A 144,179-nucleotide genomic window follows, 5' to 3' on the forward strand; every position below is an offset into this window, starting at 1 on the left:
TGGTGTTCCCCACCCCTAGTGATCAGTACCCCAACATATTCCCTAGATGACAAGGCAGTGCAGGAACGACGTCCGCAGACAGGGCAAGGAATGTTGCCCCCGTCTCTGAAAAATGCGTCCATTCACTTCGTACAGGATTGATGGTTGACCAGCGAAGCTGTAACAGGCTGCAGAGTTGGCAAGGCCTACCTGGGCTCGTTTCCGTTCCAGCGGGCGGAGTCGCTGATCCTGACCTGCTTCATCCTCGGGAGTTCATATGACGCGTGGCCACCTTATTTCCAAGTAACGTCTGGCCGGTAATGGCCATTGCCAGCCACGTTAACGCAGCTCTTCCACCCCGCCGCTGCCTTTACCCTTGTTGCCGCTTTATCTATGCTTCACGCAGTAGCTCACAGCGCACGCTTTACTGCGAAAGAGATAAACCTAGCTCAGTATCTACCCTACCTCTAACTCACCTCCATTTTGTGTTTTAGGGGCGAAGCTCCTCTTTCTCGGGCCAAGTCCCTCGTGTACACTAGTTCTCGAGGCGACCGCTAGAGGCACAGCTGTGCAATACTTCATAGGTTACCCGCTAGATGGCGCGCCTACTCCTCCATCTGCGCTGCTCCGCTGCACACTCGGGCGCGCGCTCTACTAATCATGAACACTTTGCAATCGAAGGCAGCGGCGTGGAGAGCTCGCAACGCGGCTGCAATGCCGGCCCGCCGCCAAGACCCCGCGGTGAGAGCTCGCGAGGCAGAGGCGGCACGCAAGCGGCGGCAAGAGAACCTCGAATCGGAGTGGGCGCCGAAAGCGGTCGCTGCGTGATGTGTGGCCGAATGTTGGACGGTTTTACCGATAAGCATTGGAGCTTCGCCCAACTCATCTTCATTCACTTCGTAGAGATGGCGGGATTTTTTTTTTCCTCATGCTGATCGGGTTGCGGTGGAGAAGCAGGACCGGCGGATTTTTAAGCAAAGTGGTAGTGTTCTCACTGATGGCGTCTGTAACGCGGAAATGCCGAAGTGAAACAAATAAACGAAAGGCCCATCTCCCCGCGAGGGGGACTCGCGTAAATGCGTCGCATAGGGGATGGGTGTATTGCGTTAACGTTTAGTGTTTGGGGAGTTGGTGGTAGTGAATGCGTTGTATCAGCAGCTTCTTGACGTAGTTTGAATGAGTCAAGGATATAAGGCGCATTCGTAGCCTTTGATTCTGTGTCGGTTTGGTGGCGCAGTGGGAAGAGCACCATGTACCTCGCGTTCCACCCACAGGTAGTGAATGCGTTGTATCAGCAGCTTCTTGACGTAGTTTGACTGAGTCAAGGATATAAGGCGCGTTCGTAGCCTTTTGATTCTGTGTCGGTTTTGTGGCGCAGTGGGAAGAGCACCATGTACCTCGCGTTCAGCCCACAGGTATTGAATGCGTTGTATCAGCAGCTTCTTGACGTAGTTTGAAGGAGTCAAGAATATAAGGCGCGTTCGTAGCCTTTCATTTTGTGTCGGCTTTGTGGCGCAGTGGGTAGAGCACCATGTACCTTGCGTTCCGACCGCAGGGTCGTGGGATCGAAACCAGGCGCCAGTAAGTATTATTTGTTTATATAGTGTAGGGGGAGGGGTGCGGACCTGTTGTTGAGAGCGAGGAGGGTAGCGTGATGCGGGAGAGGAGTGGGGGAGAGGGCGCACCTGCGCGCTGAGCTGTTGTGGACGGACGGAGGACGCTACATGTGAGTTAAAGAAATGATCTGCATTTAAAAACGCCAGGAGCAGCGCAGAGCAGGCGAGGAGTGGGGGAGAGGGCGCACCTGGAACGGCTGTTGCGGACGCCGAGGCACGCCAACGCCGACAACGCCGGGTGACATCGTGAGTTAAAGAAATGCTCTGCATTTAGTGGAAGGCCAAGAAGCTGACCTAGCCTAAACTGCCATCTTCGAAAAGAGGCAAACTGGAGGAAGTGCCTTTACGTTGAGTCAAGGTACTTACAGTGAACCCCACGGAGCCGCAATGGCTCGCGAGGGGCTCCCCAGTCAGTATCAACACACGAACTGCGTTCCGCGGAGCGGGGTTCGTGGAAGGCCGGCAGCGGCGAACGGTTGCAACGCGACGTTGCAATGTAAGGCGTGTCACGTCTGAAGAAGGAGCCGAGTCGGCTTCGAAACGTTTGGTCTCTCGTTTTCGTATTATTGGCTGGGAGTGTAACTATAGTTATCACACATGCAAAGAAGCAACGAGAAGTAGAGGCAATTCAAAATGACGCTAAAATTACGCGTAAACAAAGAAACGAGAAACACAATACTGTAGGTTAATTTAGGATACAGTGGGTTAACAACTCAGTGAATTTCGAAGGGTTTTGCTCTGCAACGACGGATTCTGGGAGAGAGTTTCATTGTTTTATTGCAACGGGAAGGATAGATTTGTTGAAGAAGTTAGTAGAAACGTGAAGTCGTTGAATTCTCAAAGAATATAAGAGGCGATGTTATGAGCACGGGGGTGGAAATAAAAGCGTAGAACGAAGGTCAAGGAATGTATAGTACAATTTATGGAATAGGCACAGCAGTGAAATTTTGCGCTTGACGCTAAAAGGGGCAGTCCGACAGATGCTTTTGAGTTGGTGACGCTCATAGCTAAGTCATATTTGGATGAGATGAAACGAGTAGCACGGTTTTGGACAGCTTGTATAATGTCAGCAAGGTACGTTTGGTGCGGGTTCCAAATAGAGGAGGCATATTCCAGTTTGGTGCGGAATAAAGTTTCATAGGATATTTTACGGATCTATAGAGGGGACCGGTATAACGAGATTCTAAGGTAGTTCAGGGACTTCGAGGCATCGGCTGTTAGTTTTAGAATGTGGTTCGACCAGTTTAGTTTGCTAGTGATGGTAACGCCAAGGTAGCGGTAGCTATCGACCTCAGATAGAATAACTGGGCCTAAACAGTATGGGCATGTAGTTAAGGAGCGCTTCCGGGTAACATGCATGAACTAACAATTGCTAACATTTAGATTCATCATCCAGCGTGAGCACCATTTGCCAGCTGAGGTTAAGTCATTTTGGAGTACGGATTGGTCGTCACTGGTTGTGACACGGCGGTAAATTACACAATCATCGGCGAAAAGACGGATTGAAGATTAAATGCCAGTTGGGAGGTCGTTTATAAATCATTCCACGAATTTATTTGTTGATTTTTCCAACTACGATTGTGTACCTAACACTGGGGTATGGAATCACTAATCAATCTATTCACATCTGCTCAGCGTACGCGCTCTACTATAGTAAATACAGTGAAAGGATACGCGGGGATGGCTCCAGCATCAAGTTTTCATGGGTGGAGCATGTCGTGCGGAACCCTGGTACGTTTCTCGGCGTTTATGTCTTCGCGTTTCTTTTTGAAGGCGATAGTTTTATGAACATTTAAACCAGTACTTTTTGGTCTGTCTGTCGGTACATCGGTTCAACCACGCCGCCAGAACTGAACAAGTTTCTTGAAAGAAAACTTTGTGTAGGCAAACTTTTTCTAAACTTCTAAATGGTGAAGCAAACTTCTTACTTGTCAACACTATTCATTGAACCGATAACACTAAGCCTAGTTGACGCAAAATATCGATACGTAAGTATTACTAGAAATGTAGTTTTGATTAAGAATACGAGGTTGCTTGAATTCCACTATAGCAAAGAAAAACATAGTCATTGAAAAGAATATGTTTACCCAAAATACAAATAGTGCTCTCCCGCTGGCTGAGAACGCATGGCGGCAATCCAAAAAGGGCAACCGCAACCTACGGTTTCAGTAGACAGCCTTCGAGAAGGGGAGCACAGAAAGATTGAATTTGCTTTAGGACACCTCAGCAGTGTTTCACGTTTGACAAGCGAATAGGGCAGGAAGACCGTGAGACCTCTGTGGGGAAGAGAAGAGACTAATTCACGTGCCAGCAGTGGCAGAGCACTATTTTCTAACACATTTCAGCAAAGTGAGCATATCGGCGGCTTTTTTGAAGATATTTCCAGCTCCCAGGTACCTCGCATACGCTGCAAACAGCGTTTCTACCAAGACAAAAAAAAAGATTGGCTGCGTATCGGCTTGCCTCTCTGCAAATATCGAAAATCGGAAGTATTCTTCCGCCCCTGCTGGGTGCACCATCACCTCAACCCGCCCTCCCGCACTTGTCCCTCTCTTTTAGCGCCTCCACTAATCAACTCATGGAGGTTTGTTCAGTTCGATTCAATTTTGCACGTTCGCATTTCTTGCGTGTTATCTGATCTGTATTGACCTGCTATTATGGTTTGGCTAAAAGCGACTAGAGCTTGAGCGCGGGCTCATTTATAATTCTTGCTTTTAAACCTGTCGTTTGTCCACAGTTTTTAAAGCGCCTTTGCGTTTTTTTAGTTAAAACAACACTTCCAATATCAGTTACGTACTTATGATTTCCCTAAAACGTGCCTGATGTTTTGTTTTTGTAGAACATTGTTGGCAAGTAGGAAGTATGACAGCAGTATGAGTAGTTGAGAATGGTTATGTCGATTTATACCACTTCCTAGAACGTTCAATCAAATTTTGGCCAGGTAGTTGAGTCGAGTCACAGACAGACGGATCAAGATTTCCTGGGTAAGCTATCGTAATGAAGGCTACCGTATCCAAGCTGTATGTCAGCGACGTTAGAGCAGTGGGAACTACTGAGAGTACCAGCTCAACTTGCGATGTCCCACTAGTAACTAAAGAGGAAGTTGGAAAGGCTCTCAAAGGCATGAAAATAGGAAACGCTGAAGTTGACGACGGCATAACCGTAGATTATCTGAAGCAGAGAGAAAACATCGTACTGCAATCGTACTGCAACAGGTTGCAGTGCTGTTTTCCAAATGCTTGACGACTAGAAAACTGCGCATAGCCTAAAAAAACGTCAACAATATTCTGTTTAATTAGGACAAATATCCCAGGAACCTCAAGACTTAACCCTTAGCCTACTCTCAGTTGTTTGCATTCTCTTTATCAAATTTTCCCATAGCCGCATAAGTGACAGCCTGAATTACCATCAACCTAGGGAGAGAGGAGACTGGGTTTAGGAAAGGGTACTCAACCATTTTACTCAAGTGTAAACGTAAAAGTGTAAATACAAACATACGGGTTCGACTACCGCACCCAGACGCAGTTTTCCAGGTGTCGATGACAAACAAAAACTCCTATGGGTCGAGATTGCGACGGGTGTAAATATCCCCAGATCGTTTAAATTGTTCTGTCGGCCCGCAATATATGATTGGGTTCATAGCAATGGAGTAGCTTCGGAACATCAAACCCGACAATATTTTGGAGGTGTTTCCTTGCGAAAACAAAACAATAATGGCCCATCTCGTGGTTTTTATATATTCCCCGCCAAGTTCCCCCAAGAAATATTCCACCTTTTTTTGCTCTCTTCAGTCATCAACGAGTTTGTTTCCACCAATCTAGGCTTGAAGGCAGGCGAAATTGAGTGAGCCCACAGAGTAGGCCGACCTAAATCAGATCACATCCGGCCAATTGTCGTGAAAGTTCTGAATTTCAAAGACAAGAGCACAATCTTAAAAATGCTTTCAAGCTAAGGGATCTGGAAAACCCTCGCGTGTGGATTGAAGAGTATTTCTCTGCCAGAATGCAGCTCATCAGGAAAAACCTGAGAGATTTTGCTCGCAAAGAACGTAAACCGAATGAGAAATATACTGTTATTTATGATAAACAAATCCTAGGAAACAAATGTTATACTTTTGATTCCTCAAAAAACCAAGTAACCTGTCTCCCACGGCGCGATGAAGCCGAAGTCTCTGCGCTAAATGAGCAAACTGCCGTTAGCACACGAGGGGACGACATTTGCAAGGATGATTGACGCATAAATGTTAATCAGGAAAATTTATTGTCACTCTTAGTGTGCAACTTTCGAAGCATGTTCCATAAACAAGATCAGCTATGTACATTTACTGAAGCGTGTTCTTTAGATATTGTCCTGGGGACCGAAACTTGGTTTTCACCCGATATTGCAGACAACGAGCTATCTCTCTCTAAAGACTTTGTTATATTTAGAAAAGATAGAGCGGGCGCACGGGGAGGCGGAGTCATAGCAGCCGTGAAATCTAATCTATGTGCCCGCGCTATTGATACAAAGTCCGCGCTATTGATACATATGCTGAAATATTGTATTTCGAATACGTTTCAAACTTTGACTCATTTTTAGGAGGGCCATAAGCTACTTCCAAACAAGAGACTGTCCGAAGAAGTTAATTTCTTTTAAACCCTAAAACAAGCAAAACACGATACTCTATGCAGCTATGTTTTACTTTCATGTCTCCGAATTGTTTCGAACTATTGTGAGAAATAGTTTTCGCATTGCATCATAGTGTTTTCTAAAGTTATCTTGCTGCATTTTGAATGATTTAAGATATCTCTTTTTTACGTTAGGTCACCAGTTGTTTTCTGTTCATATTGTGCCAACAGTTTGTGCACACTTGCTTTCAAGCGCTGTAAGCTGAATCACACTTAGTGTCACGCGGGTCAGTTTTGTTTATGGTGACCTACATTCTGAAACACCTCCCCTCCAATGAAATAACCACTGATCACTGCTTTTTTACAAATCAGTAGTCGAAAGGGGATAATTTTGCACTATTTTATACTGCCCGTACTAAGATTTCTAGGCATTACACGGCACGTTTGCAACCGCACGGAGCTGCTCATTTTGCAGATACTGACGTTTTGAATATTTGTTACAGCGGTCCTCCCTTATACTAAAAAAAACTAAATGTCGTGTGACATAAACAACCTTAAGGTGATACTGAAGTCAAAAACGAAGTTGGAAAAACGAGAGAGACTGGCATCCCCAGAAAACGAATATACTACTCTCTGGGGCAGTACCTTGAAAATAATCGCGTAAATAATCGGAAAGTGAAGGTATCACTCGCCAAGCAGACATGACGTAAACAGCGATTGCCAAGAGTAACGTGATGAACAACACAACTAGAACATCACACACATGCACTTAAAGAAACACATAAATATTTCTTTGCATTTTAATTTTCATGAGTTGTAAACGATTCTAAATATACAGGTATTTTTCAACCCGTGCCGTCATTCGCAAGCCGCCAAACCGCGGCTCCCGTGCCGGTTGCGATGGTCGTTGCTGGTTGAGCATTGCCACAATCCTGTTGTTATCTTCTTGTTTACATCATGGCCGAAAGTAGGGCGTCGTCCTTCCACTGTTCAGCTCTTCTGTTCAGAGTAATTTGCCTCTGATAGAACAAATGGCTTGCTGCCTCACGTACCACTGTCTCCCCATGGCACGTTACATGCGTCAATTTATGTCCGTGAATTTGCACTCTCTGGGTACAGCGTGCATAGAAAAGACCGCGAGAACAAAGGTGGTGGCGTCGCTATCCTGTATAACAAAACTCTAATTGTGAGAAGAATGCCTGACACGCCTGTTGTAGAAACTATCTTTTAAAAAGTGTACAGTCGCAAGGTTAGGTACGTTATGGGTGCTTTGTACAAGCCTCCTGCTTCTGACAGTCACATCCTGGAAAACCTGAAAACGTATCTAGATGCGCCGGCGAGGCATGGGGACAGAATAATTCTATCAGGCAATTTTAGTCTTCCTAATGTCGACTGGTCAACTTCCTCAACCAGTGACCAAAATCATCATTGTGACACGATTGATATTATTTTCGCGTTTGACCTCGAAGAAGTAGTCAAAAATTACACCAGAATTCAGGCGGAATAAAAATCAGTATTTGACATGTTTTTTCAGGCGGCTCGATTACAGACCAAACATCCTGTGAAGTAATACCAGGCGTATCGGATCATTCTGCAGTGTTACTTGGATTAACTGTTGTAGAGTTCAAACGTAAAAACCGAATGTCCAGTTCCCCCAACGTTTCTCGAGCAGACGATGACTCTATCATTGATATGCTTGCCTTTAGTTACGATATTTTTTTCATCCTATTCCGGAGATGTAAGCAGCCTTTGGTATATATTCAAAATAATTTCAAAGGCATGCATTTACAAATATGTTCGCCGGATTGTAAAGAGGTCGGAGCACAAAAACGCTTGGATCTCTCAGGACTCATTGCGGTTACAAAGAAAACTGAAACGACATCGGGCAAAAAAAATCTTCCAACTCCACTTGCGTTGCAAATGAAATAGCAGACATTGCAATAAAGCTAAAATGAAAGTTTGAACTGGCAAGCAGCGGTATTTCGGGGAGCCTTAAGCGAGCTTTATAACCACGTCTCCTGAGAGATTCTCGCGGCCCGTATGTCCGACCTCTGGCGGTTGTGATGCATTTGATATTGAAGGTGTACAAGTAGATGACGCAAACAATCTAAGATGTTTTCAATTAGCAGTTTAATAGCATTTTCACTGTCGATAACGGTGTAGTACCAAACACTGACCCAAATTTTCCGCCCATACCATATCCTGTAATAAGTGAAGGTGGAATTTCGAACATGCTGTCGAAACTAAATATCAAAAAGCTACTTGGGCCGGACGACATACCAAACGCTTTTTTTTTAGAAATACGCAGAATGGACATCGAAATACTTGTGTGTTCTGCTTACTAAATCTTTGTGGAAAGGGCAAATACCGGACTACTGGGTAATCGCCAGTCTTCCGGTATTTTCATACACCTATACATAGGAGCGAGAGAAAAAACTGCACGAAGAACTATCGTCCGATCTCAACTTGTACGGCATGTAAATTTTAGAACACATTACACAGTTTATCGATAAACATAATATTTTAAAGTGTCAAAATGGATTTCCAAAGGGTTATTATACGTGTACCCAACTAGCGGAAAAATGCATGATTTCGCCCTTACCATTATTAACAGCAAACAAACTGACGTAATCTTTATGAATTTCCAAAGAGCGTTTTATGAAGTCTCTCATACGAAGCGAGACAACACTACAAGTTGGCACCGGCAGAGAATGCTTCAAATCCAAAGAGGACGTTCCGGCTCCTCGCACTGGTGCCTTGTTCACAATGAAAAGTGGGGGCGAAAGTGATCCTGTTGTTTGCTTCAAGATGTGACGTAGGCAACGTGCGCACACGCGTGGGAAGTTGCCGTCGTTGCGATTAAATGAGTTGTCCGTGGTCGGTATTGTCAGGGATTCAAGAAAAAGCAGTGAGGTTGGATTCTTCTCTTTTTCGATTATTTCCGCATTGGCCCAATCTATTTCATGGTGAGTTTCTTCTGCGTGTTAGACGAGAGCGTTAGAAGACACGTTCTTCTTTCTTACGTCGTATATGTGCCGTTCGAGCCTTTGCTGAAAATTGCCTGTCTTGCCGGCATGGCTACTACCGCAGTCTCCCCGGGGTATGCTGCAGATAACGCCTGGGAAATTATCCTCTGTGAACTTGTCTTTCATGTTCACCAGGGATTGCCGTAACGTTTGCGTTGGCACGTGCGCTACCTGTCCACTGTAAGGGCGCAGAACACGCGCCAAGTGCTCGCTAAATCCAGGTAAATACGGTATCGGAGCACGACGATTGGGGCCCGTGTTGCCGGACAGCGCAGGACCTTCTACATGACGTTCCACAGCGCGCATAAATTAGTCAGGGTAGCCACTTGCAGAGACATCCCCATGCACGCTGTATGTCGGCGCGACATGTTCCGGTTTCTTGCAAATCCTCTTCGCACGCCTTAGAAGCGAGGCGATTAGAGACCGTTTGTGAGAGGCAGGGTTCACAGAATTAAAATGCAGGTAGCGACCCGTAGGGTGCTGTTTCTGCACACGCTGAGCATGAAGAATTTTCCTTCGCGTTTTACCAGGACATCCAGGAACGGAAGCTCACCGTGCTGATCCTCCTCTACGGCAAACCTGATTGCCTCCTCCTGCTGCCTACTCCTTGATCCCGCTGAAGCAATCGTCTACGTTACGTAGACGATTGCGTCAGCGTGATGAAGAAGGAGGCACTGACTACATTTACTGCGCACCTGAAAAGTACAGATGATGCCGAGAATGTAGCCGCGGCTGTTGCCGCTTCAAATTCCACCTCGCCCTCCAGCTGCGCGCCCCTGCCGGTTGAAAGCAACTTGCCCCGTTGGAACGCCGTCGGGAGTTCATTATTCTTCTTTAGCTTGAAAGCCATTCCGAGCAACATTGTCGCGTCGGCGGCACTCGTTGATGAGCTTGCCATAGTTCTGTTGAAAGAACCTCGCCATTCGCCCGTGTATTTCATGCCTAATTAGGCGCCTATCCCCCGTTGCCAGTTTAGGCGTGCACTGATTGCGAGTGAAGGCGGGGGGGAGCCATGCAGGTACAGCAAGGATTAATTCCGCTACCGATGAGATGCCTGTTGGGGTGGTGGCAGATTTTGACGCGGCATTCTCATGGCTTAATGCAACCAGTCAGCTGTCCTCCGCAATCCAGCTGTTTGAGTCTGGGTTGGTGTGTTGCACAGACTATGAGATGCCTACGACTGGACAGCAACAGGGACACCCGCGTGTGCCTCCACCAGCATAGAGGTGAAACCCTCGAGGTGTTATCTCGCTATGGGACGGACGCATTTCACTCGCTTGGAGGAAGAACAGCGGACGCTTAAGAAGCGTCAGCCCGAACAGACGTATGAATGGGCGCGAAACCTGCGGAAAACCGGCTGCCGCCGCCGTTGCCGCCATTCCAGCTGGACGTGTAGCTGCGAATCCCTTCCGGATGAGCAGCAACTGGCCCGCTTGGGACGCTGACGTCGGCCAATATCACTTGTTCACTTTAAGGGCTTTCAGAGCGATATGTTCGACACTACCTTTTACGTCTCAGCAACCGCTCATGACTTGTTGCCGGTTTATGAGGGGACGGGTTGGGAGAAGGGGGTAGTAGGGTGGCGGGCACGCGCTGATATAGGTTTCATACCCTTAGTGATGGCATGTGTGATGTATTGGCGTGAGGTTCAACGTGGCCGTTACACTGCCCAATGCGACCGGTCCGGTGTGATCTGCAGGTGGAGTGGATCGGGTTAGCGTGCTTCACTACCGCTAAGATGACAACGACGAGGTAGGGTAAGCGACAGCTCTACGTTTGTCCGCAAGGATAAGGCCCGGGCCTGTTTAAAATTTAAATTCACGTAATTGGCTAGGAAGTAGGCTTAGTGGTAAATTACAAACAACCGGGTTTGTTTGTAATTTTTGTTGTAAAACGCGTGCCCTTTCGTGCGTGCTGTTCTGTCAGTATGCCGTAGCCGCCACTTCTGGAGCTTCTTTTCTATAGCTGCAGTCAATTACGTTTACTCATGCGCACTTGCCAGCAATGCGAACGTTTGGCTGCTCCTCTCGCCGGATTACTTCAATCCCTTCCTTGTATTCGTATAGGTTGCATTCCTTTAGGACCATCGGCATAGTGAGGACCCGATTTCTACGCCAGCTGGATATTGTTGCAACAACGTGAACGGTAAAATCATGTATATTGGCCTGCCTGCAAAATACCTGACTGTGCTTTCACTGTACCTCCACCGATGAAGGCCTGTGGGAAGAAAAACGTGGAGCAAAAATTATCAATTGTTTTACTTGTATCACCTATGACGGAATAAAAGTATAATGCTGCAATTTGTTATGGGTGCAAGATTTATCTGAAAACCCTGCGCAGTGGAGAACAGAATTAGGTCATTTAAATGAAACACACTTACGAGAGTGCAATGCGGATAAATGAGACAATATACTTTCATAAGAACCAGCTAGCTATTGGAAAAGGTGGCGGGCACTAACAGAAGAGCAGGGTAACATATACGCACAACATGAACGAAGTAATAAAAGTAGTGGAATGATTCTACATCAGGCTTTAAGCCAGTGACGTTGGACCAGAGGAAACTACTGAGTCTATGAACTTAGCTATTTGTACCGAGAAGGTAACAAAAGAGAAAGTAGAAAAGGCCCTGCACGGCATGATAGCAGGAACAGCTGCAGGTGATTGAGGCATAACCGTGGAGTTTTTAAATGTGGCCGAAATCATTGTGCTACAATAGCTTGCTAAGCCTTTTTTCCAATCGCTTAAGGTTCACAAAGGGTTCCAATGCCTGTAAAAACGCTCACAAAATTTTTATCACAAAAAGAGAGATAACAGAATCTTAAGAATTACCGACCCAGCAATCTAGCCTGAGCTTTACACAAGATTTTTGCCAAGTTGATAGTTAACCGCATACACGAAAGCCTAGATTTTCAACACACCCTGCAACAACCCCAGTTTAGAGAAGGGTACTCTAGAAAGATCACATTTACGTTAATAGAAGAGTCGGCGGGGTATAATGAGCTTATTTCCATGGGAATTATAAACTATGAAAACTCATTTGGTTCGCTAAGCACCGCAGCAGGGCTCAACGCATTGAAATACGAAGGAATAGCCAAACCATACATAGGATTCTTGGATGAAACATTTTGGCGTTTAGTTTCGACATGAGAATAATCCGCAAACCTAAACTAAGTCAGATAATACTGCAGTGACAAGAAAAACTCGGCAATTTTCCCCTAAGAAAAAGGTGTCAAGAAAATTGGTCAGATAACACCCTGAAAACGTGCACGCAGATCGTAGTTCGTTTCGAAAATGAGCCATATCCTCATGTGGCACGGAATAAAATGAGCCAAATGCATTTCCAAATGGGATTTAGATTTTGGCGTGACTGGTTCAGGCCGCTTCGTGGGTGTTCTGGGAAATTTTTTTTTGCGTTTCGGAGGTGGCTTATTATGAATTCTGATAGGAATTAAGAGATATGCGAAAGATCTGTAGCCAGACGTCAACGGCAAAGTTAACAGAAGTAGGCGAAGTGAAACTGAGAGATGGGAAACAATTATTTCCTCTCGTCTACCTCTTTCCTACAGAGTAAATGTGATTATTATTAATACGTTTACTCCCCTATTTACAATTTAAGTACTCATCAAGTTAGCCGCCGCTTACAAGTCATGTAAATCCTCCCCCGTATAGCGGCAAGCCACTTCATTAGTGTTAAGAAGAATATATGAGAAGCCTTCTTGTTCAGAATTTCGGAAATTTATGCCAAGGCAAGGAAGAACTTCTTTACTTTGTGAGTCTGTTGAGGCGTGCTGGAAAAAATTACCCTACGCAGACATTAGAAACCAGCTGCAAATGCTGACAACAGGAGTCACCGGCTCTTTATGTATAGTTGTACTGTTCTTAAATCCATGTCACATATTTTAATGCCTTTTCCGCGAAAACTCCATCGTACCATTCTTGAACATCAATTGCAATGAAGTTTTCGTAAGAATACCACACCAAGTTTAAAGTTTCAATTCATTGTGAGCAAAACCGTACTTGAATGAATGAATGAATGAATGAATGAATGAATGAATGAATGAATGAATGAATGAATGAATGAATGAATGAATGACTTTATTTTCTCGTCAAGTTTACAAAAACAGTACGACGGACGATTTGGGAAAACGTTGCTCGCAGGCAACTTGACCAGCCCAAAAGCCCGGTAGACTCACAGGGCAGCAAGACAGCGAGATGAGAAAAAAAAGAAAAAAGAGAAGAGAAGAGAAGTAAAAAAATAATAATAATAAAAAAATACAAATACCTCCAGTACAATGTAATCAAAAGAAATTGACATCTTTGTCTCCACAGAAATAAAATACAAACAAGAATCACCAGTATAATGTAGTTAAAAAAGTTACACTTTTGTCACCACATAGCGCCATGAAAAACGCGGGAGAAGTAGGATTACAAAAAAATTCCTAGGAAGAAATACAATCAAAGACGAAGTATACACCACTGCTGAAGGTAAAATTCCAGTAGGTGTAATTGGGGTCCAGGATTTACGTTTTGATCAATAAGATAATTTAACAAGGTTGGTAATCTGTGGCGTAGCATTTGCACTCCATAATTAGTTCTTGATTGGGGTATTTGCCAGAAATCAGGAGATCGTGTGTTGTAGCAAGTATTATGACGCTCTAGAGAAGCTATATTAGAAATATAGTTTAGAATATTTTTTTGTTCCCTGTTGTACAGCAATGCCAAACGATAAGAAAATAATTGTACAATTTTTATACCCTGAGCTCACTGAAAAGTTGTTCTGTAGGAAAATCGTGCGCTTATTGCAAATTATTCGAATTGCTTTTTTCTGAAGTAGGAAGAGACAATTTAAGTTTTTTGCTGATGTTGTACCCCAAACAAGGTTGCAGTAACTTGGTGAACTGAAAAATAAGGCATTGTAAATCAGTAATTTAATTTTGCGAGGGAGGTACCAAAGACGAAAAAGTGTACCTACGAGTTGGGAAAGTTTTCCAGCAAGACAGTGTACGTGATGACTCCAGGTCATATGTTCATCAAACCAAACGCCTAATGTTCTCATTGAGCTCACGATTTCAATTTTTGAGGAGGCCAAAGTTACATCTGCTTCAATTGTGATGTTTTTGTTTATTACATGGAATAGTACTGCTTTAGTTTTGCCTGTGTTTATTTTCAGGCCATTTTCAACACACCATTCATGGATGCTTTTAAAACTGAGTTTGCATTTAAATTAGGGTACTCACTTTGTTGGATTTAAATAGCAGAGTAGTATCATCAGCATAAATAACGTATTTAGTGTCATAATCTACATTTACTATGTCATTGATGTATATGTTAAAAAGAAGAGGGCGTAATATACTTCCTTGGGGAACGCTAATTTTCACCGGTTTAATTTTGGAGGAGATGTCTAACTGTACATACTGGGTTCTATTTGCTAAGTATGAAGCGATGACTTTTAAGGCAACACCGCGAACACCATAGCAAGCTAGCTTTTTAAGGAGCAGTGAATGAATAATAGAATCAAATGCCTTGCTTAGGTCGAGGAAAACACCAAGCGTTAATAGGCGTTCATCCAGGTTTTTCAAGATAGATTCCTTTAAATCAAGGAGGGCAGACTGAGTTGACAGGTGCTTGCGGAAAGCAAACTGGTTATGTGTGATTATATTTTTACTTTCAAAGAAATCCGAGAGGCGACAAAAAATAATTTTTTCATGACCTTTGGAGAATACCCGTAAGATAGATATCGGTCTGTAATTCGACAACTTTGTTCTGTCACCCTTTTTGAACACTGCCAGTACTTTAGCTTTTTGCATTTTGAGTGGGAAAACACCTGTGGAGAGAGAGAGGTTATATATAGGCGTTAACATAGGTGCAATTATGTCAAACTCATATTTAATGGGCTTAATTTGCAGGTTATCAGCATCGCAGGCTGAGCTGTTGCTTAATTGAGAAAAGAGAGCCGTCAATTCTTTGACATCTGTCGGACGTAAAAATATGGTTTCAGGCCATTCAGAAGCGATATAGCGACAGGCATCTTTGCTAGTAACAGAATCGTTGTTTTCGGTAAAGTGATCATTAAACGTGTCAGGTAGTAACTGTCCAGAAATTTCGAGACCATTTTTGTTGATAAATGTGATTGGTTGGTTGTTTGGCGTTCTATTTAGTAAGGAATTTACTTTTTTCCATAGCTGCTTGCTATCATTAGCACAGGAGGCGAAGTAGTTCTCGTTATAACGAGTTTTAGCATGACGTAGTTCATTGTTTAACTGGTTACGAAATCGCTTGAATATAGTAAAATCTGCCTTGTCTCGCGTTTTCAAATATTTTTTTACAGGGCTTGTTTATGTTTTATCTTTACATACAGTTGCTGTGTAATCCATGGTTTCCTAATTTTTGAAGAGTGGTTTCGGATAGGGCGTGGCGGAAAATGCTTTTCATAAAGTGCACAAAATTTGCCCAGAAAAATTTCATACGCAGTGTTATGTTCATGGGATCCATAAACACTTCGCCAGTCGGTAAAATAGAGATAAAAGCTAAACATTTCAAGACTATTGGGTGTTATCGATTGCATCATAACACTGTTCCCTTTCGTTTGAGGCGGTCGGCGTTTTACACTAAGAAAAATTGGCATGTGGTCGCTCACAGTATTACCAAGGACACCTGCTTTTATAATACTTGGGCAAAAATTGGTTATAAACAGGTCGATGGTTGTTTCCGTATTGCATGTTACTCTTGTGGGTGCTGATATTACGCTTCTACAGCCAAACGTTTGGAGTAGTATTTCTAGATTACGCTTTGTTGAAGTTTCGGCGAGCATATTAATATTAAAGTCTCCACCCCATGCCATATTGTAGTTTAGGTCAGAAATATGAGACAAGAACTGCTCAATGAACAACAACAAAGATTCAATCCTTCCCCTTGGCGGACGATAAAATACAGAGTACACAGTGCGTGCATGGAGAACAGACAAAACTTCGTAATCATCCGTAACACGGCAAAACTCATCAACACGACTTACATTAAAAACTTCACGGACCAGTAGGCTGATACCTCCTCCCTTTTACGCCGTCCTATATTGATTGAAACATTGGTAACTAGGTAATTTCCAGGGCGATGTGTTTTCACTATACCACGTTTCAGATAACATGATAAAATCAAATTGGAATCTGAGACTACTAAAGAACAGATCTAGGTCATCATATTTATTTTTTGCCAATTGACAATTTAGGTGAAAGCATCGGGTAGCTCGCTTATGTTCTAGGCCAACAAAAGTAAGGAAACAAGACGAATCTACCCAGTCTTGGCAAGACATCGTAAGCATGTACAATTTATGACTGCTGACATGATCATTAGTTCAGTAGGTGTAAGTCGGAAACACGTTTGATCAGTTGACGTCGTGCGCCTTCACATTTCTTTACAAACACTTTTCTATTTCTGTGCCATGCGTAGGAGAACTGATAGTCGAAAGCCCAATCCTTTGCAATCTTTAGCAAGGTCTGGTTGTACGCTGTTAGATTTTCCATCATGAAAAGGCCGGGCTGCGCTGTCGGTAGATCCTTTCGTTTAGCAAACCACCGCTCCTTTGCTGACAGGCAAGAAAAACGAATGACAACACCCGGAACCTTATCAGGTTTTAACGGTAGCCTGTGAAGCTCGGTAACAGATTGTTAAGTGAGCAGCGGAAGGTTCAGTTTACACGCTATTTCATTCATCGTGGACATCAGAACATCGTCGTTTTTCACTGGCAGGCCATGTATTTCTACATTTAGCTTGCGGCTGTGGTATTCTAGTTCATTGATTGCTTCAGTTACTCTTTGAAGTTCTACATCTGCTTTTGTTTCCTCAAGCTTCGAGAGTCTCGTTTTGATGTTTTTGATTTCATTGCTGTTCTAAGTAACATCTGCGACAACCTTGTCATACTGTTCGGACATATGCTTGATAGATGCTTCTATGTCGTTTACAGTTTGCTTCAGGGGAAGCAATTCATCGAGTTTTCTGTTTATTTCCAGAAGCAATGCAGCAATCGGGAGGCCTTCAGTTTCATTACTACTAGTTGCACTTGATTTGGGCTTTCGACAGTCAGGACATCTCCAGGACCTTCTGTAATCTTCTCCTTTCGACTTGTAAGTCGCCTCCGAAAGCCCACAACAGGCCCCTAGGTGGTATGCACACGAGCATTCGCTACACTGTTTGAAACAGTTGTTCACATCAATATTACCCGAGCACTTATGACATATGGTGTCCGGTTCTCCCATGGCTATTGCTTAGCTAGGGCGTAGGGACCGAGTTACGAACAAAACGGCACGCGGACAGCAAGTGGCAGCAGCAGCAGCGAGCGAAAAATTAACATACTTTGAGGACAGGATAAAGGTATACACCAACCTGCGAAAATTTGAAGAAAAATTTCAGAGACGTGTTTTCCACGCTGCCGCTGGTGCCAGTGGTGGGTAGGAGTTGTTCTTTGCTGGCTTTATAGCTGCTGGGAGCGCAAGGGCCCAGGCACGCGTGGTGCTCCGCTTGAGATAGGCCACGGCGCAGGTCAAGTAGAATCTGCTGAGGTTGATGTACTGGCCTTGCGCGAAGAATATGCTCTTTTTTTTCACCCTTGATAGCAAGTGGCTTAGTGATGATCCGGCAGTCGCCAGGCAGCTGCGAAAATTTAAAGAAAAATTTCAGCGACGTGTCTTCCACGCTGCCGCTGCTGCCAGTGGTCACCCTAATACTGCTCAAATTCATCGCATATTTTTAATGACTGCTACCAACAAAATCCCTCTGCTGACATGTGAAACGTGTAATATAATAGCTTTCACAGCGCTGCATTTAGGTCCTGCAAACAGCTTTCGCTTTTCTCTCAAATTCCCGTTAGGTAGATTTGGCGTCTTTCGAAAAAAAAAACCTGATATATTAGGGATGCATGGGTCGGAGAATCCTTCGCACGAAAGAGCGACATGGTCGCTATCAAAAATGGAGTGCGACAGAAAGATAGCTTCTCGTCAAAACTGTTCCCAGCGTGTCTGGGTGAGGTATTTAAGGAGTTTGACTGGGATATTGCTGTATTACGGATAAACGGGGAATACGTTAGCCACACGAGGTTCGCAGACGTCATTGTCACGCTCATTGAATCAGCAGAGCACGTGCAAAAAATATGTGAGGATATACAGTCCAATAGTTTGTCCGTTGGGCTACAATAGGTATAAAATATTCTAAAGTAATAATAAATAGGCATCCTCAAGGCGCCTGTTGCACCTTGGGTAACGCAACGATTGAACAAGTAGCAGAGTATAAATAACGTGGACAGTTATCAGTGCTGATTCAAACCACGAGAAAGAAATCCGTCGCTGAATGAGTATGGGCTGGGGTGCACTGGGCTAGCACCCCCAACAATGAAAAGCAAGCTGCCTTTATCACACAAAAGAATAGTGTACAATCAATGCGTGTTGGTGGCGATGACATATAGAGCCAGAACTTGGCTCCTTACAAAATAATTGCAAATAAACGTTGGTCAGCTTAACGAGCCATGAAACGAATGATGATGGGTAACGCTTAGGTACAGAAAAGGAGCCTCCTAATTAAGGGAGTAAAGTCGAGTAGAAGAATCAGTTAAAATTAAGAAAAGGAAATGGATTTGGGTTGGCTATGTTGTGAGACGAAATGACAACTGGTGAACCACAAGAAGAAGTTCCAAGCTTATCGCAGAAGAGTTTGGGGCCAGGCCTATTGGTACATATTTTGAAAATATGGCACAAAATAGGCATTTCTCTTCATTTGTTCTTGCAGCTTTTGACCGTGTATAACTGCCGTCAACTTCTGTTGAGTTTGCAGATAAGCTGTTCGTACAGAAGAACGGAATCTGTATAGAGTTCAGTGTGGCACCCATTTTGTTCCATATTTGTCTTTCCAAATTTTACAATGCCCTGATCATCCCATTAGTTGACATGAAGGTGGGGAAGGTCTTCAAGTATGTTGACGACTTTTTGATTTTGTTAAACCTGACGTACCATGCGGACTTGGAAATGTGGTCACGTGACGTTGTTAGCTCTTTTAAAACGTGCAGCAAGTTATTAAATTCTACTCGCTTCACAGAGTGAAATAACGTTTTCAGACTTAAAACTGACCTTTTGCAATACCGGACACGTTTACTGGACGTATGCTCGTCGCAGTAAGAAACAGCTTTTACCATTCGAGTGATCCTAAACCAAGTTAGTCGAGCGGGCATAGCATCACTGGGCTTAAGCAGCACCCATAAAAAAAGCTGTCACCATTCAGTGGAACAAAGTTTTGATCAGCAAGCTCAGTGTTTAAAGGCGGCTGGTTTCCCTGATACTGTTTTAAAGTCGGTAGCCATAATAAAGTTCAACAAAATGAAAAAAAAAATATGAGGCTGGGAGGATACAAGCACGTGCTTTTGAGCATCGTAACAAAGTGTAAGTAATCCCGTACATTCACAAGATATCGCACCGTATTAAAAAAAAAGTGGCCCCCAGAGATGTGGTTGTGTTTTCGGCACCGTGTATACTGGGAAGGCTTTGACCCAAAATTGAAAAGCGCAAACCAAAGAACACGTGCGCAACCCCCCGTGCCACAAAAGTCGCGAAATGCATGACAAGTGTTTTCTACCGCATACCGCTCAAGTGATATAAAGTGTATATAGGGTAGACGGGACGCTGTCTGAATGCCCGTTTAAAATAACATAAAACTTCGGTCACGTCAGGCGGAGGGCAAACTTGCCTGCACATTGTCGAGGTTGTGAATGCACCCTCCTCTTTGACAAAACTGAAACAATGGGTAGGGGAGCCACAACGTGCGAGAGGGAGCCGATTGAAGATTATCAAATGCGAAAGCACAACTTTGATGAGTGCGTGAGTGTTCCCTCACTAACGGTATAAGGCGAAGAAGCTGAATAATTTCAAAAAGAGCCGATATTGAGCAAGCCTTTTAGGTGCGGAGCACCTTAGGACCGCACAATGTCCGTCCGCGTCTGTGCGCATGGCATTTACAATCACAAAAAATCAAACCGGCACCGGCAGGATTGGAGCCTGTGTCTGGTGACCAGACAGAGTTAGTGTCAGTCGTCTTACCCATTGGGATACGACAGTGAGTTAGTATCCGAGAGTCACAGGGCTTATGCCTCGCTTTTAGCGGTGCGGAGTACCTTAGCACCTCCCAAAGTCCGTCAACGTCCATCCTTGCACACACCACCATCAAGCGAAAATCAAGCGAAATTCGATTTCAGCCGTGACTCAAGATAGAATGTAATAAGCTACCGCACGCTGTTCTTCGCTCTGCCAAAGCGCAAGGGGTGCAGGCCCTGTTACAGTGTGGAAAAATACTTTTTGCTTGCAGCCTCCCGTCAGTGCTACTTCCGTAAGTGTGTGGTGCTGAATAAAGAGGAAAAACTGTGGAAGCCAGCTTTGAAGACGCGTACGCAAGGAGTGAGTAGGACAACACACAAGATGGGACTAGCAACAGTTCAATGAAAAACATTTCGAACAAAAAACAAAGTCAGGGCGTGCCTGGTAAAATCGAAAGTAAAAAAATGGCAGCATCTCTACTCCGTGGATGGTGGCGAGGGTGCGGAGTACGAAGGACTCGAGATGGCATCCATGTTGCACCCCGACCATCATTCGATTTGAGCCGTGAGTTGCAGTTTCACATAGGGAATAATCAAGGTGCAACTCACGGCTCAAATAAGCCGTGAGTTCACGGCTCAAAGAAGAAATAAGATTTTTGGGTGTGGCGCTTATAGCCTTCTGATCGCGTTGGCTTCATGATTTTTTTTGTCTGTGGCAGAAACGACTTCACATGCTAAGTATTGCAATCCCTTGTCTAGCCTATCTTTTTCCTCGTTTCAAATCAAATCAAATCAAATCAAATTTTATTTTGAACAATACAATGTTAAAGGTAACCCTGGCATGAAAGCTAAATTTTCATCCCTGTATTTTTTCCCATGCGTAACATAGGTTTTCCGTTTTCAGCCGTGTAACCTGTTCCGTCACTCAATGGAAAATTCCATACCGGGTCTTCGATATGTTTGTCTACTTCTCTTTTCCTGTGCACGTCCTTTGTGTACTTTTTTCTCATCTGCCACGGACATGGTCAAAATAATATTCATGATTAAGGGGGTTCCATGATGCCAGCACTAGTCTATGGCCGAGGGAAGCATACTTTATATTCTTATAATGACTTTTATTCATTCGCATGCGCAAACCAACGGTAAATGAAACGGAGCTACTGTATTCCTACTGCATAAAAAGAACTCCGTAAAAATAAACCACGATCAGGACGGAATGAAACCTGATACAACCCCCCTCCACCCTTCCAAAGGCATTTTTGAGCAGCACGTACTCGTAAACAAACACTCACTGGTAATAATTAATTGCAACACTCAAATTGTCCAACCGAATGTTTGAAATTGTTATGTTGTTAAACGGGTCCATTTGTTTCACTTCAAAACCAAAAGTTGTGTTAATTTAGACGAGTGGTAGTTTTCCTGTTTCCGCTGTTTCCTGTTAGTTTTGCGAATTTTGCTTTACACTGTGCAATGGTTTTGTTTGTGTTATACGACATATTGTACAAGAAAAATCTATTTGGTTTATTATTACAGACTAATCATATTTAAAACGAGCTCTCTTGCCTTGTAATACAGCTCGTTTGATGATGTGTCAGGTGCGAATCTTCGTATCCGTGGCATTGTTCTTTTAAGTGCGAATGCACTTCTTAAGCGAGCCTGAAGCGTCCGCCACCGTCCGCATAGCAACAGCTGCGGGTGCGCGCGCTCCTCGTCTTCCTTGGCAACGGGGGGAGATGGGCGCGCGCTGCCTGGCCGCTGACATGGCACATACCCACGTGGGGATTGGCCAGGAATCGGGCGTGGGAAGGGCTAATGCACCCGCTTAAAGGAGTACTGACACAAAATTTCAAAGCTGAGATCCGCTCTAGCAATCAAGTACAACGACAACACAAATAGGTGTCTGTGCATGGTACATACCCACGTGGGGGATTGGCCAGGAATCGGGCGTGAGAAGGGCTAATGCACCCGCCTAAAGGAGTACTGACACGAAATTTCAAAGCTGAGATCCGCTCTAGCAATCAAGTACAACGACAACACAAATAGGTGTCTGTGAATAAATGCATCTTTCTTTCTTTGTAGTCGTGTGTGTGTGTTTGATCTATCTTTCGCGAACATTACCGAACCGCGCAAATTCAACTCCTGCATTCGCACTTTCACATTCTTCCCATCGGGGAAATGCGGGGAATTTTTTTTTGTTGCATTTAAATTTCACTTTTAGCGGCGTACCCTGTTTAAAAGCCATCCATACATAAAATTAACGAAAGTTTTCAACGCACCATCGTCTTTACATACATCAGTCGAGCAGTAAAGCAACATGAAAGGCCGAAAGACGATGTGGCGCTCCAAGCTTGGCATTTAAATTTTAAAATATTAGCGGAATAAATTTAGCTTGTGTGATCGTCAGCTTCTATTTTCTTGTATAGATGAAGGTTCCTCTGCGTCATTAATTTAGAATTGAGTATGGGTTTATCTGCAATGATTTCAGACCTCTTATCTTTTGTGGGGTAAAAACACTTGATTCAGTGTTATTGTTCATGCAAATATTGTTTTATTTGATGGATGGACACTTCTTCAATCTGAAGACCTTAGTACAGGTGATCTTTTGGGAAGTGCCTTGCTTGTTTTGTTTGGCGAGGGGTACGAGGCCGTCATCAATCTTTCCAATGGAGATTGGCTAATTTTTGCTTTAGGTCAGTGAAACACATATAAGAAGGTCTTTCCTCTATGCACACCAGAACGCGCCAGTCTTAGCTCGTGAAAAAGCTAGTGTGGAATCTAGAAACTAGTCGCAGCGAACATGACGCGTTATGGTATCGGGGTTGTTTTTCTTACTTACACATTCATAACTCTGACTAATGCGCGTTATAACGGGGAAGACCGAATGCATAATGAAGCAACATACTTTGAATATCAAGACATCGTGAAGGTACGTCCATGCTCCACATTTATTTCAAACGTAACTTTTGATGTCACTTTTTCAGTGCTGACATGCATGAAAGTATTACGCAGACTGCGCTAGTACAATGACGCCTTGTGGGTGTAAAATATCATGGTTATAAAAATATTGTTTTTGGTCTCAAGTACAAAGAGGGAGGAACAAGTCGCTACAGCTTGTAGAACTTCACTGAGGAAACTTTAGATAAACGAAGAAAATTTGGAAGGAATTACCAAAAGTTTGTGAGGCATTGCACGTTTTGGAAAAAAAAAAACAAAAGGCCCAGCAATCAGACCCGTGTGACGTGGCGTAAGGAGCCACTTCTTGGTCATACCGGTGGTTGTTCGCACTACCATATTAAGTAAACTATGTATGACATCAGACGGCTGAACGACCACCCACAGGAAGGGCTCAGTGTGTATGCGTACGCGCACTTACATGCATTTTCAATAGCCTACCCAGATGCACTGCAGGAACAAGGCCTCGCCCAATAAGCTCAAACCGCTCCTGTCCGGCATGCTCCAGTCCACAGTTTACTCCCGAACTTTTTTGTTTCATCCTTTCGGCGGAAAAATGGTCTTCACCTTCGTCTAGACCCATATCTTGGTATCCACTCTGTTTCACTAATTGTCCTTCATTAGCGGGTTCGTCTCATTCGCCTCACTACATGACCAGCCCAAGTTCTTTTGTTCTTTCCTTAAACTATGATATCATCTGCTCAAGTTTTTTCCCTGACCCAGTTAACTCGTTTCATGTAAATGTTACTAATATCATTATTCGTTCCATGCCCCGGTGAGCCGCCGGAAGCTTTCTTTCTACGTTTTAGTGAGTTGTATGTCATGATTTGTTTATTGGGCCATATGTTTAGTGAACTCCGTATGTCATCCATGGGAGTATGTACTAGTATATTTTTCTTTTGAGTGATAGATATAGCGTACTTCGCATTACTTGGTACTGCTTGTCGAGTAATCCCCAGGCCACACCTTTTTTTGCGCCGGGTTCCTCTTTCGTGGTTGTAATTAGCCCTAACCATCTGTCCGAGGTAGTAACATACTTTGAACCACTTCTATCGGTTTGTTTTCTAAGCTGAAGTGGGCGCTTTCGGCATGCGTATTCCTCATTACTTTGGATATATTCGTAATTTTGTATGCCCATGGTCGTTCTTTCTGATTGTAGTTCCTCAAGAATTTCTTGCCGGTGTTCTGCACTCTCACTCAGCAAGGCTGTGTCGTCTGCAATGCTGAAATGGCCCAAGTATTCTGCGTTTATCCGTAATCCTGTGTTTTGACAGTGAGTCAAGCTTTCTGAATTTTGCCTCTAGACTTGTGGACAGTGTTAGTAGCATGGCATTTCCCATGGTATTTCCCTGAAATTTTCACTTCGCCTGTGAAGTGTTATTCTGCCTGTACATACCTTATATACGTCGTCTGGAAGTATTATGTAGGTATCTCCTATTCCCTTCTGGTGTAGCAAGCCTTGTCCCTATCAGGGCTGACCTGAACAGTTCACATTAAAGAGCATTCTCTCTCTTCTATTCCCTTGTCTTTTGTTGAATTAGTACCGCTGCGGTGCGTGCTGAGTCAAACGCTTTCTTGCGGTCTATAAATTTCATGTAAAGGAGCTTCCTGCGGCGTTTTCTGTAACTTCATTGACGACATGGATTTGATCCACTGTGGAGTACGCTTTCCTAAATCCACCCTGCTCTCTGGAATGTTGGTCATCGAGGTTGCAACCTATGCGGCTAATTATAAGTTTGGTAAGCAGCTTGGAAACAACTGAGGGCAGGCGGATGGGTCTGTAATTCTTAAGGTACTCAGTATCTTGCTTTTTACGGATCGGAACAATTATCTGCGCTTTTCCAGGATATCGAGAGTTTTTCAATTCTCAAGCATTCCAGATATATGGCAGCAAGCTTTCCAGTGTAATATCTCCTTCAATCTTTGATTAGAACTGCGGTTATGCCGACATTACCTGCACCTTTTTCTCTTTTCATGCCCCTGGGAGCCTTTCCTACTGCCTCTCTAGTTACTAGTGGGACACTACAAGTTAAATTTCTACGCTCAGTAGTTTCCCCTGGCCTGACATCGCTGGCACACAGCCTGGTGTAGCATCGTTTTGCTACATTTATTATCGCGTCTATGCTGTGCGTAATCTTACGCTGCACGTCTCGGCGTGCGTACATTCTGCCTTTGCCTATGGCTAGCTTCCTTCTAGTTGATTTCAACTTGCTTTTTGTAGCATTTCCTCGATCAGAGCGATTTTATATGCACAAATGTCACCGGTTTTACTTATGTTAATCAGTTTAGACTGCTCTAACTCAACTTGATTCACCGTACTTGCCACTTTTATATTCTTACGTTTTGCAAATTGTTCCTTCGTTGGCTTATATAGTTTTCCATTTCTTCCTTATATTCCCTTTCTTCCCTACAGCTGCTGATTCTGTGATTGCCGTTATTAGGTTGTCATGTAGACTGCTTACGCTATTCACGTTTCCCTCTTTGAGAAGCGCAAATTTGTTCTGAGGAGTTGTTTTAAACTTATCCGGCACGGCTTTGCCTAATTCCATGTCGAGTTTCTTGCTCTTCACGAGATTCCTCCTTTCTCTTTTGAGATTCATCGTTACCTTACAATTATCCACCCTATGATCGCTGCTCGGAATCTAACTGAGCCTCTCTACGTGCTGTGGAATACCTGGGTTGTCACTTAAAATGCCGTCAAATCCGTTTGTTTTATCATTGGGACTTTTACAGGTCAATTTCCTATTTTTTAGTTTGTAGAAGAATGTGGTCATCAACCTCAGGTATTTCTCGCCGTCATAATCAGCCACAGATTATTTAACTGCAGACGGCCGAAAGGATTTCGTGCACGGAACAGCGAGAAATATTAGGGGCACGATCTTAGGTTTTGGACGGATGGCCAAAAGCGTAATTGTCTCTTGTCTAAACGGAGGTGTGAGTGACATGAAGACACAGCTAAACATACTGTCGATGGGCACACGAAAATTCGAGGCAAGACATCTGTTAACAAGGCCGGTGACGTCACGAGTCCTTGGCGCACCCTCTGTGACCTGCTGGGCTACGGCTAAGCTATAACACTCCTCGGACGGTACGACGCTGTCAGAACAGCGGTCCGCCCTAATTGATACATTTCTGTTTTGTACAATTTGCCTAACTATTCCGGCCAGAATAGGTTGCCGGAAAAATGCGCAAGTACCGTCACCGTTAGTCATCAGGCACCTTAGTCGACGCAAGTGTTTTTCGCTGTGTGCATTTGATAGCTGTGAAGGCTTCAAGTGTACACAGGCTTTGCATCCTTGTACAAGCGTGAAGCCAGGAAATGCCGATAGCTTCGGCAACAACGTGTGTGCGCTAAAAGTGAGGAGAAGCTGTTAAAACAAACGCCGTTAGAGAACGTATTATTTTACGCGTTCGCTGCTTGCGGTTGACTTTTGGTCAAACGAGACTAGGTGCTGGCGTCAAAAAGTGTGAATGGCGCAGGTGTGCCGTAATATCCATGCCATGACAGCATTTTTTCGAGTAATTAGCACTATAGCGGGGCTTTAACCTATCGTGTGCTTGTCGCCAAATTTTTTGTGAGTAAAACGTATAGTATGTGAAAAGTACTCTTCTACCTAATGCTTGTTATTTACCAGTCGGAGCAGTGTTTGGTGTCAAAAGTTGATGTATATCTGGCTGCAGCAAATTGCCTCTAGCTGCGTATCTCTTGGTCACAACGTCCCCCCAGCTGAAGTTTCTTCTTGTTAACTTAGCGACTATGGTGGAGTACTGGCTACGCTTAAAGAGCATAGTCGAATCTCGCGTCTTTTAGCGCCACAAATTTCTTGTGACGTTGTGTGATTCCCTGGTGGGCGACATTTTTGAAATCATAATTTTGTAATACTCGTCGCATCCTATGCGTTGACTACCTCCTTGCAGAGGAAAAATGAGCCCGGATAGTTTTTTTTTCAAATGTATGTATTCTTCCGCCCTTTATTGGATGTGTTGGCATCAACGAGCCAAATTTCTTGTCGATTTTGCTTGACTTGCAAAAAAGAATTGTTGTCTTAGCAATGTCCTACGTGTTTGCTTCATAAAACCAGAATATACTTGTTGACATACAACCCAGTAACGATACCAGTGGTGTGTATGGTGCGAATTCATGGAGGTCATCCTGCGCTATGCCTTCCTAGCACTCGTAGGCAAAAAAAGACTGAAAGTTCGTCTTCGGGGAGACTAACGGCCTTTGCCCCAATCACTACACACTTTAGGGACGAACTGTTAGTCCGTCACCAGGTTGTTCCGTTCCGATACTCCCTAAGGATGAACTTCTGGAAGGGAGTCGCACAAGGGAGTGACCTAGTCCCGCAACAGTACTTAAGGAATCCAATACGTTACTCCTAGTCACGCTTCAAAAGAGTAGTTTTGGTATAAAGTGTATATTAACGTGCAAAGCGCGCAGTACTCCCCACAACGTGACGATTCATTATAACTGCTGTCCAAATTTCTATACGCGCAAGCGATCGTGAGGGCGAAATGCGCTTTGCGATTTGCATACGCTAGGGACGATTTTTAAGTTCGATTCTAAGTAAAGCCTCACAACCACAGTTTTTTTTTTGTAAGAACAGTCAATTGTCAACTACCTAGTTGAAACGGGTGGCTGGGTGATCAGGCAAGTCATTTTTTTCCGCACAAATGAGCGGAAGCCGAGTATATTCTTAGTGTTCGCTACATATCTTTAGTGCTCTTAGTATAGTATGTGAAAGCGGTCGTAAGCGTGAGTGTCAGAATAGGAAAGTAGGCTATATTTTCTTCAATAGGGGAAACCGAGTTCGGTGGTTCTTAGCCTGAATTTTGCAAGTTAGCGTTGCTAGAAGATCGGAACTGCGCAGTGCAGTTGTGTCTTACAGCAGGTGCACAAGGTCATTATGTACCGAGTGAAAAAAAAAATAACTTCAAGACGCTAAGCTGTAGCGAGCATTTTTAATTTGCTGTTGTCACCAGCAACATATGGGATTTTCTCGTCTGTTAACCGTAGAAATATTCATTAGGCTTAGGTATCAACGTTTGCTGCTCCCACTAATATTTGTCTTATTGTTGACGCGCCGAAAATCTTTTGGGCGCGACGCACCTTAAGGGCACAGGGTGTCGGAATCTCATGTAGTCGTCGTTTCATGTCGTCGTCATCGCATATTCTAACGGTACTAAAACACCGGAACAAAAGTTTTCCAGCGCCTTGAGCTACAGCGCAACGCGGAATAAGAGAACCCACCGTGAGACCCGTTTTAAACGCCCGCCGTTAGAACGTAACCAGGGGCAGGCGAGGTCGACCCGAAGGAGTAGCTGGGCCGCGGCCGAAGTAGAGGAGACACCAACCAAGACGACGTCAAGGGCGCGTCGCAGCGGAGTACCCTAACAAGACCAGGGCGACAAGCCGTATGCAGGCACAATCAATAGAGTCGTACCGTACCGTATTCATCTGCATGGGCAAAAAGGCGTACTAAATGAACACACCAAGACACTCGTTTTCGAAGGCATCGCACTAGAACGCTTTTGTACCTAGATGACACGAGACTGTTACAGCAAAGCTGTATACCTCCACCTCCCACCGGTTTCATCTCCGTGGGCATCTCCGTTTCATCTCCGATTTCATCTCCTGGTTCGTGTGCAAGAGAGGGACTTGAAATCTTGGGATACCCTTATACACTGCAGGCTTCGCGCCTCCCCAGGTTTCAAGTTAGTGGAGATGGCCAGGACTATTTCGCATTAGCTGGTACTACTTCGCGCGAATGGTATGCAACACAGCGTGTTAAGCTAACCTCACCGAGAAGCATTTGTCCATCGCGCCTCGCTGCTCATTACAATTGCCCGCCGCTCGATTAACCCCAGGTGCTTTTGGTTTAATTGGCATCGATGTTTTCTCCTGTGGCACCACGTGACGGACCCGCTGACTGCAATGACTTGGGTTTTGAAAATGTCCACAGACATACGCGCGAAATGGCAACGACAACGCTTTTACAGAGGATTAACGACGAAGCAACGAGAATAAATGCATGCATTTCGGCTTCCCGTTACTCGATACGGATTGGCTGGGACGACACTTTAGTCCGCACTTAATGAGAGGGGTTGCCCTCGACGACTACGCCCGTACTTAGTCCTTATTTTGCTCCCTTGTACATAAGAGTGTGTCTCAGCTTGTCATGAAGATACCCCTTACCTTCCGGTAAATCCTCAATGCCTCATGAAGCTGCACAAGCGCTGCCCAGGAGGTCCCGAATAGATCAGCAACCAAACGCTTTGCAACTTGTCGTTAGAGCGTAAAGGAGGCTTGTTATTGCACTTCAACTTTGTTTGGACCACAGTCAATGTTCTCTCATCCCGCAAACGTACATAGGTGGTAGCACTCCCTAAGTCTAGCAAGGACGATGCGGACATTAACTCATATAAACCTGTTCTGCTCATATTTACTAAAAAAAGCTAACGGAAAAATCGCGTTGATGCTGGGCTGACGCGGTGGCTGGAAACAAACAAAAGCTTCCATCGTGCATAAGTGGTTACCGGCAACGATTCTGCGAGCAAGACGACGTCCCAACCGGATTAGCCACCTTGAAAACCAGACTACCTATATTCTCTCAACACTGGCTGTGTTTAACGTATCAAAGGCCTACGACAATGCCTTACCGGTCGCCATTGTTACGGTAAAAGAAATGGGAGCCACTGGAAATCAGCTTTTCGTTCCCGCTTCAATTACGAGCGGTTGCATGCACGTGAGCTCAAGGGGGCGTTTCAAGTGGCACGACAAGGTGTTTCTCAGGGAAGGATCCTGTCCCGTAAAGTCTGTTCATTGTGGCTAGGACTAGACCTTTTCGTAAAGCTATAGACTGGGCTAGTTCGTAATTCATAGTGATCACATGTAGAGCAGCAGAAACACACCAGACGGAACGAATACACACGGACGAGCGCTCACTTCCAACTGATTCTTTATTCACATGACTCGTCCATGTGTATTCGTTCCGTCCCGTGTGTTTCTGCTGCGCTACATTTCATCGCTAGATGTTTTCGAGTTAACAAAATAAGCTGTAATTACGTTTTTATTCATATAGTAAGGACAAATATGCATTTATGTCTCGGAATATCAACACAAGCGATTGGCCGGGTTAGCTCAAAGACTTCTTCGCTCCCTGAAATCACTTATGCCATGTATGGAAGTAACCCTGTCTACAGAAAAATCGTGTTATTTTGTTTCCTGGAAAACAGTGCAAGGGTAGATGACGAAAGCGATTATTAGGGGTCGTGCTAATTCGGCAAGCCAATCGTCTTCAACTCCGCGTTACCACCAACGACTATAGCCCATTTTGCCGATAGGCCACAAAACCACTCATCACGCACTTTGTACAGCGCCTAAACTGGCTTCGGTGAATTGGTAGAACTCACGGGGGAGCCCCCGTCATGTATGATTCGGCTCCACTCAGCGCTCCCTTTCAGTCGGACATTCGTCCAGCTGCCCCCACCGTTTTCTTTAGTGTCCGAGTGTGATAGCTGCCCCCACCGTTTTCTTTAGTGTCCGAGTGTGATCGCCTGGAAGCCCTTCACCGAAAGAGACAGGATATTCTCCGGAGTTCCCGAAGCAGAGGGCAATTAAATGTCCTTGACGAGCCCCCATTTCCCATCCTCCCCGTGATGGCGTTACAGGGGCTACTCTGAAATTATCAGAGTGGGAGAGTCTTATCACACAAATACATTGCTTAAGCGTCAACGCTTGAGGCGGAATCTCACACACACGCGGCACTCTACACGTTGAGCGTTCTAAACATACAATGGCGGAAAAAAGCAGCAGCACACAAAACCGCCATATTATTTCGAGAAGTTGGAGTGCGCGCTAGCTATCCCTGCAATCCGTCAAAGCGGCTTAAACGTGTATAAGAAGGGAAAATGTTTGTGCTTGAGCACTTGGACAGAATGATGGAGGCTGTGTTCATGGTTCATGGATGGCTCCGTGAACAGACGACGGAAGATCAGCGCAGCGGCTTATGTGAACCCAACGTGAATATTTCCTAGGTTGCTCCCCGCAACGCTACGATGTCGTCTACAACGATGAAGTGCTTCGGGGTTGCAAAAGTCTTAAAATGAATGAAGGCGCTTCTAGTGCTGCAGGCTGGTATTCTAAGAGACCTGAAGACAGCCTAACAACTTTTTCAGCATGTAAGTCCCGTAGAAGGAACTTGCCAAAGTTTCCTCCGTCTTTTCCAGCCGGGGTGGTTTATTAAGCAGGAACTCTTGGATGCCTTATTTGGACATAACCTAGAACGACCTTGGCATCGACACAAATAGAGCAAAAACTGATACACAAAAATTAAAACCTTTTTCTTAAACGATAGAGAGAGAGATCGAAGAAAACGTGGCGCAAACTAGACGTAGACGAAAGAAACGAGGCAAGACATATACGTCTACGTCTAGTTTGCGCCACGTTTTCTTTTTCCTTAAAATATGTACCAACTAGCTCAGCAACAAGTTTTGCTGAGATCAAACTTTATTTAGAGCGGCTTATGTACGGACTGCCGAAAATGGGTTCTGGGGGTCCTGGCATGCGGTAAGGCGGGAATTCCGCAGATGTCAGGGCCTGCATGTGGGCAATGTGCCGGACGAGGCGAGGCCAAAGGATGGGGTGAAGATCAGGCGGAGGGGTGGGCCAGCTTTTCCATGAGTAACAGGAAGGTATTTAAAACGCGATTTCTCCTATGCAATATGAGCCAAAGTCAAATTCCATAATCAAAACTGCTTGGACCGTCTTAAAACGGCGCAATCAGATAGATGTTGGCTTCATAACGCGAGGAACCCAGTTTCGATTACTACAACAAGAACAGTTTTTTAGGAGCTTGCTGTGCCTTCCCTTAACATCATCGTTTTGTTAAACCCACTGTACAAGTTGGCTTTCATGCAGTGCGTTTCGGCGCGACATAGAACGCAATCAGTGAGGCCTATAAAGCTGCGTTTTTATTACAACAGCTACAGTGTCCGCTCCAACTGGTTCCCGCCACACGCAGTAGCTCTACCAAATGAATCCGCTAAGTTGGCCGCAAAGGTGATTTTGAATTCTATAGTTTTTAGTGTCCAGAACTTTGGCGGCCGCTACGGTGGTTTGAAATCGGCGTTGGTGTCGTAACTGAGCGAAGGAAGACAGAAAGAAAACAGTGGAGGAAACTGTGGCGAAAGTATGAGGGGGAGGGCAGGATCCTGAGACGACACGAGGCGCTCCTCGCTCGGTGGCGACAAATGGCGCACTGGTGTGGGGGAGGCGGTGAGATATGCTGGGTGATGGCGACTCGCTGCCAGATGACGCCGTAGCAGCGCGTGCCGTCGTGAGCTCGACCACGATGTGGGTAGGATTCCCTAGACGCTGTTCGCCGTCCCTCCCTGAGACGCAGTTCACGCCACCGACGCAGAGGAATACCATTGTTGTCATTGAGAGAACCAATGAGTGAGTGCTGCCTCAGCGCACTGAAGCACCCAGGAGTCGGTGCTGAACAACGAGTGAGGCAACCAGTGGACGAGCTTCGCGTTCTTCTCGTTGAGTTGCTCATCCAAACCATGTGATATTTACGCGAAAGGTTAAAGTATGATTTACGACAACATGCTTGGCGGCGGCGACGGGCTGTGAGGTAACGGCTGAGTAGCGCGAGCGGCCGTGCGTTCGCTGATCCCGCGATCACTTCCTGAGAACTCGCAGCTATGAGCCTCGACCGAAAACACCGCAGTTGGTGCTCCGAACAAAGGTCGCATTAGGGAGTTTTGTAATGGTCAGCTGCTTCTTGTGCGCAGCTCTAGGATGTCGGTGCATTTTAAGGACAGCTTATGCGATCATTTTTGTCCCGTTCGTCTTTCGCGATACCAATCATGGGTTACACAAGGAATGTAGACACGGAGAAATATCCTGCGGCTAATTATCAAGCTTTCGAAGGACGGGAGCGTATGTTAATATCGGTGATTCACCGCAAATAGTTTTAAAGAAGTGCTGAGCAATTGGCGGAATACCTTGCAAGGCTAGGTCACATCCTAACTGACATCAAATGGAAAGCGTGACTGAAGGCACTTCACGCCCGCAGCCGAAAATTTCGGTGTGGTAGGGTGCCCATTTAGCTTTCGGAATACATATCGCTGATGTGGTATCATGAGAAGAACCAACTTCTTTACATGATAGCGCAAATGGCAACGACGCAGCCTCGTGATACCAACGTATAATGGTGCACGCTCCTCGTTTCGTTAGATAGCACATCCCGTTCACTCTTTCCTTCTTTGAGCGAGTGGTTCACGATTTGCTCTGAACAGATCAAGCCTGGCGACAGAGTTGTTGGTTCTCTACTCAATCGCCAGTGTGTTTTATGGGCAGCAGGATAGGGATAGTGCGTAACAGTCTGCGGGGCACAAACCATAGGCCCACATCATTTCTAAGTTTGGTACTGACATGCATTATCATCTCAAGCCTATGTTATACCTTCTGCAAGAGAGACTCTTGTACAGATTAACGAACGTTGCTACTACGTGTCACCTAAATACATACCTTCGCTCCTAATGCCTCATCGCAATCTTTGACCGTGTTCCACCCTAGCCCTTGATTGTGCAGTTCTGCTACTAGGGCAGTCCATCCATTGCCCTTCCTTTGCATTACATGCTGCGCGTAACTCCAGTCCGTGCCCTAACTTTGAGCATGTATGTCCTGTACATAATCGTTTTCCTCATTCATGACGCTCGTTTTCTATTGCTAAGCGTTACTCCTAGAAATTTATTCAAACGGTTGGTCCGACTTCCACACATCTTCACTCAACGTGCTTTGTAAGACCCGCAGTTTATTCCTCATAAGTTAGTACCGGAAGAAGCGTTGGAGGTATATCACTGTTTAGCGAGAAATTTAACCTACTGTTGCGCGATCATTAACATTGCCTTTTTACTGTCATTCTTTCCGTTTTACGTATGCCAACTTTTAGGAGTACAACCAGTCCCACCAGCGCTGGGTATACGGGCTCAACTATGTACCGCAGTACCACGTCATCAAAGAAAGCTGTCTTTATTTCACAACAGACAAAATTATGGGGGACAAAGTAAACTTTACCATGCACTTTATGAACAACAGCCAAAAGTAAGTAATCCAGGTATCGAAACATTGAGGATTAGAAAAACGTCTACATACTGGGTTTAAAAAAAAAAGTCAATAATTGTTTTTTATCTCAGAGCAGTATGTTGATGAAATTCAGAAAAACAATTCAGTGTATGAACGTGTCCGCAGACAACGGTGATATAAAAAAAAATATTTTTTAGCTACCGCAGACATAAACGCCCTACTGTAGGTTTAGCAGAATCATCACTCTAGACTGTCTTGTTATGACAAAATTCTAGAAAATAAGTATAAGAATTAGATTACCAAATCGTTTATGTTCCGACCTTGTCGTGATTGTCACTTGTAGCCTTGACCATGAATGATAGGTAGGGACGAGTGGCTCTGCATTTTCATTTCGCACTAAAACATGACTTAAAACATATGGGCACATGAATGGGGGTAGAATTTCAAATGTGTGTGGTGTATCCAAAATATGAATTTAATTTCATTTTTCTTGTTCATGTGAATAGTTGCAACGCCTATAAAGGTGTTAGGGGTACCCCGGCATAAAAATGTTCAGTGTTTATTGTGAAAGCTTGCAGGGAATGTCGAAAGGGTTGCTCGCCAAAGGGAGGGGACCAAACGGGGCACTAGCCAGTGGCTCTCTTTAGAAGAGGAAAAAGAAGGCATTTATAGAAGTGCGTAGGAACAGTAGATCAGTAAAAACACTGCAGAAAAGGCTCCGAAAGTCAGTGACGGTAGCGACCATCGATGAGGTAATCCAGATGTAATTATTACAAAAAGCAAGGCAGCAACAGTGCAACAATAATAAGAGATGCCCCACCCCCCAATTCTCCCCCCGCATATAAAAAGGGTGAATTCATTTCAAGTAAACAAAAAAAACAGGAACAAGTTCATAACTGACAAAACAAGGCAAAACAAGATGGGCATATCTACTTCCCGGTAGGAATGCATGAGAAAAAAAGTGACCAATTACCAATAACGGGGCAAATTATGGTCTTTCAGCGCAATTTAAATGGTGACACGCCCATAAACAACTTTACAACAGGTGCTAAATCATTCCAAATTGATATTACAAAGGAAGTTGAAGCCATTTTGTCGTAAGTAGTTTGGGCACGTGGTATTAAAAATTTTCTGTTTGATGCAAACTTTGTGTTCTTGTGGTTTGCTAAGGAGTTGGGGTTTATAGAATTAAAAGCTAGCTGCAAACAATATCTTCTTTATAATCACAGTAAACAAACAAACAAAAGCAAGCAAATCAACAAACAATGATTGAAGTCCCCACCAATTTGGTAACTCGTGCGGGAAGTAGAAATTTAACCACTGCGGGTTTAAAAATAGTAAGTGGAGAGAGGAAGTAGTGGTTGATGTCGAGGTTTCTTGAAGTAACTTGATAGTTGAACGTATTCGATAAGTCACAACGACACGAGTTCTGTTTAATTAGGGATATCCCAGGAATAATATGAATAATTCGAATATGATAAGATTAGGGTGCCGTGAAATCAATTGCACCAACCGCGGAAAAAGAAGTAGCTTATTAACGCCGGAAATTTCAAGGGAACATTAGCAGGTACAGCCATCTGAATTCTCGTTTCCTCACTACGATTTGAATTATCCCAAATCTCGACAGGTGCAGCAATGGATGAGGGAAGCTTGCCTATGAATTTTTCTAGAACAATGGCTGAGGCAGAGACGTACACAGAAAACATGAATTTATACCTAAAATCTTTATTTGCACATTTGACTTAAAAGGACACACACTTTAGTTCCAAACATTAACTATACTATTAAGGTACAAGTACTGGTTAGACTTGTTCCCATTTTCATTTCGGTCCAAGTTTTGCAAAATCGCAAGTACCTTCAGGAGGCCTGTGCGGGTAAAGAAAAGAGCTCTTCCTCTGTCACTGTCTATGTCTGTATATTTACGGCAACCACCGGCGAAAGTTGGAGCTTACTGGTGTACGTCGTCCGTGCGACGTGGCGGGCCATAACCTGCCGCGCTGGGGAATCACGCGAGTAGTTTTTGCTGCTTCCCGTTAACGACAGCACTTTCTTAGCTGGAAATTCCTGGATCAGTTTTGTAGGCGCTCCCTGTATAGTGTGGGACGTGATGTTTTGCGTCACAAAACAAATACAAGGAGAATAAAAGGAGGAGTAAGCTTTTGTTAATAATTGCAACACGAAGCATCGATTGCCACCAACAAGTGTGAAAACAGCTTCATTATATAGTGGTTTTTCAGCTAAACAAAAATTCAATAAGCATTTAGCGTGCCTGTCTCTGACGGAGAAGGGAAGGGTTGCGCGCAAATACCTACCCATCGTTTCTTTCTGAGAATGCAGCTGCTCCGTTATCGGAGCCCTGAGCCGTGCTGTGCCTGTGTGCCTATGTGCACCGGAAGCGTGGTAACATCCGCAATAGATTGAAGACTGTACCTGCCATTGTGGGAAATGAATATGATCACTTCACACTGAGTAGTGCTAGCCAATACCAACCCGTTGTCCCTCTAACTAAAATGGACGTTGACGGTGACACTTAGTAGGGATAACTAATGCTGTATTCTGGGTTTGTTCTCCACACTGTGCTTCGTCGACTGGGCTGAGTGGACGATAGCGGGATATTTTTACATGCGAAAAGCGTTTTGAAGACTCGAGTGTAATTTAAATTCAGAAATTCAGAATACTGGGGCTAGCCTCTCATGCAATACCATTTTGTTCTCTGAAGAGGGCCTTGTAACAACAAGCGATCCCTAATCTTAACAAACTGTCACATATTGAGCTACGTAACTCGAGCCTGGGTGGGACTGTAGGGTACCAAAAACCAAAGAGCGGGCACGTGAAAGTAATATAAGGATTCCTACGGCGCGATGAAACCGAAACAAAGGCTCTATTTAAATTGTCGAGTAATGCCTCTGCTGATAGCTTTATAACGCAAAAAGAAGAGGCTGGCGCGCTCGCCACAGAAGTCAGAGCTTCTCGGCCGAGGTGGCACCGAGCACATCCAAATCACTTTCCAGTGGCATGACCTCAAGCCGATACCTCCATCACGAATCTCGGCCTGCTCATCTATGCGGATGGCAAAAACAGCATATTGTTACAACTCACAAAGACGACCAAGCAGGTGATGTACATGATACGTTGGGTCACGAACCAACACACAGGCATGAAAGAGGGCGGGATGGTTAGGCTTATCGGAGCGTTCGTTCTTTAACGCATAACCTATGCGGCTCCATATGTCATCCTGAGCAAAGCGGAACACGACAAGCTCTACGTGCTCATGAGGAAGTCCCCAACCAAGCCTTCGGATTGCTCATGAGCGCATCTACAGACAAGGTGCTACGTATGGGGCCACACAATAAAGTGGAGCAACTCATTGAGGGTCACTTGTCAAATCAAAAGACACGGCTCTCTCGCACACGAAAGGGTATCAGTGTACTCACCAAATTTTAGTAGGTTACATAAGACTAGTCCCAGTAGAAGGCGATTACGAAATTGCGGCATGACTCTACAGCAGTGCACCCGATCACTCGCAATATGCACCCCAACTATCATCAGGGTCGCAAAGAAGCACGCGCAAAGTCGCTGACCAAGATTTACCCCCGAGTGCCGGCTACCACGGACACCGACTCTGCCCACTACAACGAAAAAAGAGCAAAAAGAGCCACGGCTAAGAAACAGAAGAGGTTGACATCGTTCTTGCCGGCGCACAAACCACACCACCACTTTTGTTTCGGAGTGTCAAGGAAGACGCCTCAGCTTTACGCCGGGAATGGGTGGCAACAGTGACACTACGCATTCTAGAAAACAAAGCGCCATACAGGAAGGCCGAAATTCTGTGGACCCCGCGCACTCCACAATGACAAGCAATGAGTACGCACCCCCCTCAGGGCCTGTGATCTCGCCGACTACGCAGCGAAGGGACACCGAAACCAAACTGCTCACAACCAGTCAATAAACCACACAACACTACAGTATAAGTGGAAGAAAATTGTCGGTATCACACCTACAGCTCACAAGAAACCAAGAAACCACACGGAAACAAATACACACTGTCACAAATTTGAGCTTACGATGTCTAAAAGTACCGTATAGTGTTTTCATAATATTCTACAGCGCCTAATTCTTGTTACAATCGTCAGATTCATTCAGTTCGGTTTTATTCGCCCCGAGAAAATGCTGGAACTCTCTCGAACGAAAAGGCAGTAACGCGATCACTTGCCGGCTCACGGGCAAGAAAATACGAAAATAAAAGCTCCACCGCTCAGCTTTCACCGAAGCTTCGAGTTCTTTCGAGGGGGGGGGGGGAAGCCCGCCAGGGGGCTGAGCGATGAGCACGCCTTCACGTCGGCTCTGCATTTGAACGCCATTTTCATCGCTTAAAGTGCCCTACTGCTCACCAGCCCTGCACCGCTGCGTCCGTAAAGCTCTACGGATCGCCCAGACACCAACGTCAAGAAAATCGGGTCATTCAACGGTCAGTTACAGCCTTTTCAAGTTCCAGCCACGCCGCACAGCGAGCTATGCCTACTCAGGCCTAGCACACCGGGCCGGGCCCCGTCGCCGGCGTAGGAACGCAGGTGCACGCGCAAGCCGCGGCGCGCCGTTTGAACGCCCCTCGACCATGGAGGTTACTGTGGCCGGAGAAGAAATTTACCCCACGGAACTCAGCCAACCTGCATGGGAGGAAATTCGTCGCAGACAACGAGCCTTCCACGACGCTGCAAATGCCCCACCAAGAACACCCCCCCACTCGGCCCCTGCCTCGCCCCAAAAAAGATCCGGCTCTCGACCGCCACCCCGCCAACCTCCCACTTCGCCACTACCGGCCACCGACATCAAAATCGTTCTGCGCCCGCGTGGTGCACTGGACCTGAGGTCAGTGGCACAAGCTTCTCTCGCGGATGCCGTCATGCACCAAGCCGGCATACCCTTAAACCCCGCCGATCAAGTCCGCATCCAGCAGACAGCCAACTACATGCTCATCAGCACCCCATCCGAGGAACGCGTGAAGAAGTATGTGGCGGTAAACTCCCTCACTATTCGGGGGCAGTGCTACGAAGTGGCTGCGCATGTGTCGGCGCCCGACGACACCGTTGCCGGGTGATTTTTAACATCCCGGAAGAAGACACGCCAGAGTAGGTGCGGGACAGCATCTGCAACTTCAATCCAGACCTTCGCATCGTAGAAGCGAAACGCCTAAACACATCGAATATGGCCCAAATCTTATTTGATGGTACAAAGGTCCCCTTCTGGATTCGTTATCGATCTACCACGTACAGATGCAAACCCCTACGGCGCAAGACCGAAGCGTGCGCCCTTTGCTGGAAATCCGGACACCGAAAAGATGTCTGTCCCAGTGCACAACCATCCCCAAGGTGCTCCCGCTGCGGAACTTTGAACCCCCCAGATGAGCATCCGTGCAACCCCCTGTGCATCGTGTGCGAAGGCCCACACGCAACGGGCTCTGCGGACTGCCCCCGACGGTTCCAGCCTCGCAAGCGGTCGGCCACACCTGCCCAGCTGGTCTCCAACGGTGAAGATCCGCGGAATGCCACCCTCCGAGACCCCCATCGACCACCAAGGGAACCCGGCACCTACAGTCAAGCCGTCCGAGGACAGGTGAGCTCCGCAGGCCTGCTCCATACTCCTCGCCTACCCCCACTTCCTCATAATACCTCCCAACTACCTCCTTTATGGCACATTTAAATGCAAAACATGCTTAAAGAGATACAAGACCTCCGTTCCCAACTCCTCCAAACCAAACATGAGAATGAGCGACTCGCCCGAGAAAATGCCCTTCTTAAAGCTAAAGCCACCACCCCAACCTCCCTACCTGATGCACCACAGGCGGAGCCGCCTCTTAAACGTAAGGCCCTAATCCAAACTACGAATACCCCACCCGCGCCCGAAATGCACTGCCTCCGCACTGATTTTGAAAATGCTTTCACTACACTAAAACAGAAAACACATGAAGAAATAGTCGCTTTAAAAAAGACAGTACACGACTTACACAGTGAGCTCCTGAAATGGGCCAGGCATTTAAAGACCCTCACTCCAACATCCCCACCTGTCTCACCGGAAAGGATGCCCTTGGCAGCCAATATCGATCATGACGCAGATCTATAAAAAACAGCATGTTATATGGCAGTGGAACTGCCGCGGCTTCAAACAAAAGTGTATGAATTTCCAAGCACTTCTTCAGTCTCTCACCTCCCCTCCATCAGTTATTGCACTACAAGAGGTAAATACCCTCCCTAAACTGCTCAATTACAGTGCCCATAAATCCCTATTGCACCCCTCTGTCGCCATCGTTACCCACCGCAATCTCGTAGCAGCCCCTCATACCTTTACCTCACCAATCCCGCACCTCCTCGTCACCATCCTACCGCCAAAACCATCCCAGGCCAAAATGCACATCCTCAACATATACAGCCCCCCTAAAGACCCGCACACAAGCTTTGCCTCTCTTTTCAAACAGGCACTGACGTTTGCTGGGAAGGACCCGATTGTAATATGCGGAGATTTTAACGCCCCCCACCTTGCTTGGGGCTACCTGAAAACCACTCGCAAAGGTTGAGTTCTATGGGAACTGGCGCAACAACTACAACTCACCACATACTCTGACCCTTCTACCCCTACCCGCATAGGCAATAGCATACAAAAAGACACCCACCCAGACCTCACCTTTTCATATAACAGGCTCTCAGCAGTCTGGCAAATACTACCACATACACTAGGCAGCGGCCAATACATTATTGAACTCACCCTTCCCTCTCTAACCTACCGGCACCCTAAATTTAAACAACCCTCAATTACGAACTGGGATGCGTTCCGCCAGGATAGCCGCAAAATCCCAGCCCCCTCTTCCGCCGATCCCGATGCCCTGGAAGAATGGCTTGGAGCACTACTTACCCCACGCACTAAACATGAACACCCTGTAGACCCCGCTACCACATCACCTTATGTTGACTCCCGCATGCAACACCTATGGGAAGCTTACTGCGGCATAGAAAAACGCTGGAGGCAGCAGAAACACAATCGTACCCTCAAACGTAAACTAGCTCGTCTCCAACTGGACATGCAGCAACACGCACAAACCCTCGCCCGCACCAACTGGAACCAGCTGTGTGACTCCCTCAACGGAACGCTTTCTACTAAACGCACTTGGACCATTCTACGTCACCTCCTCAATCCGGAAAAATCCAAACACCACACCAACGGCCGGGTACAACAACTGATGCACTCCCTCAATCTGGACCCCGACGCACTTCTTAGCACACTTAAACAACTCTATATTCCCCCTGCTCCCGATGTACCTGAGCAGCCTGAATACAATGGCCCAACCAATGACGAACTCGATGCCTCCATCACTTTCGTAGAAGTGAAAGCCGCGTTACTCACACTCCGTCGCCATACTGCTCCTGAAGCGGATGGGATTACAAATACACTCCTCCGACATCTTGACGACCTCACCATTGACCACCTCATTACTGTACTCAACACACACTGGCACAACCACACTCTCCCCAGTAGCTGGACCCACACCGATATAACACTTATTCCCAAACCTAATAAACCTCTGGGCATCGTGCACCTCCGTCCAATCTCTCTGACTTCTTGTCTTGGCAAATTACTGGAACATGTTATACACGCACGAATCACCCACTACCTTGAATACAACAACATTTTCCCCCCAAATATGCTAGGATTTAGACCGCATCTTTCAACCCAGGACGCTCTTATACAGGTCCACCACGACATTCTACGTCAACACCCTACACGTGACAATGCGGCCATTCACTCTTTAGATCTGCAGAAAGCATTTGATAACATTTCCTACACCGCCATATTACGTCAACTCACTTCACTCGGCCTCGGCCCCAACACCTACGCCTATATCTGGAACTTTCTCTCCCCCCGTACGACAACGATCCGCCTGGGCACCCTGCAGTCCCCCCCTTTCCCTATGCCAGACCGCGGCACACCCCAGGGGGCTGTCCTATCACCCCTTCTTTTTAACATAGCTCTTATCCCCCTAGCTACAGCCCTCCACACTATCCCACACCACCGCAGTACTCTCTATGCAGACGACATAACTCTCTGGGTTCCTTGAGGCAGCGACGCACACATCGAGGAAACCTTACAGGCAGGTCTCACTACCACCCTGCAATGCATCCAACCCCTCACGCTCAACTGCTCCCCCACCAAGTCAGCCCTACTCGTCCTTCCACCACACAAAACTGCCCCCACACCTAAAATCTGCTTATTTGCACACAACACACCTATCCCCCAAACCACCCATCTCCGTATTCTAGGGCTGCACATCACCTCCACTCGCTCCCCTCACAAAGCACTCACTCACATCAAACAATACGTAGCCCAAACCTCTCACCTTATCCGCCGGGTGGCAAACCGCCAACACGGCATGGGCGAGTCCGACCGCATACGTCTTCTCCAAAGCGTTCTAATCAGCCGATTAACCTACCACCTTCCTTTCACCCCTCTCACACAAACCCAGCACGCACACCTCAATTGCCTTATACGCAAAGCCTACCGCCACGCTTTGCTTTTACCTCCCCATGCCTCTACTACGTGCCTTACAGCTATGGGACTCCACAACACTACACAGGAGCTGATCCAAGCGCAGCGCTTCTCCCAAATCCTCCGTCTCTCCCGCTCCTCCACTGGACACCACATCTTAGCCTCCCTCAACATAAACCCAATTCAAACTCCCTCCTCCCACTGCTTATACCACCACACATACGACGCCTACTCCTCATCAAACCCCTTCCTCGCAACATGGACCCTCTCCAACATGGCACGTGCCAAGCGCTACGCAATCTCCCACCCACCCTCCCCCACTACCATCTATGTGGACGCGGCTCAATACCCAAACAATCAGGCTTACGCCACTTCAATGCACGGTCCTCCCCACCCCACAACCATGTCTGTCTTCACCCCCTCTCCTACGGTGGCAGAGGAAGTTGCCATTGCCCTCGCCGTAGTTCAACAGCCCCAACCCACCACCATCCTCTCCGACTCCCAGCATGCCCTCTCCAACTGTGCACCACACCATCGGCGAACCGTGCCCTGCAGGACTCCAACGTACTCCCGGGCCTCGAATCTCCGTGATCGTCTCGGACGGCCTGGCCTGCGACGAAGCCACGCTTCGCAGGTAGCTGAATCGCCTCCGACAGCGGTGCATCGTCCGGCCCGGTCGGTGAATATTCTGGGACTCTGTCTCTCATATGCATCGAACTGTCTTTGTTGTAGTTACTTCTTTTACCTCATAATATTCCTGGTCGAATCTCCGTGTTCTAGCTCTTGTATTTGAACTGTTTTCTGCAATTGTAGTCGTTTTCGAGTTACCTCTCGTTAACGCTACTTGTCTTCGTGCATGTACCATGTTGTGCCTGTCCAAATATGTCTCTGTTGTTGTTCGTTCAAGGCAATGACTCATTCTTACCGCTCTGGTCGGCGAAAGCCGCACATCAGACGGCCACCCCCTTCCTCACCTGTGCCCTGTAGATTCGGTGGGGATGTTTGCTCGCTTGAGTCGACTCCCCACATCTTCTATCAGCGCACCAAATTAGTGAACGGTGACACACACAAACACATTTCCTCATCAACTCATGGTGGGTATGTTATTCGCCACAATTTCTACGCGCAATGTAAATTTTATTTCACGACTCTAGATTTCGCATTTAGCAGCGGGCATTGCCTGTTCTGTGTTAACTGCCTGCTTTACATGCTGCGACAAAGCTGGCAGTTTGGTTTGAACTGCCTGCTTTGTCACCACCTGCAGGGAGCAGACTGAACTAAGCAAATTTGGAACGTCGCCCGCAGGCCGTTCACCCCGTACTATCTCCTGGCCAAGTTTTCCCTCCTCCACCTTAATAAAATAGTTAAGCTCCGCGGCATTCACCACTAGGCTTCTAGATTAAAAAAGAGCGCGATTTGGACGACACACAGGAAGAACGGCGTGACAAGCGCCGTTCCTGTGTGTTGTCCAAATCGCGCTCTATTTTTCAATCATAATGCACCAACTTGCCCAACAGCTGTGTTAAATGCAGGTTTATAGCTTTTCTGGCCTTCGCTTTTCCCAACACCATCTGCATCGTATGACTGGGAAAACACCCGACCTTCACACGCTTATCCAACTCTACCATTCCCATTAGGCAGCGCTGCTCCTCTTTATGTTCGAATCTCCCGCAATGATTACAACGATATCTGCCACTTGCTGCTCTTTACTGCCCCCTGACTTCTGATTGGTCTGCCAAGCACATCTGTCAGGAAATAAGTGTAGCTGCTGTTTGTATTCAGCCCCATGTGTCAGTTCGGTACACGCCTCCGCTCCGCTCCATGGGGCGAGGTGCTCGTCATTTTGCGCTTAAATGACAGTCCCTTCTAGCTCCCTTTCAGGAGCTTCTAACTTTCCCTCAGCGACCCTGTGTTCGTCGCGTTCTTTACTTGGCCATGTCTTCAGTCCTGCAACTGGCTTAGCAACGACGATTTATCCGCTTCTACGCGTACTAGCCACGACACCACTAGGCATAGATGACACGTATCTGTCATTTGTCTGCCTCGCACTATCCACCAGAAACTGATCTGGACCTACTTACTGCGGACAGCTGCCACACTGTACCAGCTCTCTGCGCGTGTTCGGCATCTCGGCTGCACATCCGACACAACAGAAAGAACCGTGCATGAAGGTAAATACTCAGGTTCCGCTTTGCTCTGCTTTGTCTTTCGTTCTGTTGTCCTTCACTGCAGTACACACCGTTGTCGGAGCCCACAAAAACACGATTGCACAGGTGTTCTGCCCTGTCCACGGCCTCGCGATGGTGTACACTAGGGAATTTAGGTAAATGATATTTTACATTGCAAAGACTCCGGGGAGTTAATTTCGTTTGCGGACTTCAGAAAGGTCTTTGCAACGGGTAAATCTGAAAAATTGATCGAAGTACAAGCTAATCAAATGGTAAGAGAGTTAAACGTTTGGACGGGTGCAAATTGTCTACGAATAAGTACAAGAAAACCCGAAACAGTCTTGTTTACACAAACAGAAAAACACTATCACAACCATTTTGTTTCTAAATTGGCTCAGAAAAACTGAAATTGTGGAGTCAATAACATATATAGGAGTAATTTGTTCCACTAATCTACAATAGGCAAAACACATTTAGTATCTCTGCTCCAGAATTTCAGCCCAGTTGGTGTTACGGGGTGACTGGGAGTCATTGTTCCCATGAAAGAAAGTATTATTGCGGCCGCTCGATGGAAACAAGCTTTCTGTCCTCCTCCTTTTTCCGAAGAAAATGAAGATGATGATAATGAAATATACTATACATTTCCCCTCTTTGGAGTTATGAATATGCCCCGATAGCTCGTGTGGGGCGTTAAGATCTCCCAGAATTACCAGGGATAGGTTTTGCTAATAATAGGGCATCTTGGTTAACTCCTCTTATTACCGGTTGCTTGACGATGGCCACCAAAGGATGTTTAATATAAACAGGCTGAATTTCCTGTTAGTTTGCTGGGATAGTATTTCGAAGAAAGTGTGCCCGCTGTCTTTTTGTATCGAAAGGTGTTGGGTCACCACGACGCCATCTTTGACAAGAGCATGTGCAGGCGTTCTCGTCGGAACATCATAAATGATGCATCCTTGCAGACAAGTGTTGCTATTTATTTCTGTACAGCAATTAATGAGGTACAAGGGAGGGGACGCATTGCTGAAGTGTCCGTGCTGTTTTTTAAGTGCAGACGAATTTAGGGGCCCGGCCCGTCGTCGTAGCTCATCGGCGGTCACGCTATCTAGCCACCGCAATCACGCGGCGTCACGTACCGAAACTGAGGCTTCAAAAAGATACCCGCTTGACCCTCGATTTACCCTTCTGGCCGCGAGTAAAGAGGATACTTGACCAAAAGTAACTGCAGCTGCAAACTGCAGTTACATTTAATGCAAAGTATAGCAATTACCCGGCAGTCCTCGCATCCATTTATTTAGGAATTTCCCTGGGGTCATTGTTACGATAGTAAAAAAAATCTGGCCGGGTATCTGCTACTCTCCTAGCAAATGTCGACGGAAGAGGATAGTCGACTGGCACCCCTGCCGAGTAAATGCCTCCTTTCCCTTACCCGTTCACCTCTGATGCGGTTCCTCTCCTATCTCGTGACTCCCAAGCTAACCGTGCTCTTGAGATAACACGCTAGAGTTATGCTCAAGTCCATTTCAATTTCCGCGTGCCACTGCTCCAAGTCGGGGCCTCGATGATAGCGCTGCCGTACGGTGGATACGCTTGTGAAACGAGGCACCCTACTACAACGTTTATAAAACCAGCGTGCCAAGCGGAATGTGGATCCTACCTACTGGAACATTTCGTTGCATTCGCCGTTTTGTTTCTTAAATGCCGCCAGCAGCTATAGTAGCACTGGCAACACCAGGCGACGGTTTCCTGCAGGTGATGTAGTATGACATTTGGTACCACAAAAAACAAGCATCCAGGAATTTTTAAATAAAGGAACACAACCAATACAACTCATGCATTGAATTCCTCGGTTATATTTGCGTAATGTCTTGTTCTTGTTCCTGTGTTTAGAATTATGAACATTGACCCCGGACTTAGACGTTTAGATATGGCTGTGGGTATATAAGACTATTGCGCAGTTAAACTTTGCCCGGGTGCCTGAATCGAGTCACATACATACATACATACATACATATATACATACATGCATACATACATACATACATGCATGCATACATACATACATACATACATACATACATACATGCATACATGCATACATGCATGCATACATACATACATACATACATACATACATACATACATACATACATACATACATACATACATACATACATACATACATACATACATACATACATACATACATACATACATACATACATACATACATACATACATACATACATACACACATACATTCATATATACAGACATACATACAAACCGAAATTTCTGCGTTAAAGTGGGCCAAGAAAGACTAGCGTCTTACAGAAAGTGGCTGCCGCTAAGAAAAAATGCGGCGCGTTCAAAATGGCCCAGAAAGGCTCGAGCACGTGCAACATGAAAGCAAGCACAAAAAATAATTAAAACCGTTCCCCGTAATGAGAAAGCTGTCGGCAATCCAGAGCAGCGATTTGCCAGTGTGTTATCAGCTCAGTGCAATCACCTAATGCAATTCAAGTTTCCCGATTTTGCAGTGCTCGCGCTCCCCCTGCCTGAAATTGCGCCAGCGGGAGTTCCGTTCTATTTCTGCTTGTGCTTCTCCACCCTCACGTGCCGGCGTTGCAGAGCCACGTTTTTCGCTTACTATCGCAAAAACCAACCCTACCAGCGTTCCTAACAAAAATAAGCAGGCGCTGGCGGTTCATTATCTATATTTTGCCTCAAATGTTGCTGCAGTTTTCTTTGCACTAAAGAACGAGGAGATGTATGACAAGCGCCAGCGGATAACGAGTTTGGAACGCATATCACTGTATAAAACACTTCTTTTTCGGAGCCTCTGGATTACTCCGTGACTACAGCCGCTATGACGGAGCGCCGTGTGGCTCTACTTGGGTCCAGCGAGTGAGCTACGAAGGCCCCTGAATTTGCACTTGGAACAGTACTCCCGCTAGAGCTGTCCCAGGAGAAGGCGTGCGAGCACTGTGAAGAGGATAAAGTTGAATTCCAATGCAGAAACGTCTGTTCGATTCATCAAACGCACTGTGAGACAGGAAAGGAAAGAGTGTGAGGGGTGTAGCAAAAGGAGAACGGCGCCACAGCCCGTATGGCGAAAACGTGCTCTGCACATCTGACAGCTTTTACGTTGAGTGAAACTGCTTTAATTTTATACCACAGCAGTTTCATTGGGGTTACTAACCCGCGTGATGTTTATTTTATTTCATGGTGCCGTCATGTTTATTGGTTGTTTCCTTGCTTTCTCTTAAGGATACACGAACGTGTGGTTAGGGTCTGCGACTTCTGCGTGGGTTTGCGGTTTGAGGCGGACAGTGTGAATGGTAGGACGCTCTCCTTGATTTAGGGCCTATATATACTGCTTTATAGCTTTGTGTAATCTCTGTAGGTCCTGTCTTAAAGAATTGTACAGCGCATCTAGGCATTTCGTCAATTTCTTCATTATGGTTCTTATAGGATAAGGTGGGTATCAAAGTTTGTACTGGCTGAATATGATCTTTGCTTTCGGATGCAAATGCGTGTGGGCTGCCTCACACTAGCCGAAATAATGATAAAATTGCTGTGGTTGAGCGTTGGTTAACCCCAGTTGATAGCGAAAGCTTCACTGCCCCGGCTAGGCCCATTGTCAAGGTCTCGTCGGGTTTTGGTTTCGCAATGATATAGATATGTTTGCCTTAGATAAAATGCTTACTACAGGAGCTAAGTGGGCACTACAATGTGCGCACGTGCGTGCAGGTCGGCTAATGAACGGCGTGAACTAGACAAGTGACAGCCCCCCCCCCCCCAAAAAAAAAATTACACAATGGGGGAACACATAGACACCGAGGCTTACATCATAACACTATGCAACAACAACAACGAAAAAAATTCCCCGCATTTACCCGAGGGGAAGAATGTGAAAGTGCGAATGCAGGAGTTGAATTTGCGCGGTTCGGTAATGTTCGCGAAAGAGAGATCACACACACACACACAACTACAAAAAAAGAGTGATGCATTTATTCACAGACACCTATCTGTGTTGCCGTTGTTCTTGATTGCTAAATCGTATCTCAGCTTTGAAATTTCGTGTCAGTACTCCTTTAAGCGGGTGCATTAGCCCTTCTCACGCCCGATTCCTGGCCAATCCCCCACGTGGGTATGTGCCATGCACAGACACCTATTTGTGTTGTCGTTGTACTTCATTGCTAGAGCGGATCTCAGCTTTGAAATTTCGTGTCAGTACTCCTTTAAGCGGGTGCATTAGCCCTACTCACGCCCGATTCCTGGCCAATCCGCCACGTGGATATGTGCCATGTCAGCAGCCAGGCAGCGCGGGCCCATCTCCCCCTGTTGCCAAGAAAGACAATGAGATTCCTGGCCAATCCCCCACGTGGGTATGTGCCATGTCAGCGGCCAGGCAGCGCGCGCCCATCTCCCCCCGTTGCCAAGGAAGACGAGGAGCGCGCGCACCCGCAGCTGTTGCTATGCGGACGGCGGCGGAATGCGGACGGCGGCGGATGCTTCAGGCTCGCTTAAGAAGTGCATTCACACTTAAAAACCTAGAAGGTACGAACGCTGTGCGCGACATGGGAAAAACTAGGAGGAGGCATACGTATGTCTTAAAGGAGCCATGAAGAGAAAACAAAAGTTTGTTTTATTCGAAAGATTAGGTGTTTCATAGTACCCTAAGCCCTTTCCCGGAAGCAAATGATGCTTTACACACTGAGAAATAAGGCAATTTAAGGCAAAATTTTTAATCTCCCGCTAAATTGCACATTTCGTGACGTGCAATGGCGTCATACGAGCCGGTCCATGAAACAGATACTTAGTATGTCGACTCCATATAGCACCCACACGCGGGAATCAAACAGGAACCGGAACTCATGCCAAAACCGAGACGGCGGCCATTTTAAAAATACTAGTAAAACCTAGTGCACCCGCAGCCCTAGTCATGTAATCGCCTGATCCGGAGAACAAAACTCTCGCCGAGAAGCTCGGGCTTGCATTTAACAACCTCACACCATTTGAACGCTCAATGCTTCTAAGTGCACGAGCGGCAGGAGTTGTGGATAGCCACAACAGACGAACGCCCAGCCGTCGGCACCGCTGCCTCATCAGCCCCGTCGCGACGGACGAATACAGACTGGTACGTATGTGCCGGCCGTATTTTTATTACGGTTAATAATAGTTCAATTTCAGTAGCAGTATCGCTTATGCCAGTTGGCCGGTGTCGTGTATGGAAAGCCGTTCGCGCGAGCTCTCTGCTCCGACCAGAAAGATACGAGCGTCAATGCGCGGTGTGTACGGCATTTCCCCCCCCCCCCCCCAAGGTCAGAGCGCTTTGACGGCGATTTGACGAAGTCGGCGACGAGCGCCAGCATGTCCCAGGACTGAGCTAACGTAAGGGTCCCTGCCGTAATCACTTCCTCGGAAATGAAGCGAGCACACTCGTACTTGCTTTAGCTCTCTTTCTCCCCCGTTTGCAAAGTTCACAAAACATAGCCACTTGCTTCACCGAGGTTCGTCGTTGGGCAGCACATGAAAGGAGATCTTCTCACCGGCGGGGATGTCGCACTCTCTCGACGAGTTGCCCGTACTACATGGGCATTTCAAAACGCAGCAACGAAATTTCATTGTAAAGTACGCGAACAAACTTGAAGTTTTCAGTGATTGTAAACTGGAAACGAGCTCCTAACAACAGCCGCAAGCCAACACCATTCCAAAACTTCTGCGACGACTGTCACACTATCTCGTCGCTGCTTGCTGTTCCTTACTCCCCTCGTTTCTCTTTTTACCTTTGCTGGTTGGCGATATGACGGCCAACCTCCTGTGAAGGGATTACGATACCAAGCAAGGTCGCGGCTGTGCGTGCTGGGACGGTTCGTTGGCCCCGAAGAGCCTCGAACCCGAAAATTCGTCTGCGCGACGGTGGCGACGGCGAGATGTCGAGTTCGGCTGGCGGTAGTTTCGTACGCATTGGCATACACGCTTGCGTGTTTATTCGGAACTTCAACCGTTTACTCCACCGTTCTTAGTGTCATGAAAGGAATGTGCAGTATGTTTAACGGGCATATAGTTCTCTATGCAAACTGGTAAGCCCTGCCTAACTTGCGTTTGCTTTTGCCGGCCTCCGCCAATCGCAGAGAATTCTCGAGTGACATCATAGGTTCTCTTGCGGGAAATGAGCTGGTGGGTCGCATGGTCATTCCCTGTTTTCCTAATTATGTAGCTTATTTGAGCGAAGTTTGTGTTAAAAGTGGTGTCAGTATGGTTCTAACGAGGCAATCTTTCGAATGAACCAAACTTGTGTTTTCTCTTCATGGCTCCTTTAACCCTAGGCGTGTCAATGGGTAACCGCGAGCGGAAAGTCACGGCGGAAGGAAATGACGGAAAGTCACGGCGAAGTCGAGTCGCCGGGCAGCCTCTTATGTTTTTCGGGGATCCGGGGTGCGGAGTCTGGTCGGCCTTGTGACCAGCGACGACGGGGTGAACTCGATCCCGTAGATGAGGCGCTGGTCGTTCCGCCGCGGGCCTACCGACGGGCATCCGCTAAGGCCGCGGCACCCCCGGACCCTTCCCAGCGTATTGCACATTCACAAATCTCCAGTCGACAGCCCCAAGCTGCCGCTCACAACCCATCAAATAAACTTCGCCCGCTCGCCCGACTGTCCGACACGTTTGTCCCCCTGTCCAAACCCGCACCTTTGTTTCCGCGACCCCGCTCCTCATGTCGACCGCCTGAATGAAAAAAATTGACGGCCTGGCCGTCCGTTTGCGACACAATGTCAACAGCGTAGCAATCGCCGCGTCGAAAGTCCATCGCGAGAGCGGATAAGCGTGACCAACACATGTTGTGCGCGCTCTGTATTCGACGTCTGCGCTTCCGTAAACATGACAAATCTGTAAATTAAACAAGCATGGTGACATGGAAAACACGTAATTACTCCCAGATATCAATTTCTGTGTCAGTGGGTGCCATACAGGTACGTTTCCATCGCGGAACTGTGGAGCACCATCACCACCAGTGCTACTGCTGCTCGCAACAGCCGGGGTCGGCGTCTTCAGCTCTAGCAACGAATTAGGACCTATAATGCGTCCGCAGATGGTGAAAACAAAACAGAACACACACACACAAGCACTGCAACCGCTAACGTACCGCCAAATCACTACGGTTCACTCGGTAGTGCTAGCGTACCGAGCAGACGCATGCACGGAAAGAACGGCGGTTTCGGCGGTCGCTTCATAGACGGCGCTAGCGTCTGTACAGAAAAAGCAAATTGCGGCCCCTACCTCTAGCGAGAAAAATGGTGTATATTTCCCCGCCATCGGGCCGCTGCTCCATGCCGGGTGCTCCGAGACACGGATCACGGGCATCTCTGCGTTCTCTCCTCGTGAATTTCCAGCCAGAAGGTTTGCAACCTGGGCTTGTTGGAAAGACGTATTCTTGTACAAAACCAGCGCAAACTTAACAAAAACAAAACAAGTGGAACACAGTTTGTGCCAACAAGAGTTGATAGCATCAATGGTCATTAAAGAGCCCCATCATACCATCTTTCTTCACATTGTAGTAAGTGCTGCGGATGTGAACCTAATTTTCCTGCCAGTGACATTTTATTTAGGCACCGTGAACAACTCCCCACAAAATTGTGGGAGCGTTCTACATAGTAGAAAGCTTAGAAAAATATGCCAGCCGAGAAAGCGTATCACCGTATTTTTCGTAAACGTGTTTTGTTCATGCGCAGTGTTTTTTATTGTTTTGTGTGAAGTGTTTGTATTTACCATTAATATTAACCTTTAGTTTTTATACCAGCGGTGGTCCTTGCGTTCGACTTCCTTTGTCTTTGTTGAAGTTCGCGCTGGTTTCATTTAAGAATAAGGCCATGTCTCCCCTGCCGCCTATCTCTCCCTCCACGCCATAAGGCCACTACTCCATGCCGGGTGCCTGAGGATTGGTGTGTGGTGTGACCTCTACATCTCAGGGTCACAACTGGTCACCCCGCGAAGGGCGCCCGAGGTAGCGTAGCGTTGCTTTCGCTACAAAAAACAAATTGTAATAATGATAAACATATTAAAAAAACACGTGTGCGCTCTGCTATTTTGCACTTTTGCAATACCTACATTATAAGGGGGCTTAGCTGTCCTCGAAATTTTGTTTTGAAGCGAAAGCTACACTACGCCACCTTTTACAGTCTTCGCAGGGTGGCCAGTTGCTTGGCTGACACATTGGTTTATTCATTTTTCTATGTGGAACACTCTTGCAGTTTCTTGAGGCATTTGTTCACGGTGACCAAATAAAATGTTAGTGGCAGGAAAATTGGCTTTCCATCCTTGCTACTTAGTACAGAAACATGGGCTGATGGGGGCTCTTTTACTGACAATTCATGCTCTCTCAAACTCACGTTGGCACAACTTGTTTTTGACTTCCTTTTTCTTTGTTTGTGTTCGCGCAAGTTTAATCCAAACATTTGTCTCTCCAACTAGCCCAGCTTGGAACCCTTCTGCCGAAATATAGGCGAGGAAGGAACGGAGCCGTGCGAAGACCCGTGTCGCAACCTGGCAGGACGTCCGGAATGGAGCGGCGGCCAGTTGGCGGGGAGAGACAGGCGACAGATAGGCGACAGGGAAGAGATAGGCGAGGAGGGAACGGAGACGTGTGCGGAACCCATGTTGCCACCTGGTGGAGGGATGCGGGGAGTCCGCCGCCGCAGCGATAAGCACGCTTCACGATCGAAGGCTAGAAGGCCACATGCGGCGCAGAGCCGCGTGCGATGGAGGAAGATGAACATCCAGCTGTGTTAGCCCGTACAGCGCCGAGGCTTAAACAATGCCGTGAGGATAAAAAAGATGAATAATCAGTGTATTCATTGCAAACATATCTGTACATCACTGCGAAACCGTACCTCAACAATGGGCCTAAATAGGGCAGTGAAGCTTTCGCCGTCAACTAGGTTTAATGAAAGCTAAACCACAGTAATTTGTTTAGTTTTTTTATGTCTTATTAAGGCTTCAAACATGGTCAACTCCAGCGGTATATGGTGTTTTCTAGTCAATCTTCAGGGTAACATGCCGATATTTCGACTTAATTGCCAAAGACTTCTGTCAATAGCGGGTCGCTCCCTATAACAGGTGACAATTCAGTAATGTAATCACGTTTTTTTTTAAATTATACGACATAACTAAAAGAGTTCGTGGCGTGTTGTCGTGTATCAGCCGGCAACTCTGTTTTTTGAATGCGCCTTTTTTTAAAACTGAAAATTTAAATTTCCGCTTGTGTTTAAAAAATAGCTAGCTCTACAATATTTGGACACTTAATGCTACGAAAGTCGGTTGCGTAAGGGAGCTTTAAGGTATTAAGAACAAAAAGGGGACACTACAATATACCACCGAAAGGAACATTTTCCATTTTTTTCTTATTGTATTACTCTATAATCATTTTGAAGAAGTTTAAGTTGCCCAAAAAATCTATCAGCTTGTACAAGACTATTTTGTGTGCCTGGCTTTCTTTGTTGCACAAGCAAGAATATCTGTTAACACGCATTTGTTTCATAGCTTTTTCTCATGCTCAAGAATTGCTAGGATGTATTTGTAGTCACGAGTTGCGGTGAATAATTTATATTCTATTTTCACTTTTCTATTGAGCCATTTCAAAGCGAGTAAAATAATGCGGATGTTTATCGAAAAAACGTGTGTGTACCACTATGCTAGTTGATGTGCTACTGCTTTGTCTTTTATGCCTTAAATAGCGGAACCGAGCAGAAATACGGAACCTTCTATAAAACAAGCAATTTCAGTACTAACGGAACAAAGCGAAATGAATACAACGCCATTCAAGTCAGCAAAACACCTGGTGAGCCCCGCTTTTATTATATTTTTACGTAGTCTAAAGTGAGACCTGATTACACCCGTGTATTCTAAAGGGATGCTTTACATGGCTGTGCGACGGTAAAGTCCGGCGGTGCCGTGTGCGCAGATATTTCCCGCAGCGCAACCCCATGCCCATGCGCGAAAAAAAAAAGATTTTGTAGTGGAGTCATAGGTAAGGGAACAGAGAGCTACTCTAGAAAATTCCGTCATTGGTAAGCGGGAACAGCGCATCGGAGGAAGAAAAAAAATTGGGCCCATCTCCCCGCGAGGGGGACTCGAGTAAAAGCGTCGCATAGGGGGTGGGTGTATTGCGTTAAAGGAGTACTGACACGAAATTTCAAAGCTGAGATAGTTATGTAAAACGCTTCCTTTTTATCAGGAGACATCTCCCAGCAAGTTTCAACAGCAACCGTTCAGCGAAACATATTTAAAATCCATTTTAATCTTCGCCCGCACGAGAAAGCCCACAGCGGGCCGACGTGACATCATCTGCTACGTGCCCCAAACTACCGACGTCGGGGCTGCCGTGACGAAGCCGACGCGCTGGCTGTGGTTGGCGCGCGCTGCTCGGGCGTGTGTACACGTCATGGTTTTGGGACTGACGTCATGCTGCCCGGGCCTGTGGGGACTGCGAAGACCTCGGCCGGTCTGGGCGCGTGCGTGCGCTCGCTCGCGCGCGCTTCCAGAGAGGCAGCGATACGGCAAGAATGGTGACGCCATGTGATACATGCTGTCATGGCGGCCGCTCGGCGTTTTTTTGTCGAAACCGAAACTGGCACGAATAAACGACGCCGTAAATGAATGTTTACGCTGTGCTCTACCGTCTAATCTGTCATTCTATGATTAGTGGGCTGGTAGGCAGGCATAGCAGCGAAAAAAACGTAACATAAAAATTTCGTGTCAGTACGCCTTTAACGTTTAGTGTTTGGGGAGTTGGTGGTAGTGAATGCGTTGTATCAGCAGCTTCTTGACGTAGTTTGAATGAGTCAAGGATATAAGGCGCGTTCGTAGCCTCCCATTCTGTGTCGGCTTTGTGGCGCAGTGAGTAGAGCACCATGTACATTGCGTTCCGCCCGCAGGGTCGAGGGATCGAAACCAAGCGCCGGATAGTATTTTTTTTATATAGTGTAGGGGGAGGGGTGCGGACAACGACGGTGCGGACTACGACGGACGTCAACGCGGGTGACATCGTGAGCTACTGAAATGTTCTGCATTTAAAAAAGCCTCTCAACAGAGCGCGCGCGCAGGATGCTGCTGCATAGACTATGGTTCAAGCGACAACGGCGGGGAGGGGTGGTACTAGTGCGGGCGGTGTAGGGTTAACGTGGCAATGGCGAACTCCTGAAGGGCGTCACACCAAAATTGGTATGCTAGGCGTCATGCGTCCTACCGAGGCTTAACCAATGCCGTGAGGATAAAAAAGATGAATAATCAGTGTCTTCATTGCAAACATATCTGTACATCACTGCGAAACCATAGGGTAACTATAATAAGTAAGACATGAGTAAACACCGACCGCACGCTTTAGCTTCGCTGGTTAGCAACTGTGCAGGAGTGCATAGGAACATTATTAGTTATAAAAAGAAAGCATGCACTTCTGGTGAGGAAGAAGATATAATAAATGAAATAGAATACGCAGCGAACCAAAATGACGATTGCCATAAGGGAAGCGGCGAACGGAATGCCGCGGCGTTTTATAATCTTGTATGTATTGTAAACGGAAACCAGTTTTTGAAACTTGCATTCTCGCTGAAAACGTTGTCGATCTAATTGAATGTTTATAGTAAGGTTAGCGGTGTAAATTACGCACGCGCGGACCATACATCTGGCCAGTGTCTTAGACATGTCCCAAGGGAGTCAATCCGTTTCCCCGCTGCCTAGATGTCGAGTTTTCTTTAGCATGCTTCTGAAAAAATGTTCGCTTAAAAATTTTTTGGTGCAATATTCTGCTTACTGCTTACATGCGATCCATATTATGTCAGTGCAGCAGAAACGACAGCTGGGCACTGTTTCAAGGCGACCAATGAAGTCGCCATTGCGCCTAATCACCGCAGTCAATTTTTACTGTGCATGGGACAAAATCCGCGTTACTTCGCGTATTTTGAACAAGACATGAGTCATTTCAGTGATTTTTGCACTTAAACTGCGTATCAGTTACCTCAGAGGGAAGAACGAAGTGGGTAAGAAAAAATGAAGGAAGCTCACACTAATCCGTAAGACTTCGAGGTAGCCAAGGCGTACGCAACAGTAGCGTTTTTCCCCTTTTTCGCCTCGTGGCGCTATTTAAGCCTCGCCGCTGTTCCATGGACCTTGGTCTCCCTGTATCGCACACGGTCTTCACCGCACGTCGCATGGCGGCATTTCTTCGTTGCACGCGCTTATCGCTGCTGCGGCGGCGTCCTCTCCTTTCTCCGCCAGGTCCCGCGCATGTGTCCCTGGCCCTTCTTTTTTCCTCCACGCCTATATACCTCTCTCTGTCGCCTATCTCTCCCCGTTATCGGGCCGCTGCTCAATGCCGGGAGCTTGCGGAAAGGGTGTGATTTCGCCTTTAGCGTTCAAGGGGTAAACTGCACTCCCAAGTACCAACCGAGCCCAATGGTGCTTAGCTTGTGTGAATGGACTGGTCGCCACGGGGAGACTGGGCGAGGCAGCGTATTATGGCTTGTGTTACAAAAAGCAAGCGATGTGACTCATTAAGCGCAATTTACTTACAAAGCGACCGCCCGCGTTGACGTCAAGAGTCCGGAGCTTCAGTGTAGGCGTTGTTGTAGGCGCAGTGTAAGCGCTAAATTCGCTGTTGCCGTTAACACCTTGCGTCACTTCTGAGTGCATGAATTTTAGTGGTGGTGTTAGGAACCACAAAGAAAACACCATGAGAAATTCCTAGTTGCATTATCGCCCTCCCTAAGGTGCACTGTCATGGTATTTAACCTGCATCGCCCAGACAATAGGAAGAAGTGTATTCTTCAGCATAATTTTGCTTGAGGGAGACTGCATGACCGACCTGGAGCTGGGTGTAGCATTGTGATGTCCTGCTGCCATAGTCTCGGACAACCTGCTATAAATGTTCGTCGGCACGAATGATGACTTACGTAGGATCAAAACTACCGTTTCCGGGGTTTCTAATTAAGGCTGGCGTATGAAACATGTCCAAATCACATCCGGTATCTGTGTGTCCAACGCTCTATCATAGAGCGGGAACTAGCTGCTGGTCTGTGGTGCGGAGGCGAGCGAGCAAAGAGCCGCCTTCTCACGTTATATGTCTTTGGACTTTGACGTAGATTTGGTCATATTACATGGTAGTCATGACCGCACTGATGATATGGTCGAGTATCGTAGCCGACTGTCTTCTGTGCGCGAGCTCGAATAGGCCATACGCACAGCTTCAATGAAAGCTGTGAACTTGAACAATATATATTATTTCCTTACATGTATTATGTTCATTGCCAACGTTCTCTCACTACGCATTTGGGGACGGCTTTCATGGGCCTGTCTCTCACTCATCGCAGATTATTGTGATAGTTGTGGTGGCTGTAATGGGTAACAAAGAATAAAGAAATTATTAGAGCCTGACTCAGGCAATTATACCTTGTCGATGTCGATATTGACACGTTTTTGGCGTTATTTACTACAGCTTTCATAAATAATGACAATGTTCTCCGACAAACATGACATTCCCTAGTGATGCATGTGGACTCGTGGTTGTTGCAGAGCAGCAAGTAAGCACGTCACCTGTGTGCTATATACCTGGCGGTTTGTAATAAAGGAGTTTCCACCAGTGGCCACACCTCATCACAGGCTCTAAACAAAGTGTGACATGAATTTCCTTCAAATACCACGTTAGCTTTGCGGTCGGGTTGTCTCTACACCGTAAAACAATGTGGTGTGGGCTCTTCAGAAACACTGATACAGTATAGATACATGCTGTTGAAGATAAAATCGTGTGAGCTTGACCCGTAGTGTTTGCTTTATAATCCACTGGTAGTCGCACGGCTTTAGCACTTCACGGAAATGTGATAACCCCCTTACGTCATTACGTGGTTGGCGCAATCATCGGCCCGACCTCTTTTTAAGAGGAGAGCAACTGATATGGTACATTTCGACTGTAACGGCAGGACTTCCTAAAGTGGCGTCAATGGGAGTGGCACAGCTCAGGAACACAACCACAGTAATGGAAAACTTAGAGAATTGATCTGAAACCACCCATTATTTTGACGGGTGGCGGTTTACAGGATGTCAGCTTGAGTAAAATGGTAGTGAAATCATTCGAGCCTGATAAAATCACAGGTTTCAAGAAACCTTGAGAAAAATATTCAAACTGTACACACTCCTACAGGTCGAACAACAGTTCACTAACTTCAGGATAGCTTAAAAAGGGATAGCACTGGGGAGATTTTAATAATGAACCAACGAACAACATTTGTTAGAAAGCATGGCTTTAGAATACATGGGAAAAGTTGGTGGGAAGAATAAAGGAATCAGTATTGGCATAACATATTGGTACCATAGGCAAAACTGCACAGTGTGGGTCAAGGCTCCTTAAAACGGCTTCAGGACGCCGCCAGTGTCGTTACTAAAGATGAATGCAGGCCGTTGGGTCAAGTAAGGTCTTAGGAAACCATAGGAGATCCTTAGGACTGCGGGGGGGGGGGGGGGGGTATCAGCGCCTGCTTGCATGCATAGAACCAGTGAGAAAATAGTAATATTGGCAGCCGTGGCTGTTTGGAAGTGAAGCCCATATACAAGCAAAAACTACAGCGCTTCCAATAAAAAGTAGCTTTACTTACAGATATATATATATATATATATATATATATATATATATATATATATATATATATATATATATATATATATATATATATATATATATATATATATATATATATATATATATATATAGAGAGAGAGAGAGAGAGAGAGAAAGATAAACTCACAAAGAGCGCAGAAATAGCATAAGTACAGAGTCGGATACACAGCAAGAACAATAACAAACAATGTTTACTTACGTAGCGGCAACGGGACTTGCCTTCATCAGAGTAAAGTTACATGATTTTGCTGTCGAAAATATTTCGAACACATTTCTTATATAGATTTGCATAAAACTGTGAGAAGGAGCGAAAAATGTTTCGGAAATGGAGAGTGTGCATACAGTCAGGCTACGCCTATGTTACAACAACAATAAGGAAAAAAAAAGGGGGGGGGGAGCAAGAGAGAGTAAAAGGGGTCGTGTTAACAATGCAGCGTTCAAGGTTGCACCATGACGGGTCAACGTATGCCGCGCGGGCTGCAAGTTCAGACAATGGGGGAAACTGGACAACCCCGGTTTGAAAAGAAAGGGAAGAGTATACAGTAAGGTATTCAGTGTCTGGGGAGACTGGCTGGGGCGGAAGCGAAGATGGGTGTGCCCCCCGCGGATGAAGAGAATAGATAGGGGGCACAAAAGAGCATTTCACAGAAGCTAGCAACTGAACAGGAAATAGGTAGGGTCACAAAAGGTTGAACAACAATATATCACAAAGAGTTAAACATTCTTAAGTGGTGGTGGGAACGAGGCCTCCTTCCCAGGACAAATGGCATTGTTGAGCCGCATTAGGCTAATAAAGCTGCTGTATTAGGAGAGTTTCTGCGAATTCTGATGGGAAACTCGAGGGTAGGAATAATGAACATAGTCATAAAAATTATGAAGCCGCTAATTTTAATCGAGGGATAAGCACGTTAGTTTTCCGTAACTTTCATTAATTCCAAGTGTGGCTGACCCAAACTTATAAATGAGATAAGATTCCCGAACCTCGCGGTCGTGGTGCGTTTTGAAGGCGGATTCTAAAATCGTTGCTTTAAGATGTTCAAATGCATGCCCGGGACTGTTCACATGTCTTGACAGGGGCAAATAAGGGCAGCTTTTTGCATGAGAGCGGTGATTATTGAACCGTATTCGGAAGGGCGTTTCGGTTTGGCCGATATATTGTTGCCTACAAACAGTGCACTCTAGAAGATATACGACATTAGCGGAGCCACAGTTAAAGTTACCTTTTATATTTACGTAGTAGTCTGAAGCCGTGCTGGTGGCGCGCTGTGTAGTGGTCATGTGTGGGCATACTTTACATCGGGGTTTATTGCAGGGCATGCAGCCAGTAGTTGCCGGTCGGTTGATACGAGAGTTAGTAAGAAAGTCACCTAAATTCTTATTACGCCGGTAGACAACGCGTGGTGGTTCGGGGAATATGCTTTTTAAGCGGTCACTTTGCATTAGGATATTGTGATGTTTTTTTAGCACGGTATACACTCTTGGAGCGGAGGATGAGTGGGTTAAAACTAAGTTAGTTTGCGGGTTCCCGTTCGGGGCTTTTTTCTTACAGATTTCGTTACGGTCTAATTGGTTGCCTCGCACAATAGCGTCGTCGATAACTTTTTCCGGGTATTTTTTATTCAGGAGGACGGTCTTGAGTTCTCGACAGTTTGAGTCAAAGTTGGCTTGGTTTGAGCAAATTCTCCTAAATCGGTGGGCTTGGCTGTAAGGTATTGCTGTCTTGCAGTGTCTGACATGGCTACTTCGGAAGTGCAAATACTGCCGCGTGTCTGTCGGTTTTCTATACAGTTTAGTTTGAAGCCGACGTTGGAAGGTAGAAACGGTGACGTCCAGAAAGTTTACACTGTGTTCCGAATAGGAATGAGCAAGGGAAATACTAGGATGGGCTAGGTTAAATGCCTCAATGAAGGTGAGGAGCTCCGCCTCACCGTGTTGCCAGATCATGAATATGTCATCAATATACCATTTATAGTACATTGGCTTTAAATTTTGGGTGTCAAGAAAGTTTGATTCGAGGTGAGCCATAAAGATATTAGCGTAGTTAGGTCTGATTCGAGTTCCCATTGACGTTCCGCTGACTTGCACGTAATGAACTCCGTCGAACTCAAAATTGTTAAGTTCAAGAATAAGCCTAAGGAATGTTTGGAGAGCAGAAGAATCGATAGGTTTGTCGCACGATGACTGCTCATACGCAAGAGATACAGCGGCGATGCCATCTTCATGGGGGATGTTAGTATACAGTGACGCAACATCAAGGGTGACTAGAAGGCAGTTATCAGGAATTTCAATTTTTGAGATGTCTGAGAGAAAGTCATAGGTATCCTTAATGAAGGAGGGAAAGCTGGATGGAATGTCGCAAATGAGATTATCCACATAACGTGAGAGGTTTTCGGTAACAGTGCCAATGCCAGAAACAATGGGGCGCCCTGGGTTGTTCACGTTGTGAATCTTTGGGAGAAGATAGAATTTACCGGCAACTGGGCTTAAGGGGATCCGGGAACGAGCCGTGTTTTCATTTATTGTTTTATTTTTAACAAGCTCAGCAAGTTTATCTTTGACAATTTGCTTATAATCTTGAGTGGGATCATTGGGTTGTGCTTTATAGAACGTTGATACTGATAGTTGCTTATTGGCCTCGTTAACATAGTCGGTTTTGTCAAGGATTACGATTGCGCCTCCCTTGTCGGCAGGTTTAAAGGGACACTGAAGTGAATTTGTCAAGCTCCCGTTTTTGCTTGCACTGCGTAGACTGGCTCAAATTAGCACACTTTTCATCGTTTATCCGGTTGACAAATCGGTAATTATTTTACAAAGCGCGAAAGAAGAAAAACTACCATGCGCGGTTTGCGGCGGCCGCACCAACTAAGGCTGTGACGTTGAGAGGAGGGGCGCCGTGATTGGACGATGCCCAAGGTTAGCAATCACACAAGTTTCGGTTTCGGTTCTGTAAAACATAACCAATGGCTTTGTTGGATGGGCATTCTCAATATCTCAGTAATCATCGTACCGCGCTTCTGCCATGTTGTCGGCTGTAAAATGCACAAGATAAGCCTCCCAGGACGGCTTGTAGTCGTAGCATTCACTAGCCGAGACCTACGCAGTGCATGAATGCCCTCCGCGTACCCGCAGACGCCCAAATGTCATGCGCTTTTCCCCCATATTTGGAGCTTGCCTCCCTCATGCCTGTATCGTAAAAAGCGTGTTCGCACCAGGCCAAGGGTCTGTTCATTCTGGCCTGTGCCCACTGCCTGCAAGCAGTCGGTGCTTATGGCAACAGCACGCCAACGAGAACTCGCTAGCGCGCCAGTGCCAGCCTGCGCGCGTTTTGTGAACTCGTTCGTGTAGCCATGAACGTTGCGGCCCCAAAAAAGGTGAACTCAATATAGAAAACATCGGCGGAAAACAAAAAAGTTAACTTACAAAAAAAAGCACGTACCCGCGGGGATTCGAACTCGTGACTCGCAAAACATTTGCCGTGTATTCCTAGAGCCTCAGACCGCTAGGCCACGGAGCGGGACGCCAATGTCTTGCTAATATAGGGTATCTATTGTACAACCGGTTTACACTTTTATTTAGTTTTGGCATTTCAAGCCGCTTAGGTGACTATTTGTTGTACTGCGATCGTGCAGTAAGCGTCGCCCGAGTTTCCACAGTAGCTCACGGCTAGCAATTGCATTTCGTAGACGGAAAAGCGTTCGCAGATGCGTAGTCGTGCTGCTGACCGCTGTGCTTGTTCGCCCAGCGCAAAAACGTGCTTCCCGCGCCCTAGTTTTACGCTGTACGGTAAAAATATCAGTTGATTTTATTTGCTTAGTACCTATATTGACTTCGCTGACTCTTCTCCCGCCTTCAAGAGGCCTTATATTTTCCTACTGGCGTACCAGTCAGCGAAGCGTCGCATGTGCAGCGCTTGTGTGAAGCGACCTTGACTTGGAGCTAGATACAGTGTACAAACAAACCAAGTAAAGAAAGGCACATTCTTCCATTCACAAACGTGTACTGGCTTCGTTTCAACTAAGCGAACGAATTGCGACCAAGCAATTTTTTTTAACCTCCTAGATTGCGACGACCCGCCGGCGGCCGGCGGACGAAACGCTGGGCCGACTGGCTCTGTCGGCCGGGGAGCCGTGCAGTAGCGCAGCCGTGGCGCAGCCAATTGCCAGCTCATCCCCTCCTGACGTCACACGAAAACGCCACAGAAAATGGGCGAGCGTAAAGAGAGGAGGACAGCGTTTTCGAATTAGTTTTTCTACTAAATAAAATCGCGTAAACGCGCCTAGAGTGGTCGAAACATGGCCTGGGGACTCCGGACTACAATTTGCGCTAGTAATCCCGCAATGTTTACATATCACTTCAGTGTCCCTTTAATAGTTATGTCGGGACAGCTTGCGAGTTCCTCTAGGGCTTTCTTTTCGTTGGTAGTCATGTTGTGGTGGAAAGAAATTTGTGTTTGGTATGCTTTTCGCACATCGCGTTGGACAGCTTTGATGTACATGTCGAGGCAACTATCAAGCTGTGTGGGAGGGGTCTAGTGCTTATAGCTAGGTGGGGTTCTGCGGGCTTCTTCCGTCCCGGGGTGATCGTAGAAATATTCTCGTAGCCTCATGTTTCTGGCGAAGTTATCTAAGTCCTTAAAAAGTTGAAATTCATCAAAACCACCAGTAGCCGGGCAAAAGTTTAGGCCCTTTGACAAGACGTTCATCCGAGCTGGGGAGAGGGTTATACTTGAAAGGTTCATTAGATTCCCGGTAAGGTTTTCTTTTGTGACGGCAGGCGGGGGAAAATATTTTGGTACAGGTGTTTAACTGAACTGTTTGGGGTGCAGTAGTCGAAGCATTTATTACAGCCGTAGTGACATTATCGGCCGTATTGTCAGAGTTGGGGCAGTTACTAGTGCCGGAGCTTGTTAGGTTCTTACGCATGTGGCCAGTGTTAGAAATCTTATCTCGGTTAAACTTTCGGTCTTTTGTTCGGGATATGGCGGAGGCCGTCTTAGATTCGTAGTTGCTTGAAACGTTCATTTCTCTTTGCTGAGTTCCTGACTGAGTAGTTCCTCTTTCTTTCGGAGAGAATGGGCAGTAGTTTCGTAGTGATTGAGGATTATTTCAGTTAATTGCAAAGATGCTTTATCGAATACCTGTTTCCACTAATTCATGTTGGACGGGGAGAGTTCGGTAGTAGCAGGTTTTATTCTAATCCTAAGACCCCTGGGAGCGACCGCGGCAGTCAAGTACTGTGCAAGAGCGGAAACGTGCAATTCGGAACGTATGCGCTTTTCGGTGATTTTTCTTAGCTTTAAAAACTGTCTTGAAACGTGGAAGGAGGCCGGGTTACCTGTTTTTTTGTGTTGTAGTCAGTTGCTGCTATGCCGATTCTTTCGAAGGTTGTAAGGGCACGTGGCACGGAGGGCTGGATTTTGGACCCCGGAAGGTCCGGCGGACGCGCTGCTGTTGGTTTTCGTGGGCTCGGCGGTCGTTGAAGATGCGGAGGTTGGGCGTGGCATGCTGTTGGTGCGGCACCGGTCAGGGAGCTTCTTAGTGTCGCCGCGAGCGTTCCCTCGGGGCATTGTGGCCGCTGCAGGTTTGCCAGTAGGGGTTGGCATGTCGCTGGCGCGACGCGCGACGCGTCGGGGTTGGGGCGCTGGCACTCGCCCGGGGCGCCGTGGTTGCGGTGGATCTCTGGGGCGGTGGCGGTGGGCTGCTGGCACGACACTGCTCCGGGGTCCTTACACTGGATAGAATTGGAGGCAGTGGTGGAAAGTCGCTGTCATTTGGCAATATAGCCGGGGCTGCAACTGGGTCGGCGGTGCATGCGAAGTCACGCCAGCCCAGAGGATTGCAGCGCTGTTGCATGAAGCAGAGTGCACGAGTGTGGCCGGCCAGCAAGGGCACACCCTCGAAGCTCGGGTGTATGCCGTCCGCAGCGAGTACTCGGCAGGCTGGAAGGTCCTCAAAGCCATGATCGACGAAGCGGACAAAGCGTGAGTGGCGGCAAAATTCGCGGAGAAGTGAGTTGAAACGGCGTGCCTTTTCGTTGCAGCAGCGAGCGAAGCGAGAGATGCGGTAGTCGCGGCGGTGGTTAGCGGAGCGGGGAAGAATGAGAGTGGCGTTGATAGCGGAAATGTTCGGTCGAGATTCCAGAATGAGGTCAGTCAGTGAGCGGTAGTCAGAGAAAGCATGTTCAGCGGAAGTAGAGCTGAGATCATTAGTACCAACATGCAGAAAAACTGTAGTGGCAGAGGCAGGGATAAAGTCGATCAGTGAGCGTGCGTCAGCAATGCATGCGCCCCAACCCCGAAGTCCACGGACGAGCGTCGCGCCAGCGACATGCCAACCCCTACTTGCAAACCTGTAGCGGCCACAACGCCACGAGGGAACGCTCGGGCGACACTAAGAAGCTCCCTGACCGGCGCCGCACCAACAGCATGCCACGCCCAACCTCCGCATCTTCAATGACCGCCGTGCCCACGAAAACCAACAGCAGCGCTTCCGCCGGAGCTTCCGGGGTCCAAAATCCAGCCCTCCGTGCCACATGCCCTTACAACCTTCGAAAGAATCGGCATAGCAGCAACTGACTAAAACACAAAAAAACAGGTAACGCGGCCTCCTTCCCCGTTTCAAGAAAGTTTTTAAAGCTAAGAAAAATCACCGAAAAGCGCATACGTTCCGAATTGCACGTTTCCGCTCTTGCACAGTACTTGACTGCCGCGGTCGCTCCCAGGGGTGTTAGGATTAGAATAAAACCTGCTACTACCGAACTCTCCCCGTCCAACATGAATAAGTGGAAACAGGTACTCGATAAAGCATCTTTACAATTAACTGAAATAATCCTCAATCACTACAAAACTACAGCCCATTCTCTCCGAAAGAAAGAGGAACTACTCAGTCAGGAATTCAGCAAAAGAGAGTTGAACCTTTTAAGCAACTACGAATCTAAGACGGCCTCCGCCATATCCCGAACAAAAGACCGAAGGTTTAACCGAGATAAGATTTCTAACACTGGCCACATGCGCAAGAACCTAACAAGCTCCGGCACTAGTAACTGCCCCAACTCTGACAATTTGGCCGATAATGTCACTACGACTGTAATAAATGCTTCGACTACTGCACCCCAAACAGTTCAGGTAAACACCTGTACTAAAATTTTTCCCTCGCCTGCCGTCACAAAAGAAAACCTTACCGGGAATCTAATGAACCTTTCAAGTATAACCCTCTCCCCAGCTCGGATGAACGTCTTGTCAAAGGGCCTAAACTTTTGCCCGGCTACTGGTGGTTTTGATGAATTTCAACTTTTTAAGGACTTAGATAACTTCGCCAGAAACATGAGGCTACGAGAATACTTCTACGATCACCCCACGACGGAAGAAGCCCGCAGAACCCTACCTAGCTATAAGCACTGGACCCCTCCCACACAGCGTGATAGTTGCCTCGACATGTACTTCAAAGCTGTCCAACGCGATGTGCGAAAAGCATACCAAACACAAATTAATTTCTTTCCACCACAACATGACTACCAACGAAAAGAAAGCCCTAGAGGAACTCGCAAGCTGTCCCGACATAATTATTAAACCTGCCGACAAGGGAGGCGCAATCATAACCCTTGACAAAACCGACTATGTTAACGAGGCCAATAAGCAACTATCAGTATCGACGTTCTATAAAGCACTACCCAATGATCCCACTCAAGATTATAAGCAAATTGTCAAAGATAAACTTGCTGAGCTTGTTAAAAATAAAACAATAAATGAAACCACGGCTCGTTCCCGGATCCCCTTAAGCCCAGTAGCCGGTAAATTCTATCTTCTCCCAAAGATTCACAACGTGAACAACCCAGGGCGCCCCATTGTTTCTGGCATTGGCACTGTTACCGAAAACCTCTCGCGCTATGTGGATAATCTCATTTGCGACATTCCATCCAGCTTCCCCTCTTTCATTAAGGATACCAATGACTTTCTCTCAGACATCTCAAAAATTGAAATTCCTGATAACTGCCTTCTAGTCACCCTTGATGTTGCGTCACTGTATACTAACATCCCCCATGAAGATGGCATCGCCGCTGTATCCCTTGCGTATGAGCAGTCATCGTGCGACAAACCTATTGATTCTTCTGCTCTCCAAACATTCCAGGCTTATTCTTGAACTTAACAATTTTGAGTTCGACGGAGTTCATTACGTGCAAGTCAGCGGAACGTCAATGGGAACTCGAATCGGACCTAACTACGCTAATATCTTTATGGCTCACCTCGAATCAAACTTTCTTGACACCCAAAATTTAAAGCCAATGTACTATAAATGGTATATTGATGACATATTCATGATCTGGCAACACGGTGAGGCGGAGCTCCTCACCTTGATTAAGGCAGTTAACCTAGCCCATCCTAGTATTTCCCTTGCTCATTCCTATTCGGAACACAGTGTAAACTTTCTGGACGTCACCGTTTCTACCTTCCAAGGTCGGCTTCAAACTAAACTGTATAGAAAACCGACAGACACGCGGCAGTATTTGCACTTCCGAAGTAGCCATGTCAGACACTGCAAGACAGCAATACCTTACAGCCAAGCCCACCGATTTAGGAGAATTTGCTCAAACCAAGCCGACTTTGACTCAAACTGTCGAGAACTCAAGACCGCCCTCCTGAATAAAAAATACCCGGAAAAAGTTATCGACGACGCTATTGTGCGAGCCAACCAATTAGACCATAACAAAATCTGTAAGAAAAAAGCCCCGAACGGGCACCCGCAAACTAACTTAGTTTTAACCCACTCATCCTCCGCTCCAAGAGTGTCAACCGTGCTAAAAAAACATCACAATATCCTAATGCAAAGTGGCCGCTTAAAAAGCATATTCCCCGAACCACCACGCGTTGTCTACCGGCATAATAAGAATTTGGGTGACTTTCTTACTAACTCTCGTATCAACCGACCGGCAACTACTGGCTGCATGCCCTGCAATAAACCCCGATATAAAGTATGCCCACACATGACCACTACACAGCGCGCCACCAGCACGGCTTCAGACTACTACGTAAATATAAAAGGTAACTTTAACTGTGACTCCGCTAATGTCGTATATCTTCTAGAGTGCACTGTTTGTAGGCAACAATATATCGGCCAAACTGAAACGCCCTTCCGAATACGGTTCAATAATCAGCGCTCTCATGCAAAAAGCTGCCCTTATTTGCCCCTGTCAAGACATGTGAACAGTCCCGGGCATGCATTTGAACATCTTAAAGCAACGATTTTAGAATCCGCCCTCAAAACGCACCACGACTGCGAGGCTCGGCAATCTTATCTCATTTATAAGTTTGGGTCAGCCACACTTGGAATTAATGAAAGTTACGGAAAACTAACGTGCTTATCCCTCGATTAAAATTAGCGGCTTCATAGTTTTTATGACTATGTTCATTATTCCTACCCTCGAGTTTCCCATCAGAATTCGCAGAAACTCTCCTAATACAGCAGCTTTATTAGCCTAATGCGGCTCAACAAGGCCATTTGTCCTGGGAAGGAGGCCTCGTTCCCACCACCACTTAAGAATGTTTAACTCTTTGTGCTCTATTCATGTTTCACCTTTTGTGACCCTACCTATTTCCTGTTAAGTTGCTAGCTTCTGTGAAATGCTCTTTTGTGCCCCCTATCTATTCTCTTCATCCGCGGGGGGCACACCCATCTTCGCTTCCGCCCCAACCAGTCTCCCCAGACACTGAATACCTTACTGTATACTCTTCCCTTTCTTTTCAAACCGGGGTTGTCCAGTTTCCCCCATTGTCTGAACTTGCAGCCCGCGCGGCATACGTTGACCCGTCATGGTGCAACCTTGAACGCTGCATTGTTAACACGACCCCTTTTACTCTCTCTTGCTCCCCCCCCCTTTTTTTTCCTTATTGTTGTTGCAACATAGGCGTAGCCTGACTGTATGCACGCTCTCCATTTCCGAAACATTTTCCGCTCCTTCTCACAGTTTTATGCAACCCTATATAAGAAATGTGTTCGAAATGTTTGCGACAGCAAAATCATGTAACTTTACTCTGATGAAGGCAAGTCCCATTGCCGCTACGTAAGTAAACATTGTTGGTTATTGTTCTTGCTGTGTATCCGACTCTTTACTTATACTATATATACATGCATATATATACAGGGTGTCCCAGCTATCATGCACCAAGATTTAAAAAAAGAGTAAAGGCGTAACTCGAAGAAAACCTAGGCCATAATGTTTACAGTACTGTGAAGAAGCGGATAGTAATTTTTTCGTTAATGAGACTTAATTAACTAATTGTAATTAATTATCTAACTCTAGAAGTACTGTCCTAATCACTAAAGTGTCAATGAGGCACTTGTAGGTAACCACGAGGGGCATCTAACTGCGGTATTTCCAGCGATGAGCTAATTGCGTACACATTTATTCTGACTGATAAAGGAAACCCGCGAAATATGAAAAATACCACGTGACGGCGCCTCCGTGCGCACCGTAAAGCAACGCCCTCAAACAGGCTGCCTCTGAGTTAGCCAGAATGAAATAGACAAAAGAAAGAAAGAAGAAATCGCGACCGAGTTTGTTCCTTATCTGCACACTCGTCCCGCGAATCTTGCTGCTGCTGCTCTTTCCATGCATGCTATTATCAAGGTGATGCGCTGTCTCTTCGAGCGGGTAACACGCGAAGCAGTTGCTTTCAATCAACTTTGTTTGGGGACGCTGCTTTACAATGCGCGCATAAGCGTCGTCACGTGGTATTTTTCATATTTCGCGGGTTTCCTTTATCAGTCAGAATAAATGAGTACGCAATTAGTTCGTCGCAGAAAATAGCGCAGTTAGATGCCCCTCGTGGTTACCTACAAGTGCCTCATTGACACTTTAGTGATTAGGACAGTATTTCTCGAGTTAGATAATTAATTACAATTAATTAATTAAGTCTCATTAACGATAAAATTACTCTCCGCTTCTTCACAATACTGCAAACATTAAGCACTAGGTTTTCTTCGAGTTACGCGATTTCTCTTTTTTTTAAATCTTGGTGCATGATAGCTGGGACACCCTGTATATATATATATATATATATATATATATATATATATATATTGCTACGGACGTAACAAATGGAGGCAGGCTTTATTTACAAGTCGTGCGGAACCACAGGCAAGATGTGGTACAATGGAGGAGGCCGGTGAGTAGGGCGCCTGGGGAAACTCTTCTTCACCCTCCTCTTCTACGTGCCAGGACAACCCCTCGATCCGGTTCCACTGGGACCTACCCTACAGAAGCGACTGACTGCCGACCAACGTAAGAGACAACCGCATGATCGTTGTGTACCTTACACTGTAACAATTTCCCCCAATGGAGATGAAGCGCACCAAGCGAGTTAAGGGGTGCGGCTATGACAACGCTTCAGCCGAGCTACCTACATACACGACCTGGGTCTTGCGGGAGCGACGGTCCCAAGCAGTAACTTTTGTGATAACATAGCTCCCAGCACTCAGATAAGACAGAACTACAAAGGGGCCATAGTACGTAGGCAAAAACTCTTGTTAGCGGCCTCGTTGGCGAACTGGATTCTACAACCAAACGAGTTCGCCCGGATAGTAGGAGACTGGTGGCTGGAGCTGATCGTAGCGTGCTTTGGTTCGCCCCTAGGAGCTGGGGGTGTGTACTCGAGCCAGTCGCCGGGCTTCTTCAGTGAGGCACAAAGTCTCAGCCAGCGGCATATCTTTATGCGAGGATAATGGAAGTATGGTGTCTAGGAAGCTTTGAGGAAGGCGGACGTACTGACGGAAGAACGGGGAATAGCCTGTCTCCTCGTGCTTGGTGCTATTGTACGCGTAGGGAAGAACGGTGTCCAAATTGTTTTGTTCGGAATCAATGTACACAGACAGCATGTTAGCGTGCGATTTGTTGGTTCAGTGAGTCCGTTCGTGTGTGGGTGGTATGGTGTGGAATGTCGATGTTCGGCGCCACTAAGCCGAAGAAGCGCTACCACGACGTCCGCCGTAAACTGGCGGCCACGGTCACTGATTACAACGCGAGGAACTCCATGGCGTAGAATAACAGGATGCAAGAGGAAAGATGCGACATCCGTGACCGTTGAAGTGCAAAGAGGAGCAGTCTCAACCTAGCGTGTCAAACAATCGAAACAGACAAAGATCCAACGGTGACCTTCCTTGGACTTTGGTAGGGGCCCCACCAGATCAATACCCACTTTGTTAAAGAGCAACATGGGGGGATTCACTGGTTGCAAAGGGCCCGAAGACGGAGACGTAGGACGCTTGTAAAGCTGACTTGGAGGGCAGCTGTCGACACATTGCTTCGCTGCAGTCTGCATACGAGGCCAGTAAAAGCGCTGCCGAAGGCGATGTGGGGTACGGGAAGGGCCAAAGTAACCTGATGCTACGTCGTCGTGCATTGCGCGGAGAACCAGATGTCGGAGCGTAGTGGGGACGACAAGAAGAAAACGCCCGCCATATGCAGAGTAATTCTTCTTCAACAGAATGCCGTCGCGGACGACAAAGGGTGTCGACATTGCGTCCTCCGCCTTTTCAAAAAGCCTGCGGGGCGTTGGATCTTTCCGTGGTTCTGCCTGGAAAAGTGGGGTCTCGGAATTCTGGTGACACGGAAGCCAGACAGTCCTCGAAAGTGTCATCGTCGCTCGATGTGCCGGTAGAGGTAAGCGGGACAAACAGTCCGCATCGGTATGAAGGCACTCACTCTTGTAAGAGACTGTGAAGTCGTATTCTTGTAAGCCTAAGGCCCATAGAGCTAGGCGACCGGAGAAATCGCGCAGTCCGACAAGCCAGCATAACGAATGGTGGTCCGTGACCAATGTGAAGTGGCGTCCATACAGATAGCAGCGAATCTTTACAACAGCGAACACAACGGCGAGGCGTTCAAGTTCCGTGATGGTGTAGTTGCGCTCGGCTCGGGATAGGGTGCGCTGGCATAAGCAACGACGTGTTGTGCCCCTTCGTGTAACTGGACGAGAACAGCTCCAACGCCCACGCTACTCGCATCAGGGTTGAGCTCGGTGGGTGCCGTTGGATAAAAGTGGCGGGAAATTGGGCCAGAAGTTAACAAAAATTTAAGCTGCTGAAAAGAGGACTCACCGTAGGACGTCCGAGAAAAAGGGCTGTCTTTAGAGGGTAAGGACGTCAGGGGATGGGCGATTTGCGCGAATGTTTGAATGAATCGTCGGAAATAGGAGCACCGACCCAGGAAGCTCCGCAGCTCTTTCAGGGATCGTGGGGCTTAAAAATCGTGCACGGCGGAGATCTTGTTGGGATTCGGCCTGATGGCTTCCTTATCTACGAGGAATCCTAACACGAGGGTTTGGCGCTCCCCAAAATGACATTTTTTAAAATTCAACACCAATCCCACTTCCTCGAGGCTGTCCAGCATAATGGCAAGTCTGGTATTGTGCTCTTCAAAATGAACTCCCGAAAATAATTACATCGCCGAGATAGCACATGCAGATGTCCCATTATAAGCCACGCAGAATGGTGTCCATAAAGCGCTCAAATGTAGCGGGCGCATTACACAACCCAAAAGGCATCACATTGAACTTAAAGAGCACATGAGGCGTCACGACGTCGTATTGTCTTTGTCGGATGGGTGTACTGCGATTTGCCAGTAGCCGGACCGGAGGTCTACCGAAGAAAAGTACGACGCTGAATGTAAGCAGTCGACGGCGTCATCAATGCGCAGAAGCGGATATACATCCTTTTCTGTCACAGCATTGAGTCGACGATAAGAGACACAAAAGCGCCAAGAGTTATCGTTCTTCTTTACAAGAATCACAGGAGCTTGCCACGGACTTGAAGACTCCCGAATGACCCGTTTTTTAAGCATCTCCTGCGTCTGTTCAGTTATTACCTTGCGCTCAGAAGGGGCACACGGTATGGCTTTTGACGAATCAGTGCCGTATTCTCAGCGATAATTCAAAGTTGCATGCGTGATGCTGGCAGAAAAGTTTCTTGGTCATACCAAGCAAAATCAAATAACGCAGTATTTCGGGTAAGCACCACAAGTAACACCTGCTTCTTATGAGAAGGAAGCGAGGTATTTATCATTTGGTTGAGCTGGGTGGTGTAGTCTATGTAGTTGGTAGTCACGTCTGGCGTCGAAGGAATAACGAGGCCGCAAAGTTTAACAACTTCTTCAATGTATGTGGTTCAAGTTTCGCCAGGTACTTGAGCTCTCTGCGCGAGAGTGTGCTCTGCCTTCTTACCGGAAGCCGTGTCACCAAAGCTCGCCCGAAATTCGTTAACGACACGCCCACGTATTGAATCTGTGCTCATGGTTCTCAAACCACACTAATGCGGTAAGGTCCAACGAGAAGACCACGTTTGTGAGCTGTTCACGAGCGTCCCACCTGTTATACGTGCTGACTCACTAGTAGTGCTTAAGCTAGTCCTTTGTGTCTTCCTCGGTAGTTTCTTTCACCATGCGTGGTTCTCTCTGATGAGGCAAGACATTGACCCTTCCAGAAGAGGTGGCATCCGTGGGTCCCGTTGGTATTGTCACTTATTCCGGAGGTAGATCGGCAACACGCATGAAGCGCCGAAAGGGGTGGTTCCGCATTGTCCAGGACGACGAATACCCCGCACCTTCACCAGATGCTACGGATGTAGCAAATCGATGAAGGCTTTATTTACAGTCCGTGGGAACCACAGGCAAGACGTGATACAATGGAGGCGGGTGAGCAGCGAGCAGGGGGGAAACATTTCTTCGCCCACCTCTTCTACAAGCCAGCATACCCCTCGACCCGGTTCCACTCGGACATAACCTACACGGGCGATTAACTGCCGACAAACGTAAGAGACAGCCTACTGATCGTTCTGTATCTAACACTGTAACAATATATATATATATATATATATATATATATATATATATATATATATATATATATATATATATATATATATATATATATATATATATATATATATATATATATATATATATATATATATATATATATATATATATATATATATATTAAGAACAGAGACGTACGGGCCGAGGGATTCCGTAAGGACACATATCAAAGGACTGCAACTTTGATATATATATATATATATATATATCTTGACAGACGTCGACCAGGGGTCCTGGTGAAGTGTGAGACCAGCCAAGATGGAGCCCAAAACGATCGCGCCCGTCGGCGAGATGATAATAATGGGAGTGTTCCTGGATGGTGCAGGTTGTGGTGAGATTGACCACTGCAGGACACGATATCCGATAAGACAGTGACTGTGCTCACACTATTTCCCCCCCGGGCGGCGAGGCGGCCACCTGGCCGAAAGTCAAGGGGATGGAGAGCGGTAGACGAACGACTTCATACGTGACACGTGCACAATCTCCACGCCGCGGCACCGGCGGTCGGTGACAGCACAAGTAGGAGCTACTAAATAGTTGACTGGAGAGGTACGCTGAAGAACTTTGTAGGGGCCAATAAAGCGGGGCATAAACTTTTCGCACAGTCCTGGCGCACGGAGAGGCGTCGAAAGCAGCACTTCATCTCCCGTATGAAAGGAGACATCTCGGTGAGCTGCGTCATAGCGAGATTTTCGGTCGTTCTGGCAGGACTCAGTGCTCAATCGGGCGAGGTTCCGACAATGCGCTAGCCGGGAAACAAAATGATCCAGTGCGTTGTCTGTTGTAGACAACAGGCAGGAAAAGAAAGAGGAGTCCAGAACAGAAGGGAGGTGGCGGCCATAAACAAAAAAAAACGGTGAAAATCCGGTGGTACTTTGAACGGCGGTATTGTAGGCGTAGGTTACGAAGGGAAGGATAACGTCCCAATTCTCGTGGTCGGGGTTGATGTAGCAGGAAATCATATCGGAGAGGGTACGGTGGAATCGTTCTTTCAATCCATTCGTCTGAGGGTGATAGTTTGAATTTGTTTTATGGGCAGTACCGGCCGATCGAAGGACTTCCTCAAGGACTGCCGAAAGGAATGTTCTGCCACGATCACTTAAAAGAGTGCGAGGAGGTCCATGGCGCAAAAAGATAGCTTGGAGGAAAAAATCTGCCACCTCGGAAGCGCAACCCGTACGGAGTGGGGCAGTTTCCGCATACCTGGTCAAATGGTCTACAGCGGTCACGATCCACCGATGACCAGTCGGCGTCAGAAGAAGAGGTCCATACAAGTCGATGCCAACACTGTCAAATGGAGCAGGAGGACAAGGAAGAGGTTGTAGCATCCCTGTAGAGGCCGAGGTTGGGCGTTTACGAAACTGGCACGAAGGGCATGACGCAACATATTTAGCGACGCTGGCCGAAAGACGCGGCCAAAAGAACCGGCTTTTGATTCGGTCGTAAGTCTTGTGGAAAGCAAGATGTCCAGCTGTGGGGTCGTCATGGAAAACTTCTAAGATCTGGTTCCGAAGGCAGCGAGGGATTACTGGAACCCATCTGTCGCCAATGGGGTGATAGTTGAGGCGGTAAAGAGCTCCACCATTCAGAAGACAAATTTGCTTAGTCGTTGGCGGGAACGTCCGTTGCTTGGTGATTCTGAACCTTCCAGTTGGTCGATGAGTGGTCGGCAGAACGTGTCGTCGCGTTGTAAAGATACAAGGTTAAAAGAGAGAGTTTGTCCGGTGATGTGCAGAGGTGCCATTGGCAATGCTGTTGCGGAATCGGAAGAGGCTAAGGTATCTGGTGGGGATGACTGTGGACAACGGGACAGAGCGTCAGCATCCTTGTGGGTTCTGCCGGACTTGTAAGTGACAGAGAAGTCGTACTCCTGCAAACGCAGAATCCAGCGACCAAGACGTCCCGATACATGTTTAGCGACGATAACCAGCAAAGGGCGCGATGGTTTGTTACGACCGAGAAATGCCGCCCATACAAGTATGGTCGAAATTTTTGCACAGCCCAGACAACGGCAAGGCACTCTTTTTCTGTTATGGTATAGTTCTTTTCAGCAGGGGACAAAGTGCGGCTCGCGTAGGCGACAACACGTTCCGAGGAGGCATCGGTACGTTGGAGAAGGACAGCACCAAGACCATGCCCACTGGCGTCGGTATGAAGAATGGTGGGGGCGGCCTCGTCAAAATGACATAATACAGGTCCAGAGGTGAGTGCTTCTTTTAGGGTTTTGAAAGCTGTTTCACAGTCTTCAGTCCAGAGAAATGAGGTCCCGGATGAGAGCAGCTTGTTAAGTGGAGAAGCTATTGTTGCAAAATTACGAATGAATCGTCGAAAGTAGGAAGCCAATCCGAGAAAACTGCGGAGTTCTTTTTGACTAAGAGGCCGGGAAAAATTAAGAACTGCATTGATCTTATCAGGGTCAGGATGGATTCCGTCCTTGCTCACAACATGGCCCAAGATTTTGATGGAAGTACTGGCGAAGGGACATTTTTTTGTGTTGAGCTGGATATTGGCTTGGGCTAGACAGGTCAACACTTCGTCCAAACGTTGAAGATGTTCAGTGAAAGTCGCAGAAAAAATAACAATGTCATCAAGATAACAAAGACAGGTCTTCCATTTCAAGCCACAAAGTACGCTATCAATCATGCGCTCAAAGGTAGCTGGAGCGTTGCATAAACCGAAAGGCATCACGTTAAACTCGTAGAGTCCGTCCGGTGTGGCAAAAGTTGTTTTTTCTTTATCGGCTTCGTTCATGGGTATCTGCCAATATCCCGACCGAAGGTCAAGACTCGAAAAGTACTTTGCGCCATGTAACGTGTCGAGGGCGTCATCGATTCGGGGCATAGGGTAGACATATTTCCTTGTTATGTTGTTAAGAGCCCGATAGTCAACGCAGAAGCGCACTGAACCGTCTTTCTTGCGGACCAAAACAACCGGCGATGACCAAGAGCTTTCTGAAGGACGAACGATGTCACGCCGAAGCATGTCGTCAACGTTCTCTTGGATGATTTTGCGCTCCGACGATGAAACCCGATATGGGCGGCGGCGGATAATACACGAACCATCAGTGTCCATGCGGTGGGATGCCGCTGATGTGCGTCCAAGCTGAGTGGAGTGCGAGTCGAATAAAGTCTTGTGCTTATTAAGTAGGCCCAAGAGTTATTCCTTCTTTTCAACAGAGAGTTCAGGGCTGATAGTGGACGTGAGGCACGAGGACGTAAGTTCTGGAACACAGGTGCGCTGAACAGGCGCAACAGAGCAAAGGGGAAAAGGACCAACTTCGTCTTGGGAAACAGACGCCACAGTAGTGCCTCGAGGAAGCAGAATTGACTGAGAACTAGTGTTCCTTGCGGCAATGAGAGCTGATCCACCTGAAAAGCGAATTACACATGGAGGTATTATGACGCCTTTGCAAGCGAAGGTACCGGCGGGTACAGCAATCACATCTCCGTCGGGATTACTGGCACAAGTAACAGAAAAGACTATCTTGTCCGGGAGAGAGAACACAATCGGCGGTTGCGACCAACCGCGGGGCTGGGACGTCTGATAAAGTGGCAAGGTCGGTGTCGGAAAGGTGAATAAAGGGTTGACGGCAGGAAATCAGTGCAGACGATGATGAGAGAAAGTCCCACGCCAAAATTATTTGATGAGCACAAGGCGACAACACTGCGAACTGAATATGATGAAAAACTCCACTGATGAGAACACGTGCCGTGCAATGTCCAGAAGGCTTAATCATGGCTTCGTTAGCACCACGTAGGAATGGACCGACATAAGGAGTGCGCACTTTTCGGAGACGAGAACACAAATCTGCGTTGATAATCGAAATGCTGGCACCAGTATCTACAAGGGCGTCTACTCGAATGCCTTCAACAAATACAGTCAACGTGTTCGGTGGTTGAGCAGGAGGATTTGTAATTTTTCCAAGTGACGCAGTTTCCCCTCCAAAAACTGTTCCTTCTAGTTTTCCGGGTTGTTTTCATGGAGTCGAGAAGCCGGGCGAAGGGGCGATGCAGATCGACGGGGAGGGGAAGGAGAACGGCGTCTGAAGGAGGTCGAGTTGCGCTGTTGGTCCAACGAGTCCGGCGGTGGGGAAAAGGAGCGACGTGGAGCATACGGGAAAGACTGCTGGTAAGGGTCGTAAAATTGGCGTCGGTCGTTGCGAGAAAAATCAAGGTAGGCGCGGCTTTCATCCTGCTGGCGTCTCCGACAAAAGCGAGATATATGGCCTCGAATGCCACAGTAATACCACGAGGGACGAGGCTGACGCCAGGCCGAGAAGTAGAAGGACTGTGGAGGAGCTGTAGACAATGGAGCCACGTGTGGATGGTAAGGTTGCGGGAGGGATGGAGCAAGAGGAACCGCAGGAGCACTGGGCGGCGGCGGAGGGACGGTGGCAGGCGGTGGGGCTGTGGCAATGTCTCGCTTTGGGGGAAGGCCGCACGTGACAGAGGCGAGCTCTTATCGAATTACCCCACGCAACCCAGGAACGGATGACTGAGGTTGAACACCCGCATATTCAGATGACGGCTGTCCGTAAAGTTCCTCACGGATGATGGACCGTATAAGCGCCCGTAGGTCGGAGTCATGGTGGGAGGTAGTGTCCAACTTGGTCTGTTGCAAGCGCAACGACTGTAGATCGTCAAAGCGCTGACAGGTTGTGATGATCTGACGAACACTGGAGGGGTTTTGCACGGGGAGCGCGTTGACCGCAAATGCGTGAATTCCTTTGAGGATGTGGCGAACAAGGTCTTCCTCCGCCATGTCTGTGTTGGCGCGTCGACAGAGGGCCAAAACGTCCTCAATGTATGACGTATATGACCCGCCTGGTTGTTGAATGCGGTCTTGCAATTTCTTTTTGGCCGCTTCTGAACGTCTGGAGGCAGTCCCGAAAATACGACGCAGTTCACATGTAAAGCAATCCCAGTCCGTCAAATCTGCTTTGTTGTTGTAAAACCAAGTTTCTGCCACCTGGGTCAGAGACCACGACACGTTCTGGAGCTTGAAGGAGTCGTCCCATCGATTGAAGGCGCTCACACGATTGAAGCTGTCAAGCCAGTCTTCTACGTTGTCTCCGGGGAGTCCAGTGAAAAACGGGCAATCACGCTGCCGGCTTGTGACAGTCCAGCAAGAGGTTGGAGTGCTAGCCGTCGTCGCATTAGCCGTAGTCATTGTGGCAAGTGACCGACCCGAACGGAGCTCCAGGAAAGTGCCGCAAGGGGTCGAGGTACGAGCGATCGATGTTGGCAACCTCCAACACTTGAGAGACGTCGACCAGGGGTCCTGGTGAAGCGTTTATTGCAAGGCAATGGTGCAACCGGCTTTGGTGTGAGACCAGCCAAGATGGAGCCTGTTAAGTTCAGGCTCCGCATGTAATTAATGAAGGCCTCCGGTGGCCCATGTATTGGCGTCGCCTCCGCTGGTAGCTACGATCCTGTGTCTCTTTCATGTAGCCACACGGACGCCAAGTTCGGAGCCGCGGAGAGCGTGTGTTGTGCCCGTCCTTTTGTGTGTCAAAGGACGGGGGTGCTTAGCCTGAGTACCTCTGCCGCGTCGGAGGTGGCTGTGTCATTCGGCATGACAAGCTGACAAGAAGCTGAATGACGGTGTGTCTCATAGTATCGGAAATGCCCGCGGTGTAAGTTTTTGAGCATCTGCGACGTAGGCGGAGGCCCTGGTCGTTGACGGGTCGTTCGCCTTGAAGACGATCGCTTGGGCCTGAAGTGCCTCTTCCCGGGGGACAGACGGCAGGCGGCGGCGTCCTTAGTCTGGGAGGGGATTAGCGACGACTCCCGCATTGTCCCGACGCGCGCGCAGACGAGGGGGCAGGGCAGACGTGGGGGGATGTTAACCTCGCAAAGACCGCTGAAGCCTTCCGCTTGGCCTTTGAGCAGAGGTTGCCGTGTTGAACGTAATGATGCATACACTCCGCGCGGTCAGTGACTTTAGGCCGCAGACGTCCTGTATTTGCTTGTCGGGTGTAATAGCGTGCGTAGGAAACGCACTATGAGTGCATAGGAGAGAGTGTTGAGTCACGTGACCGCAGGTGGGGACACGTGTGTGATTGGCTGGTTCCTGTGGCCAGTCAATGGGTTTCTATTAATTGTTTAAAGGGTTTTTCTCTCTTTCTTGTACGCCCCCTTTTTGGAGGCGGGGTTTTTGTTATCAAAACCGGAGTGTTGGGTTTTCTCGGGGGTCGGTCGAGAGGGGATCTAGTTCAGTATAGATCTCGGTCGAACAGGCTGCTGCTGTCAGAGTGACAATGTAACCGTCACTCTGACCTGATGTAAAGTTGGAGTAATGTAAATAATGTAAATAAACCTAGTATCCAGCAAGGATGGCAGTCCTCATCCCTCAGCCGCTCCAAGCATCGGTCGTCGGTCATCGGAGCGAGTCGAGATCATCCTCTCGGCTCGCGCATCAAAAGAACATCACTATTTCGTCTCCATCAGTTCGCCAAGAAGATGGAGAGGTGAAATTTAACTGGCGCAGCCGACAGGATGACCACGACCATCGGCTGGAGCTGGTGGGGCACTGCGGAGAGACTCCTTCAACGCAAGGTTCGGCTCCGACTAACGACGAGCCAGACTCCAAGCATCGACGGGGCGACACCTCAGCGGGAGGCCTCGTGAGTTCCGGCTCAGTGCGGCAGCAGCCGCGATTCAATGGCAACGGGGCGACACCTCAGTGGGAGGCCTCGTGGGCTCTTGCCCAGGGCGGTGTAAGCCGCGGTTCAACGGGGCGACACCTCAGCGGGAGGCCTCGTGGGCTCCCGCTGAGGAGCCCACTTCGGCTTCGGCCGGGTCGACACTGCGACCCGGCCGAAGCCGAAGCGGGCACAGGTGGGCCCTGACTTACTTTCTCCGGGTTAACCATGGCCACTATGCTAACGGGATGTCGCGGCACCGACCAGAAGGTTAGTGCCATTGTGCTCGAAATTGAGGAGTTGAGAGCTGAATTAGCTCTCAAAAATGCCCAGCACGCTTTGGAAAAAGCAAGGCTAGCGGGTAGCAGGGGCGCGGGTAGCCCGTCCGTGTAGACGGCTGAGGAGCTCAGTGCTCAATTAGCGCAAGGAAGAGCGGAGATCGCTTACGAAAAAGCAAAGCTTCGCAGGATTGGTAGACTCGAAGGCGATACCAATGTTTTTACAGTGTTTGTTCCCTCGTGGGCGCTTCGAGCGCCACGGGATGCGGAGAGTGGGAATGTAGTGGAGGTGGCCGAAGCCACCCCAGTTGTTGAGCGACACCGTAGCGTTCCCACTGCTACCGATGAGATCGTGAAATCTCGCGAGGCAGATGTCTTAGCTGCCGAACTTCTTTCTGTGAAGGCGGACAATGAGCAGCCGTCTGTCGCCGAGGCAGCACAAGGGGCATTCAAGGGCAGCGGAACGGCGCGCCTAATTGTTGAGCTTCCGTGCGCAAAGCATGAGAGAGCAGGCGGCTCGTGGTGTCTCGCGCGTAGGGCGATTCAGACGGGCCCAAGAACGCGGAACGCGGGGGCAGGTGTGGCGCCGCAGGTGCGACATCGTCGTACGCGTTACCGCCGGGTAGGGTGTTCCTTCTCTCCCGGGAGCAGAGGACACCGCGAGCCGAACCAGGGTTCGTGTAGGATCAGCTGGTTGCGCATGAAACGGAATCAGCTCCCGTGCGACGGTCGGTGTGTGCCGCCATGGAAAGGGGTGTTTGCGCTGAATAGTAGTGTGCAGTGCTAGACAGAACGGTTCAGTGTTGTTTGCCGCACACGTAGTTGTTAGCGTTTTTTTTTGTTTTTTTCTCCTAGGTGTGTAGGGTTCACCCAGATGAGGATTATTGTTAGTTTTACCTCTACTGTCGGTCTCCCCCTTGTTGTTATTTGTTGCTCTGTACATGTGTTGGTTGCGTTCAGCTGTCGTAAGTCGTGTGATCTGCGAGTAGCGCAGCTTGGCGGTTTTAACGCTTTCTTCTTGAGAACTAGAGCCGCTGTTACAGCACGGTCGGGAGTTTACCTCTGGGTACAATGGCGAGTGCCTTCCTTTATTTGCGCTCGTTGGCAGGTGGTCATGGTGGGCCATGGAATGTGCAAGTAGGGCCCACTTGTGGCGCTTGTGTGCGAACTAGTGTCTGAAGTACTGAAAATGAACTTTCAGTACATCGCATGTGGACAGCAAGTGAACTGCAACCGGGACGAACAATCTGTGTCGCATTCTGAAAGAACAGGCGTCCGCGAGTGCGTGAAGAGACGCTGAACTTCCTTAGGCCTTTTTTTTAATTGTACAGGACTAGCCTCATTTTGTGCGTTTGGGTTTGTTCGGGTGTCTGTTCCTTTCCTTGGAGAGAAAGAATGCTCCTGCATGCACGTAACGTTTAAGAGTGGATGGTGTCATTCATTTAGTTGTCAAGTTTGAACATTTATACCCTCCGTGGGGTTGGTTGCCTTTAATGGTAGAGGGTGCCATAAGTTTGTTCTCACGGGCCCTGTAGTTGAGTGCTTTCTTTTATCGTTTGATGTTGCACAAGCAACGGCTAGGCCAAGGCACTAAGTGTGCCGTGTGGTATCTGTTTTTGGTGCAGTTGGCCGGTGCGTTGTGCTGGTTGGGTTGGTGTGTGCCGGGGTAATTTTTTTTTTGTTGTACTGTATTGTACTCGCGTTGTATTGTACTTGCGTAACGGTTTGAGTGTGTTTTTTTAGCTCTGGCTCTGCAGTAAGACATAACGTGCGGGAGAGTTAATGTTGTACGTACAGCTAGTGTACGGACAACATTCTTAGTGCGGAGGTGTTAAGTTCGGCCTCCGCATGTAATTAATGAAGGCCGCCGGTGGCCCATGTATTGGCGTCGCCTCCGCTGGTAGCTACGATCCTGTGTCTCTTTCATGTAGCCGCACGGACGCCAAGTTCGGAGCCGCGGAGAGCATGTGTTGTGCCCGTCCTTTTGTGTGTCAAATGACGGGGGTGCTTAGCCTGAGTACCTCTGCCGCGTCGGAGGTGGCTGGGTCATTCGGCATGTCAAGCTGACAAGAAGGTGAATGACGGTGTGTCTCATAGTATCGGAAAGGCGCGCGGTGTAAGTTTTTGAGCATCTGCGACGTAGGTGGAGGCGCTGGTCGTTGACGGGTCGTTCGCCTTGAAGACGATCGCATGGGCCTGAAGTGCCTCTTCCCGGGGGACAGACGGCAGGCGGCGGCGTCCTTAGTCTGGGAGGGGATTAGCGACGACTCCCGCATTGTCCCGACGCGCGCGCAGACGAGGGGGCAGGGCAGACGCGGGGGGATGTTAACCTCGCAAAGACCGCTGAAGCCTTCCGCTTGGCCTTTGAGCAGAGGTTGCCGTGTTGAACGTAATGATGCATCTACTCCGCGCGGTCAGTGACTTTAGGCCGCAGACGTCCTGTATTTGCTTGTCGGGTGTAATAGCGTGCGTAGGAAACGCACTATGAGTGCATAGGAGAGAGTGTTGAGTCACGTGACCGCAGGTGGGGACACGTGTGTGATTGGCTGGTTCCTGTGGCCAATCAATGGGTTTCTATTAATTGTTTAAAGGGTTTTTCTCTCTTTCTTGTACGCCCCCTTTTTGGAGGCGGGGTTTTTGTTATCAAAACCGGAGTGTTGGGTTTTATCGGGGGTTGGTCGAGAGGGGATCTAGTTCAGTATAGATCTCGGCCAAACAGGCTGCTGCTGTCAGAGTGACAATGTCACCGTCACTCTGACCTGATGTAAAGTTGGAGTAATGTAAATAATGTAAATAAACCTAGTATCCAGCAAAGAAGGCAGTCCTCATCCCTCACCCGCTCCAAGCATCGGTCGTGGGTCATCGGAGCGAGTCGAGATCGTCCTCTCGGCTCGCGCATCAAAAGAACATCACTATTTCGTCTCCATCAGTTCGCCAAGAAGATGGAGAGGTGAAATTTAACTGGCGCAGAGCCCAAAACGAACGCGCCCGTCGGCGAGATGATGATGATAATGGGAGTGTTCCTGGATGGTGCAGGTTGTGGTGAGATTGACCACTGCAGGACACGATATACGATAAGACAGAGACTGTGCTCACAATGTTTATATATATATATATATATATATATATATATATATATATATATATATATCAAGGTTGCAGTCGTCATTGCCAGTGCTATTCGGCTTTTTTCGAAATATATAATAGGGCCGAATGACGTGTGCTTGTCACGTTTCTTTGATTCATTGATAAATAAGCGAAAATATAAGTCGAGAAAAAATCCGCCGTTTTCCGGGAGCGGGACTCGAACCCACATCTCCGCATAACCGGTGCGGTGCGTTAACCAATTACGCTATCCCCACAGCGGCTTCTCTCTCGACTTTAAAGCGGGGGTTTATATTTACAAGAGCTCTGAGGCCGGTCAACTAGCGCCGCCCCTCGACTACCGCGGGAGACGTAGAACGTCTTCTTTCCCAGCGGCCGCCACGTAGAACGTGGTCGGAGGTCGGGGTTAGCAATTGGCATATCCGAACTGCTGGAGCCAGTGCCTCGTAATGCATGTAGCAGAACAGAGAGATACGGGACGAGGGACTCGGTAAAGATACATATCAAGGTTGCAGTCGTCATTGCCAGTGCTATTCGGCTTTTTTCGAAATATATAATAGGGCCGAATGACGTGTGCTTGTCACGTTTCTTTGATTCATTGATAAATAAGCGAAAATATAAGTCGAGAAAAAATCCGCCGTTTTCCGGGAGCGGGACTCGAACCCACATCTCCGCATAACCGGTGCGGTGCGTTAACCAATTACGCTATCCCCACAGCGGCTTCTCTCTCGACTTTAAAGCGGGGGTTTATATTTACAAGAGCTCTGAGGCCGGTCAACTAGCGCCGCCCCTCGACTACCGCGGGAGACGTAGAACGTCCTCTTTCCCAGCGGCCGCCACGTAGAACTTGGTCGGAGGTCGCGGTTAGCAATTGGCATATCTCTCGTCCCGTATCTCTCTGTTCTGCTACATGCATTACGAGGCACTGGCTCCAGCAGTTCGGATATGCCAATTGCTAACCCCGACCTCCGACCACGTTCTACGTGGCGGCCGCTGGGAAAGAAGACGTTCTACGTCTCCCGCGGTAGTCGAGGGGCGGCGCTAGTTGACCGGCCTCAGAGCTCTTGTAAATATAAACCCCCGCTTTAAAGTCGAGAGAGAAGCCGCTGTGGGGATAGCGTAATTGGTTAACGCACCGCACCGGTTATGCGGAGATGTGGGTTCGAGTCCCGCTCCCGGAAAACGGCGGATTTTTTCTCGACTTATATTTTCGCTTATTTATCAATGAATCAAAGAAACGTGACAAGCACACGTCATTCGGCCCTATTATATATTTCGAAAAAAGCCGAATAGCACTGGCAATGACGACTGCAACCTTGATATGTATCTTTACCGAGTCCCTCGTCCCGTATCTCTCTGTTCTGCTACATGCATTACGAGGCACTGGCTCCAGCAGTTCGGATATGCCAATTGCTAACCCCGACCTCCGACCACGTTCTACGTGGCGGCCGCTGGGAAAGAAGACGTTCTACGTCTCCCGCGGTAGTCGAGGGGCGGCGCTAGTTGACCGGCCTCAGAGCTCTTGTAAATATAAACCCCCGCTTTAAAGTCGAGAGAGAAGCCGCTGTGGGGATAGCGTAATTGGTTAACGCACCGCACCGGTTATGCGGAGATGTGGGTTCGAGTCCCGCTCCCGGAAAACGGCGGATTTTTTCTCGACTTATATTTTCGCTTATTTATCAATGAATCAAAGAAACGTGACAAGCACACGTCATTCGGCCCTATTATATATTTCGAAAAAAGCCGAATAGCACTGGCAATGACGACTGCAACCTTGATATGTATCTTTACCGAGTCCCTCGTCCCGTATCTCTCTGTTCTGCTACATATATATATATATATATATATATACGGTAAGTAGAGACAGAGACACACGAGAGAAACAGATTAAAAAATAAAAATAAATAACCGTTTACTGACATTTCAGGAAGAGGACTTCCTTTCTTCAGAGTAGAGAATAAGTTGGTTTCAGGGTTATATATATATACAGAAAATGTAACAAGGGCGAGGGCAGGGTAAGGGAAGGGAGAGTTTGTACAACGGGATCATTGTTGGTGGGCAGCAAAAGAATGAGAGAAGTGGAAGAGGGAAAAAAGATAACAAGAACCCACAGTCACGCGGTACGAACACGAGAAAAAAAGAGCCAAACTAGAGAGAAAAAAACGAAAAGAAAAGAAACATTTAGCAAGGTAATTCCCCCTTTCACATGTAGCCACAGGGGTGAAAGAGGGGTCCAAAACCAGATAAGCTCATGCACGTATTTGACATCGAGAAAAAATCACAGTCACGCGGCAGGAACATGAGAAAGCAACTACAAAAAACGAGAAACAGAACAGGAAAAAAACTTTAAAAAGGTAATTACCCTTTCCTCCTTGGCAATAGGGGAAAAGAGAGAAGTGAAAACAAGATAGCCCTTGCACGCATTTGGCATGGGTGTAAAAAAAGATAACAAAAAAATCACAGTCGCCTGGTACAAACATGAGAAAAAAGTACGAAGAAAAAGAAATTAACAAAGTAATGGGTATTTTCAGTCCCCGTGGAAACTGGGGGCAAGAGAGGGGTCCAAAAAAATGCCCATGCACGCAAATGGCGAACATCTGACCATACACACTCGTTCTAAGAATCAGGGTCAGGTGATTGAAACATGAAAGTAGTATAGTTGGCTTCTGTGGGTGGTAGTGAAGGGTCGTGCCCAAAAGCAGCAAGTCAGGCAGTTGAGACAGGAAATGAGTGCACATTCTTCTACAAAGAGCAGAAAAAAGCAGGGAAAAATAAAGGGGAGAAAAGAAAAAGACAGGGTCAAACAAGTCATGAAAAAAAGATAACAGAAGGCAGGTGCACGCGCATGACGCGCAACGGGCGGTACACACTTAGTTAGCACAAGGTACCAGTTCAGGGAACGCCGAGGCGGTCAGCAACAAATATTAGAAAACAGCAATACAACAAAGAAAGGGGAGAGGAAAGCAATCACACATGCTCGCGTGCACAAATTCATTACAAGGTGAGAGTGTCAAAGCTAACAATGGTACCACAGCCTTCTACACAGAACATAATGTCCAGACTTGCTGGTCAAATTCGGTTTTAGTGAAGCCACTCCGCTAAAAAACGCGGTGCTAGCACGAAACTATAACCGTCTACTTGGGGTCGCCAACTAATGGGAGAATATTATCGAGGGAAATAAATGAACAGGCATAACACTATCTTTAGAAATGCACCGGAAAGTTTAATCGGAGGAAAGACACGTTAATTTTCCATAACTTTTATTGATGCCAAACGACGCTGACTTAAACCTATAGATGAGGTAAGCCTCACGAACCTCGCAATCCTGATGCGCTTTTTTAAGTTGAAGTTGAAGTTTATGCATTCATCAAAAGAGAACGGTTACAAAAAAATTTTACAGACGAGGGTCCCGAAGTCAGCGACTGTACAGGGACCCTCGATGATGAATACACCAAAAAGGTTACAGAAGCAGCAGCGGAAGCGAAAACAAGTACAATAAAAGATGTGAAGGAAACAAATAAGCATAACATGTATTGCATGGTTTTTATATAAAGTTTACGAAAATATTAAGCTATTCACATAAAAAAGGCAATCAAAAAGCAGATTATTATTTTACACAAATAAACACTAACGGTTTACTAAAGCACACAAAAAACTACTGCGCAAGCAAATGACGAAAGTCAAACCAGCAAAACCAAGAAATTCGGAGACATATTAGGTTAGAAGAAGATTTTTTAGAGATTTTTTAAAGGTGCGATAGAATGTCAAGACTTAACGATAAGTGCTAGGCGGTTCCAGAGATGAATGGCGGCAAAGTGAAATGTTTGCTGGCCATAATTAGTTTTTAGCTTAGATAACATCAAGTTGTTATTTAAGGCAAATCTATTATTGTTATGATTCACTAAAGTACCCACGTCAAGAAATTCAAAACATAATTGGTTTTTGAGCAGTTTGAAAAACAAAGATACCTAAGTTATAATCGAACAATGCTGTGACAGATAAAACTGAATTTTCGCGAAGTAGAGGTGAAGCACGTGAGTGGTGGGGGCTGCTAGTAATGATACGGATGGCTTGATTTTGAATGTGCTGAATGGATGATAGGTGGGTGTGATATGTGTTGCCCCAAGCAGTGATTCTATAGTTCGATATGACTGTGCATGAAAGCGAAGTAAAGTGATAACAAAGCCTTGGTTGGAAAGTACGGTCGTGCCTTCAGCAATGCCCGGATGCCAATTGCCATTTTTGTGATATGATCGACGTGAGAAGTGAACTTAAGGTTAGTGCCAACAATAATACCGAGCAATTGGACGCAGTCGCATGATACGATACGATTAGAGCCAAGTTTTAATTCTTAAAACATACCCAACAGTTTCTGGCTGAGTCTAAAGATCAAGTAGAAATAATAATTAAAATATTGCTGCAGCACCACTCAGTCACATCCGTTAAAGCAGCGTTTATTGTATCAATTAGGGATACTATAGATGTGTCTGATAATGTATTTTGGTATCGTCAGCATACAAAAGACACTTGTAGCGGTGTAAACAGTTGGGTAACTCATTGATATACAAATTAAACAATAACGGACCGAGAATAGAACCCTGCGGGACACCTTGGTTAATTGTTTGACAGTCTGAAAACTGCCAGCCCTTTTGCTTTTTGAGAGCAAGTGCTTTGGCGAATAGCCTCTTGTTGTCAGCGGTGAGATGCTCATTTATAAACACTGGCGTATTTAAATTTTCCGGAAAACCAATCTGGTTGGCACACAGGCGAGCTTTCCTGGCCTTGCACCAGAAATCGTTCTTTTTGTCGCGACAAAGAAAGCGAGCACCAATATTTCTGTCACCAGATTTCGCGGGAACGCGGTGCACGGTGTTTAGGTCGGAGCACGCAACAGGACACTCAGAGACCTCGCCTATCAGCTGAACAATGGCAGCACAGTCCTCTCCCTTGGTAGAGGGAACACCTCTAATCTCTACATTGTTGCTCCGGGAGTACTGTTCTAGGTCGGCAACTTTATTTTCTAGTTCGTTGTTGCGCAGTATAAGTGCTTTGTTCGTGGAATTGAGCTCGACCTGTTTCGCCTTCATCTCATCAAAGAGGTCGCTCATATGCTGAACACTTTCAGCCAAGGAGGCCTGCTCACCAAGCCCTTGATCACTAAGCTTTTCTTTGACTTTTGTTTTTAGTTCAAGCACTAATGCATCTAGGTTCCCCATGAGTAGACCCTCGAGCAAGCCAATTTTTTTTGCGAGCTCTACATTCGTCGGCATCATTCAGTACGGAGCAAGTAAGGCAAAACAGTGATCTGGGCAGTAGCTGCGGCGTAAGTAAACAATAAAGACACCTCTGAACCTCGGATTTCGTGGAACCAACCTGGATTGCACAGCGCGAGAATTAGATGCGTGGACTGGTCACCGCAACCGCCACTGCCAGAGTGGGACGGAGCGCGATCGAAGCGCAAGTAAAGCGCACATACTTTGTCTGCCAATGTCGGCTCCAGTGGTGCCAGACTGGTGTCGTGGTTTTTAATCGCATCAGCGCCGCTGTTACGTGGCCCAGGCTACACAACCGACACACCTTCTTCTTGTAGCTTCGCACGTCTTGTGATTACGAAATATTTACTGTGTATTTTCTTTCATCTGAAGCTCTGCGATGCAGTATAATAGAACGAGAATGACAAGCAAGCGCGAAGAATGAATTCAATAAGGAATAGTACGCTCTATAGGACCATAACCCAATACGGAGTTTTGGCCGCAATGTTTGTTGCCGCAAGCTTCGATTTTCTGCGACTGATTATATCCAAGAAGAGTGCTAGAGAGTGGAAATGTTACAATCTGTTCCCTTTCAGCCTAAGGAAACAGATATTACTCGTTCACAATAAACCCTATGGATCAGCAAATTATGAACACTCATTACCGTTACCTCCAATAAATCTGTATGTTTCAAGAGAGCACGACTGTGTACAAACGTTAATACCTTCTTGTTTTCTCCAATTCGTATTTGTTAAGGTATACCCAGTTTTGTTGCCGGAATAGTCTCTGAGCGGTAACATCTTTCTTTTCAGGTGAAGATGGAGATAAAAGATACCAACAGCTTTACTCGGACTACGAAAAGTGCGCCTTTTACCTGGCGCTCCATGAAATACCACACCGTACTACCAGTAAGTACCTGTCTACCATAAAAAAACCAATGGTAACTAAACATTGTCGAAGTGAAATTATACCTTTATGATTTTATTTTGTTCGCTTTGGCTATTGTGTTATCTCTGTCACATAAAATCATATATTTTATTCCTGGAAGAGCAATTAGGAAAGAAACACGCTGGTGCAGCATGCTTGAAAGTTCAAACTAATATTTATTTTTTATTGGGCCTTTCCGACTTCTTTAGAACCCTGTTTATTGGACTTTCCGAGACCGTGCAAAAGCACCGCAAATTGCGGGGGTAGTAAAAGCTGAAACACGATTTCGCCTACAAATACCACCTCGCGCAATGGATTTATTTATTATTTATTTATCACACACCGCTTACAGTAGGTGCAAGCAGGGTGGGCGATGCAAGTGCGCACAATTCAACAGTAATACACCGCTTTATGAGAGCACATTCGGGGTGGCTAGGTCATTCCACTCACTGATGGTGCGCCTTCACCTCAGATGCGCGTTCCGCGCCACCACGGGATGATATTACGTGATGGTATTACGTGATGATATTACGTGATGATATTACGTGTTGGAATGATATTATGATGGTGGCCACGGACCTGCAGGTTGTGACCCCAATAAAGAACCCTTGACGTTACACATGTGTTTCGTATCGTCTGCTGTAGTAGAACCGGGTCTGCATTGGCCCGCCCAAGCTTCTGGCAGCGACCAGGCCGTGGAACGTTTGAAAACGTATTTTGCAAATTTGTGTATTTATGCGGTATTTATTCAGCCTAATGTTTAATTGCGGCACATTTAGGGCGTTTCTATTTATGATGCTGGCCTTCTTTTGGTTTTTCAAAACCTGCCGTTAGTAGTTTGCAAGTTTGCGAAAGCTTGTGATGCTTTTGGCAAACCCGCTTGGTGAAACAAGACAACCAATAACAACAGAATGGGAGAGCGTGTGCGGTTCTTAAAAGGGATAAACGATATCATCTATACCCGGCCAGTCCCGAAGCGCGGAACTTTTTTCATGAGGCTGCTTGCGATTTGACTAGTGTTGGCAATGTCAGGTAGCTCACGGCAAGACCAATTAAATATTAGACATTTTATGGCAGAGGCTAGCTTCAAAATGTCGAGAAGGCATCTTCACTAATTACTGAAGGCAATGAAATTATTTTTAGGATTCTGAATTTGGTGTCTCTACTCTTTTGAGCTTATGCAGCATTCCCCACCCTGGTGGTAAGCAACAGGGCTTGTAGCTGTTGTTTAAAGACGGTGGGTTCTTTCGTCGGTAACCGAAACACAAATATTTGGTCCCTCTGTTTCTCTGTCTTTTTGTCATTCGGCTCAACCCTTGGCCAAAACAGGAAGCAATTCTTAAAGAAGAATATATAGTCAAGAGTGTTCGGACGCCAAGCCACCCTCAAAATCGGAGACTTTCAAACAAGACCCATTCGCACCGGCGGACACGGCACGCCTCAATGAGCGGTCTTGTCCCCCCTCCTTCTCAATATTGCCCTTATCGGCCTGCGTGAACAACTGGCGTCAATCCCCGACTTACACCATGGTCTTTACTCCGACGATATACGTTGTGGACGGGTGTGGGCTCGGTCGGGGAGATGCAGGACCGCATCCAAATGGCGGCTGAAACGGTGAACAAGTATGCCGAGAATTGTGGACTCTCGTGCGCCCCAGAAAAATCGAAATTGCTCCTAGTGCGCAGTAAAGGCGGTAGGCGAGCCGATGCACCTTCCATGCAAATCAAGCTGGATGGTGCCACCATCACCCTGTCTCCGCAAATCGAAATTCTAGGCATGATTTTCCAAGCATATTGTGCAAACACCACGATGGTAAGGAAAGTGGAACGCACGAGCAGACAGATTGCTCACATGCTTCGTAGGATCACGTTCAAACGAAGATGCATGAAGGAGGCTGACTCACTTCGACTTGTCCAGCCATCTGTCGTCTCAAGGTTCACCTATGTGACTCCCCATGCTTTAATAACGAAGACTGCGAAGAACATGATTGGATACGCTCTTGTAAAAGGTGTACAAACAGGCGCTGGGTTTGAAATCCTACAGCTCGAAAGACTGTCTCCTCAAGCTTGGGCTTCACAAAACTGTGGACGAGCTGATTTAGGGCTACCTTCTCAGTCAGCGCTACCGGTTAGCAAGGACAGATGTCGGCAGGGCCCTTCTACTGAGACTGGGCATGAACATCCATGATCGCCCTCTAGAATTCACGGAAAATATCTCTGGCGAACCACGCCGAGACATCACAATGGCCCCCTTGCCAAGAAACCTGCACCCGCAGTTCCACGAGTAACGGAGAGAGGCGCGAGTTAGAGCCCTCGAGAAAAAATATGCCTCCAACTAAAAAGTTTATTACATCGACGCCGCAGATTATGCAAGACGCGGAGTCACGGTGGCGACCGTAACAAAAATAGACGGCCACGTCACGAACCTCACTCTCAGAAAGCAACGACGCTGTAGGCCGAAGAGGTGGCTATAGCACTGGCCATAACGCAAACACCTGCGGAAGTATTCATCACGGATTCTCAGTCAGCGTGTAGGAGGTATACCTCCAAGGCCTCATCACACACACCGCAATGAAGATCTTGAGCAGGAACCCTCCAATAAAAAGGTTATCGGTTGTCTGGACACCAGCTCACACTTCTCTCCGTGGCAATGTCTTTGCCCACGAGACTGCTCGAGGCCTAAGCAGCTGAGCGCCGCGAGTGAGTTGGCTAAAGACGGCCATCCCCTTGACATCATTCCAGGAGGTTACGCAATACTGCAGGCTAGCCCGGCTCAGGCTTCCCCCTGCACACCCTTCTCTCAGCAAGAAAGAATGGTTTGGGCGTCAACGATCGTCGTCATTGGACGGATTTTGCGTGTGCCGCTTCGCGCTTTGTCCCAATCATTACCATCATCATCGTCGTCGTCGTCGTCGTCATGACCTCTTTGTTTTAACTCATTGTGTTACGTTGGCCTTTCTGTAGTGAGTTTTGGCGTTACAACATACGGCGCTTGTTAGGCATAGAAAGCTTTGAGTTCTTGTACGTTGGACACACTTTAACATTGCAAAAACAATACATCACTCTGAAAAGAGAAAAGCAGTGCGCGCGCTTCCACCAGATGGCACGTGATCAGTGATAGCTCGGGAAAATTGCATAGAATTGAAAAAAATTACTATCACATTTCCCGTGGGAGGAGTGAGAGAGGAGGGACATGCCTGAGGGGCGGTGGTGAAGAGAGGAGGGCAATGTGTTACGTTGCAGGGGCGGCAATAGATTATCGCCATTCCACAGGATTCGCAGAGAAGAAAGCAGACACGGGCAATTTATTTTTTTAAATCCTTCTCTGTCCGCTCTGTCTATTTGGACATTCACGTGCCCGCGTTGTTGTTCGGGTAGGAATTCTTTACTTTGTATTAAGGATGACCGTTGTGCAACCTAAACGCTAAAATTCTGGCTTGCCTGTCCGTCACTGAATTACTGGGTGCTGCCAGCGAGAAAATTCATAGCGTTATTGTTTGCATCCTTGCAAATGAACTATTGAATACCTTATAGAAATCCACATTATTCCGCACAAGTGAGGCCTGCGGAACAATTTAGGCAAAATGTGCCCTTTTGCTCGGGCAATGAATAATGCAATGGCGATTTTTTGCAATGCAATTTTAACTTTTCCGAGCTAATGATTAACGGCGTCTGCTGTGATATTTCACAGCGACCCTGTAACACCACTGTACACGTTCTTTACCGTAACATTGGAACAAAAAATTGTACCCTCTGTGGTACGTAATTGCTAGTCTGTGTTTGTTGAGACGCCATCCTGGCGATTTCTCGGCATTTTTTTTTCCAACAACATTGTAACCTGCTTTTAACAATCTCTGCTGCTTTCGGATTAACAGTTTGCATTAACCTTTTGGCCGAGGGCTTTTAATTATAAAGCCGAGGACACTGAGGTGCAGTTCGATACTTTTCCCGTTGTTTCAATATGACGCATGGTGTCCGGTTCCCTTCCCCAAACAGCACACAATTCCTCGTGTTCCTGCTCGCCAAATATGCTTTTTTCTTGACAACCAACCCGACCGGCCCTTAAAAAGCAATACACACCCTTTACTATTATCGAAACACTTTTGCCATCGTGATCTCCCACTTCCCGTTTCTGTAAGTATCTAAGGATTGTTTCCCTGCAACCTTTCCTCCAGCTTGTTGCCTTCATTTTTTTCATTTGTTTATTCTCATGATTATTTCCTCAGCGCGTCCAGGTATCATATACTTTGTTTTGAGGGTTCTGGTTCTGCTTCTGCACTGTGCCTCCCCGCGTGTTATGTAAAGATACCACAACGCTTTGGTCAGCAATCTCTGGACATCAATGCCCGCAAGCCGCTATAAAACATACATTGCTCTCCGTTCTTCTTCGTTTACTTAAAACAAGCCCCATCCCATGCCTTCCTCCACTGCGTCGTTATATGTTTTACTTTGGGGTCTCAATGGCCATCGACCTATAGCCCTTTGGCTAAGTTCTAGCCCTAATTGAATCTTTCATTTGATACACATTACTGGGCGTGGAAAAGTGAGAACCGGTACATTACCCTATTTATAATTCCTCTAATCGCTCCACAATTGTTGTATTCCGATGGGGCTCGGTGCCTTATGATAGAGGCGTTCATTTCTTTTTCATTCCTAAAAAGCTCCTTGTGCATTTTCAGATGGGCCTGACATCCGTTTATCAATATAGCAGATACTTCTATTTCCTGACCTGTGCTTTAGTATCTTTACCTAGCGTGCCTTTCCTACCAGTTGTTCTGTTGGTTTTGTGCTTCTGTTGGTTATGTGCTAAAATCTTGCCATAAGCATTGGGTAATTTCCTTGGCACTACGTAAAGTGAATATCTGTGACCCATTTCAGTAGTTTTAGTAGTTTGTAATAATCTTGCCCATATATACCCTGTCTGGACGAAGCGTTTAAGCTTTTGGCCGGTCGGTTGAAGCGACTGACTTCTATACATACATACATACATACATATGCATACATACATACATACATACATACATACATATGCATGCATACATACATACATACATACATACATACATACATACATACATACATACATACATACATAGACAGACAAATCAAAACTTTCGCGTTAGGCATTTGGAAAAAAATTCTACCATCTCTAAATAACAATTCAAAAATGGTGTGGAAAACAAGCGAGATAAAATCACGCACACCAACAGAATGTGCGCGAGCAGTGCGAACACTGAAAATTGAATTGGGCAATCCTGTATTAAATTCATAGTGGAAGTAGCGAGGGGTAGAGGCAAAGCCATAGTGCAGGAACGTGGGAAGGGAGCGGGTGTTACTCTTCCGGAGCGGCAAACTAGGGTCACCTTTCGCTGACACTTGCAGCAAAGGAAATTTCACGTAGCCAATCGTTTCACCTTCCGCCTTTCTTTCGGATTCAGGCTGGTTTGCCTTCGATGCTTTGAACTTTATGTTCATTTGAGGCATTTTTTTCGAAATTTGCCAGACCCACCTAACCCGAATTTCAGAAACCTGCAGAAGTTTTGTTACCAGGCCCAAATGCAGCGCTTTCAAAGCTATCCCATAATAAAATTTACGTGTCAGCTAGGCGGAGTTTATGGCCACAAGTAATAAAAAAATTATGTCAGAAATTTGAGCAATATTGGGTGATCAGTTTGAATTTGGCTCATATTGAATTGAAACACTCACGTTAATGCGGCATTCTTATGAAAACATTATTTAAAATCAGTCAAGCATGGTGAAATTTCGTCTTCGTGGAAAAGACATTAAAATATGCAATAAGGCTTCGAGAGCAGTTTAACTATACATATAGAGCAGGTGAGTCCTCTTGGCATTATTAGGAGCTTGTTTCGAATTCTTCCCTAGGACAATTTTCTTGGCCATGCCTGAATGCACTCACGAAGTACGCAAGCTCGTCATTGCTTTGCCGTGAATTTCCAAAGCGCTTCACAAGAAGGTTTTTCATGTCTTCTTCCTAACCTTAATGAATTGGTTCGTACTCTTAGAGGAGGAGCGAAATTTGCCAGCGCTTGTAAACAGTGGCTATTTAATGGAGTACTAAACTGGTAAATATGGCAGTAAAATATCATTACAACCATAGTTATTTCGCAGAGACAGGTGAGACAACATGAAATCGTTATTTGAAATTTCTCCGTTCCATTTGTTCATTTCGTCTGTTCCTTTCGTCGTCGACATCTGGGGGCAGATATTCCGCCGAAATAATCCTAATTTTCGTCTGAATTCGTAATAAGTCTACATTGAAAAGCAATAAAAAACCCGAAAATGCCTATGGCATAGTCTGAACAGTGAACCCAAACGGAAACCCCACATTGGCCAAATGGATTTGGCTTATTTTGGTCCGTGAAACAAAAGCATCTGGCTCATTTTCGATCCGAGCTACGATATGAGTACACAATTTCAGGGTTTTATCTCAACTATTTTCTTGCCACATCTTTTTTTATGGGAAAGCTGCCGAGTTTGTCTTGTAAGGTAGTTTCATGAGACTTTGTTTCGGTTTCTCAATCGGGCTCATTTTGAAAAAATACGTCATATGTCGATGCCTTCTCAGCCCTCGACCCTTTCGGTGATATGAGGGCTGGGCGTTAAGGCTTGGGCGTGCAGGTGGCGTGGCGAGGCGAATCGGTCTTATTGAAAGGAAAGCGCTTATTTGACCATTATACAGCACGACTGACCACCCCGGAGGTGGGCACAAAAGAGACACAAACAAGGGAGCGCGTCCCATTATAGCCTAGAGCTGCGTCGCAGTAATGACACTGGAGGTGACGCTAGCGATAAGCCAACGATTACGGCACATGTGGGCGCTCATAACCCACCCCAGTCTGATTGTACAGGTCTGGTGGTCAAAGATGTCCACATGTTGTCCACAACGGTCCCCACTCTTACACATGCTGGGAAACACTGCCGCACGCTTAACCCAAGCACAAAGGGATATAGGTGGCTAGGCAGCCAATAAGTGCATTTGGCCGTTGAGGTTGTGGCTGCGCTGCAGAGGTGAGTCGACACTGTGCTGCTTCCTTCCTCTGGCAGTTATATGAATACTGAAGTGTGGTAAGGGCCTTTGCCCTGGGCTTGAAGGTCGTGAAAGCCGCGCCAGTTGTCATTGCACAGAATGTTGGTGACAATCTCTCAAATTGGCAAGCAGTCTCATGACCACAGTCTAGCTTCATGTGACCCACAATACTAACGCGCATGCTAAGCAGAAAGTCGTTTCTCGTCTTGTGGCGAAACGCTGTATTGTCGATGCTGCTTCCAAACTGTCGGGCATGGGCTTCCTCCAGCTGAAGCACATCGATGTCACTCACCAAGGTGGTCAGCCATACACTGCCACGAGTTCTTGTTGGTCTGTCATGGTTCCGAAGATGGCTACGAATTGGGTGGTAGCTGCGATGGAGCCGGTGTCTGTTGGGGAGACGGTGGCTGGTTCTGGTAATGTTGGACTTTTTTGTGCCTTTGGCGAATTTCCATGTAGTTGGAGGGTGGCTTACAAACGGCTTCCACTTTTTCTGGCGTTTGAAAAGAGTTTGTGTGGCATAAAACGCAGTTTCATCACACACCCGGGTCAAGCGTACGTATCTCGAAGGCTGAAACGAAAGAGCAGGCGGTTGCCGAAGTTCTGCTGTTTGAATTAAAGCTCCTGGTTTTCGCCCTTTTTGAATTGGCACAGAAGCTGAGGTAGAGTTAGCAGTGGCGTGGCAGCTAGCAGCAACGCACGGATAATGGTTTTGATCGTTTGTAGCTCCGTACATTCTTCCTTAAAAGCCATGCTTCGCTTGAGCACTGAGTTTCCAGGAACTGCTTGCCGTGTGCGTAGTACCGGAATGGGCTCGGAATATACAGCAACGCGGTAGCGCGCTGCTTCGTATCAGTGACATCGTCAAGATCGTCGTTATGGCGCGCAAAAGCAGCTTTCTGTTCGGACAATATCCCTTTTATAACTGCGTGCTGGCTCAGAGTGGGCTGGCTGCCAATGCGTTACAATGGAATATCAGGATGATGCGCATGAACACCGCGTCGGATGAGACGGAGGCTGATGCGAAAGGGGCAGTACTTGAGGGAAACGTTTGGGCTGCTAACGCTTGCGATGGTGGCTGCTCTGGCAAAGGCAACAGGTTATGTTGCAGGCCGCCGTTGGCACGGGGGCTGGCTTGAGGAAAAAAGACTGACCTAGCTGGAATTACAGCATTTGCCAATCTTGGGACAAGCTTTTCGTTTGCCCTATTAGTGACATTCATGGCTGTACGCCGCAACTGCGTTGGTTTCGGTGGCTCGAAGATGAAGCTTGCTTGTGTGGCAACGAACAGGACTCTCCAAGAATGAGGGGGAGTACATTATACTTCAAAACAGCAGATTCATGAACTCCTGTTACTGGGCCAATGGATATCTTTAAAAATACAGCAAGGAAGTCCTTTCATCGGCTTTTAACCAAGGGGCGACAAGTTCCTCGTCTCCACCGCTTTCCTGCTCCCCCCCGCGTCGTCTGCTAGCGCTGTTCGCCATGATCTTCCTAACCCGCCGCAGCTGCGCGTACGTTCCGCACGTAGGCCGCGCTGCGCGATGAGTCATTGCAATAGCACGAGGTTTTTTAATCAGTTATGCATTGTAGAAGACAACGCAAACTCTAATAAGTTGAGCCACAACATCAAGAAAGGAATCAAGCGTTAAATATACGCATGCTGACTCACCATTGTTAGTGCTTTCACCTTGAACGTTCGCGTACCGTCACGGGGCGACAGCACTTGGGTGGTGACTCAGATTCGAGCTTGAGGGCATTACATTCAAATCACGGCGGTTTTGATGCCCCGAATGTGTTCTAAGTCTCCTGTTTAGACAGAAACTGAGTGATGCCTATTTATTACCCGTGGGTAAAGCGCGATCATCGAATTTCGTTTTACACATCGCGGACCCCGTTTCTTTTGAGTGAGCCTTTCGAAAAAAATTGCAGGTTAGGGACTCTTTATGGTTGTAGTTATTGCTGCCGTCCAGTGCACCATTTAAAAGTTAGGAACAGTTCATCTATTAGAATGTGTAGTGCATCGATGTGAAAAATAACAGTGCTGCAAATATATACGGGCACGAGTTTCTCATTTGTAAAAATGGGAAAGTGTAGTAAGCTTCTCCCGACAAATACAAGTTTCGCAACATAAAGGCCCGCACAGTTCGGGATTTATTTTATGAAGGTCTACTCCCAAAACTATTGCCAATTCAAGTCTTGCTCATCTTGCGTGTATGCGCCCACAACGATGTTATGTTCGGGATGACTACATGAAATCTAGCCTAAAAAAAAAGCAATGCTGTCTGTTCATATATATTATTCTTCTGTCAGATTATTTACCTGCCATCTGATAAAGAATACAGCTAAATATAATTCGAACACACATTTTACCTACTTTTCTGTATAGTATTATATAGCTGTTGCCTAAAATGCGCGCTTGTGTTATTGCTCATGTTTATTTCTAACATTGCCAGTGTTCCGCGTACATCATATTTTTCTGCGTGATTTACTGATGCACCGCACGTGCTGACATTTGCAATCGTCTGACATTGTGTTTTTTTTTTAAATGATAGTGAAACCGTCTTGCCGGGAAAATATATTTTTATGCAGACGGCTTGTAATTTAACTTTTCATTAGCGAGTAAGTTTGGTCAATGTGGCACATTTAGCTAATTATCAAGTAATGTGCAAATAATGGAGCCTAACACAACCAACGGGTTCTATCTTCAACACAAATTACCATTGAAAATTGCCTAACACTAAAGATCTTCAGAAGCGAACGTCGGGCACGACATGCCAGGCATGGTACCGTAGCTGTCAATCTCTGTGCGCACAAAGATGCACTAGAATATGTTGTTTTTCAGAAGTCATGTACTTTGTTTACAAATAATTAATGTTGCCTACAAGATTGAAAACCTATGGAAGACCTCCCATTTTGATTTCGAAGTTTTTTATGGATATAAAGTGAAGTGACATCCAACAAACTGTGCCGAGTCCAAGGCATATTGTCGTTTATGCCTTTCACCTGACGGTTCTGAGCGATTGACGGCGACAAAAAAAACAAGGCCGCAAAGCAGCACACAGACATATTCCTCAGATATGTCTGAACAGGCCCGCGAACATTCCATGTTATAGCAGCAGAAATTTAAGCAAGAAAAAGATGTTCGGCGATCATTGTATAAGTTTTCGCCGTTGCTCGTTGAACTTTCCTCAGCAGAAAAGTTGCAAAAGTTCACCTGTAGAGATCTCAGTGCGTAGGATAATCCGCACTAACGCAAGCTTGCCTGACGCACTCAAAATACCAGGTTTTGCGCACAATAACAAGGCGGTCGCAGTAAACACGGCTTTCGCATGCAAACACGCGCACGAGCTTTGTTGCGGCCGTGCAGCAGCAGTTGGCTCTTGGAGTAAGATATGAATTCAGTTGGCATAGTTTGTCCCATTTAGTTAGATTCAAGTCTTTTATTCTTATATTACCCCTCCAAGCTTCTCTGTGTTCGGGCCGCAGCTTGCCGAGAGGCGCAGCAAACAAAGCCTCGCCTTTACTCGACTGTGCCGCGCAATGAAATACACAACGGCCAGTCATCTCGTAAGTTTCATGCACTGTGATGAAAAGGACCGTAATCGAAATGACATATCCACCTGAACAGTGCCGACAAACCGCCGGCGACTACGACTGGCGCACACAAAAAACGATATCCGCTTCCCCTTCGGAGCCCAGCTTGATCGTTCATGGCGGACAGGAACAGGAAACGCAGGGCGGAAACGAAACCCCCTCACCGGAGCCAATACCAGCGTCCGTCGGCAAATCAATCGTTGTCGCTACTTCGCTGAGCAGATGAAAAGGCTTTATGCAGCACCAACAAGTAGCACTAATATTAAGAAATAAATGTTCCCTAAAAATAAAAAAAAAACAAAAAAAAATAAAAAACGGGAACAAACCTTCACCAGCTAAGCTATAGCCGGGTAATACCAACGAAAAATAAATAAACAGGAAGCCGGAGCTCCAAAGCCTTTTAGAAGAAAAGTCAATATGCAACCAAAAAAGGAGGGTCCTGCTTCGTTCGATGGAGAAGAGCACTACCCAAAACCGGAACACACCCCACTCAACAGCGAAAGCAAGTCTGGTGCCTCATACCACATCCATAAAAAGCACCCCGAAACACCACCGCCCCACCCATCTCTCCTCCACCGAAAAAATCCCTGCCCCCTCTCAGATATTTCCTCTCACTGTCCATGAAACACACCAATTCTAGAGAACACGATGTCTAAGCAACGTCCCCTCTAACAACAGATCGCAGTTACAATCAGTCCTCCCCCCCACGTACGAACTCTCTTCCCCACAAAAGGTTTGCAAAGGAAGCACAAAATTCTGCACACCCAGCCGCCCACACCAGTCACAAGATCAGTTTCTCCGTGCAGTCCGATCTTACTGCCGCACAAATAGCACTCCAACTGTTCGCAAGAAAAAGTTTCAAAATACTTGACCCCTTTCCATATCTCCTTACCACAAACTCAAGTCATAAACAATTCCACCGGAGCCGCAGAGTTCCGCCCCCCCCCCCCCCCCAAAGAGTTCGTGGAGTTCACAGTCCCGACCACAGCATGAAAGTGCTCATCCACGGAATGACCATGCTTGCATGCTCATGAGGCTTTAGATATTATGGATGTTAAATATTATGGCTAGAGTTGTTCCTGTTTTTAAAAATGGTAACTGCTTGCATGTTGACAACTACCGACCAATTTCCTTGACATGCTGTTGTTGCAGGATCATGGAACATATTGTAGCTAACCATATCCTTAATGTACTAGGAAAAATAAAACATTCAGTCCCTTCCGGCATGGTTTAGAAAGGGATTTTCTACAGTTACGCAGTTGGTTACCACCGTTCACAATTTTTGTTCAGTCTTAGATCAGTCCAGGCAAATAAATATTTTGTTTTAGATGCAGAGCATCTGATTCACTCGCCTTGTCCCTCCGGCGTCGTCGTCGTTGTCGTCGGCGTTGTCCACCCCTCCCCCATTCTCCTCGCCGCGCCAGCTGCGCTCTCCGCCGCTCACCCCCCTCTCCTCTCCGATAGCGAACACTCTCTCGCGAGGGGCATTGGATTGGATTGGCTTGGCTTGGATTGGATTGGATTAAAGTGGATTGTATTGGATTGTGTTGCGTCATAGCCGCGGCACGTTGCGTCATAGCCGCGGCAGACGCGCTGGGGCCGGCGCATGTGCAGTACCACGGCCGCTCGATGGGACCTAGTTTCCATCGAGCGGCCGTGGCAGTACTCTCTCTTCCGCAGTTTCCTCTCCTTCGGGCGCGCTGCGCATATAACCGGTGTACGTTCTCCGGCGAAGCAATGTCCACGCTGGGCTCAAACACCTAGAGTCCACGCCGCTTTACAAGTACGTCAACGCCGTCATCGACTGGGACCGGCTTACGCAGTCCCCTCAACGTTATGCGCGCTATAAAACGCGGTCCCTTCGCCGCTCCGCCTATGCGTCGCATCTACACAGGGGTTCCCGCGAGGGGAGGTGGGAGTTTTTTAATTTAAGCAAAGCATCCCACAGGGTGGCTCACGGCAGCCTTCTCTTCAAACTGAAAGCACCAGGAATTTCAATAACACTCGTAAATAAGGTTAATTCTTGTTTAAAAGATCGTACGCAACTTGCAGATATCGATGGCACTTGTTCCTCTTCTATAAGCGTCACATCAGGTGTCCCCTAGGGAAGTGTGCTGGGACCCCTGCTTGTTTTGTTGCATGTTAATGATTTATTCTCCGCGGTTGGTGATACTGTGAATATTGGAATGTTCACGGATGATATCATGATTTATACGGAAGTGTGTCTGCTTCCGACCAACATCGGCTAGATAAGGCTTTTTGTGACATTTCCTCTTGGTGCGACAATTAGGGCATGAAAGTTAGCACTACAAAAATAATTTTTTTACGTTTAAAAAAAATGAAACCCCCTAATTTTTAGGTATAATAGTGAAAACGCCCTAAGCAAGGAGGTTAGTAAGTTTAATACTTGGGTATTGTATGGAACTCTAAATTAGATTGGAATGACCACGTTCGGCATGTAACTTCTTCAGCACTATAAAAACACTGTATTTTACGTCATAAGCTTCGAGGTGCACCTAGTAAGGTTAAGATTTCAGCATACAATTCCATAATTAGGCCTAAACTGAAGTATGCAGCGGTTGTTCGGGACCCGTACACAAACAAAAATATTAACCAATTGGAGAAGGTGTAGGGGAGGGCTGTTCGTTTTATTTATAATAAATATAAGATAACTTATTCTCAGCCATGTATCATGGCACTGAACAAAATTCAATTCAACCGCTACAGATGAGACGCCAAATTGCCCGCTTAGACTTTCTAGAATATCTAATTAAGTGTAAGACTGTATTATCACCAACACCATTCTTTTAGTCTGTTAGCCACGAGGAAAACACGACAGACACATAGCCATAGTTTATACCCACAGTTTGCCCAAGGAAATACTTTTAAGTTTTCATACTTTCCGCACACGGTAGACGACTGGAACGAATTGCCAGAAAGCATTTTCAATGGAAATTTGGCAAAAGCCCTGCACGAACATTTTAGCAACTTTTAATTATGTCATTTTTAATTTTTGCGACGCTTCTGTAAGTGCGGTTGATTACCACGCTTTCTAGTTTTATTGTGGTTGGAAACCCTGCTATGCCTGTACGGAAATTTAAATTTCACCTTGGCCTGTTTATGGCGAAAGTCTCCAAGCGAATTCTCAGATGATGTTACTCCATTGCTTGCTCGTGTGTTAACGCCACATCCTACTTGTTTATCAAGAAAACCAGGGATGCTAAACAAACAGGATGCGGCGTTAAGCACACGAGCAAGTTTGTCGGATGCTGCTCCGGGATTGTCTGTAGGGTACCTATGTAGTGCGGGAAGTCTTTCATAGGCCAAACTGGGCGCTGTGTTAAAGAACGACTCAGAGAACATAAAAATATGTGCAAACAAGTCTCAGCACCAGGGCACTTGACTGCCCACTGCGTGAGACATGAGTGCTCTGCGCAATTCGAACACACCACGGTTCTCTTTAAATCTACAGACACGATCACCCGCGAGACACGGGAAGCGTATGCCATTCAAAAAGAAAAACTGTATCAGTTCGCCATCGATTTCATTGGCGACAGCCGAGATGGAACTAGTAGACAGTTCGTATGCAAACGCATGCGCTTGACAAATTTCTTCTTCTTCTTCTTCTTATTCTCCTTCTTCTTCTTCTTCTTTCGAGGGGCGCAAGCCTACGCGCTAGTTAGGACGACGCTGGGCGCTGCTCACGAGACGCGTGCTAAGGTGTGCCCGTTTTTTTTTAAGTGCGAATGCACTTTATAAGCGACCCCAAACCATCCACCGCCGGCGGCGGCGGCGGCGGCGTCCGCAGTGCTCCTCTATATTTAAAAAATTCCCCCGCATTTCCCCGAGGGGGAGAATGTGAAAGTGCGAATGCACGGTTGTCGGCCCGCTTGCGGCGCTTGCGCTCGGCCCCCGCAGCCCACCGCCTCGCCGCCTTCTCTTCCATCTCTTCCATCGCGTTTGTAGTATCACGTGTACACCACGCAGTTATCAAGCCGCTATAACGCCGCTGAGTCGCCAACGCACGCCGCTGACGACGTAGTTTGAATGCGTTAAAGATATAAGGCGCGTCAGTAACACTGATATCACCGTCGCGTCCGTGGCTTGCGTCCGTGGCTTTGTCGCGTCCGTTGGCTTGCGTCCGTCGCGTCCGTGGCTTTGTCGCGTCCGTGGCTTGGTCGGTATTCGGCTTCCGGCTTCCGAGCGGAGCGGTCGCAGGATGGCTAGCTCTCAGCTAGGTGGCGTAACGGCCGATGCTGGCCGGGTTGAGTCGTTATCGGCACTTCCTCCCGGGTATCGTTTTTTGTTGCCGGCTTTTCCTTCCGGCGAAGGAATGAAACTTTGCGTGGTTCTGCACTGCGACCTAGCCGCCCGGCCGTACCGCGTCGAAGATTTTCGGAGCCCGCTTGAAACTTTGGGGCTGTTGAAGGATGTCACCGGTATCGGCTCTTATCAGATGGGCCACGTTTGGCTTGTCAGTGTACGGACGGAGGAAGACAAGGAACGACTGCTCGCCAAAGGAAGCCTACAAGTGAAGGGGCGTTCCTGCGCCGTCGTAAACCCGACGAAGCAAGAAGTTACTTTCAAAGTCCATTGGGTACCGTTCTTCATGCCAAACGAGGCCCTTCGTCGGGCGTTCAGTGAATTCGGCGACATTCAGGAAGTACGGCAGGAAGGCTGGAGTTCGTCAACAGGTTTCGGCAAGGCGCTTTCTACGACTCGGGTCGTCCGGGTGACGCTGAGTGAAAACATCACGCCGGAAGCACTTCCTCATCTGTTCAAAGTGGAGGGAGAGCCCGTGCTGGTGGTTGTGCCTGGACGGGCACCAGTGTGTCTCAGGTGCCGGCGGAGCGGCCACATTCGGCGGGATTGCCGGACGCCGCGATGCCTGCAGTGCCATGCTTTCGGGCACTTGCGCCAGGACTGCGTGAGGAGCTACGCCAGCGTGGCGGTGAAGGCCGCTAATGCTGAAGAAAGTACAGAAGAATACATGGACGCAGAGGAGGCGACGAAGACAGCACCAACGAGCGACTACGAGGCGACTCGGGTTCAAGGTGGAAACCACGGTGACCCCAGCGTGGAATCAAATAAGGAAAAACTACCGAAAGCGAAGGCCGCCGTGGAGTCGACAGTGACGCACCAAGGCGAGGACCCGCAACCTTTTAAACACGACGAAGAAAAGAGCGCTGAGAACGGCACTCCGGCAGACAGTGCCCAACCCAAGGAATTAACAGAGGCGCCGCCAAAGCGACGCCGCAAGGACGGACCGGCGATGTCGGAGGCGGACATTGAGCGAAAACTTCGGGAGACAGAAAAGAAGTGGTTGGTGGTGGGACGTGGGGGGCGTGTCCTGACTCAAGAACGGCGCTCCTCTTCGTCGTCGCCAGTACGCGGCAGCAAACCACCGAAGTAAGTGCTGCATACGGAATGATTTGGGATATTGTTTTGATATCGGTATGAACCATGCTGTCATCCTACTAAATGCAGACAATGGCTTTGCTTTCTACACGACTACGCGCGGCCACTCTAAATATTAGAGGTATGGCGTCAAGACGTCGGCAGTACCAAGTCAGAAGGCTTTTGCTAGAAAGCGACCTTGATTTACTTGCAGTCCAGGAGACTAAAATTGACAGCGAGAGTGGGACTGACAGCATGGTTGAAACCTTCCGTGATCGTTACTTCGTGTGCGTGAGTCACGCAGTGGGAAATTCAGCAGGATGTTGTCTGTTTCTGAGGAACTCAGTAGGCATTGAAGTGCAAAGTGTTTTTTCATGTGTTTCTGGGCGCTACGTTGTTGCGGATTACATGTTTGGGAAAAAAGGATTCAGAACTGTCTGTGTGTACGCGCCAACGAAACCTAAGCCACGTATGAAGTTTTTTGAAGAACTAACGAAGTTCTTTGTCTGTGATAGGAGCCTAATTGCCATGGGTGATTTCAACTGTGTCTTCAGTAATTATGACCGTTCCAATAAGAATGCCCCTGCGGACCCTAGTGCACATTTCTTGGAAACCAAGTTATCCGAAAACAGTTTACATGACGTAACCACTTTTGTGACTGCTCAAGATGATGTTAAGTTCACCCACTTCCAAGGATTTAGCCACGCTCGTTTGGACCGTATCTACGTGTCCTCAGAACTGGTTTCAGAGTCTTACAATTACCAAGTAGAGCCACAGGCTTTCAGTGACCACTGTCTTGTTTCCATATCTCTGGGGGCAAAAGTCAAGAGAAAAGCTGAATTCAACTGGGATTTGTGGAAAATCAACACAAAACTTTTGGAGGATAGTGTTTTTGTGGAAAGTGTTAGAAAAAGGCTGTACGAAAACTACGACAGGAATTGCCAGAGTGCCGGCGAAGCATCGGAACGGTTCAAACAAGACGTAAAGATGATGGCGATTGAACGGGCCGGTAAGCTTCACTATCTGGAAAAAAAAGAGGAGAAGATTTACGCAGCCTATTAATGGAACTAACTAAAGAGGAAACAAGAACACCAGGGTATTTTAGTGAAGATATTCGGAACATAAAAGCCAAGATCGAAAAGCTTGAAGTTGAAAAATACAAAGGAGCTGCTATCAGGGCTCGTGTCGAGAGGCTGCTCGTTGGGGAGCAGCCAACTAAGAGGGCACTGGCTGACGAAAAAAGTTACGCGCGCAAGCACGAGATAAGGCAGATAGAGTATGGTGGGATGATGAAGATGGCACAAAGCGATATAAAAAAGGCCTTCACAGAATATTACACAACGCTTTTCAGCCGTAAAATGCCGACAAGAAATGGATATGAAACGGAGTTTCTAAAACTGCTACCAGCTCTTGACAATGACGAAACACAGAGTTTGGAATACCCAATTAGTAGACAAGAAATTGAAGAAGCAATTGATAAACTAAACTCTGGAAAATCACCTGGACCTGACGGACTAAATGCCGCTTTTTTCAAAATGTTTAAGTCAGAAGTAACTACTTTGTTGCACACGGTTTACGCTGAAAGTTACCTGAAAGGATGTCTGCCACCGTCTTTCAGCAACGGATACACGGTACTTATACCGAAAAGTGAAGAGGCAGAGAAGTTAAGCAAAGTGACAGGTTACCGACCCATCACTTTAACAAACATCGATTACAAAGTATAGTATTTATGAAGGTGTTAGCGAAACGGCTACAGTCTGTCATGAAGAATTTGGTCGGACCACACCAGACATGTGGCATCAAAGGGAGAAGCATATGCACTAACATACACGTCGCACGGAGCGTTCTGGAGTGCTGTGATGCCGAACACAAAAACGTGGCCATGTTACAAATTGACTTGGAAAAGGCCTTCGACAGGGTATCTCATGACATCTTATTTGCAGTTTTAGAACACGTTAAAGTTGGGTCGGTGGTATTTGAGGGAATAAAGATGGCATACAAAAACTGCTCGACCAATGTAATAATAAAGAAAGAACTAACTGAAAGAATAAACATTAATGCTTCAGTTCGTCAAGGATGCCCAATGTCACCGTTACTGTTTGCGCTTTACTTGGAACCACTATGCAGAAAGATAATTCAAAGTAGCAGAATCAATGGGTTTGTTTTAGAAGCAACCGAGGTCAAAGTGCTCGCGTATGCAGATGATGTGGCCGTATTTTGTATTGACCAGTTAAGCGTAACAAACACCTTATCTTTGACAAAAGAATTCTGCGAAGTAACCGGCAGCAGTGTGAACCTGGACAAATGTAATGGAATCTGGCATGGTGAGTGGCACGAGACGCCCCGCGTTTATGATAACGTATTGTGGTCATCAACGCCCACAAAGTATTTGGGGGTTCCTTTCGACAAATACCGCGAGAACACCATGTACTGGAGGGAAAAAGTAGAAGAAATGCGCGCACAGACAACTGCATGGGCAGGCCGTCACGCATCCATTTTTGCGAGAGCGACCATATGCAACATGTTTCTTTTTGGTAAATTATGGTACGTCATGCAGGCACTGTTCTGTACGAGAGCAAACATTCAGAGATTTCATGGGATGTTTGCAGTATTTGCATGGCAATCGTCTTTCGAACGAACAAAGCGCAGCAGCTTGTTTAGAAAGTTACAAGGTGGGGGCCTGGGACTGCCTAATCTGTTTGTAAAACAGTTAGTGTCAAGGTTTTTGTTTCTACGCGACCAGTGTGACCCATTTATACGAACATTCATTCAGGTTAGATTGTCCTCGGCAATGCCTCATTTTATTGTGTCAACAAGAGGTGTCCAACGATACGCTGTTAGTGGGTACTTACGCGAAGTTGTGTCGTCTTTCCGGTTTTTGAACGCACGATTTACACTAGACTACTTGTCTCAGGTAACGCGCAAACGTCTGTATTGTGATGTTATTGAACTTTTATGCCCGGAACCTATGTACAGGGGGCTTTACCGCGGAGCTCATACTAACAACGTCCTTAAAAGAGTTAAGCGTATGCCAGTAACAGGGGGGGTAAAAACCTTTTTCTTTAAGTTACACACACCGACCCTGCCAGTTTTGACATGGATGCATGAAAAGGGAATGTATTTGCCATGGGGCTACAAATGTAGGCTTTGTAAAAAGCCAGAAAATGTACAGCATGTCTTTGTGGATTGCTGGGACGCGGTGTTTTTTTGGGATGTTCTCCAACGAACCTTCCACAAAGATCTGCCACTAACACTAGATGGAATACGTTACCTTGACATAAAAGACGATGTCATACCATACGATGTTTTTTTCCTGCTCGGCCTTCACGCCATTTGGAGGAGCAGAATGGCAGTACGTAACAATGACGTGGACGCTATGCCTGTGGTAAATTATTTCATTGAAAATGTGTGTAAGCTTAGAGAAGTGCACGCAGCACAGGGGTGTGATGATGATGTAGCGAGAATCATGAACGATTTATGTGTGATGAAAGTGCACAAATATTGACTGCCTGCTTAAAGTGTGGCAGGGTGTTATTACATCAACCTGTTGGTTGAGCATGTAACTTTTGTGTTATGCCAAGTCAGGCAATAAAGGAAAAAAAAAAGCGTCCGTGTCTTGATCGGTAGAGCGTCGCGCTGCGGCCGCAAAGTCCGCCACGGACGCGACGGTGATATCAGTATTAGTGACGCGCCTTATATCTTTAACGCATTCAAACTACGTCGTCAGCGGCGTGCGTTGGCGACTCAGCGGCGTTATAGCGGCTTGATAACTGCGTGGTGTACACGTGATACTACAAACCCGATGGAAGAGATGGAAGAGAAGGCGGCGAGGCGGTGGGCTGCGGGGGCCGAGCGCAAGCGCCGCAAGCGGGCCGACAACCGTGCATTCGCACTTTCACATTCTCCCCCTCGGGGAAATGCGGGGGAATTTTTTAAACGGAGCGTTTGTTAGTCGCACGAGGTCTCTCGACCGTCGGCGGCGGCGTCCACAGGCTCACTGCGCATGCGCGTCGTGGCGAGGCGCAGGTGCGCGTCTCTCCCCTGTACCCTCCTCGCTCTCAACAACAGATGCAGCGGTGCGTGAGGAGCGTGTCTGCGCGCGCATGCGCACCTGTACCCCGCGCTCGGCGTGCTGAGTAACAGGTGTGCACGTGATTTCGGCGTGCTAGCGGCGTGCCAGCTGCGTGATAGAGACGTGCTAGCGGCGTGCTGTACACGTGATAGGGGCGTGCGAGCAACGTGACAGCTGCGCGATAGCGGCGCCGACGGTCGAGTGCATGTATACGGAAGTGTGCGCATGCGCGTCTCTCCTCGTGCTCCTCTCCCTCGAACGCGCGTGGCGGGTATATAAAGGGGAGCCGTCGTTCTCAGCGTCGAATACAACGACAACAGCAACAAATAAATAAATAACGACTTCCAAGAACCTACTCCTTGCCTTCACTTCTTGCGTCACAAAGAAAAGAAAAATTGGGCCCATCTCTCCACGAGGGGGGACTCGAGTCGCAAAATCACGAAAGTAATAAATAATATATGAAAGAAATATTAATAATTAATAGTAATAAGCAATAATAGTTAACACATTCACTACCACCCCACCACCACCCCCCAAACACTAACGTTAACGTAATACACCCACCCCCTACGCGACGCATTTACTCGAGTCCCCCCTCGTGGCGAGATGGGCCCAATTTTTTTCTTGATAATTTTTTGTTTATGGACGGACAAGCAAGAGCTTAAACAACATTGCTGTTAAAAGGGGTCGCCACAAACATCACTGCAGTGGCTGTCGAACTATACTTTAATGAATGAAGCAACATACTCGTGTATAACAGCGATGACGTGAAGAATCATACACGCCCATCCCGTAAACTCCACAGTCGAAATCGCCAATCAAAAAACAATGACACTATAGAGCAGGGACCTTATTTAAATCACTCTTGTCTGCTCCCCTCCCAACATATCCATTTTATGCCATGTGAAAGCGGGCCTTTTCATCCTTTTTGTTTATATATGCAATTGGGCGGAATGTTGGCGCGAGAACGAAAGCCGTGACTTCAGAGAGCTTCCCATACGTTCTACTTGGCAACCGTTCATCAATGTAGTGCGCTGTAATCACAAAGTAAGAGCAACGCAGGAGGGGAACCGGCGCTTCCTATGGCGGCCAATTACTTCCGAAGCTCATGAGCAAGGTTAAAGGGGCACTGACACAAAAATTTTGCATCTTGTTTTTTTTATTGCGATAAGTAGCTAGTGACCTACTTATAACCTGTAGAAACCTCATTTGCTTCAGCGTGCGACGGTTGTTTAATTAGAGGCATTTTCAATGCGGCCAGTCGCAGTTTCGGTTTCAGCGAGTGTCGCGAAACGATGGATTTTGTGTGAACAAAGATGACCACGTGACCGTCGGAAGGATATCACAGAGGAGAGCCGCCGTAGCACTGTCGAATCCGCATCGACGGCAGTTTCTGCGAATGCCCCCACGTACTGATCTCGTGAGGCGCTTAATTAAAAAGCGACCGTGGATGTGACGCAGGCGCTGCGAGTGCAAATGTTACCGCGGCTAAAGAACGACGCGCGACGCTCGAGACGGTAGGTGGCAAGACGCGCGCTGGGAGCAGCCGGCCGGACTGCCTACAGGTCCGCCTACAGATGTGTTCGGCTTAGCACTGCGGCGGATATTGGAGTGCCGCTCTCGTAAGCGGTGCAGATGACTGTTTTTAATGCAACCCGCCATCGCATCATTAACTCTTTTCTCATGTAAGCCACCATGGTCGGAACTTGGGGACAATCTCGTGCAGCGGTAACACGCTATCACTCGAGCTACCTGCGCCGGCCTGGGCCACTTCGCGGCCGTGGCCGCCGCCTGCACAGCGACCGTGCGGCTAGCTCAGTGGGCTTTTCGTGCCTCCGGCGCGTTTTCGCATCCAATGGTAATAAACAGTAATAGAAATAGAGTGCCTGGAATCGCTGTAGAACTTTGGTCGCGGCCAGCTGCCCGATTAGCTGACGAAATCACGGCGCCTCCGCCGCCAACGATCGGGTCGTTCGTTCTCGAGAGCAGAAGCTCCGCCATCCGGCCCTCCGATTGGAGCGGCGAGCCGGGCGAGCGGGCGAAAAACGCCGGCAGTGCGGAAGCGGCAAACACAAACTCGTGACGTGTTTAGATGTTGTTTATTTACGCCATATCCTCGGGATGTCGATTGCGCGTGGTCCTTTGCTGGCTGCTCGGTTGCGTTTCGCACACTTTAAAATTGATTTTAAATATGTTCTAGGCTGTATTCGCCGCTGATATTTTGCAGAGGATGTATATGTGTTCCCACCAATCTATCTCCGAAGTTATCTCGACTTCAAAATTTTGTGTCAGTGCCCCTTTAAAGGGGGCCTGAGATGGATTTCAAGGTGTTTTCGTTTGTGTCAGAAATCTACTCTATAGTTTTTGTAGAAACAAGTCCAAAAATAGTAAGCATATTCGCTCACGCTAACAAAAGTTATTACCCCGACGAGACAGAACTATTTGTTGGCTCGGCGGCTTGCGATGACGACATAGTCCGAACTCGTCCGAGGCGAAGCACTCATTTCATGGTTGGCCGCCGGAATGTCCGCGATTTTTGACGGCGGCGGTTTGGTTTAGAGCGTCGTCGTTACCATGGTTACTTCAGTGAGTGGGTCGCACATGAGACGACGACGTCCTTTTTTTTTTTAAGGTACGTTTTCAGTCTGTACGGACTTTGAGCAGGAGATACTGGTGATTGCGGAAGTTGACCTTGCATGCGCGAGAGTTTCCGTGAACGGTAACTTATTTTTACCGTCGCTACATAGCGATACAGAGGCTAGAATTTCTACCGACTGTAGTAGCGAGCCCCCTGCGCCGGCGAAATGTACGCTCGCGTTTTGATTAGATTGCCGGAAAGTTCCGAGTGAACGCCCTCCCCCGAAACATCGCCCACCCCCTTTTACGGGTGAAATATTCAATTTACTGAAAGACGCGCGCCCACTCCGTAAAATCCATGGCTTTAGCGCCGATGAGTGAACCAAACAAACACGAATCATCTCTTCATGTGTAGATGCGGTCACTTATTCGTCCTTTCCGCGCTTGACCCGAAATTTCGCCCATCTCGTATTTTTCACTTGATATCACTGTACTTAAATTTGGGTGGGCGTTCTTCCGGAACTTTACGGCACAGCAGATGCGCTGTGCTCTGCGCTTCATGCAAGCAATCTTAGTTGATGTTGTTTACTACATTCTTGCTAAATGATGATCAGGAGCACGATAAATGACAATTTTTTTTAGAATGAGCGAGCAAAATTTCCGCCCCTACTCCAGCTTCCCACGCTTCCAGTGGTTCAGATGCCTTTATGAACTAGCATAGCTCTTTTATGCTTTCAAAATCGTCTTGGGAAAGGTAATATAGGTAACTGCGGAATCATTACAATATATCTTACTCATATTATATCGAAATATTTAGCGGTGGCGTGAATTCTGGTTAATGCAATAATTGGTCCTAATTCTTCCCACTAGATGGCGGCGTCAACGTCATGTTTTCGATTTTTTAAGCTCTACAGTAGAGGAACACGGCCCTTCTAAAAAAAGTTATTGTATTGTGAGAGTTCAATCTAAGACGTCTAAGATTCAAGCCATTTCAAGCGTAAGCGAACAGTTCTGGGCAACAAACGTTTGTGTCATTTGCTTTGCGACAAATTCGCCAGATGTCGCTAACCGGCAGAGCCGGTAAGCCGGAATGCAGAAACCGCTGAGTGCAATCCTTTCGTTTTCAGCGGCAAACGGCTACTCTTGCTTCATTTAACACGGTAAACGGTAAAGCGCGCTAAGGACACTAGGCAACAGGTTCATTCAGAAGGCCGGTGCAGCAAACCACACTTTCCTGCGATCATGACTTGATGGGAAGCAATGAAATGAAACTCTTTGGCAATTGTCGTTACGGGATGAGCATGCTCTTGCCCTTGTCGCGACCGCCGCAGAGAATCAGCTGCGACAGCGTTTGGGCTTGAACTGATTTATTCAGCCCGCGTGAGCGCACTTGAGCGTGCGCCTCGTGATCACGAGCAGTGGCCGGCGTCGTCCAAGCGCTGCGTGCGGAACTCCTCCTTCGTCGTCGGCGCGGCGCTCCCTTGGCGCGCCGTTCGTTACCACCTCTGAAACAACGTCGAGGCTACGCTCGAAACACAGATGGTGCAAAGAATCTATTCGGGTACAGCGTCCAAGGAAGCAAATGCAAAGAAAACTGATGATACCAGACACGGAGCGCTGAGCGATCACGCTGGCTGCAAGCGTCGTTGCTCCAGCGCTCACTGTATCCTTCCGCCGAGAACGGAGGAGCGTCAAGCCCGGTTTGGCCCGGTGTGTAAGTGCTTTACACTCCGGTATAAAACAAATATGTGTGACTGTGCAAAAGCACCCACACACAAAAGATGTTTTTTGTAGCTTTCTGATGTTTTTATGCTCGTAAAAAATTGATTAAATCAAGAGCGCACAAACACGTCACGATTAGTTCGAGAAATAGCCGTTGCGCTCCGATACCATCGACCCCCAAAAAACCCCATCTCAGGGGCCCTTTAAGTAAGCTACCAGTATGTGTTGCCTAAAAAAAAAAAAATCTGCGCGGCCGCCACTATCGGCGTTTTACTGCGCAGCCCCGGAATGAGTTCTGGCCGCTAACATTTTTTACATCAGATGCTGCTAGCCTCACCTTTGCAGTCGTAGCAACGAATTTTTATAGTCCGCGTTACTTTTATTTGGGACATTATCTGGTCGCTCGGGTGCACTTGCTCCTACGGGCCGTTTCGCGTACTATATAGGGATATGCTTGCTGCGTGGATGGTATACAAAATTGTTCTTGTTTGGAAGCAGTGCTTACTTTTGAGTGCAATTGGTGATGACTTTTTTTTTTCAGCATTGCCATGCCTAGTATTCATAACACCGGCTGCAAATGGTACAATGCCCGATAAATGCAAAAAAGTGTACAACAACATGTGTGGTGAAGAACATACATTATATGTAGCTTTTAATAAAACTTGCAAGGACTATAAACCTCCCGCTTTGACAGATGAAATAAAAGCTTAAACCCCTATTTTTCATTGGCTTGCGGCGGCCAATGTTTTCTTGACTGTACTTTCTACGAGTGCCAAAGTTCTCGTAGATGCATGCGTACTTTTATTCCCAATATCCCGGTGGGAAAAATGGTCACTTGGTAATCTTTAATGGGAATGCGTTCGTTACGGTGGAAATACTTGGAAATTTTTCTGGCACACTGAAATTGTTGCACAGTGCGCAGTAAGGTTGAAAACCAAAATAGAGGTTAACGTTGCAGCGAACCATACCTTCTGCTTTGGTATTTATGCTTGTTCCTAATGTGCGCGCTCCCAGCTATATTTTGTTTTGGTGAAGCCAACGTTTTTTTCTTGTTTGTATGCCGCATCGGCATGCTTGTTTGACAAAAAATGGGTGAAGCTTTGCGGTAACTCTCGTGGATTGTTCTCATCTCGGGTTCTTAGGGATCTCATCTCGTGTTCTTAGAAATGAGACCACCACAGGCATCATATTTAGATAATTGTAAGTGGACCTGTTTTTACAAATTTCAAAGCCCGAAATGAGAGAGTCGAGTTGCAATCAAAACAAAAGCAAGACAAACAATGTATCATGGTTGCGACAGCGAGGTTGCCAGTTGGTATTTATTCTACGGCTCTGCGCATAGCATTCAGCTAATCCACGCACTTCTTCGGAGTTATATTTCCTTATTTTACGTCTTACTGCACGCCCACAACCCTGACTACACTCAGGGAGTGTGAATAGTTGAAGAAAGGGCCGCTCTTGCAGAATGGCTCTGGTCTGTGCTAGTTGCTGCATCTTCGATGGGAATCAGCTTGAATAAAACGAACACAAAAGGAAGAGGGAGATACATGACGCATTGCTGACTATCAACTGAAATGTTAGTGAAGGTAACAGAAATATATACATACAAAAAACACGACAATATAAAGTTTGTTCACGTCGGTCAGTGATATGATTAGCGAAGATCGCTGCCCAGAAACTTGTTTTCGGTACGTGACAGGGCCACAGACGGCACACTGACGCAGCTATCTCCAGGTTCGTCTACCGCCAATGCTTCGACTATTTCTCGTCGGATCCTATTTCTCTTCCTTCCGATAACTGAGATTTTGTTCACGTAGGCCTCACAGTGGCAGTCTCGAACGTGGGTAGCAAGGTAGCAAGCAACCCCTTCCGGCAATTTTTATTTTTTAAAAAGGGTGGAAAAATGTGTCTTGTAAGAGCTACATTTTACAATGTCCCCAGGCCATGAAGATCATGTACACGGTGGCGCGTAGCCTGCTCGTGCCATGCTTGCTGCCTCCCAATAGAATTTATCTCGAGTCTTGTTGTCGACACAATACCCAGCTACCTGTCAACACTGCCCACATTTGGCAAATTCTTTAAACAACAGTTGCGTGCCCATGCACACCAACTTTGCCCCCACCCCTAGCCTTACACAACAGTCGGTTGAGCTGGTGCCCAGCTAGGCCCTAGCTGTCACGCGTATGCTGGTGAAGCGAGCCTGTCTCGCCAGCAAGTACCAACGTATCCTAGACTGAGGACACCTCCCATCTGGAGAGCGCCTAAAGATCGCGCTTGCTGTTAAATAAAGGTCATCTATTTCACACCACTCGTGATCATATTTCATGCTACGTGTCGCCTACATCCGGCAACCACAGAACACTGTTGGTGGAAGGTGACGAGACATACCCCACATAAGCCCATCCTCACACTATCTCGACCATCATGGGCACTATTGTTTAGGGCACAAGAGCCGTGTCAGGTAGCTGAATCGCGGTCCTCCTGCAACTAGAACTCCACCCTGTCCTGAAATATGTGTTCAGAAGCACTAAATACTGGTTATTTCATACGAAATGGTTATAGAGGGAAGCATACTAGTCAGGCGAATGGCCACAACAAAATGAAAATATAAAAACAATAACTAATGCTGACCTATAGGGTTGGAGAGAATGACCTATGATTTTATCTGGACGAGTAGGCATTATGTACGTTTACCAGCGCGGCGAACCGGTTGTTCACTCACGAGGTGCCTCGAAACTGAAAAAGGAACGTTCAACAAATTTTCTACGACCTCCGGTCCATGTACCTTTTGATAATTCTGCAGTTTTGAAACTGTAGTGTACAATAACAGTACGTTACATTTAGTGAGCGAATCCCGCCTGTCACAGTATTCAGTGAGTTGTCATTCTCTCTACAAAAGCTCGTCGACGCAGCACCACATTTGACCAACATATTAACTTCCATAGGATGGGGCCACGGAGAAAGAATATATATAGAAGGCCAAACGGCGCAGTGCGCAAGCGGGGGTGAGGTACAAGATACTGTCAAAAGGAAAGCGAATACGGGCTACAAACCCTCGTTGTTGCAATGGTGAAGGAAATGGTAGTGGTATCTGATAAAAAAAGTCACAGCGGCCGCATATCATTCCGAAGCTACGGAGGGAAATAATATAGCGGCGGCCGCGCAGTATCTTCTCGCATGATAGATGCGGCTAGCTTAACTTGGGCCGAGCGCGAGTTGCCATTGCTCGTCGCCGTACACAGTGCCGTTTCAGGTCCAGTTTTGGATCCGAGCCTTTATTTTCATCACTGATGCTGTTGTACGTCAATACGCTCTGTAGGAAAGCCAACTTTCTTGAACGATGATGATGAATGATCGTAGGAGAAGTAAAGAAAAAATCAACTGCCCCTGGGTCTAACGACAAAGATCAGAACAGGAGAAGCTTTAGAAGTTGAGTTTGTCGTTTGATCGTTGAGGTAATCACCTCTGTATAACGACGACGATGATTGAACGCAAACCCTTCCCGTGATAAATTCGGTGGTTGGCCAATCCTGTTAAATATCACCATCAACTGCCCTGAAGAGGAAGCAGACCACCTCCTCGCAGCGTAAGCGCGCGATCTAGTTATTAGCCATTAAAGAAAGATTGCGAATGGTTCCCCGGCCTCTCTCGTGCTTACAAGCGGTGCCGTGACCAGGATACCTCCACGCAACGAACGCCAACAACCTGCCTTGGACCAGCGGAGAAGATGGCGGCATCGGATCAGCTGATCGACCTGGTCCAGACAATGAGGAGGCTGCCGCGGAAATCAACGGGATCAGACGAGCTGACTAAATAGTAAGCAAGCTTCGAACGACCACCACCCGTGGTAAAGAGAGATTGTAACGAACAAAAAGAAGGCTTTACGGTCGCAAAAGAAGGCTTTACGGTCCTCGTGGATCGGTTCCAGAGGTGGCCACCGGCTCCTTGGTTGGAATTTGCGGTGCAGGAAGAGAAGGAGCACGTGTAGGGCCCCCTGTGTTCATGCTCTCAAAGCCCTCAGGTGTCGTGCGGGCCAATGGAGCTGGACTAGAGAGGCCGGACCAGTCCCGACAGCGCCCGTCACCACGTACTCCACGGGCTCGCATAAGTTGCGGTGGGGTGCTCGGCTGTGGATGGTAGCCCAGCAAGAGGAGGAACGACCAGGGCCTCTGCTGTAGAAGAGGCAGGAGCTGGTGGCTGCTCAGAGGCGGTTACTGCCAGCGACACATCTGCTAAGCTGCACTGTGTCGCAGTACTAACCACACGTCGCCCCAACCCCCGGCGGGAGGCGTCTGCATTGGATGCAGCCGAAAACATCTTGTGCTTTTGGCGCGCTTCAGGGAAACTGATATTTCCGGTTACTTTGATCTGAATTATCTCTTCTCCTAACTTGAAAGAGGGGATGATCGTGAGTATGCAGCGTGTTTGACACTGCAGTTCGGACATTTCATGATTGTGTGTTTGCAGTCATCAGAAGAGTGATCATTTTCGCCACTTTCGCACAGGTGAGTTCGCCACGGCAAGCTAGAGTTCCATGACCGTAGTGTTGACATTTAAAGCATCGCCTCGGGTTTGGAATGTGGGCGCGTACACGACAGCTAAGAAAAGCTGCCTTCACTGTCTCGGGGAGGGTAGAGCTAGCAAATGTTAGAATGATGTGTCGGGTCTTCATCTCTGCTCCATCTTTTCTCATAATAATTCAACGGACTCCAACCACATCTTGGTCATGCAGTCCCTCAAGGAGATCATCATCTTTCTCACGGAGGAGTTCTTTGTCAGAGATAACACCCTGGACAGTGTATAGCGTCCGGTGTGGCGTAACTGTGACAGTCAAGTTAGCGATTTTTTCTTGTTTCAGGAGGTTCTCGCTTTGGTTTTTTTGCATAACTTCAACAAGGAGGTCTCCAGAGGGCACCTTTCTGGCACTGTAGTCTTTCCTAACAATGTTTTCAATACACTTGGCAATGAAGAAGACTGACAGGTGGGAGATAGGTTTTTCGTCAGTCGAGTGTACAACTATGTATTTGCTGAAAGCTGCCTGAGGTGGTTGGGTGCGGAGTGCTTCGGTGCGACTCCTTTTAAGAGGTCGATCAGGGTCTTTTGCGGGAACTGAGCAGGTAGCCACAGAATAAGCAATTGTTTCGGTTGCAAGGCCGGTCGCCCACCACCGAGCCCAACAAGGGGACGTGGCTTTGAAGCACACGTTATCTTTACCTCGCCACTATAACCCCATGCTCGGGGTCTAGGATGAAGCCTTCGCACAGGCTTAACCCCCACCACCTGGAGAAAAAACGAAGAAATAAAGAAGAGAGAAGATGACAGGACCGGGTTAGGAAAGACAATAGGAAAGCAAAAGCATGACAAGAGGACAGGAAAAGGCGACTGGCTGAGTCCCCCCAGGTCGGGTCAAACTGGGGGCACCGTCTACGGGAAGCGGGGGCCGAAGTGGTGGGTTGCCTCTGCCAGGGTGCCATGACGATCCAAAACAACCCTGGCTTTGTCTCAACCACCAGGATGCGCTTTTCCCCGCACACGGCAAAGCCACGCACAGCCGAGGGCGTGGGTGGGTTCAACCCACATAGGCTCGGGGTCCGTGGTGTCGACACTACCGTCACCTTGAAACGCATGGTGCCCCTGCGGGGATAGAGCTGATGCAAACAGAGAATTTTCAAGGGCGGGATGTAAATAGTACACGCCAAGAACCTTCTTCGCTCCTTTGACTTTCACTTCAACCCATAGGCACTCACTATACAGCTCAAGATGAGACCATATGACCGTACAGAAAGATTTCTTCAAAGCAATGAGGAATCCGCTGCCATACGTGTGCCCTGTTGCAACATAACTTCGGTTATCATTACAACAAACTGTGTATTCATTCGTAAAGTAGTCGGCAGAAACAATGTGGTGAGATAACCACGTCTTTAAGATGCAGTACGCATGGTAATTATTTAGGACGACGTTGTCACAAAAGGGCTTAGATTTTGTGTGTAACCCTCGAATATTTTAATTGTAGATTGTGCGACTCATTCAAAATGGGTGTCATTTACGCGTATCACTCGGTCGACGTGAAGAAACCCCCAAAAGGGTGGAACAAGCACCCGTTTGGCCAAACAGTAGCGTCGTTCACTGTGGCGAAGGAATTGCCACTGACGCTAATGTGAAAGGCTGCATAGGTTGGATGTCTGGTTTTTAGCTGCGTGCGCTCAGCGCTATTGTCAGTAACTACAGTTCACAAGCTTCAGAACGTCGGGCGCAGAGTTGTCAGGGTGGAAGCGCGACAAAAAGAAGGCTGTTTTGCCGGGTCGCCGGGTGAAATTGGGGAAGTCCGAGCTGTTGTCTCCAATGGCTACATCACGAACACGTCGGCGCGTGTCATCTTGGCGCTTTGTACTCATGGATGCCCAGTTCGTAGTGATCGCAAGCATAGGAGCAGGAGACGAGGTACTTTCAGACGCGCTTTTGTCCCTGTGGTGTTGTGCGGGGGGAAGGGGGCTTGGTTGAGGTAGCTGCTGTGACATTTTCTTGCTTCGTGGGTGCATCGGGGAGGTATTGTGGCCTTGTCTTCCCCAGCTACGAACGCAGCGCATGCACCTCGTCTTGGAGAGTAAATAGCCCCAGACTGCAAATTTGAGTTTTTCGCGGTCTCCTTGTGCAGGCGGATGTTCTTCTGACTCAGTACATTGACCTCGTAGGTTAGGAAAGAAATATCGTGCAGCGCGTTCAAAATAAGCTCGCGTTACCCGTCGACGCAGTTCTCAATGTCGCCTGGTTGGACAGCGAGCGTTTCCTCATCGCGGTACGGCCCAGGCGAGGCAGCCGAAATGGCGCCGTCGGCCGGCACGTCGTCTTCGGTGGGCTAATTATGTTGTGTTTCGCACAGACATGTGAACGGAATCTGGCCGGACACCAGAAATGGCAGCTTCTCTTCGGGCCAAGCAAAACATTTAAATTGGGCTTGGTAGCCGCAAGGCGTACACCAAAGGAACTGCTGCTTGCTTGTGAATTTTCGAGAGCCGACGACGCAGGTACTTTTGCCCTCCACCATCTTGCGGGAGCTCCAATACCGGGAACTTTTGGTGCCTCATAAATTTCAAAAACTTGGGCACAGCGAGTTGATGGAGGTGTCGGCGAGTCCCGTGCATCCAGTTATTTCGAAGTTGAGATACGCTGCAGGATTTGGGGTTGAATTTTAGACTCCGGCTATCTTGTGACCGAGCAGTCAGTAGGTGCGTGCGGCCCTCTTGGAGGCCAAGGGGGACGCCAAGAGGGATGCCTTCGATAACCTTGGCTTGTTTTTCTAATATTTCCAGAACAGAGTCATCTTTCGAGGATTGCAACTGAATAGCCTTATCTAGGCCGTCTACGCGGGATAGATAACCATTGCTAGAACTTCTGTTAACTTGTTTCCAAGCGAACGTATCGCCCCCATGACATCTCGACGTGCGGGCCGCTGCTCAGCGGTGTCAACAGAAGCATGAGGCGCACTGTTTTACCTGCACGGACTGGACACAGCCAGTTCGATTTAGCAATTTTCTTACTCGCCGCGGTGGCTCAGTGGCTAAGGCGTTGCGCTACTGAGCACGAGGTCGCGGGTTCGATTCCCGGCCGCGGCGGCCGCTTTTTTGATGGAGGCGAAAAGCAAAAACGACCGTGTGTACGAGATTTCGGCGCACGATAAAGATCCCCAGGTGGTCAAAATTAATCCGGAGCCCTCCACTACGGCGCGCCTCATCGCCTGCGTTGCGTCGGCGCGTTAAACCCCCACAATCAATCAATTAGCAATTTTCTTCGCTACGCCATCCCACTTTCCATCGTTGCGCAGACCATTTCACTCAGAAAAACTCAAGGTAGGCGTGTCACGCTTCCCAGGTGTCAAGCAAACTACACATTTTAACATGTTTTAACCAGCACAATCGTAGTCCAATGAGGTAGAAAACAATTGGAAAATTAGATCAAGGTTTTCGATTACCTAAAACAGACAAAGCATGTTACTCTTGAGCTGACAACCCGTCGGACTGTGATCGACTGGCCTGTACCCACAGATTATGTAGGCTGTTGGGCCCGTGGGGGGCGTCACACGCGCCGCCAAAGGGTTGCTGGAGCAAGATAGTCCGGGGTACTTCGGCGCTTGTGCCGCTCGAATTTGCCAAAGCAAAACAACGAACGGCCCGGTGATGCGGAAAGCTCTCCACGTTAACGAACAGCAGGCCAGCGGGCGATGCGGCTATAACAGGCACAGCATGTTACTCGAGCTCACACCTTTTCGGACTGCGATCGGCTGGCCTGTTCTCACCGGTTATGTGGGCTCTTGGACCCGTGGTGGGCGTCACACACGCTCCACAAGGGTAGTCTGGGATGCTTCAGCGCATGTGTCGCTCGAAGATTGCCAAAGCAAAATCACGAATGGCCCGGTGATCCGGAAAGCACTCCACGTCGATGAATAGCAGGCCAGCGGGCGATGCGGCTATAACAGACAATGCATGTTAATCTTGAGCCGGCACCCCATCGGACTGCCATAGTATCAATGTTTACAAATATATAGTAAATGTATAATTACTCCAAGTAGATAGGCTACGTACATAATACATATGTGATAGTTGCTTTAATTACGATGCAATTAAGTATCGTGTCAAAAGCAAATATCACATATGTAAATAGCACATGCATGGCCCTCTGTGTGTGTAACTTGTCGAAGTAATCGAGCTGCGTGTGATGATTCCCAAAATATGCATGCCCCTGTCTGTATGTACGCGATTAAAATAATTTACACACGTATTAACGCCTGCTCCCCAGCGGCATTACAAGGAATAATTGTATAATTTCAGAAAATTCATGCAATTATGAACCACAGTGCTTGAATATATACACAAATGAAATTCGAAAACAAAAATACGAACCAGAACACACAAATAGCGTCATTGTTTGTAGTGTAAGTGAACTTATTGCGTGGCTTTATTAATGTACTAAAAAGACTGGAAATTGCGGCTTTTTGAATATACCGATGGCGCGCCGTCATTGGACTTCCATATAGTTTTTTCAACGCGTTTTCCATCATATTTTTGTGTTCACATTTAGAGACTGTACGGATGCATGTTACGAAAATGACCACGTTTAATATGATGCACTTGATCCTCAATGGGCCAAGCGCTTGCGTATATACTTCTGATAATATGTCACTCGATCGAGCACTATTTGTATTCCATGCAGGTTAAGGTCGATTCAGCGTGAATAAAAGGTGCGTGAATGCCCGCTTAATTATCAAACGCTAAACCTAGGACCGCAGGGTTTGTGTTCCTGCGCTGCCGGATAAATTTCGGTAACAAAAGATCGAAATCGGGCAAGCAAAAGTGCCTAGAAAACACGCAGGCAAACTTGGGCACTTTCCAGTGCGGTCGTCGCACAGCGTTCGCCCACTGTTTGCGGCTTTTTCATTGTTTGGGAACCTCTAAAGGGTGGCGATTGCAGACTAAGTATGAATGCACACCAATGTACGGCAATACTAGTCAGCGAAATGTTTCGTGCGCGACTTCCCCATGTTTTGTGCGAGACTTCCAGCCTGGCACCGAGTAATGAGGTATTGTTAGCGCTAGCCGCTTTGCAAAGCTGCTGCGCGAACACTGAAGGCCGTGTTACTGCCCGTCTAGTTTCTTGGTCACGGGCTGCAAAGCGGCCTTCTACGTGTTTTAGAGCATCAGCTGATATCCACTGGGTCGGCGCTGGTAGATGTAGATGACAGGAGAGGCGATACGGAATGGAGGAGCCCGAGAAGGTGCGCCGAGAAAGACAGAGAAAGAGTCCGCCTTTCGGCTTACAAAAATGGCGTTTCCGGCTGCGCTGCGCGTGAAGTCAGGGCCTGACCTAAGCATTTTGTTGCAGCGCAACCTACACTGCTACCTCGGAAAGACTGCGCGCGGTGACCATTGATTGATTGATTGTGGGGTTTAACGCGCCGACGCAACGCAGGCGATGAGGCGCGCCGTAGTGGAGGGCTTCGGATTAATTTTGACCACATGGGGATCTTTATCGTGCGCCGAAATCTCGTACACACGGGCGTTTTTGCTTTTCGCCTCCATCAGAAAAGCGGCCGCCGCGTGCGCACGGTGACCAGGTTTCCTCTTGAGCGCTAGAGGTCAAATCACACACCTTTCCGCAAGTGCCCGGCACGGCGCAGCGGCCCCATAACGGGAGAGGTAGGGGGAAGGGGACAAAGAGGCGATGAGGGAAAAGAGACGTGCGCGGGAACCATGCGTGGGACGTGGAGGAAGAAAGCGCGGAGGCGGCTGCCGCAGCGAGTAGCGCGCGCCACGAAGGTAGGCCACGAGGCCATGTGCGGCGCCGAACCATGTGCGATAGATGAAGACGAACATCCAGCTGTGGTCCCTCCTACAGCGGCGAGGCTTAAACAACGCCGTGAGGCGAAAAAGAGGGAAATCGATACTGTTTCCTACAGCTTCGCTACCTGCAGGTCTTAGGCATTAGTGTGAGCTTCCTCCATTTTTCCCTCCAACATTTTTCAAGCACCTTTTTGCGCTAGCCCCCACATCCCGTCTTATGTTCCCCTGCAAACTCCACAGAATTTGCTCACCGAGTCTTCTGATCAGCCGCCGTTCACCAGCCGCCGCTCAGTTTCTCCCATGCGTCGCCGCCCAACCAGTGACGGGGAGGAAAACTAACAGCCGCAGTTCCTGAGGCAAGAGCTGCGTCCCCGTCGAACTGCACAAGCCCTCAATTTTCACCAAAAAATGTTATTGACGTGATTGTAGAAGGTGCCCCTACCGTTGCGCTAACCGATACAGGAGCCGCTGTTTCTTTTATCCATGCCTGTCTCTGCCGCTCTCTACGAAAAGTGATGACGCCACTTTCTGGACTTTCATTACGAACCGCCAATTCGCAACCCATTAAGCCACTTGCTGCCTGCACTGCATGGGTCGTCATCAAGAACATCTCTTACATCACTGAGTTCATCATCCTGCCATCCTGCTCCCATGACGTCATCCTGGGTTGGGACTTTCTTTCCCGCCACGACGCTATTATTGACTGTGCTCGGGCTGAATTTGAATTTTCCACTGATGTCTTAGAGCATTCCGGTGATGCCCCTACAACCAAGCTACTAATTGCTGAAGACACTGACGATCCGCCAGGCTCCTCTGTCCTCGTTCCATTATGTTGCACCACTGTCCCAAACGCAACTGTTCTCTTTACGCCCTCAGCCATTTTCCTATGTCGGAAATGTCTGCATTTGCCCTGTGCCATTTTAACAACTCGTGATGGCCCAAGCACTATGTTAGTCACGAATCCGTCGGCGACTCCGTGTTCCCTTTTTAGCGGAGAAACACTTCGGTTTATCGAGATTTTGGATGCCCGGCTAGTCGTCGACGTACCTGACCATTTGCACGATGTTCAGATTGACGGACTGCGCGTTAGTTCCGGCGTACCAGAACAATTGCCATCTGCTGCTTTCCACCAGTGCATGGACGAAGACCTTGACGCAAACCAACGAGCACGACTTGCTGCATTGCTTCGGAAGTTCTGTTCGTCGTTTGATCACGCGCAAAGCTCGCTGGGTCGCACGTCCGTTGTCACGCACTCAATTGATACTGGTTCGCACGCCCCGTTTCGACAGCGCCCCTATCGAGTGTCACCGACTGCGCCAAGCCATTGAAGACAACGTGACGGATATTCTTAGGCGAGGTGTCATTCGCCCTTCCAAGAGTACCTGGGTTTCGCCTGTGATGCTTGTTCGGAAGAAAGACGGTTCCATTAGGTTTTGCGTACATTATCGACGCTTGAACACCATTACACGCAAAGACGTCGACCTGCTCCCTCGCATCGATGATGCGCTTGATTGTTTGCAGGAAGCCAATTTTTTCTCATCCCCCGACTTACGATCCGGGTACTGGCAGGTCCCAATGGCGGAGGCTGACCGCGCAAAGACGGCATTCGTTACCCCTGATGTCCTCTACGAATTTAACGTTATGCCGTTCGGGCTTCGCAATGCCCCAGCCACGTTTGAAAGAATGGCGGACAGTCTTTTGCGCCGTCTCAAATGGAAGACGTGCCTTTGCTACTGGGACGATGTAGTCGTTTTCGCTCCAGATTTTGAGACGCACCTGGTTCGCCTAGGGCAAGTTTTGACGTGTCTCGCCGTGGCTGGACTGCAGCTCAATCTGAAGAAGTGTCACTTTGCAGCGCGCAAACTGACCATCCTGGGTCATGTCGTTTGCAAGGAGGGCGTTCGTCCGGACGAGACCAAGCTTCGTGCCCTCGCGGAGTTCCCGAAACCGACCACCCTAAAGGCACCTAGGAGCTTTATCAGGCTGTGTTCGTATTTTCGGCGGTTTATTCGCAACTTTGCGTCCATCATTTCACCATTAACAAAGCTTCTCAGCAGCGACAACGGCATTTCGGCTTGGTCAGCATCCTGTGACGAGGCGTTTGTGACACTCCGTCGTCTGCCCACATCGCCGCCTATACTTCAACATTTTGACCCGTGTGTTCCAACAGAAGTCCACACAGATGCTGTGGTATTGGCCTTGGTGCCGTGCTCGCGCAGCGAATATCTGGCTTTGCGGAGCCCGTCGTTGCATACGCGAGCCGGACGCTGACAAAGGCTGAGTCCAACTACTCAGTCACTGAAAAAGAGTGTTTGGCCGGCCGTAATATGGGCATTGGGGAAGTTTCTCCCATACTTGTATGGCCGCCGATTTGACGTCGTCCCCGACAACCACGCACTGTGCTGGCTGGCCTCCCTCAGAGATCCTTGTGATCGCCTTGGTCGATGGGCTCTTCGGCCCCAAGAGTGCGATATCAACGTCGTCTACCGTTCAGGCCGGAAGCACCCAGACGCGGATGCCCTCTCGCGCTCTCCGCTGCCGGCTGACGTGTCTCACCTCGCCACTACCGACTGCAGCTTGTCGTCTCTCAGTGCTACTAGTATGTGCGCTGAGCAGCGAAAGTACCCATGGATAGCTTCAATGATCAGCTTCCTCTCCGGTGCGTCACCTGCCCGTGTATCAAGGGCCCTGCGAAGGCAAGCTTCTCACTTTCAACTGCGCGACGAGCTGCTTTACCGCCGAAATTATTTCTCGGACGGTCGCAAGTGGCTTCTGGTTATTCCACGCCATTTGCGCGCAGAGATATGCGCATCATTTCATGACGACCCGAGCTGCGCCCATGCTGGCGTCATCAAGACATACGAGCGACTCCACCTCCGTTATTATTGGCGTGGAATGTACAACTTCGCACAGAAGTACGTTCGCTCGTGCCCGGAATGCCAACGCCGCAAGTCGCCACCTGCTCGCTCACCCGCTCCACTGCAACCACTACCCTGCCCGGAAAAACCCTTTAACCGCGTTGGGATCGATCTATACGGGCCACTGCCTTCTACAGCTTCCGGTAACAGGTGGATAATTGTTGCCGTTGACCACCTGACAAAGTGTGCTGAAACTGCTGCACTGCCCGCATCCACGGCTCGTGACGTCGCCACTTACCTACTACGTCATTTTATACTTCGCCACGGGGCGCCTCAGGAGCTCCTGAGTGATCGAGGACGGGTCTTCTTATCGGAAGTCGTGAAAGCGCTACTCGCCGAATGTCACGTGGTTCATCGGACAAGCTCATCGTACCACCCACAGGCGAATGGTCTCACGGAACGATTCAACCACACCCTGGGCGACATGCTTTCAATGTATTTGTCATCCGACCACTCCAATTGGGACCTCGTGCTCCCATTTATAACGTACGCCTACAACACAGCGACACAGGCGACGACGGGATTTTCCCCGTTTTTCTTGCTTTACGGACGTGAGCCGACATGCGCCCTGGATACCATACTCCCTTACAACCGCGATGCCACAGAATACACACCGCTATCACAACTGGCGCAGCACGCCGAAGAATGTCGACAACAAGCCTGTTCTTTTACAACTGCTTGCCAACAGCGCCAGAAGCATCGTCGTGACGACTCCACCGGTCCTAAGCCGTTTGATCCTGGTTTGCATGTGTGGCTTCGGGTGCTCTGCCCAACACGCGGTCTCTCCCAAAAATTGGTGGCCAAATATAACGGTTCATATAAGGTCATTGGCCGCACTTCGCCAGTGAACTAGCTTGTTGAGCGCGTTACTCCGTCCTCGGATCTTCGCCGCCGTGGCCGTGAAACAGTCCACGTTGATAGGCTCAAGCCTTACTACGACCCGCTCGTGTCGACATCGCCCTAAGTCGCCAGGTTGGCTCCTTCTGCACCGGGGGGGGGGGGGGGAGGGGGGGGGGAAGGTGATTGTAACGAGGGTAATGAACATAGCAATAGACGCAACATGCCATCAAGACATCGGGGTATGTGCCTCACCAGCATAGCCCAAATAGGATTATGCCCAATCCACACACGGGGATATGCGCCAAAGAGTTGTCAGGGAAGACGATGAACCCCAGGACGTGCATGCGCTAGAAACGCGCTTGGTGATCGCAACGCTCACACCTGCGTTATCCATCGGCTTCGCTCCTGCAATTAAACAACTGCTCCTGCAATTAAACAATTAAACAACCTGGCAGGAAACGCTCTTATGCTACCGGCATTTCTTTCTGTATTTCCTAACGAGCCCCTCATTTCCAAACCCTATTATCGTGCGAAAGCTTAGCGAGGGCCTCGGTTCTGGCAGCCTTGATGCCAAGGTAGCATAAAAGGGTTTCCCGCCAGTTACCCGCTTATGACAGGCTGTAGACGTTCGCGTCACACCCCGGGGGTTGAAAAGGAGGTCCCCTTGTCCCCGTGTAGTCTGAGTGGCGCTGGCTACCACCCTCAAGCGTCAGATACAGTTGTAGTAAATATAAATACCCCAGAAAGTGAAGGAGAACACAGTCGCCCAGATAGCCGAATTGGTAAGGCATTCGAGATATAATCGAAAGGTGTGGGTTCGGTCCTCACTCTGGGCGCGTGTTTTTCTTTCTTTCTTTCTCGTGTTTTAATAATAATAATAATAATAATAAAAATAATAATGTAACGTCACTAACGGTAAAAAATAGTCTAAACATTCCCCTATGCCTTCTTTGGCGTTGTAGACTGCTGGCATTTCTTTCTGTATTTCCTAACGAGCCCCTCATTTTCAAACCCTACATATATATATATATATATATATATATAAGGTTAGTAGAGACAGAGACAAACGAGAAAGACTTAGAAAATAAAAATAAGTTTACTGACGTTTCAGGGAGAGGACTCCCTTTCTTCAGAGTAAGAAAGGGAGTCCTCTCCCTGAAACGTCAGTAAACTTATTTTTATTTTCTAAGTCTTTCTCGTTTGTCTCTGTCTCTACTAACCTTATTTTTTTCGCGCTCTGTGTGAGTTTTTATCTTTTCAGTCTATATATATATATATATATATATATATATATATATATATATATATATATATATATATATATATATATATATATATATATATATATATATATATATATATATATAGATAGATAGATAGATAGATAGATAGATAGATAGATAGATAGATAGCGAATCAGAATAGGAAAATGAGGGGCTCGTAGAAAATAACACAGAAATAAGGTTTGGCAGTAAAGAAAACCTCATAAAACAAAGGGGAGGTTGTGGTAGGTCGTTGAAACAGATAAAGAATTTGGAAAGAAAGAAAGAAAGCGGAGAAAAAATGCCCGCCAGGTGGGATCCGAACTCACGACCTCCAGAATACCGGTGTGGTGCGATACACACTACGCTACCGGCGGGGCGATTTCCCCTCCCCCCCCCCCTTCCGCTTTCTGGGGTATTTATGTCAACGCAATTTTTTTCCTGTGCTTGGGGGTGGTAGCCAGCGCCACTCGGACTTCTCGGGGTGAATGGGACCTTCTTTTTAATTCCCGCGCCGTGACTCGAGTGTCTACGACATGTCGAGAGTGGTTCACCAGCGTTGAACCTTCTTAAGCTCCCTATCGCACCAAGACTGCCAGAACAGAGGCCCTCGCTATGCATGCAGCGAATCAGAATAGGAAATGAGGGGCTCGTAGAAAATAACACAGAAATAAGGGTTGGCAGTCAAGAAAACCTCGGAAAGCAAAGGGGAAGTTGTGGTAGATCATTGAAACAGATAAAGAATTCGGAAAGAAAGAAAGAAAGCGGAGAAAAAATGCCCGCCAGGTGAGATCCGAACCCACGACCTCCAGAATACCGGTCTCGTGCGATAACCACTACGTTACCGGCGGGGCGATTTCCCCCCCGCTTTCTCGGGTATTTATGTCAATGTAATTTTTTTCCTGTGCTTGGGGGTGGTAGCCAGCGCTACTCTGACTTCCCGGGGTGAAGGGGACCTTCTTTTTAATCCCCGCGCCGTGACTCGAGTCACGGCGCGGGGATTGCATTCCGGGGTTTTCTTGACTGCCAACCCTTATTTCTGTGTTATTTTCTACGAGCCGCTCATTTCCTATTCTCATTCGCTACATGCATAGCGACGGCCTCTGTTCTGGCCGTCTTGGTGCCATAGGGAGCTTAAGAGGGTTCAACGCTGGTGAACCACTCTCCACATGTCGTAGACACTCGAGCCACGGCGCGGGGATTAAAAAGAGAGTCCCCTTCACCCCCAGAAGTCAGAGTGGCGCTGGCTACCACCCCCAAGCACAGGAAAAAATTACATTGACATATATACCCCAGAAAGCGGGTGGGGGGGGGGGGGGGAATTGCCCCGCCGGTAGCGTAGTGGTTATCGCACTAGACCGGTATTCTGGAGGTCGTGGGTTCGGATCCCACCTGGGGGGCATTTTTTCTCCTCCGCTTTCTTGCTTTCTTTCCAAATTCTTTAGCTGTTTCAATGACCTACCACAACCTCCCCTTTGCTGGCCGAGGTTTTCTTGACTGCCAATCCTTATTTCTGTGTTATATATATATATATATATATATATATATATATATATAGAGAGAGAGAGAGAGAGAGATGTACGTTGTCGTATACACGAAGCTCTATCTTTAATTCAACTCGTTCTGCACCTCAATGATCTCTTTTGTACGCCGGTCACATACTACTATCCCCGTCGGATAGCACCGCACACTAAAGCTGCTGCCGTGCTGCCGTGCCTGCGACGCACCACGCTGCTGAGCACGACATTGCTAGTTCAGTACCCGATGATGCTTAAAGCCAATAAATGGAACCCGTTTTACTGACATTTATAGTTTTTGGACCCGGGACAGTTCTACAGAACTGCCGTGAAGTCAGCTGCTTCGGATATCCTGATATCGGTCTACGCGTTTAACAGAACCGACAATTGCATCGCAAACGTTTTGCGGATATTCGCTGCGCATTGTGTGGTAGCAATAAATTTGTCATTAGTGCTGACAATAATACTATTTTACACTAAATATCGCATGACCTCATTGAAATTTTACATTTGTAAACACGAGGTTAACTGTAAAAGGGTGAAAGCTGGGCGAGTTTGTGGTCCATCTTACAAACACCTGCTCGCGAATTGAAGGGGACGGGAAGACATTCACTGGGCTTGTTTCGTCTTCATGTCATCCAGTACCCGTCAATTTGAGTGCAGTTGTTGCTAGGAAGGTTTGTAAAGGCGACCTTTCCGATCAGGTGTTTTAAAAGGGCTCCCAAAAACGTTCTGCAAAACGCTTTTGCGTGTGCCTCCAAAAATCTGAGAAGTTGACAGCTGGGGTGCTATTCCAAAAGGCCCGAGATGAGCGAAACTCGGGAAACACGAGCTCTGATGACGCCCACATAACATAATGATAATATTTCGAGGCGGAGTTCAAGTGCCTTACAAAATCAATTCATCCTATTGGCTGATTATTGCCATGAAGTAACCGATCCAGGGCACCGTGTTCCAAGTAGGCGCGACTAGGGCATGGCGCGTTTTTCACTGCTCTCTCTCGTTCTACTGGTGCACTGGTGGCTACTGCAGGTGCAAGAAAATCCAACTACATTACTTCATCACGATTTTTATTTATTCATCTGTATTTCCCTACAAAGGTCATTTATTTTTTTATTTTAAGCGTACTTATGAGGTTTTTGTTTGAAATTCACCGTCCAAAGCAGCAGTTTCTGCCAATTTCTGCCGTCGGTGGCAGACAAAGCAATCACGTGAATAAGGCCGACAGAAAAAAACAGAAAGTGGGTGATTGAAACGCGCCAAATTCAAAGTAACGCTGCTCGGTGTTATCGAAACCGTCTATCCGCTTGCACATACAAAATTTCCTGGGAGCACGTCACTCTGCTTACTTGAGTTGAAGACGAAAGTTTGGCGATACTTAATAACAACCGATACATTGTACTTGCGATACTTATTAACAACTGATCAGTGTACTTGCGGTAAATATTAACTGATGTATTGCGCTTGCGTATTTTCTTCGCTTTTATTTCTTTGTCTTTCGGCATAAATTTTGGCATTACTTCGATCGGCTTCTTTGATGCTATACCATGTTTGCTTCAGTTTCTTCTCTTTGATTTCGTAGTAAACTCGCCAGCAAGGAGTCTGTCTCATAACACAGCCTCCCTATAATCATGGTTCTACACGGCTGGTGTGCACCTGTCATTCTCATGTACTGTCACGTTCACGTGTAACGCATTATTCTGCAACTTTCATTTTCCAATTTACAGTTTTGTGAATTTTCAAAACGGAGCCCATGCGCTCCTCAAAGCTCCCAATTGCGGGTAAGTCACCCAATTCGCCATGTGCTACGACGAAAGGAATAGTAACAACCAGAGCTTTTCAAATTTATTTCCTTTATTTCACTTTGCTCTTAACAGCTCTTGTTCGACCAAGCTCTGCGCAGTCGTTGGTTTTTTTATGGACTCTATAGGTTCACTCTCCTTCTTGCGCCAGGCTGTTCCTTTCGGTGTCAATCTTCCCTTCGCAAGGTTTTTATGATCCGCTTCCAGCCAGACGACAACGACGCTGGACAAAACCCGTTGAAATGCTTCAAGATCACCTCCGATAATAGATACACACCATTGATTACATGCTATCCTGCGTGTAAAGTTTTCGCAAGAATGGTGTGACACGAAACGCCTCAAGAAAAGCGTCTTCCGCGCTGACGATAAATTAAGCGCGCGGTCATGCAACGCCACATTGGAAAGTTTTACTAGCAGACGATAACTGAAGCTCGGGCACTCGATGGAAACCTTCTTTCCATCGAGTGGTCGGAACTGAAGCGTATGCTCTGGCTGCAGACGGATAAACGCATGGTAGAACCTGCGGAAGATATGTCCGGCTAACCACCCAAAAATACGCGAAAAACTTGTCTGCAGTAATCCTATAGCGCGCACACACCGGCTGAGTCTCGACTGAGGGAAGTCGCTGGTGCAGTCGCTATACCAACGCTTCCGTGGAAGGTGTCCATCGCGTAAAACCGCAGCGCCCGCAACACTTGCTCCTCAGCGGTAATAGGGCAAAAGCCGCCTCAGAGTCGTCGAAAAGGAGGTCGGGTGTCAGATGGCTGCACAGCCAATGCACAGTAGTTTCGAGAGACGAAAAAGGGCTTGAATTTCCTCCTCGCTGAAGGAAAAACACTGCCGTGATAGATATGTGCCTGCTACGGTGACCGTGAACTATGATCTGCGCCGCAGCAGCCGCCAAAACGAGTGTCACGAGTTCAACTCGGCCGCGCAATATCTCTCCCGAGTTTCTTCCGAGTTCTCGTGTCACTCACAGACACCCAGCCCAATCGTGGGCGCGGCGTAGCGACCGAGGCCCCACCCAACTATGGCTACCATTGCGATGACATCGCCGAAGGGGTAGCGTCGCAGCCACGAAGTCACTTGCATTTGATGCTCCGGTAGCAAAGCTTGGCAGAAAACAACGAACGAATGACGTCGCCCCCCAGGCCACCGTCAGTCAAATGCTGCCACAGTCCTAGGGTGTTGGGGTGAGGGGGGGGGGGGGGAGGGAAGGAGGGAGGGTTGAGTTCGGTCCGAACGGAGTACTGCTCGCTCTAGTCCGGACGACAGGAGCGGCCAAGATGACAGGATTTCCCACAGCAGCCGTATTCACACACATCAACAACACAATTGTGGATAGATGACACACCTTCAACACGTCTCAAACGCACTCGTAAAAGGTTGAAACACGCTCATGACACGCTAAATTGGGATGATGTCTGATACTACGCCTGCTGTCCGCACGTAAACAAAGCCGGTCACGTTTGACAGTCGGATCGCGCGTTCCTTTCGCTACAGCGAACTGTGTCGCCTACTTGGTTTCTGCTTGCGCTGAGCTGCACTGGAGCCACACTCAAACCACGTAAAAACGGGTTTAAGTGGAAGAACTGAACAACGAGAAAATCGTAGCCGCCCCGCTCCGCTTTTATAGGGCGGAGCTTTAAAAGAAGGCTAGGGCCAGGCCGGAGTTTTAAATGGAGTAGCTTGGTTATCTACTTTCCTTAACGAAGTGCATATTGCAACTCAATTCTAGACGGGGCTGCACGCGGATGACCGTGCAAGCTGTGCGCTTTTTTAACGTGAGCGGCCTCAACTGGGCGCGCTGACAATGCTAAGCGTGCCTCGCGCGATTGCGCCGGTGTCGCTTGAGGTTTATCGGATGCTGTATACTATCACTATTTTGTTAATTCGAGCAGCTGGAAACTCGGGACCTAGCTATCTCCGGCGTTGTGGAATAGCACCCCTGGCCTTGAAATCATGCTGTGATATGGCGATTGGGGCCATACCGAAGATTGAGTGCACAGTTCTGATACCGAAGATTGAGTGCGCAGTTCTGAAAATTTTCGATGGGTTGTAATTTTCCGGCAGGAAGAGTTTTCTGTGCACAAGAAAACGCCCATATTTTCACACCTGTAGAGAGTCATTCAAGCTTTGTTACAATCCACGTTCAACGCACACCCCACAATCACTGTTGAAATGTATGAATGTAAATCTTGGCAACACACGCAGAGAAAAAATTTTGAGGACACCTAAACACGACTTCGCATGAGTTCTGAGTGCGAGAGCATAAATGCATATGCTCAGTGCCTGACACGCCTCGTTTCGTTTCACGCTCTTGAAGGGCTTTACAATCTTTAGGCTGGAGACACTTGGCTTTGAATACGGTTCAACACTTTCCTACTGCTTCAATCTGCCTCTTACGTTTTGCCTCGCTGCTCGTTTATGCCGCCATGTAATGGAAGAGTTCACGACCATGGTTAATTTCGCTGCGTGTTCTTTTCCTTCACTTGCGGTGCACTGGGGAGACGACCACTTCTCGTTATTGCCTTATTTAGGCATGTAAAGTGGAGCGACTCGTAATGGGCCCTTTTTTTATATAGAGCTCTTTTTCCATCACGGATGCCGGACGTCTCTTTTATCACTAAATTAAGCGTAGTACCCCGCCACTACTGGTGGGCCAATATACCAATGGGTGTAAAAACAGACTGAGTTGTTGATTACATGTCATAATTAGTATTCCACTGGAAAGTTGCAGACAGTTTACACACCTGTTTTTTTAATATATTTGATTCTAGTGGACCCGTGCGGACATATAGAACGGCTGCAACTCGTGCTTTGTTGGGATTATCCCGAAACAAATTGTACGACATCGGTGGGCTCAAAAGACTACATACCCAACGTTCGTGCTATCTGAATAGATGTGATGGTGAACTATCCGTCAGTTTTATAACATACAATATGGGCCCCGACGGCAGCCATGTGGTTACATTAGACGCCACGGGCTGTCCCAACAGATTCGCGCAAGCTAAGCGAAATACAATCATGCACCCGTTCGTCTCAAAGACAGCGATGGTTGAACGCGAATCTTTCTCGGGATGTATTTCTTGGTGGCCAATCCCAAACTGCCAGCATGGGCTACTCTGGATATAAGAATACCCACAGCAACTCTTTGGCGTGCACACCGTTGGCCTAAAGTTTGGCTTTGGGGTGTACGGCGCGAATCGCTACCTCCTGCTTGGCGTTCAGTGAGCAAATGTTTGAGGGAGTCCCGCTTTGAGGTATTAAACCCCATATTTGACATTACGACTAACTTCCTATACCGAAAATGGGAAGTTAGGCCGGACGCCGTGTAGCCAACAGTCTTACGCCACGCAAAGAAACGCCATTGTTTTCGGCTTGGATCCTTCGGTTGTCGTATGAGATTTCAAAACTGCTTCGACCATGTTGATGTGAAGCAATCGGATAGACGCAGGCTTCACAACTCCAGAGGTCCAGGTTCGATACCGGCCCTGGAAATCGCTTTTGTTTCCACTTTACCCACGATCATTCACCATCATTGTCAAACAAAGTTGGCTTTCCTGCAGAGCGTATTGTCATACAGCGTAATCAGTAATGTGTCTTTAAAAGGAAGCATCCGCGTATTTTTAATTTTTAATTTGAAAACAAGTGCAAATATCTTCTATATATTGATGCTTTGGCTCAAATATGCTAACTATTTTCAGTTTGATATAAAGCGTGGACGAGTATAAATACTGCCAGCGGATTTAGTAGTTAAGAGAAGCCTTGCCTCAAATACGCCTCATTCAAGCATTCTTTTATCTTGTTGCATGCGTGCTTGGCGCTTCCTGTCCTCCTCACTAGGGTATGCCCTCTCGACATTGCTGCGACTGCAATACTATATTTAGTCGAATGAATGCCTCTAACAAAAGCAGATTCGCTGTTAAGAAGACTGCTCTTATAGCATCCAATTCGTGCAATATTTGATTTCAGCAGCACCACTTCACTCACTGCTCATGAGAGACCAGGAAATGGTGATCTCTTTCTGGAAATGCGTATTTGGCCCCAATTCATTCGGTGAAGGTTAATACACTGCGAATATTGCGGATGTTTACGCCACAGTCCTTGAAATGTTTTGCAGAACTGTTTCTCCTTTGGATAGGGTACTAAACATCTCCAGTAAAAAATGGCGATTTATATTTTTCTTGGCGTAACTAAACAAGCATACAATACAGCCAAAGGGCCCACCTTTGCATTTTATGACGATCTAGATAATTTTAGGTGTTTCCCAGAATTTTTTAGGAATATAGAATAAAATTCTCCGAATCTTTGTTTCCTATTTTAAATAGTTCCAGGCCTTTAAAATCCTCATTTTCAAGTGATGTTCGCAGACACTATTCAAGGAAATGTTTATTGTTCCGAAAATATAAGACGAAATCTTGCAAGGATTTTATGCCGTTGCATGTTTTGGAACCGTGAATCACTCCTGTCAGTTTTGTTTATGGGGACGCCATGCGGTCAGACGTTTGTTTTAACAATACTTTTCAACCTTTCGCATATCCTTTTCACAAAAGTGCACAGTGGATAATAGCTTGTTGCATCCGGAAACATGACACACGGATTTTCAGTGCATCAAAAAATTATTCCCTGATGTAAACAGCTTAAGGCAGAGTGATAAATAAACTATAAAACGTTTTGAATTTGCTTTCTTATTGCATGCCCAGCACAAACTGCAGCAGTGACATCGCGCTGGTTTGGAATGTGTTTTAGTGCATTCTTAGCTTTAAGAAGTGTGATGGTTATCCTTCTTGCTGATAATTTTTTTTGCCATTTCATCTACACTTCGTACCGTTTAATTACGTGAGCAATCCGCTAACTTTAGTCTTGCGAACTTGCTAGTGTGCCTCCAAAGCAACATCAGCATACATTTTCGCGCCTACCAAAGGATACCAAAGTGTTCGAGTTCCACTGTTATTTGCTGCTGCAACCAACCTGGGCTGTAACGTCTTTTGTAATCTGAACGGTTGCACTAGATCATAGGAAGAAAACAACAAAAAACCTTTTAACCACAGCTATCCAAGCAAACATATGACAACTAAGCAACGTCCTATACAAGAAAATAAAAGAAGCCAAGGAATCGTATTAGCGAGTCGCCACTTTGAAATCTCTATGCGTTATTCACCAAAGTTTTGGCGCCATTTCTGCCCAAGAGTTTACTTCTAACAGTCAGGTAAACAATGCTAGCATTAATTTCAACGCTAAACTCACGGAAGCTTTGAACCAATACTTCTCTTTGGTATTTACGAAAAATGAGGTACGACACCAAACTTTGTTTTCTTTCGGATTGTATTACCGATATGGTACGCATGTAATATTGAAGAACGTGTGTTCTCACTAATATTTAGATGTAAAAATGTCACCAGGAGTGAATGAGGTCCCACGCCATTTATTTTCCGCTATGCAGAATGACCAGGCAAATGTACCGGCCCAAAATTTCGTAAATCACTCGCCTCCGACAAACTACTTGTTGACCGTTAGTATGCTGAAATATAGGTTATTCCAAAAACAACCGAAAATGACTCCCTGATAATGTTATACCGACAAATTTTGTTACTCAGCCTATTTTTAAAAGAACGTGAACACGTTACAATCAAACAAATTTTCGAATTGATTGACCACAACAACAATATAGACTCCCATCAAAGGCTGTGAACTATCGGACGTTTAGTAAAGACTGTTCATAATTTTGGTACGATACTAAATAAAAAGGTCAGCGGCTGTAATCCTTACACACTTCTAAAAAGGACTAATTGTGTTTATTAGTCGAAGCTTCTTGTAAAGCTCAAAGGAGTACTTAAATATAAATCCTTGCTGCACTGTATCAAGTATTAGCTTTCCTTCCGATGTCAAACTGCAACCGTGGATGGCGTATCATTAGGTTCTGCTTCATTGAAATCGGGTATTCCACAAGGATTTGATCTCAGACCTCCTTTTTTACTTATTATAATGATATTCCTTGCTATATGCCCGTTATGATAAAACTATTTGCAGACTACTCTATTATCTATCATGAGATCCGGAATCACCGTGATCAGTAACTAGTTAATAAAGACCTAGGCAAAAGTATTTGTAAGAGTAGCACATGGCAGAAGGTTCTAAACTTCAAACCTAGCCTTAGCAATCCCCTGGAATAAAATACATTGCTGTGGAATCCTTGCCTAAATAGTTAAGTATGTCGAGAGTAGCAAGTAAACGTATTTAAATATGACGAAAATATCTGTTCCCAAATGAATCAACAAGCAACGTAAATTGAGAAAACAGCAATGCAAAAGCTCGGCTATTTAAGATCTGTAGAAATATCCACGCATGATATAAAACTATTAATTTCAAAACGCATATCAGACCTCGACTAGGATACGACCTGTTATATTTGGCCCGATACTAAAGCCGACATCTCGATCCTGTAATACCTGCAAAGAGAGAGTGAAGGATTATTTTCCACTCTTACAATACATAGACGTGACCAGTAGCTGTTCTCCTGACAAATTTAGAAACCGGAGGAACTAGGCACTTTCGTAAAAAATAAAAAAATTAGCTTTGCTACCAAAAATTTCAAATTATCTGTGGCACGTACATCATACCGGCCATTCGTCAGCTGACACAACGCAACCGCTCAAAAAAGGCAACAATTACACACCTTGAGCTAATTCTTGCTGAACTTTTTTTCCCTCGGACCGCAGGTAGATGTGAAGAAAACCTGTTTCCTGGAGATGCTGTACAACGCCCACATGCTCAATGCCCAGTTCTTCGGTAAATGTTCAGCATCAGTTGGCAAATAATTATGCTATTGGCTTTAGCCACCGAATTTATGCAGGTTAATGGAACTATGCACGCCTAGTCATTCCGCATTTTTTTCGCGTGCCGCTTACCCACTGGAACATTCTCTCTAATTTTAAAGCAGCTCTTGAGACCCTACAATACACTAGCTGCTTCAGCTTTGGCAAACATTTCCAGCGCAACGCAAATAATCTGCATTATCTCGAATACGTCCGTGCAGTAGCTACCAAGCCTTAGTGGCATCATGAGAAACCACAAAGGAGATGATTTGGCTCACCAGGGGTTTAAAGGGGAAAAACATTGCTGCTAGAGAAAGAACGCATCTGTTAGGACTCAGGCAGCATATCTTACGAAAAACAACCGGTTATACTGCGTTCCGGTGTTTCATTTCGCATTTTTACATTGCCCAGACTACCCCTAATAATGAGGCATCCAGAACGAGTACCCCGCCAACTCGACACGCTATAGCATAGACTGCGCCTCAATGTACTATCTTGCAGTTCTTACTCGCTTCGGATTGGCCAGACTTCAAGGCCATATTGTAACAATCGTGGGTCACCCGGAACCATCAAACTTATACCACTTGAGTGCTCCACTTATGCAGAACCAAAGTGCCGTTAACCGCCTAAAATAGAATGAATACAACCAGGTACTTGCCACGTGGTCCATTCTTTCCTCTCAGCACAAAGCCCTGCTCGCGTCATTTTATACATGGAAGACACTCTTATTGCTACATACGTGTATCCCTCCCCTAAGCGCATAGAGGATTGATTAATTATCAGGTTTAAAACGCCGATGGTACACAGGCTATGCGGCGAGCCGTAGTTGAGGGCTCGTGATTAATTTTCTTCACCTGGGAATCTGACGTACCTCGAAATCTTGAACGCACGGGCATCTTCGCCTTTCGCCTCTATCAGGAAAGCGACCGCTGCAGCCAGGAATCGAAACCGTATCCTTGGGCGCAGCGGCGCGTACAAGGAACTTCTACTCGACGCCCATAAACAGGATCTTATTCTATTTTACTTTTCTATAAAATTTGTCTGTACTACTGTTCTTATTACATTTGCTGCTCCTTTTTCCTCTCACCCGCTCTCCGCACAGCAGCATGTCGGTGAACAAATGTCGGGAAAGCTATCTTTGTTTTCCTCTCTAATAAAGAGTATTTCTCTCTCTCTCTCTCTGTGTGTGTGTGTGTGTGTGTGTGTGTACGCGTGCGCGTGCGTGTGTGTGTGTGTGCGCGCGTGCGCGTGCGTGTGCGTGTGTGTGTGCGCGTGCGTGTGTGTGACGCCCTCCATATTATTTATCCAATCCAAAGTTTTTTATATAGATATTTCGTCACGTCAATTTGCCTTTGCTATGCCACTAAGGAAGGAGCGTCTTCTGGGATACTGTTTAGGAAGCTAAATTCCGGCCATTATGAGGCAACATTAAGACCAAGCATAAAGAAAATGAAAGTGGAAGTGATGCCGTGCCGGCATGAAGTCTCTTAAAGTGTCAAAACATGCCTAGAAACACGTGTATTGAACATTGTTTTAAGTGCTGCACAAGCTCTCTTGCTTATGTTCACGCGTTGCACAGAACAATAAATAAAAAGCCATGTGGACAACCCGTCATGTCATGATGTGCCCATCGTGCACAACAGCTGTGATGTATGAGATTCTGGTGCCCTTTAGCAAGGCATACATCGGCCAGACAGCGTTATAAATAAGCGATTGAACTACACAATGCTTCGCTTCTTTAAGTATCCAGGGGAGTCGTTTGGCGCCCATCTGCGAACCTATTGTCGTAAGTTGTCTGGCCACGACCGCTTGAACACAATGTCATAATAGAATACGGCCGCAGAAAGCTTTAGTGAGAATTTTGGAATGCATTTTTATTAATACCACCGGACAGCAGCTGTGTTGTAGAGTGACGTTTTTGAGCTTCTCAGACAGGCTATGTAAAGCTCTCGCCTATTGCATTTTTAGTAGTATTTTCTGTCCGTCCTGTTCTGAACCTAAATGTCAGAGGCAGGTGAGAATCTATAATCATTTCATTTGTGTTCGAGTAAGTATTGAAGCTGAGAAGCTTGCGTTTGGTGGGAAGTCTTCCCTAGCAAAGAGGGATGCAGTGGAAACTCAATATGTGGTCTTCTCTATAGATCGCATCTTACGTCTCTACCAAGTATATTCACCCCTGTCAAAACGAAAGTGCTTGCAAGGTCGACGGCAAACAAGCCACGAACAAAGACCAGATGGTATTTTTTCAAGTAGGAAACACCCCATTAGAATCTCATATTAACACTATTCGTCGCTGCACCTTCCTGTTCGCAGTGGCAAAAGCGCGAAACAATAGATAGCTCACCTCAAGCAGACCTGGCTTCCTACTTTGCACCAAATCACTCGGTAGTATAACGAATATATGGGGCACACAACAACATTGTGCCGTGCTCATTCATGAAGCGCAAGATAGACGCTTAACCTACAGGTTCTCCGCCTATGGCCTACTTCCATGCCATGTTACCACCCTTCACAATAAGGATCGCCTCATGTCCGTGCAATTAGTGGCCTCTCTTAGTTCCCCGAGTTGATAACGGGCACCAAAGTACCCCCTTTTTGACTCATCATAACCTTACACAGAAAACCAAGCTGCAATTTCAGCATCTCGCGAAACATTCTCCCAATAGACGTGTACTCACGGAGTGGGACCAACTAAGCGGTGATTCTAGCCAAACAAACTATACTCCACCCATTCGTCCATGCGAGCTACCTCCGATCGGCATCCCGCGCCATAGAACAATTAGGAGCTGCAATCCAACATCCCAAGCGTGATATGTTCGCACCCTCGTCTATGGAATGGGCGAAGATGAAAAAGACGTTTACACGGACACTGCGCTTGGCGGAGCGACGGTGGCCACAGGCAAATCTCTATAGATTTCCGTCAACAAATTGAGCACGTCACATTTCTTATCCATGCGGATTTCTGGAAGAAGAAGAATTCATGGGGCAGCCTGGGGGCAATCCGCCACATCAGCGTTTTCTATAGAACAGCGTTCTAAAAACGGTATTCGTGGGACTAGCTCCTGTTTGAACAACGGAGGGACGTCACCGTTACTTTAAGTGTCGGTGGAACAGTGATGGTAACGCGTTAGGTTTACGAAGGGACGGCCGAGGGAACGTCATTTCTTCTGCAAACGTTCCATCGCTAGGATCTGGCTGTTTTGATGCCAAAGCTTTAGGGCGCTGAAGGTAGCACAAAAGGCCACGGGTCGCTGCTGTGCTCCTGTTTCTAAAAGCTGCCAAATTTGCCCGCCCTTCCGCGGAACGTGCATCCTCGAATGTCAAAGGCAGATGTATAACGACGCAGCGAGGCGCAGACTGTCGGGCCGGCTGTACCGGGTGCGCGCGGCCTTGTCGCTACGGTGGCTGCAGACGCTAATGAGAGAAAAGCTTCGGCGCCCCTTTGAATTGTCTTCTACCGTGACCTTTTATTTTGTGCAATCGGGAACACAA

General features: G+C 47.2%; 1 long non-coding RNA gene across 1 annotated transcript; it reads left to right on the forward strand.

Moving 5' to 3' along the window:
* Nucleotides 1-23,016: 23,016 nt before the first annotated feature.
* LOC144162007 (uncharacterized) lies at nt 23,017-115,914 on the forward strand. Its single transcript, XR_013320561.1, has 5 exons — nt 23,017-23,219; nt 34,207-34,358; nt 54,784-54,887; nt 90,670-90,765; nt 115,738-115,914. It is a non-coding gene; the product is annotated as an uncharacterized LOC144162007 (long non-coding RNA).
* Nucleotides 115,915-144,179: the final 28,265 nt, after the last annotated feature.

Source organism: Haemaphysalis longicornis, unplaced genomic scaffold (assembly GCF_048455015.1).
Source record: "Haemaphysalis longicornis isolate Haplotype H1 unplaced genomic scaffold, Haemaphysalis longicornis Haplotype H1 scaffold_12, whole genome shotgun sequence".
Lineage (NCBI taxonomy): Eukaryota > Metazoa > Arthropoda > Arachnida > Ixodida > Ixodidae > Haemaphysalis > Haemaphysalis longicornis.